Below are 121,836 nucleotides of genomic sequence, written 5' to 3'. Positions count from 1 at the left end.
ACATGGTGGGGCACACCTGACATCCCAGCACAGTAGAGGCAGGCAGATCAAGACTTCCAGGGTAAGGCTGAAGAGATGTCTCAGCACTAAAGAGCACTGTTTGCTCTTCCAGAGGACCTGGTTTAACTCCCAGCACCCACATGGCAGCTCACAACTATCCATAACTCCAGTTCTAAGGAATCTAATACCTTCACACAGGGTAGCCTTGGCTACACATGGAGTATAAGGCCAGCCTGGGCAACATAAGTTAGGAATCCCCTGCCTAAGTTCCGGGGTCTCATCTTTCCCTTGTTGCAGTCTGCAGTTCTGGACAAGGGGCTAGGCCATGTCAGCAGAATTCTGTGGTAACTTTGGGGTCACACAGGTAATAACCATCATTGTCACCGCTGCCACCGTTGTGCCTGGTGTGGTGTGCACACCTTTAATGCCAGCACTCGGGAAGCAGAGGTAGGGAGTCTCTGTGAGTTGCAGGCCAGTCTGGGCTTTCTACAGAGAGACCTCCTCTGGTAGGAAAATCAAGTCACCCTGTTCTCAGTCAAACCATAAGGACAGCTGTGACTCCTGGTGGGCAGTGAGTACACAGACATCCCCAGCCAATTATGTCATCTTCATTCCCACTGGAAGGTTAGGACCTCTCTGTGAATGAAGTGGTCTTAACCTGTCCAGGCCAAGTCTGCAGGTTCTTACAGGTTCTCATGGCAACCCGCAAGATCTGGGCAGAAGAGGAGGCTTTAAATGGTGAGTGGTTCTCACAGTCAACCTCCAGCCTCAGCCCCACTCTGGGGTCAGTGGCCAATACTGTAATAGTTGACCAAGAGAGTTGTCTCATACCCAACCACAACCATGACCTATTTTCTTGGGAGTGGGGGAGGGGGGTGCCTGGATGAAGGGCAGTGTTTAAAGACCCTGGGGTTGATGAAGCCGCAGGCTGGTGGTCCTCAACCTTCCTAATGCTGGAACCCTTTAATATAGTCCCTCATGTTGTGGTGACTCCCCAATCATAAATTTTTTTTTTTTTTTTTTTTTTTGGTTTTTCGAGACAGGGTTTCTCTTTATAGCTCTGGCTGTCCTGGAGCTCACTTTGTAGACCAGGCTGGCCTCGAACTCAGAAATCCGCCTGCCTCTGCCTCCCGAGTGCTGGGATTAAAGGCGAAATTTTTTTTCATTGCTACTTCATATCCGTAATTTTGCTACTGTTATGAATAGTAACATAAATATTTTTGTTTTCCGAGGGTCTTAGGCGATCCCTGTGAAGGCGAACCCATTCCACCCCAATGTGGTTGTGAACCACAGGTTGAGAAACTCTGCCTCAGCCTTTACCGGGCTAATAGCAGATGAACTATTTAGGTAAATATGTCTAGCCCTAAAGAGCAAGGGCTGGTAGAAAGGTTTCTAGGGGGAGATATAATCTGAGGCTTTGGAGGATGTATAGGAGGATGTATAGGTCACTGTGCGACCATAATGGCTCCGTTCTGGTTGGTTGTACAAGTGGCAAGCATGTGGGCCACGGAAGGACAGCTCTCAGGGTAGGAAAGGGTGGCACCTGGGTGCCAATTTGAATAGCAAACAGGATCAATCTGAGGTAAGGGATAATCCTGTGTTCACAAGACAGGATAAGAGGCCAAACTCAGATATCCCTCATCCCTCCCAGTATTACACCGGGATAACCCAAGCTCCGGAGGAAGACAACTACATTTCCCAAGCAGCGCCGGTCGCTCGCGCATGCGTAGTACATGTAGTGATGGAGCGCTGAGCAGGGGGCGCGGCGGCGGAGGCGGCGAGGGCACGGAAGGCTAGTTGGCTGCTGTCTGCGTCCAAGGAACTTTAAGGGTTTGGAGAACCAGCTGAAGGGGACCCGCGGCCGGGCCAGGGCGACAGGGGGCTGCAACTATGGAAGACCAGAGGGTAGGACCCGGAGAAATGCAGGGATCGGGAACAGGGAGGGGACCAGGTGATGCTGCAGCGCCCCTCCCCCCGCACGGGCCGCCCGCACAGCGGCTCCTGTTAACACGCAGACCCCCTACCTCTCCTCCCCGCTCCTGACCTCCCTCAGCATCTCGTCATCCTAGCCTGGGATCCTAACCCACCCCACAGGTCACCAACCCAAGCTACGCAGGGCCCAGCCCCACCACCCTGGGTGGGAACCGGCTTCTGGTGTCCTCCTCCACCTGCTTTCCCAGAGGATCCTTCTCTCCTTGCCCAGTCCTTCACAAGCAAGACCTTCCAGCTGCCCAAGTGAACCCTGTCCGCTTCCCAGGCAGACCCCTGCCTATCTCGCCTCTCCCAGGAGAAGTTTGTTTCTCCATATACTCAGTTGGACTCTGAGACTCGCCTTGCCCAGCCTTGCCCAGACTACTCTCTCAGTGCAGCTCACCTTCAGCTTTAAAGATGCACATACTGGCCTGGGTTGCTGGTGGTACACTCCTGTGTCCTAGCCTCTGGAGGTAGAGGCAAGAGGTAGATGTAAGTTCAAGACTACTCTAGGCTACACAGTGAGACTCTTGTCTCCAAAACTGAACAAGGAGCTGGGGAGATGTCTCAGTGGGTAAAGTGTTTGCTATGCAAGTGTGAGGACCTGAGTTCAAGTTCCCAACGCCCACGTAGGAAGCTAGTTTAGTGTGTAGCTGCATTCACTATAGCCCCAGCCCTAGGGACATGGACACAGGAGGATCCCTGGGGCTCGATGGCAGCTGGCCTAGACCAGGCTCAGTGAGAAACCATACTCAAGTAATAGGTGGACATTGAGAGAGGAAAACAGCCAACATTAACCCCTGGTCTCCACATGCACGTGCATGCATACATATGTGCGCACACACACACACCCAAAGTCAAAACCAAATAAGTCAGTGCTCAGAGTCTGTCCCTGAGAGGCTCTGTGGGCTCCAGTTTCCTTCTCTACTATGGGAATCTCACAGCCTCACATCAGACCTGCATTCCTGGAGGACAGTGCTCACCCAACCTGCTGCCCCCATGATCCTTCTGTCCCCCCAGGAGGCGCTAAGAAAAATCATCACTACCTTGGCCATGAAGAATGAGGAGACGCAGACCTTCATCTACTCCCTGAAGCAGATGTTGCTGAATGTAGAGGTGAACAGTCTGCTCCTGTCTGCAGATGTGGGTGCAGGGGAGAGGCCAGGAGGCACCCCTCTGTCTGCTGGGGACTCTCCACGCCTTGGTTTCCCCGTCTGCATAGCCCTTGCCTTTTCTTTTGTGAGACAGGGTTTCTCTCTGCAGCCCTTGCTGGCTCAAGACTTGCTCTATAGAGCAGGCTAGCTTGGAACTCAAAGAGATTCACCTGCCTCTGCATCCCCAGGGCTGGGGCTAAAACATGCATTACTGCTCTAGCCTCATGGTAGCCTCTTTCCATTGCAGGCCAACTCAGCCAAAGTCCAGGAGGATCTGGAAGCCGAGTTCCAGTCCCTCACGTCGGTTCTGGAGGAGCTGAAAGAGTCCATGCTGATGAAGATCAAACAGGACAGGGCCAGCCGCACCTACGAGCTGCAGGTGCGACCACATACACATACCCTGTCTCCAGAGCCTTTGGTGCCCTCCTAACCCTTGCCAGCCACGACCCAGCCCTTCCCCAAAACACCTTCTGCATCATCACTACCTCCCTGAATTTCCCAGTCCTTCCCATTGGTCCCCCCCAGAGCCAGGGTAACACTTCCCCTCAAACACCTTCCATGGCTCTCATGAGCTCTCCAGATCCCAGCTGTCCGTCTCTCAGATTGAACCCAAACCTCATTCCCATCTGTGGTATCAGGACAGCCTGGGGGACTTGGATGTGACCCAGGCTATGAGTCAGGCTCAGAACTCAAGACTCCAGTAAGCTCTTCCTACCTGAAGCCCTGTTGGGCTGTGGGTCCCAGAGGGAGTCAGAGCTCTGGGTGGGTTTGTGGTGGTTGAGGGACTTGTCTGTGTCGTTGTACTGCCCACAGAACCAGCTAGCTGCCTGCACACGAGCCCTGGAGAGCTCCGAGGAGCTCCTGGAAACAGCCAACCAGACCCTGCAGGCTTCAGACAGCGAGGACTTCAGTCAGGTGGGTGTCAGTGAGTGGGATCCCCAGGGTCCCTGGGTCAAATGTGTCATGTCTGCTTTTGTTCATTTTTATCACATGTATTGGTTCGTCTCGGGGGAGGGATGTATGCAGTCCACAGCCATCCTGCCTTGCCTTCATGTGAGTCTGTGGATCAACCTCAGGTCTATCAAGCTTAGCAGCAAATACCTTTACTCTCTGAGCCGTCTCACCAGACCCCACGTCATTTTATTTACTTTTTTTTTTTTTTTTTTTTTTTGGTTTTTCAAGACAGGGTTTCTCTGTATACCCCTGGCTGTCCTGGAACTCACTTTGTAGACCAGGCTGGCCTCGAACTCAGAAATCCGCCTGCCTCTGCCTCCCGAGTGCTGGGATTAAAGGCGTGCGCCACCACGCCCGGCTTTTTTTTTTTTTTTTTAAGATTTATTTATTTATTGTATGAGCACACTGCAGCTGTCTTCAGACACACACTAGAAGAGGGCACCAGATCTCATTACAGATGGTTGTGAGCCACCAGGTAGTTGCTGGAAATTGAACTCAGGACCTCTAGCAGAGCAGTCAGTGCTCTTAACCACTGAGCCATCTCTCCAGCCCTCAGAATGGGTTTTTACTGTGACATGTTTGTTGTTGTTTTTTCTGAGATTCCTATTAAGCTTGGCCATCTATATTTTGGTTTGTTAAATGTGTGACTTGGAGCTGGTGAGGTGACTCAAAGGAGAAAGAGGCTTGCAGGCAAGCCTGGTGACCTGAGTTTAATCCCCAGACCCCAGGTGGTGAAAAGGGAGAAGTAACTTGCAGAGGTTGTCCTCTGACCTCCGTAATGTATACACACAGAGAACCAAATGCAATTTTAAAAACTGAAAATAAAGCCAGGCGGTGGTGGCACACTCCTTTAGTCCCAGCACTCAGGAGGCAGAGATAGGTGGATCTTTTGAGTTCGAGGCTAGCCTGGGCTACAGAGTGAGTTCTAGGTCAGCCAGGGCTACATAGAGATTCTGCCTGGAAAAAAAATGAAAACAAAACAAAAAAATAAGTAAGTGTGCCAGTTGCATGCACTGGGGACAGAGTGGGAGGTAGGGTGGGGTGGGGCTGCCTTAGTCTGGCTCTCTGACACACAGCCTGGAAGGGGTCAGTTCAGCTTCTGCCTCCTGGCATACATCTTTTCCAAATACCACCTGTTGTGCCTCAGTCTCCCTGCCTGTGTAGTGGCACAGACCTGGGTGACATGCACCTTTGATTTCTGCTCTGTCCTTTTCTAGGCCGCCAAGGAAATCAAAGATGGGTAAGATGTGGAGGTCAGGTTCCCCCATTCCAGAGTGGGACACCCATTAGGGGAGGCCAGGTCCCTGAGCACTGCACAGATACACATGGCAGGGCCCCAGATGCCCCAACCTGACCACTCTGCCACCAAGCCACCATTGGTTTGCTCCTGCCTCCCTCCCTGCAGCATAACTATGGCCCCTGCCTTCCGACTATCACTCAAAGCCAAGGTGAGCGACAATATGAGTCACCTCATGGTGGACTTCGCCCAGGAAAGGCAGATGCTACAGGCCCTCAAGTTCCTACCTGGTGAGATGGGGACCATTTCAGGGCCCGGGACTCTGGGAGGGATAGAGGAGACTGGGATGAAGCCAGAAGGTCCCGCCCATACATACAGGAAGCCCAGGCTGAGCCCAAACTGCACAGGGTTAGATCTAGTATAGCCCCATCCACACAGAGGTGGGCCTTTTGCTGTGTGGGTAGGACCTAACCAAGGCAGGTTCACAGACCAGCCAGAGCTCTCTCGGCAGTGTATCCTAATTAAGCCATGCTCAGGGTAGGGTCTATGGGTGCCTTGTTTGTGGATGGGTGGGGCCTCCAATTTGGCCATTCCCACCTGGCTCTGAGAAATCCCTGTTCTGGGGATCCAAGGGGACTGCACCTTCTAGGGAGCTGGCTCTTTCAGGAGGACCGCTGTGGGGTCCAAAAGAAACCCACACCCCTAGGTGGTAGAGAAATCTGGAAGAATACCAAATGGTAGTAACCTGAGGTGTAGAGAGCTCTGCCCCAGCCTAGGTGCACTCAAGAGGTCCCAGCCTCAGCCCCAGTCCCACAAGGGCTCTACCCTAGGGCTCAGGGTACTAGAGTAGAGTGACTCTACTCTAGTCTAGGGCGCAGATGTTGACCCTTCTCCCTGGGCTTTGGCAGTGCCCAGCGCCCCCACCATCGACTTGGCAGAGTCCCTCGTGTCAGATAACTGTGTGACACTTGTATGGCACATGCCAGATGAGGACAGCAAGATTGACCACTATGTGCTAGAGTACCGCAAGACCAATTTCGAGGGCCCACCCCGCCTCAAGGAGGACCACCCCTGGATGGTTGTCGAGGGCATCCGGCACACCGAGCACACCTTGACAGGTGAGGAGCACCCTTCAGTGAGTGAGAGAGCATGGCCAGGCATGTAGAGAACACACATCAGCCTGTTAGGAAACACGACCAAGCACTCACAAGCAGATGATGAAGCATGGCCAGGCATGTGGGGACAGGGGTACTCTCAGGTGTAGGGAGGGACAGACAGGCATATGGGGCAGTACAGCCTGACAGAAGAAGGAGCTCTTCCCAATAGAAGCATCCTTAGGTAGGAGGGGCAGCACTCAGATACGTGAAGGAGCACTCCCAGGCAGAAAAGGGAGCACTCCTTGACAGATGAAGGAGTGCTCCCAGACATGGGAGGGAGCAACTATAGGTAGAGGGAGCATGCCTAAGCAAGAAAGGGAGTATTCATTGACAGGTAGGGGAGCACAGGTTTATAAAACAGTCCCCACTCAGCTTAGCTATACTTCTCCCAATTGCCCATCTCCCTCCTGGCACCATTGCCCTGTCAACCCACAGCGTTTGGTGTTACTGGCTCCCTGGAGCCCCTGGGGTCTGAGAGCCCCTGGGGTCTGAGAGCCGGTAGGGTTAGCCAGCCCGTAGAACCATCAGCAGAACAGATGGCAGGATGGATGACTTTGTTCTTGTGTAAAGAACTGGTTTCTCCAAGCCATTTGAAAGCAGAGGAAACTGAGGCATGGGAGGGACTTAGCCCTCATCTTTCCAGCTCTGCATCCAGCTGCTGGTCTTGTGTGTACCACTGTGGATGTCAGAGGTCAATATTGGCCATCACCCTCAGTGGCTCTCTGGGTTATTTTTTGAGACAGGGTCTCAATGGTCTGGTGTTTGTGGTTAGTCTGTCTGCTTCCTCCTTGGGTTTACAGTCTGGATGTGCCACACCGAGCACCCCTTACATCCCCGCAGCTTTCCCATCTCTTCAGCCCCCTTCACGCACTAGTGAGCAGTAGGGAGTTTCTGAGAAATTGAGGATATCAGCTAGTCTAGGCATTGCACAGCAGACAGGAGGAGTTTAGGAGGCAGGAACCATTGAGGTGCTAATTAGTTTACAAAACCTTTCAGGCTGGGAACCCCTGATTTTCCTCCCTAACTCTCAAATCTCAGCTATAATCACCAGCCTGCTAGTTATCTGTAATTAGCATTCATGGTTAGTAATGAGCATGCTAATTGCAGGGGAACCTGGCCATGCCAGCCAGTGCCAGAGCCCCAGAAGCTACTGCCATCCCCTCTGTACAGAAATCAAAACAAACTGACCCTCTTTTTTTCCCATAGGACCTCAGAATCCGTACTGCAGGCCCCTCTACCTTTCAGTAGTTGTGTTGTGACTTTTTATCTGGGATAATCACAGACACAGCACAGCGAGGGTCCCTGTCTTCCCACTGGTGGCAGCTGTGGAATAGCTACAGTTCAGTGCCAGACCAAAGAAATGAAGGGGGGAGAGAGGCATGGCTCAGGTGCCAGAGTGCTCACCTACCAGGAAGGAGACCTGAGCTGCATCCCCAGCATAGTACACACCCATCATGCCAGGAAAGGTAGAGGCAGGAGGGTCAGGAGTTCAAGGTCAGCCTTGGCTATAAAGAGAGTTTGGGGTCTGGCTGGAGTACATGAGACCTGCCATATAAGAAGAAAGCAGAAATGGGGAGCAGCGTGCATGCCTTTAATCCCAGCGACACAGGTGATGGAGGCATGTGATCTCTGTGAGTTTGAGGCCAGCACAGTGCTGTCTCAAAAACAAAAAGGAGTAAGATGGGGCCTGTCTTCTGGACCTGAGCTCTCTGGCGATATGAGCTATGGAAGGTGCTAGAGCATAGGATGTTTGACTAAGGTTTGCCGTGGCAGCCCAGAATGATAGGAGACTGACAGACACAGAAGGTGAGACTTGGTGTCCTGAGTGTGAGCGGACGGTGTGCAGAGATATGAGCAGGGAGCCTGGGTCAAGGATAGAAGAAGCAGGCCCACCCCCTGCTGTGATAATCAAAGGGCCTGAGAGACGAGGGTCCAGTGGTTAGAGCACCTGCTGCTCTTACAGAGGTCCTGGGTTCAGGTCCCAGCACCAACATGGTGGCTCAGACTGCCCATAACTCCAGCTTCATTGGATATGATGCCCTCTTCTGGCTTGCACAGGGACAGGTGGTACACAAACATACATGTGGGCAAACCACCCATATACATAAAAACAAATATCTTAAATGAGACACAGACAGACAGACAGATAGACAGGGATGGGTGGGATCCCAGCACTCTCACTTTTTTCTTTCTAGGTCTCAAATTTGACATGAAATACATGAACATTCGTGTGAAAGCCTGTAACAAGGCGGTGGCTGGTGAATTCTCCGAGCCGGTGACCTTAGAGACACCAGGTGACTGCCTCCCACCCCTCCCTGGACTCCGTATCTCGCACCTGTCTTGGTGTCCTGTCTTGGTGTCCTGCGAACCCACTCTTCTTAAAGATTGTAACAGGGTGACCTGGTCACTCTAGCCGCTAGGAAACTCACCCTCAGGCAACAGTGGCTATCTTTACTTGGATATCTTGCACTTTTATGGTTTTTTTTTTTTTTTTTACTTCTTTTCATGAGGTGATCCATGGATTTTATTTTACAAGAGGGTGTGTGTGTGCACGCGTGCACATGTAGGGGGTTCATGCATGTGGACAGCATCATCAGGATGTGCGCTGAGAATACAGATGTCAACCACCATGTATACCTCGTCTTTAACTTGAACTCTAGGAATTAGCATCCAGGGGTTAGTTGAGTGTAGTGGCGCACACCTTTAATCCCAGCACTTGGGAGGCAGAGGCAGGTGGATCTCTGAGTTGGAGGCCAGCCTGGTCTACAGAGTGAGTTCCAGGACAAGCAGGGCTACACAGAGAAACCCTGTCTCAAAAACCAAACAAACAAACAAATCCAGGGGGGTTATAGCAATCAGGACACCTTAGCACTTAGCCCCTCTGCAGTTAAGATTTTTTTTTAAATCATTACCTTATGTTTTTTTCCTGCATATGTGTCAGAGCAGTAGGGGATATGAGTGCCCATGGGGGCCAGTTCAGAAGCTGGAGTTACAGTCACACAGTTGTGAGCCACCATGCAGGTGCTGGGAATCGAACCCAGCTCCACTGGGAAACTAGTGGACAACCTCTATCCCCATCCCTTTCTTAACAACAAAAAAAAATTATTTATTTAATTTTTCGAGACGTTTCACTAGGTAGCCCAGGCTAGAAGTGACAGTCCTCCAGCCTCAGCCCCATGGGAGCTGAGATTGCATGTGTAAATGGAGTTTCTCCCTATCTGTCTGTCTCCCTCTCTCCTGTTTCCTCCATAGAGTTGGGGGCAGAATACAAGTTGTAAAAACATTCTCCCACAGTGATTCTTTTATATATATCCTCTTCGGAAGTTCCTGTGCTTTCTAGTCTAACTCCCTCCTGCTGCTCTTTCTTTGGAGTTAGTGGAAGGAGAGGGCAGAGAAGGCTTGAAAATGCCTCTAAACTCCAGAGTTGTTTGGGCCACAGCCCTTTGACCTTGTCCCTCTGGCTCACAGTCAGTCAGTTCCCACAGCCTTCCTGTCCTGTGTCTCCCCATCTCCCCTCCTGCCTGTTCCCCTCGGTCCTCTGTTCTGGCCAGCCCGGATCACTGGCTGTCCATCTTGTCTCTCTGTGTCTATCTGGGTTTCCCGTCTCTGTGACCCCCCCTTCGTCTGCCTGGCCTCAGCATTCATGTTCCGCCTGGACGGGTCCACATCTCACCAGAACCTGCGAGTGGAAGATCTCTCTGCCGAGTGGGACGCCATGGGTGGGAAGGTCCAAGATATCAAGGCTCGAGAGAAAGAGGGCAAGGGACGGACCGCATCCCCTGTAAACTCTCCAGCCAGGTAGCCCAACTCCCTGTTCCCTAAGTCTGCAGTGGGCATACTCGCCATGGCCACTTTGATCAGAACTGGGGTGGAGGGAGGGACCTGGGGTGTAAGGAGCAAGGAGATTTTGAGCAGGGTTTAGATGTTTGATGGTTGACCAGGGGGTTTTGCTTTGGTTTGTTTGTTTCTGCCACATCTGACGCGAGTTAGCTCAGTGGGTTAGGAGGTTTCCAGCTGAGGAAAATGTCAGGCGTGCCCATAGTGGCTGGTGTGGAGTAGGGAGGTTGAACCCAGGGAAAAGTATAACCTGAGCTGTGCATTCCTGCTGTTCACAGAGGGACTCCATCTCCCAAGAGGATGTCCTCAGGTCGTGGGGGCCGGGACCGGTTTACAGCTGAGTCTTACACGGTGCTGGGTAAGGATGGAAAATGTAGGGAACTAGGAAAACAGATTCTGAGGGTAGCAGGGCTGGAGCAGGAACTGGCGTGCCTGGGGGAGTAGGGAGGTGCACGCACTGCATCCTGCCCCCTCCCTGTCTCCGGGCTGCAGGGGACACGCTGATTGATGGTGGCGAACACTACTGGGAGGTGCGCTTCGAACCAGACAGCAAGGCCTTTGGCCTGGGTGTGGCCTACCGCAGCCTGGGCCGATTCGAGCAGCTGGGCAAGACGGCTGCATCATGGTGCCTGCATGCCAACAATTGGCTGCAGGCCAGCTTCACCGCCAAGCACGCCAACAAGGTCAAAGTGCTGGACAGCCCTGTGCCTGACTGCCTGGGTGTGCACTGCGACTTCCACCAAGGTACCATCATTTTTCCCTCCCAGGTCCCGATACACCGGCCCCTTCCCTGTCCCTCGCCTACCTCCTGACACCTGTCCCCCTGCTCCCCTCACCCCAGGCCTCCTGTCTTTCTACAATGCCCGCACCAAACAGCTCCTGCATACCTTTAAGGCCAAGTTCACACAGCCTCTGCTTCCAGCCTTCACCGTGAGCCTGCTGCAGCAGGAGGGGGGCCCTCTGGTGGAGAGGGGCGGGCTCTGGTGGAGAGGGGTGTGCTGGGCCTGTCTTTGGGTGCTTGTGACTCCTGGCTGAGTTTCCCTGTCCTCTACTCCCCAGGTGTGGTGTGGAAGCTTCCAGGTGACAACAGGCCTGCAGGTGCCCAGTGCCGTGCGCTGCCTGCAGAAGCGGGGCAGTGCCACTAGCAGTTCCAATACCAGCCTCACCTAGGCCAGGCCACCTACCAGCTGGGGTGCTTCAGCCCAGCTTCTTCTTTCTGCTGCTTGGAGCCTTAACTCTGGAAGGGAGGGTCAGGGTTCCCTCCCCACCTCACTCCATAATAAAGATAAAACACTGGTCTCCCTACTGCAGTGGTTCTTGGGAACAGGGCACATAGGTCACCCAGACCTTGCATTTCTTAGCTGAGAAATAGGCTTTCCTTGTGGACAGGTGTCAAAATGGCCAGCTTGGGGCAACACCTGACAAGCCCCTTACCCCCAGTCTCAGATGCCAAGATAGACACAATCCTATGGCCACATGGCATTTTGGGTTTGGCTTTAGCTTTATTAAACAAGATCTTACTTTGTAGCCCAGGCTACCGTGGAACTCACTATACAGTTCAGGGTAGCCCCAAAATTACCAGGACTCTCCCTGCTTTACTTGAGGGAGGTCATTTTGCACCAAGCTGGCTGTGTCCTATCCCCTGAGTGAGGATAGCGCTGGAAGAAGACTATTGTACTCAGAGATAGCCCACTGAACCCTGGGAGCCTGGATCAGTGTTCCAGTGCCCTCCTCTTCTGTAGTTTCTCTTCCAGCTCAGCGGTGATATCCCCAAGTCCTGGTGGGTAGGAGTCCAGGGTTAGCTAGGGCACCTTGGGCTGTGCCCCAAGCCCTGGGCCTGTCCACCACGCATCTAAGCCCCCAAAGTCTCCTTACTTGTCACAAGGGAGGGAGCCTGGGGCGAGCTTCCACCTAGCTTCCTGGTCCAAACACTGGTAATGGCTTTGAGATCTGCAGAAAGAGGTGGATGAGGTCCAAGGCCAATGTCACTGAGGAGGAAATGGGGAAAATAGAGCCCTACCTGGCTTAGGCACAACCGATGGCTTTGGGGGTTTTGCTGGGAGCCTTGCCAGCTTCTTGGGCTTCAGGGGGACTGCCTGACTGGAGAGAGACACTGCATGGACAAGAGAGAGAAGTCACAGGGTGCTACCTGTTTCTCCCAACTCCGGTGTTAGCGGCCCAACCTGGGCTTACCATCCTGATTCATGTATTCAGCTGCTGGGGAGTCTTCAATGGGAGTCACGTAGTTCTCATCCTGGTCTGGTAACTGAGGCAGGGGAGGTAGTTGAGGCAACTTGTCTTCCTGGCTGGACACAGACACAGGTACACGTGGGAGTGGCTTCGGGACATTAGCAGGGAGGGCAGGGCCTGATGAGAATCAGAGTCACTGTCAGAGCCTATGTGATACAAATCCCTTAGGGAGTACCTACTGAGATAAACAAGTGTGCCCACCTGCCGATCACAATGTGTCTGCATTCTGGGATGCACATGGAATCTCAGCTTTAGACAGGTACAAGTGTATACATATATGTGTATGATGGGGGTCTGCCCCCACCCCCAGACTCATGTTTGAATGCTTGGCCCATAGGGAGGGAGTGGTAGTTATTAGGCCTTGTTGGAATCGGTGCGGCCTTGTTAGGGGGAAGTGTGTCACTGAGGGGAAACAAGCTTTGAGGTCTCCTATGCTATGCCTAGTGTGGCACACACTCTCCTGCTGCCTGTGGATCAAGATGTAGAACTCTCCTCTCCTCCAGCACCATGTCTGCCTGCAAACCGCCATGCTTCCTGCCAGGATGACCACAATGAAAATGAACTAAACCTCTGAAACTGTAAGCCACCCACAATTACTTTTTGTTTTATTTTTAAGATTTATTTGCAAGGCGATGATGGCGCACGCCTTTAATCCCAGCACTTGGGAGGCAGAGGCAGGCGGATTTCTGAGTTCGAGGCCAGCCTGGTCTACAGAGAGTTCCAGGAAAGCCAGGGCTACACAGAGAAACCCTGTCTTGAAAAACCAAAAAAAAAAAAAAACAAACAAACAAAAAAAAAACAAACAAAAAAAAAGATTTATTTACTCATTTTATGTATATACGAGTACACTGTAACTGTCTTCAGTCACACCAGAAGAGGGCATCAGATAGTTGTGAGCCACCATGTGGTTGCTGGGAATTGAACTCAGGACCTCTGGAAGAGCAGTCAGTGCTCTTAACCACTGAGCCATCTCTCCAGCCCCTGCTTTTTCTTTTTCTTTTTTTTTTTTTTTTTTTTTTTTTTTGAGACAGGGTTTCTCTGTATAGCCCTAGCTGTCCTGGAACTCACTTTGTAGACCAGACCAGGCTGGCCTCGAACTCAGAAATCCACCTGCCTCTGCCTCCCAAGTGCTGGGATTAAAGGCGTGCACCACCACGCCCGGCTGCTTTTTCTTTTTTTTTTCTTTTTTTTTTTTTTTTTTCTTTTGGTTTTTCGAGACAGGGTTTCTCTGTATAGCCCTGGCTGTCCTGGAACTCACTTTGTAGACCAGGCTGGCCTCGAACTCAGAAATCATGGTGTCTCTTCACAGCAATGAAACTCTAAGACCTGTATAATGGGCTGGAGAGCCAGATCAGCAGTTGAGGGCACTGATTGCTCTTCCAGAAGATCAAGGGTTCAAATCCCAGCACCCACATGGCAGCTCACAACTGTCTGTAGCTCTAAGATCTGACATCTTCACACAGACACGCATGCAGGCAAAACACCAATGCACATAAAACAAAAATAAATAAATTATATTTTTAAAAAGACATGAATATCCAGAGGTGTATAGAACCTTTGACATGGACACACACCTCAGATGCACAACATCCCGGCCAGAGCTGGGCTCGGGAGGACCATGCTTGCTGCGTGCCTCTCAGACCCTAGCAAGGCATGCTGCCTCTTCCTCTCAGTTGGTAAATGAAACTTCGAATCCCCTTTCTGCCTAACTCCCACTCCAAGTCTCTCTTCTTTAGCCATCTCTATTAATAAAATACTTTGGAGCCAGACCATTAGTTCCAGCACTCAGGAAGCAGAGGCAGGTGAGCCTCTGTGAGTTCCAGATAGCCAGAGTCTCAAAAACCTAATGATGATAATAATAATGATAATAAAATTTAAAAAATAAAATCCTTAGGATCTCAGTGTAGGAGCTGATGCCTGTCATCATGAGAGCCTATCAAAAACAAAAACAAAACAAAACAAAAAAACAGGTGGGGTGGCACACTTTGATCCTTATACCTAGGAGGCAAAGGCAGATGGATCTGTGAGTTCAAGGTCAACCTGGTCTATAGAGTGAGTTCCAGGGCAACCAGGGCTACACAGAGAAACCCTGTCTCAAAACAAACCAAAACCAAAACAAACAAACAAACAAACAAAACAAAACAAGCAAATAAACAGAGCCTTTGGGGTGTGGATCCCTGGTCCTGCAATGGTCAAGGGGAGTCACCTGAGCCTCGGGAGGAGGGCACAGCCCATGCACTCTCGCCATTCTCCCGATCCGAGTCCACGAAGCCTGAAACAGAGAGGGCGGGCAGCCTGGAGGCAGCGTGGAGGCCCGGAGCTAGCCCCCGAGAGAGTATCCCTGTCCAAGCCTGGCAGCCCCACATCGCACACACCTAGAACCTTCTCATAGTCCTCATCCAACAAGAAGGGGACCAGTGCCCTCTTGGTGTGCGTCACAAAATAGTTGACCACAGCTTCCAGCGAGGGGCAGGAAAACTGGGCGAGAGAAGATGGTCGGTCAAGGAGGGGAGGAAGGAAGACAAAGCCAAGGACGTCCCAAAACTCACCGGATCTTCCACGTCGATCACATACTTAGAACCTGCCCGCTTCACTTTGTAGTGTTTGACCACGGGAGACCTGAACAGAAGTGGGCAACTGGGTAGCTGGGATGACACAGTGCACACCCCAGGAAACCAGCCCCCTATGAGGCTAACCTCAAGACCCCGCCGGTAGCCATGGTCCTGCCTCTAGGCCCGCCCAGTTATGGCCACGCCCCACGAAACCCATATGAGAGCCACCTTGCAGAAACCCTACCCCTAGGCATGACCCCGCCCCTGGAGGTGCGCCCCTAGTCCTAACCTCATCCCAAAGCATGGCCCGGGCCTGGACTAACCATTTTCCCGGCAGCCTCTGGTTACTAAGCCCCCAGCTAGGGCTCCCATACTAGGTCCAGCATACGCACCCATTGAGAATCTGCCGGGTAGTGACAGACACACTGTCCTTGCCATCCCCGCCAGGCCGTAGAAGCAGGTTCCCGCACTCTGGGTAGCGCTCCAGGAGCAGCTGCGCCTCGAGCCTGCTCACCTGAAGAAAGCACCTGGACGACCACGCACGGGAGATGCAGAGAGCCACGCAGGCCCACACTGTACTAGGCCTCAGAGGCCACACACCGGCCACCGCCCCGGGCCCCGCCCCCAGAGAGACCCCGCTCCTCGGAATAGGTCCCGCCTACTCAGAAACTCTGGACCCAGGTCTCCCTTCTAAACTGAGGCACTGCCCAAGACAAAAACCTCGCCCTTCTTTTTAATACAGCCCTCTCCCCCAGGGACCCAGGCCCTCAGAAAGACCCCGCTCTAGTGTGGGTTCCTTGCCCACCCCACGGGCCGCCAGCACTCACCAGGGCACCTCGGCTGCCCTCCGTACCTCCTCTTTGGTCAGGACTTCGGCCATCATGTACAGGTGTCCGGGCAGCAGGGTTAGGTTAGATGGGACACGGAGCTGAAGGGTGATCCAGGTAGAGAATGCATGCGTGGGGACCCAAAAGGTAAACTGAGGCCGGCATGTGTAGCCAGAGAGAAGTCCCTCTGTGCCCAACACTACTGGACACCTCACAGCACACAGAGACGTAGGCACTCAGAGACAGACCCTGAAGCAGATTCAAAAGGTGCTAGAACCTTGCTCCTAGTGTTAGGCAACTCTCAGGTTCAACGAGGAGCCAAAGAGAAAAATTTGAAGTTTTAAACTGTGTGTGGTGATGCACACCTGTTACCCCAGCACTCAGAAGGTGGGGGCGGAGGAGGGAAGTCACTCTCAGCTATATAAAAAGTTCAGGCCAACCTAGGCTACAGAAGACCCTATCTCAAAAACAGAACAAGGAACAGGAGCTCAGGCATAGCCACACAGAGGACTGGAGTTCTGTTTCTAACACCTACCACTCAGCAGCTCTCAAACTCCTGTAATAACTACTGCTCCAGGGGATCCAACACCCTCTTCTGGCCCCTGAGAGCACTGCACTCATGTACACACACACACACACACACACACACACACACACACACACACACAATCTAAAAATAAAAAATTTTAAAATTAAATGAAAAGTTTTAGTTTCCTTGTCTGGCTTCAGGCTGTGAGCTTCCAGACTGAGAGCAACTTGTACACTCTGAATTGATGGGGATATGGGACAGAGATTCTAACGATTTATCTCAATTGTTTCTAATGGTTTCACTCGATGAAATTGAAGGTCACCACGGAAACAGACCTCTGGGCACACTTTGAGAACCATCCCGTGGGTAGGGACCCCAAACTGAACAGCCAGGTGACCTGAGTGACAACTCATCACACTCGCTCTGCTGCCTGTGGAGCCATCCTCCTGCCTTCAAACCAAGAATAAACCCTCCCTTCCTTAAGATGCTTGTGCCAATTATCTTGTGGTGACAAAAATAAGAAATAGAGAAGTAAAAGCTGACGCTACCTCTACCACAGTCAAGATAAATCCTTTCCACATCTCACAAGACTCCAGGCTCTCCACCTAGAGAGAGAGAGGAAAAGAGTTTATGTTAAGAAAGATAGATGTAGTCGGGCAGTGGTGGCGCATGCCTTTAATCCCAGCACTTGGGAGGCAGAGGCAGGCGGATTTCTGAGTTCGAGGCCAGCCTGGTCTACAGAGTGAGTTCCAGGACAGCCAGGGCTACACAGAGAAACTCTGTCTAGAAGAAAAAGGAGGAGGAGGAGGAGGAGGAAGATGGAGGAGGTAGAGGAGGAGGAGAAGGTTGGATGTGGTCCTTGTAAAAGTGGAGTAAGGGCCTCATTTTTTTTAAAAAGATTTATTTATTATTATATGTAAGTACACCATAGCTGTCTTCAGACACACCAGAAGAGGGCATTAGATCTCATTACAGATGGTTGTGAGCCACCATGTGGTTGCTGGGATTTGAACTCAGGACCATCTCCCCAGCCCCCATCTGTGTCTTTATGCAGACCGGCCCCTTCAAAGTCATCTAGAGTCACAGAAAGGCCCAGTGACTTGCAGAGTAAGAGGATCCCAGAGGGGTACTTTGTGTGACTCCATGTTTTTGTTGTGAATGTTGGAATCGAGAGAGGATTACCCCCTTCTCACTTACCTTGAATTTCACCTCCTGGTCCCGGAGAACCAGGCTGAAGTGATAGGCAGTGTCCCGTGAGCTTTTCAGCAGAGCCTCATCTTTGAGCTTTGAAAACAGCCTCAGGTCCAGCTTTTCCAGGGGCTGGCCCAGAAGAACAGGAGTGTGTGAGTACCTGGCTTGTGGTTCTCTCAGGTCTCTAGGATGATGGCACCACCCCCTTTGCTGACGTAATCCCAGACCTCCACCCACCTAGGTAAGGGTCCATCAGACCCTGAGCCCACATCCCCTTCCTCACCTGCAAGTCCCGATTGCTATTGTAGAAACAGATGGCTAAACCCTGGAGGCCTGCCCAGAACTTCCTGTAATCCTGGGGGCCAGAGAAGAAGGGAGAAAGCTGAGGTGGTGTAGGCTCAATATACTCTTTCCTGCTGAAGCACCTTTGCCCAGGATGTTCCTGTGTCAGCATGCAGCATGCTCTTTCCCACACTGTGCGAAGCTACTTCAGTAGAGGCTGTATTTCCTGTCTTTTAGGTTTTCCTTGACACCTTCCCATGTAGCACTGAATGCCCTTGCACTCCTGATCCTCTTGAGTGCTGGGATGATGGGCATAAACCGCCATGGCCCATTTCTGTCATCCTGGGCATGGAACCCTGGGTTCCATCATGCAAGGTGAGCAGGGAATTACTGAGTCCCAACCCCTAAAAGTGCATGTTCACTGAGGACCTCCCTGCCATCGCCCAGCCTGGGCATCTCCTGTTGTCTAAGAGACTATGCTCTGGGATACAGCTAGTGACATTTGTCTAGCATGGAAGTGAGCCTGGACATTTTAATAAAGGAGAAAACAAAGAGACTCATAATGAGATAGGGTCAGAAAGCACTCTACAATCTGGAGAGATGGGTGTTGGGGAAATAAGCTGACCTAACTGGATTAATGGTATATTCCATATACAAACCCATCTCCCCACTCACATATCCACCTGCCCACCCATCAACCCACCCCCATCTGCTCATCCATCTACCCATCCATCCATCCGTTCATCCATCCATCCATCTATCTGCTCATCCATTCATCCATCTATCTGCTCATCCATCCATCTAGCTATCTAGAGCTAAAATATGTTAATTCACTCTAAACTCCCTGGTGGGTGTGCATGTCCTCCTTGATACCTGCCCAAATGTTTTGGATTCACAAATGAAACACACACACACACACACACACACACACACACACACACAGAGCCATCTATTTTAATATAACCTTGCCTTAAACAAAGCAATGGCTGGATACTTCCAAATCTCCCCATTGCTAACATACTCTCCCCTCCAATATTCCTGAATTATTACTTACTAAAAACTATTTCCATTCTGGACTCAGGCTTCGTGGGTCATGATCCCCAATTCTTACATGGTAACAGTGTCTGTCTCTCTGCTTTACACGTCTCATAGGCCAAGACCTTCTCCTTCCAACAACAGCGATTGATTCTCCTCTTTTCTCGCATTCCTTGCCCAGAAACCTCAAAATCCCACCTCTGTCTTCCTGCCCAGCTATTGGCTGCCAGCAATTTTACATACCAATTAGAGCCAGCTGGAGGCAGGGACCATTAGCATCTCACTTGCAGACATGCAAATTCCCGTGTAAATTGGGAACCCAATTAACATAATACAAGCAATAAACTAAATCCATAACACCCATCCAACTGTATTCATCCATTCCCCTACCCATCCATCCATCCACTCATTTACCCATCTACCAACCCATCCATCCATCCACACATCCACTCACTTATCCGTCCATCCATTCATGCATCCATCCTCTCACCCATTACACCTACATCCATTCACACATACACTCACCAATTCACCCAGCTACCCATCCACCCACATGTCTGCCACCCACCCATCTATCCATCTATGCACATCCATCTGTCCATCCTTTGAATGAATCATGAAAAGGACTTGATGGTTAGGCTACATCTGGACACATGTGGGATGTGTGTGAGGGACCCAAGGGACAAAGTTAGGAGAAATGGAGTGGTGCATTCAGCAGAAAATGCATATGGGCTGAGCATGGTGGCAGAGCACACCTGTCATCCCAACACTTGAAAAACTGAAGCAGGAGGATTGCTTCAACTTTTAAAGCCCTTCTGGGTTATAGTCCAAAAACCTGCCTCAAAACAACCCTCTCCTATGTGGCTGCAGTCAGGTGTCACCTTTCCACATGCCACCTGCCCAGCCCTTGGCCCACCTGCCCTGACCCTCCTCCTTGGGAAGGAGGAGGTAACCTTTGGGGTTAATTCTGGGCCAGGAGGAGGAGGCGGCTCAGGAATTGGAGGACACCTTATTTCCTGGAGGATGTCTCTAGTCGTGTTTATTTAGAGAGACCAAGTTAGAGAGATTGAAACAGCTGGGTAGATAGATCAAGAGACCTATAGTCAGGCAGTCAAGCAGCCAGGCAGGAAGGTGGACAGACAGGAAGGCAGACAGGCAGACAGATAGACAGACAAGGGTGAAATTAGAGGACAGACAGATGGCCAAACCTTCCACAGCCAGTGGCGTATGCTCGCTCCACTAGGTGCTGTCCCACTGTCACGCACACCCACCCCCTGCCAGACCCATGGTCTGTGAGGTGACCTCGGTTCAGAGAGGCTCTTGCAGTTTCCCAGGACAGCGACACTGCTAGCTCCCCGCTCGCTCTTCATACCTGGTCACAGGGTCCCTTTTTCTCTAGGAAGCTCTCGTAGTAGTGTGAAGGTGGAGCACCTTTGAGCTTGGGACCCCGGGGTGGACTCAGGGCCGTGGCCATGGCCAGCCTGGGTCCCTGTCCTTTCAGTAGGAGCCTTATCCTGGCCAGGAAGTGGATAAACAGGTTCCTGGGGAGTTTCCTCAACTCAGTCAGCTGTCACCTCCCTCTCTAGCAGTTCTGGGCGGGGGCTGGATCCTGCGGAAATCCCGGTAGCTCTGGGCTCCTGTCCCAAGCAAAGACAGAGACCTGTTAGGGAACACGGCCAAGAGACCAACCCAGGGAAATCACAGAAACATGCAGTAGAAGCATAATTGCAAGATTTGGAATGCTTGGCAGGTGGAATGACTGCAGCAGTAAGTTTCTCTGGATCATGGATACACTTCGCTGACACCTATGACAATAGTAGCCTACAGTCAGTCAGGGAGGGAGGGAGGGAGGGAGGGGCTTTCTCAGCGCTCTTCCGTTTGAACACACTCAATATATAGATCAATCAATTAATTTTTTTGGTTACATTTACTGTGTGTATGGGTGTGGAGGTCAGAGGACAGTTTGTAGGTTCCAGGGATTAAATTCAGGTTATCAGGTTTGGTGCCAAGAGCCCTTTCCCAGTAGGACACATCACCAACCCCTACACTGACATCATTCCCAGCCTATGTATCCAGAGTGCCCTTATCACACTCACATCTAAGTACTTCCGTTATTTAATTTTAGTTTTCTTTCTTTTGCTTCATTGAGACATGGTCTCCTGTAGCCCTGCTGGCCTCCAGTTAAGTAGCTTAGAATGAACAGCTGAACTTCCTGTCTCCTGAGTGTTGCTATGTCTGGTGTGCACCACCATGTCTAGGTTTTTGTTTTGGTAGTGGTTTTTTTTAATAATAATATATATATATATATATATATATATATATATATATATATACTCACTGTCTCAGACACACCAGAAGAGGGCATTGAATCCCATTACAGATGTTTGTGAGTCAGCATGTGGTTGCTGGGAATTGAACTTGGGACCTTTGGAAGAGCAGCCAGTGCTCTTAACCATTGAGCCATCTCTCCAGCCCTGTGGTGGTGGTGGTTTTGATTTTTGTTTTTTGACTCTCGATACATAGCCCAAGCTGATTTTTTAAAAAAGATTTTATTTATCTATTATATGTAAGTACACTGTAGTTGTCTTCAGATCTCATTACGGGTGGTTGTGAGCCACCATGTGCTTGTCCGGATTTGAACTCGGGACCTCTGGAAGAACAGTCAGTGCTCTTAACCGCTGAGCCATCTCACCAGCCCCCTAAGCTGATTTTTAACTGCCTCAGCCTCTCAAGGGCTGAAATGACAGTCAGGTGCGGGACAGCAGGCCTGACGTTCACTGCTTTTGATACTTTGAAATTTTATAACAAACCGCAAACCGAGTCAGTTTATTTCTTTAGCTTTCTACTTTTTCTTTTTTTAATCCCCTTGTCGCTGTAGAAGCAACTCAAGCCCTTTGCACAACCTGAGTAAGTGCTCTATCGGTTACACACAGCCCTTCCCAGTGTGATTGATTCTGCGCTGAGGTTCTGCCCTGACCACGCCCCCAGGCCCCCACTAAGAACAGTCTTGAGAGGGCATGGGCGCCTGGCTTGTGGTGGTAGTGTACCTGGCTCCTGGCTAGGACAAGGCTCTAAGGTCAATTCCAGTACAATTGATCAGTGTGTAATTGTAAATTTGGCCAGGCGTGGTAGTACATTTGGGTTTTCCCAGAACTTGGGAGGAAGAGACCGGAGCAGCCGTAGTTACATAGTAACTTGAGTCTAGTGCGGTCTTCCTGAGATGCTATTTTGGGGATGGGGAGGTGGGGTGAGGGTGGGGCGGAGGTTTGAGACAGGATTTCTCTGTATTGCCCTGGCTGTCCTGGAACTCACTCTGTAGACCAGGCTGGCCTTGAATTTAGAAATCCACCTGCCTCTGCCTCCCAAGTGCTAGGATCACAGGCGCACGCCACCACTGCCCTGCGAGATGCTATTTTCAAAAGGCAAAGGCAGAACAGATTGTGAACTCATTTTCTTCAGTTCCCAGCTAAGGCACCTGGACTTTACACAGGTAAAAGGGTGGAGATGGGGACCCAGATAGTGGCTTTGAGTGGCACAACCTTCCTTTATCTTCAACCAATGCTATCTTTAGGTTTCTGTACATTGTCAAGCCACAGTAGTTGCTTCAAAGTGTCAAAGACCACAGGGGAGCTAGGTGTGGGGATGCAAGCCTATGACTAAGCAGGAGGGGGCTGAGCAGGAGGATCACTGCAGGTGGAAGGGAAAGAAAAATTAGCCAGGAGCCAAGGACTGTTGTAGCGCAAGGGTAGGTTGTGGCAGTAGTTACAGCATAGAAAGGTCCCTTTTGGACCAAGGTGAAAGATAAACAGGATGAAAACGTCCAGTGAGCAGAACTTGGAGCCTCTCTCAAGGCTTTGCCTGTTACGAGGTGGTTAGACCTGCATATTGAGCCGGGACTTGGAAGCGGTAAACTATGGAACCCAGAGTCTGGTGGCCTGAGCTAAGGGAAGAATGATTCTCGGGCTGGTGAGATGGCTCAGTGGGTAAGAGCACCCGACTGCTCTTCCGAAGGTCAGGAGTTCAAATCCCAGCAACCACATGGTGGCTCACAACCATCCGTAACGAGATCTGACTCGTTACGGATGTGTCTGAGGACAGCTACAGTGTACTTACATATAATAAATAAATAAATAAATCTTAAAAAAAAAAAAAAAAAAGAATGATTCTCATTACTCAGACCTATCCGCATCCTGCCTCTTTCCCCAGTGGGATAAACCCTCCTGCCGTTTGAGGCCACCCGGATTTTCAGACCTCCCTGGGTTGGGGTAATCTGTGATGAAGGCCAAATCAGGATGGGAACAAAGGCCCAGGGTCTTGGGCGCGTACAGTAGTTAACACCGCCCCTTCCCGCTCGCTGCTTCCACGTGAACGCCGATTGGCTGAGTGGGAACCATCCCTTGTCGCTGATTGGATGTTGGAGGCACCTGGTGATTGGCTGGTGAGAACTGCCATTGGGCTGAGTTAACCCTAGAATGGCTAAAGCTGGCCAGGCTCAGACCTTTCCATCCAGCTACAACGCGCAGCTGCTTTCCTACCAAAACTGTGTACATTTCTTACAACTCCCCTGCTCCCAACCATCAAGGGCTCTGCCTTTAGCTAGCGCACTAGCCTCACTAGCAGCTTCCTTCATCGCTGCTGTAGGCTGAGGAACTCATGAGCTCCAGGATGCAGCCCCACTAAGGGAATATAGTCCCCCTGATCGCGGGGAATGGGGGGCGGCGTCCTGAGTCTGTTTTTTCCCTCCAGTTCACCATCAGTTTCCCTAGTGTCCCAAGGTCTTCCCTCATTTCCTTAACTGCGCGTGGGCAGGCCCAAGACCTAAGGTTCCCATCTCTTTCCTGAAAGCTGAGCCACTCCTGCCCAGGGATCAAGGTTGCAACCTAGTAGCTGGTGGCCTCGAGTATGGGATTTCTAGTTCCTGAATGAGAAGGTCCTGGGCCTGTTTCCTTCTCCAGGTCTCCCCCAACCTCCAGCTTTAGTTTCGCCAAATTGCACCGGATCGCTCCAACTCCAGTGCAAGCACAACCCAACGGCTCCGTATCCCCTCCGCCCCCGGCGGGCCAAAACCTCCCCACCCATTTTCAGTAACCAATAGAGTGCTGTATCCCCGCGCGGGGAGGAGCCCGGTCACTCGGAGGAGGCTGTGCCGGGACACAGCGTCCATGGCAGGTAGGATGGTCCGCGCAGGCGGGGACGGGGCAGCGGGACGCGACCTCTGCAGCCAGTTGCTATCTCGCTGCAGCTCCCGAGTCTCTGTCTCCCGGGGCCACGGCCGAGGAGGCGCCGGAGGAAGATGAGGAGGACGCGGAGGCCGAGGACCCCGAGCGCGGGGCGGGTAGCGGAGGGCGCAGCGGCAGCCTCGGTGGCAGTGGAGGCGGCACGGCAGGGCCTGGGATGGCCCTAGGGGGCGCGCTCACGAGGCGCGCGGTCACGCTTCGGGTGCTGCTCAAAGACGAGCTGCTGGAGCCCGGTGAGGGGGTGCTATCCATCTACTACCTGGTGAGCGACCCCCGGAGACCGTTCATGTCCTCCACTGCTAGCGTATAAAGAGAAACGGAAGCCCAGAGGAACCGTGTTAATCACAATGTCACATAGCTATAACCACTGCCATCTGGGTGTGTCCGCGGGCAACCAATCTGTGCGATAGCGGCTTCCCCATCTGTAAAATGAGGCCTTCCTTCCCAGGCTCTCTATGAAGATGATGGCTTCAAAACGGTGTACTGTTATTTAAAATGATCGCCCCCAAAACTGTTTGTGATACCAAGAATGGAAGGGAGCTTCACCCCTGACTATGCCCCCAGCCCCCTCACTGCGGGATTCTAAGCAGGGGGTCAATTCCTGACCTTGCACCCAACCAACCCCTCACTTGGGAATTTTAGGAAGGAGTTCTACCTCTGAGCACAGTCTTATTAAGTATTCCAAGCAGGCTCTGACGTTGTGTGCTTCCTGCCTCAGCTTCCCTAGAAGTTGGGCTGACAGGCCTGGGCCTTTATGCCTGCTCTGGCTGCCATTGCTTAATTTTAAAGTTGTGCATCTGGGTGTGGAGTGCCAGGAGTACTGGTGGGAAAGATGGCGTTCCTGCGACAGTACCTCTTGGGGGCCTTGGAAGAACTAGGACGCCAAGCCTCAGGGAGCACGGACTTAGGAATCACTAGGATGAAGCGTTTCAGCTCCCTCTGTCTCTGCAGGGCAGGAAGTTTACTGGGGACCTACAGCTGGATGGCAGGATAGTATGGCAGGAAACTGGACAAGTCTTCAACTCACCCAGCGCCTGGGCCACACACTGCAAGAAGCTCGTCAACCCAGCCAAGAAGTCTGGCTGTGGCTGGGCCTCTGTCAAGTACAAGGGCCAGAAACTGGACAAATACAAGGCCGCCTGGCTTCGCCGGCACCAGCTACATATGTCTGTAGCTGCGGCCGATGAGGTAGGAAGTACATGCCTTCCACCTTGCGCTGTGGGGATGAGGTTGCAAAGGACGTGGGGCAAGATAGAGTCTGGTGTGATTCAGCAAGATGGCCTGAATTCTGAAGCACAGGGAGGACGGAGGCGGGGAGGGGCAAGCAAGGCCAGCCGGGCCTCCTGGGCTGCCCTGAGGACTTGGGCTTTGATCCTGAATTGAAGTGGAGGTCATGAATACTATTGGCAGAGGGAACTGCTGCAGGGAGACTGACAGGGGAGAGACAGGGCTCAGAGAAGTAGTATAGCCAGGAGAAGACAGGCTGAATCCCAAGCTTGGGGAGAATCTGCACCTCGGACACCTCTGCTCACCGTCGCCCTCTGGCGGTCCGTCCAGGCAATGGCACCTTGGGCTCAAGCCTGGGCTCCCGTGAGTATTTGTACGGAGTGAAGCTCCCAGCCGATGTTGTTGTTGCTACACTCCATTCCACCAGAGTCCCACCAGTGAAGGGGAGGAGGAAGAATTGCTGTTGGAGGAGGAGGAAGATGATGTGCTGGCTGGGGTCTCATCAGAGGACAAAGGCCACAGACCCCCTGGGAAGGGTTCCTTGGAGCCAGGTGAGGGGCCAGGGCAGAGGAAGGGACTATGATGTGGGAAGCTGGCTTTGATGTTTCTTAGGCCTGAGGAATCCTGAATCCTGATTTACAGTCTAGTTTCACCCTCTGCCTACCTTTCTTTTCTTTTCTTTTCTACCTCTCTCTCTCTCTCTCTCTCTCTCTCTCTCTCTCGACAGGTTCTCATTGTAGCCCTGACTGGCTCAGAACTCACAGAGATGCATCCTCTGAGTGCTAGGGTTAAGGGATGTATTATCTATTTATTGTGATGGGGCATGTAGATCAGAAAACATCTTTCAAAAGTTGGGTCCCTTCTTCCACCATGTGGGGGTCTAGGAATCAAACTCAGATCATCACACTTGGTTGCAAGACCTGCTGAGCCATCTTGCTGGCCCTGCTTCCTCTTGCTCCCTTGGGCATCCTTGCTTCTATGCAAAGAGAAGAGAGCAGAGGGCTTACAGTGACTTCTCTCTCTCTCTCTCTCTCCCTCTCCCCCCATCCCTTTCTCCAGAGGCCACACCCCCAGGGAAGCGTATGGACAAGGTGCCAGTGCCCATCCGTTACTGCATGCTGGGCAGCAGAGACTCTGCCAGGTCAGTTACATCATCTGCCCTGGTCCTGGCTTCCCTGGAATCCTTGGTTGGTTTGATCCAGCAAAGGCAGGGTCTGGATTCCTTGGATGGGTGGAGGTGGGAAAGAGCCTGATTTCCTAAAGCCCTGGGACCCTCCTGACTACTCCAGGAACCCCCACACTCTGGTAGAAGTAACATCCTTTGCTGCCATCAACAAGTTCCAGCCATTCAACGTGGCCGTTTCCAGTAATGTGCTGTTCCTCTTGGTAAGTGGCTAAAGTCAATTTGCCTGGTCACCTTCCATGTCACTGACCTACCTGGGTGAGGGACACTGAAGAGATATACAGAAAGCACTCAGTAAGGGCTTACTATTAGTAAATAATACGTGCTCATTTAGGAATAGACCCCAGTGCCTTTGCACATGCTAGGTGCCTACATGCTCACCAGTGAATTACATCCTTAGGTTAAATGGTAGGTGCTTGATAAATGCACATAGGTTAACTCCTGCATTGAGATAGGAAGTGCAACCTCAGCCAGCCTTCCCTATTTTGTCCCCAGGACTTCCACTGTCACCTGACTCGGAGTGAGGTCGTGGGTTACCTTGGTGGTCGCTGGGACATCAACAATCAGAGTGGGTACTGGGCCTGGGTGGATAAGGGCGTAACTGGGGCAGGACTGATGGCTTCTTGTTGGGTACCCCACAGTGCTGACCGTGCTGAGAGCCTTCCCATGCAGGAGTCGGCTGGGGGACACTGATACTGCAGCCACGGTTGAGGAGGAGGTGAGGGCTTGTTGGGGGTTGAGGGGCAGGACAGTGGCCATGTTCTGCAAATGTTGAAATGAGTGTCAGTGCCCATGTCTGGGATAGAAATGCTGGCTCTGAGCTTTATAGCCTAGATTATGGCCTCCTCCTGCTACTTTTTTGAGTACTGGGAGGATAGGCCTACTCCTGTGCCTAGATGTAATTTTGTTTTGTTAGTTTAATTTTTGGATGTCATAGGGTTTCTCTGTGTAGCGCTAGCTGTCCTGAAACTCATTCTGTAGACTGTGGGTCTGGCCCGGCTGGCTATAAACTCATAGATCCATGTGCCTCCTGTCTCCTGAGTGCTGAGATTAAAGGCATGCACCATCACTTGTACAATCCTATATGTAAGTTTTTTTAATCTAATGACCTTTTTTTTTTTTGTTTTGTTTTGTTTTTTTTTGGTTTTTTTGAGACAGGATTTCTCTGTGTAGCTCTGGCTGTCTGGGAACTCACTCTGTAGACCAGGCTGGCCTTGAACTCAGAAATCCACCTGCCTCTGCCTCCCAAGTGCTGGGATTAAAGGCATGCACCACCACTGCCTGGCTAATCTAATGGATTTTTTTTTAAAGATTTATTTATTTATTATATGTAAGTACACTGTAGCTGTCTTCAGACACCCCAGAAGAGGGAGTCAGATCTCATTACGGATGGTTGTGAGCCACCATGTGGTTGCTGGGATTTGAACTCCTGACCTTTGGAAGAGCAGTCCGGTGCTCTTACCCACTGAGCCATCTCACCAGTCCCTCTAATGGATTTTTTTTTTAAAAAGATTTTATATATATGAAAACACTGTCCTTGTCTTCATACACACCAGAAGAGACCATCAGATCCCATGTGGTTGCTGGGAATTGAACTCAGGACCTCTGAAGAGCAGTCAGTGCTCTTAACTGTTGAGCCATCTCTCTAGCCCCCTATATGTAATTTTAAAAGGATCTTCATATCTTCTGTATGGTGTTTTGCCTGAATGTCTGTGCATCATGTGTGTGCCTGGGGCCCGTGGAGGTATTAGAGGGCACTGGATCCCCTGGAACAGGCGTTATGGATGGTTGTGAACCACCATGTGGGTGCTGAGAACTGAACCCAACAAGTGCTTTTTGGGGGTTTTCAAGGCAGGGTCTCTGTGTATAGCCCAGGCCATTCTGAAACTCACTCTGTAGACCAGGGTAGGCTCAAACTCAGATCTACCTGCCTCCATCTCTTGAGTGCTATGGTTAAAGGCATGCACCACCAATATTTGCTTGTTTTATGTTGTGCAAGAGTGTTATGCTTGTATGGTTGCACTGTCCATGCCTGTGGTTCAGGGATGCCAGATGAGGGTGTCAGATCCCCTAGACATGGAGTTACTGATGATAGTTGAAACTTCATGTGGGTGCTGAGAACTGAACTCAGGTCCTCTTAACCACTGAACCATCTTTGCAGCTGCCAGTTGCTTTTTTCCCCCTTTTTTTCTTTTTTTAAAGATTTACTTATTTATTTTAGGTATGTGAAAACACTGTCACTGTCAGAAGAGGGCATCAGATCTCATTACAGATGGTTGTGAGCCACCCTGTAGTTGCTGGGAATTGAACTCAGGACCTCTGGAAGAGCAGTCAGTGCTCTTAACCATTGAGCCATCTCTCCAGCTCCTTGCTTTTGTGTTTTGAGACAGGATTTCTCTGTGTAGCCCTGGCTACTCATTCTGTAGACCAGGCTGGGTCGAACTCAGAAATCCACCTGCCTCTGCCTCCCGAGTGCTGGGATTAAAGGCGTGGCCCAGCCAGATGTATTTCTTTTCTTTTCTTTTCTTTTTTTATTTTTATTTTTTTTTATTTATTATATGTAAGTACACTGTAGCTGTCTTCAGACACTCCAGAAGAGGGCGCCAGATCTTGTTACGGATGGTTGTGAGCCACCATGTGGTTGCTGGGATTTGAACTCTGGACCTTCGGAAGAGCAGTCGGGTGCTCTTACCCACTGAGCCATCTCACCAGCCCTTTTTTTTTTTTTTTTCCTTTTTTTTTAAATCTCCCATAATTATAATATAGAAATGTCTATGAACAAGAAATAGATATTTTTGTAGGTGGACAGGGATTTTCTAAAATACTGCTGTGAGCGAAGTGCACTCCAGGTTTTAAGCGTGAGCAGTCAGCTGTCAGCACTTGGGGACAGAGGTGAATATCCGAAGGCCGTGCATGCCCTTGATCTCTTCTTTCAGTGCCTGATTGACCATCTGGTGCTGCTGGACAGTCCTCTTCTCTTTAAATTCTTCTGATTCGATTTCTATTTCATACATCGCCCCGCAGCCTCCTGAGATGTCTGTGACTTGAAGAGCTGTAGCTCGAGGAAACTTTTCTTTGAGAACCTGGGTCACTTTGAGTTCCCCTTCCGTCTGGGAGGCAAACATTCGCTGCGCACAGTGCCGCAGAGGGAGCCCATGCCTCCGTTCCCGGCGCCGCAGCCCGCGGTTCCAGATGTATTTCTTAATCATACTCCCACCATGTTTGCGTGGGTACCGGGCGGGGAGAGGCACTGCTTAACTACTTTTGTGAGAAACTCAAGTGCAGCTCGAGGCTCTGGTTCTGCCCACCCTAACCTAACTTGTCTGTCTACAGATCTACCAGGTCCTGTTCCTGCGAGGCCTGTCCCTGGTGGGCTGGTACCACAGCCACCCGCACAGCCCTGCAGTACCCTCCTTGCAGGACATCGACGCACAGATGGAGTACCAGTTGAGACTGCAAGGCTCCAGCAATGGCTTCCAGCCCTGCCTGGCCCTGCTGTGCTGTGAGCCCCATCCCCATCCCCCCCCCCCCCCCCCAGGCTCTGGGTTGGAGGATTTACCAGGCCAGGCCCTCTGAGCCCCCTTCTTCAACCTTTCACTGTTCCCACAGCCCCCTACTACTCTGGCAACCCAGGCCCTGAGTCCAAGATCTGCCCTTTCTGGGTGATGCCTCCCCCTGAGGTGAGCGAGCTGGAGGGATATGGATGAGAGTAGGCAAGGTGGGGTTGCGTGGATATGAGGGCATCAGGTGGGGTTGCACCTGGGCAGAGGTTTAAGGACTCTAGAGGATGTGCTGAGTCTGAGACAGGTGATTTCAGTTCTGGGTTGGATTGGGCACTTGTGCCTGTTTCTCCATCAAGCCCCAGGCAAGACCTCTCTGACTGGTCTCCACCCCTCCTAACAGCAAAGGCCCAGTGACTATGGAATCCCCATGGATGTAGAGATGGCGTATGTCCAAGATAGCTTCTTGACCAACGATGTTCTTCAGGAGATGGTGAGCAACCTGCAGGTAGCTGCCACTCCGGGGTTTTCCACTTGTTTGGTTTTTGAGATACCATCTCCCTATGTAGCCAAGCTTTCGATTATCCTGTCTCAGCTTTCTCAGTGCAGAGATGACAGGTTTGCCCCCACACCTGATTGGATGACCATTCTGTAACAGCTGTGTCTACTCAGATGTTTGTCATTCCTGAGGGCTCATGGGTGTGGCATCTTGGGATGAGGCTAGCCCACTGTCAGAGCAGGCCTGCCCTGTAGTCAATATGGATCTATCCCTGGCGGTTTTAGGAACTGCAGGGCCAAGAAAGCTCGAGCCAGGTGGGTTGTTCCTTGCCCTGCAGGTGATGCTGGTTGAGTTCTACAAGGGTGCCCCTGACCTGGTGAAGTTCCAAGAGGCCTGGAGCCCAGAGCATACCTACCTGGACAAGCTCAAGGTGAGGTGTGCACCTGTGGGGAGCACAAGGCCACATCCTAGTCTCAGGAGAGGTGGCAGGACCTAGGTGGCTGGGTGAGAGCACTTGCCAGACATGCAGGGGCCCAGGTTCCACCTGCAGCTGTGAGTGAATGTAAGCATGAGCCCTCCTGCTGACTAGTGGGTCTGTGTGTGGTGGGTGGTTTGAGCTGGACTGGTCCTTCTGGTGTGTGGAGTTGAATGCTCTGCCCAGGACAGTGCTCTACACTGTGCACTTCTCAGTCTCAACACAAACAGTGATGCTGGGTGTGGCACACATGTCAACCGGCACCCAAAGGCTTGTGCATGCGAGGTCTGTGTGTGAGTCTTCTTTTAGGCTAGGTTAGCTTGAGCTTCACAGCCAAGACCTTGATCCCCAAATCCAAGCCAAAAATATCTCGTAAGAGGAGGACCAAATCTTCAAAGTGGTCCCTGCCTAAGGCTGCACCAAAAGCGTGTCCTTGGGCTGTAGCCCCGGGAGGCCAGGGCTACGTGTCAGGAGCAGAGCCTGACCTCAGCCCTACTGTTGCAGATGTCCTTGGCCAGCAGGACCCCGAAGGACCAGGGCATGTGCCACGTGCTGGAGCAGGTCTGCAGTGTGCTCAAGCAGGGAAGCTGAGGCTGCATAGGCTTTGCTGTCCTGGGACAGGCTGGGTAATAAAGTCTCTGAGTGCCCACAGCACAAGCCTGTGGCTGGGGTGGGATGGCAGTTGTTGGGGCTTTTGCGGGGGAACAGGGCTTCCCTGAATGAAGATGGGACAGTGGCTATATAGAAAGAGATATTTAATACTTTTTTAAAAAAAAAAAAATTAGGAGTACAGTTCATTTCAGCACAGGCTGGAGCAGGACAGTATTGCCCATCCAGGGGACATGGGGTGTAGCCCCACGTGCCAGGGACAAGCCACAGGTTGTGGGGCAGCTGTAGAGAAGAATGTAATTGAGCCCAGGCTGAAGGCCTCCATTACTGGAACATGGCAGGGTGAGGCAGAGCTAGGTCTATGGCCAGCCTAGCCTGCTGGTTGAAAAAGGGACCTGCCAGCTGCCTGTGGTCAGCTGCAGTCACATGAATAAGTAGCAATGGAGCTGGCTCAAGGGAAGGTGCCAGGGACCTGGGAATGTCCATTCTTCAAGGCCTTTGTGCTTGGTCTTCAACAGAGCTGAGCTGGGTCTGTGGTCCCATGGGAAGTGTACACGTTTGTGCCTGTGCCCTTCTTCATGAGCAGCAGGTGCCAGGTGTCTCTGTGTGCTGAGCTGGGGAGCTGGCCAGCCTCTGCTTGCAGGCTGGGGATTCCAAGGACCTGCTTGCCTCTAGAGAGCCTGGAGAGGGGGCATGGGCCCATCGCCAGCAACGGGCTGGGAAGGGTTAAAACAGCTGGAAGCTGATACCACCAGGAAGGCAATAGAACCTCAGGGTGGGCCTTTCCGAGTCTTAGGATAGGGGGCCCCAGGGCTGAGGGAGTGGGGAGGAGTCCCCCCTGGAGGAACATTAGTGTTTCTAGAGCACCTTGGCATTAGACTGCTGCTGCACTGTGACTGGCAGCGGTGTGAAGGCCCAGTCACTGAGGCAGAGGCACCAGCACCTGCACGTAGCTGAGTGGGAAGAAGCCTGACTGGCCGTGCAGCATCCCCTCATACCAGTTCTCGTCGATCTGGTTGGTAAGCGTGATAAGGTCACCCTCACGGAAGCCCAACTCGCCATCATTCTCTGGCTCAAAGTCATAAAGCGCCTTGCAGCTTGGCTGGTCCAGGGGTGCTGGGGACAGGGGAGCGGTGTCAGTGCACTGCAGACAGGCTAGTGGCCAGGGTGGGAGTGGGGGTTATAGTAGTCCCTCCCACCCAACTTGGCAGTGACAACTTCCACCCCACCCCAGACACTCACGCATACTCTTGCTGGGCACCCTGATGGGCTTGTCTGCCGATCTAAATGATGAGGAGGCTGTTAATAGAGAGGAGGGCAGGTGTGAGTGGGGTGAACAGGCCTCGCTCCATCCCTGGCACCTTCTATGGGGGGGTTGCTACCTGTGATCTTAGGTGCTGGGGCACAGGGGAATCCCCCATTGGGCTGCTCCAGCTCTCCAAGCTCAAAGGGCTCCCGGGGCCGGGGCTTGAACTCCCGCTTGGGGCGTGAGGAGGCTTCCCGAACCCTGCAGGAACAGAAAACCCTGAGTACCCATATCCCCTCTTCTACTCTGCTGCTCCAGTACCTGGGCTGGCCCTAACCAAAGTCCCCCACCTCAAGTACCCAAACACTGCCAATCACCTCTGCCCTCAAAGCCACCCCCTGGGCAGTGATGCCCCTGGCCACTCAAGAAACTGCAGCCTGACACAGAAAGGCAGAGGATGTGGACCTGAGCTGCTGGCCCAGCTAACTCCCTTGTCTCCTCGCCTTCTAGCTCAGGCTACCACTGCCATTTCCCATAGTGCCCTGCTCCCTCCTGGGCCCTGACTGCTACAAACACACACAGCTCCAGGGATCCTTTAGACACAACCTAGCACCAGCTTGCCACAGCCTGTACATGGCCAGGCAAGTTGGGTGCGCTGTTCATGTTCATCAGCAGAGGGCGCGTAGCAGCCATGGGAGCTGCAGGAAGTGGGAGGGAAGACATACTCACCTGCGCTTCAGCTTGTCAGCCAGCTCCTCCAGGATCTGCACTGCCTGCCGGTGGTAATCCAGCTGGGCGTCCACCAGGGCCGAGAGCTGGCTCACCTGCTCTATCTGCAACAGGGGAAAAGCCAGATGACACGGCCACACCCTCATCCTGGAGGTTCAACAGCCCCTTCTCAGTAGGCAGCCCCATCTTCCTTATGGGATAGTGTCCTGGGTCCTAGGCCCCGAGTGACACGCACATCAGTCTCCAGGAGGTTGTGCATACTGGTCTCCGCCACCTCCTTGGACTCCTCGAACTTCTCTAGGGCCTGGCGCAGCTCCTCATCGGGGATCTTGCCCTGGCGCTTCTTCTTGTAGTCAAAGTCAAGACGGCGGCCCTCCAATTTCTTCAGGTGGTGCTGTGGGTACAGACACGTGATGGAGCAGTACAGCTGCGTAAGGGCACCCTCCCCACCTACCCAGGGACAGGACAGTACCTGGATCTCCTTCAGATCCTTGTCACACAGGTTCTGTAGTGGGTCAATGAAGTTCTGCTTGACCTCGATGTCCAGTGAGTCCTTCACCTCAGCCAGGCGCTTCATGGACTCACCTGCATCTAGCAGGGCATCACCTGCAGGGAGGGGTGGCTGTCATGGGCAGGACTTCCCTGAGTGACCCCCATACTAAGTCAAGCAAGCCAGAATATGGCCAACAAAGGACCCTCCTGCTAGGTTTCATTGGACATAGCTGCTGCCCCACTCACCCAACCCCTCAGCTGCCCCTCACCGAAGTTGGACTCTCCACCTAGTTCCTTGCCATGGCGAACCATGCACTCTCCCAACAGACCCTCTGACTGTGGGTAGCCAGGATTCTTCACTTGGCCCCGGATCTTGGATACGGTGTTCAGCATAGTCAGCTTGGCTCTCGAGGCTGTAAGAGGACAGATGGCCTAGGTGGGCTCCCAGGCGCCTCTCCATACTATACTGAGGCATACCCCAGATCAGGGTCCACATTTCCCTAACTGGCCAGTGGGCCAGGAGCCAAGAGGCTATCTCTAGATGCACTCCCAAGGACCTGGCATTTCACACAAGAGGGGACTAACTCCCATACATCCCTTGGGAAGAAGTCCTATCTACAGAGGCCAAAATGATCACAGCACTGTGGTCTGGGTTCCCGGAAATGGTCTCTACCTTCTCCATCTTCAGTGACTGTGCCCTGTCTCACTCTTGCCTGTGAAGACCTGGCCCTACTGCACACTGGCCCAGCAAGTCAGCAGAAGGGATCCTTGTGTGTGGAGGCCAGCAAAGAGTGGAACGGCCATTATCACTTCAGTTTAGGGGAAGTCTGAGGAATCAGACATGGTATTCTTCTTCCCACTGATCTAACCAGAGGCCCAGATCCTACCTGGGTTAGGCTGCAGATATTCTATGGTTCTGACCAGCACCTCTGCCACGGCCTTGCTGGTGACATCCACCTTCTGTGGAGAGAGCCACCGTGTTAGAGCCATTAAATGCAGAGGTGGAGCTGGGTGCAGGCTCTTCTGCCCTTTAGCACGAGTGGGGCCCACCAGCCCCACACCCCAGTCCAGTGTGGAATCCTACCTTTTCCATCTCTTTAAAGTCATCATCCAGTTTGGTCCCTTCGGCCCCACCAACCTTCTCGCTGACCAGCTGTTGGGTACAAGGAGAAAGGCACGTGAGGGCACAGGAGAAATCCCTGCTGGCTTGTGGGGGACAACTACTGTGCCTGTCAAGGGTGCAAACTCTGGGAAAGGCAGGCAGATGGGGTATCTGGGGAGGCCTGGAGAAGCCAACAGTGCTGAGGTGTGCTGTGACCCTGCACAGCACTGAGCACTGCCTCTGAGGGCCCAGGCTCATTACCCTGTGGGGACTGTTCTACCTGACCCTGTCACTTTGGCAGAGTCAAGAGCACAGGCCCCATGGCAGCTCAAGCTTTGTGGATGCTGCAGGCTTCAGGAGGCTACTGTGTACCTGAGTCCTTGGGCCTGCCACTGTGATGACATTGACACCTGATAAGGATGGCTCCTCAAGGAACCCAAAACTCAACTCACTTTGCAATCAGGAGCCTGGAGCAGAGTAGACAACAGCTGAGGCCTAAGCCCTGCTGGGCCTGGCAGAGAGCCCTGAGTGCCAAACAATGTGTGTCACCCCTCTGGGGCACAAGGCTCCAGTCTGCCCACCACAATCATCCTCACTCATCACACCCAAGCCCCTAGGACACACCAGCAGGGCAGCCACTGTCCAAGTCACCTCATGTGAGATGTGACAGGTCCACTACTAGCTATGGAGACAGAAGGCTCAGTAAGCACTCTGTGTGGTAGTTCTAGGGGGTCCTTGCTCAAAGGCTAAAGGCATGGAAACCCTACATGCAGAATGGCAAGCTGGCCTCCTGAGAGAAGGTACCAGTGTGGCTTTCAGATGCCATGGCCTTGGTGGTCCCGACTCTGAGCTGTTGCCTGATATGAGCAAGGATTTTGCAAGGTCTGTGTGGTGCCCCATGCTACAGGCAGGTAAGGACTTTATAGAGTAGCCTGAGAGAAAGTGACCAAAGACATCAGGAAGTGGGGTGACTGCAGGAGCGGGGAAGTGACCTCCCAATCCTGTGCTTTGAGTAGCCACCCATAGTGCTCTGAAGAAGGCTGCTAGTCTCTGGCTTGCCCTGTCCACTAGATAGGGCTGCCCATGAGGGTCCCCAGAGCCTATCTTAGATCTTCATATCTATGAAAGGCCCAGGACAGGCCCCACCAGGTGCATGGGTATTCCCAGGGAGCCCCACCAGCTTTCACAGTTTCAATTCTCCAGTCTGAGCAGAGGCAAGATATCACCAACCACAAGACCTGGCTCTTGTGGTAAATGCAGAAAAATGAGGCAGGGCCACAGCTTCTGGGGGGATAGCACCTGGGCCTGGGGACATGGCATCTTAAGAAAGGCAGCAAGGCAGGAAGAGGGGAGCCCAGAGCACACCTAGCTGCTCTCTTAATGGTCCCATCTCCTGTGTCCTGTGATCTGAGGACCCAGCCTCCCCAAAGCCCAAGAGCTCCACTGGGGCCCCACATCACTGGCCATGAGCAAGCTGCAACCCTCATACTCTGAGCCCTTTGCAAAGTCATATCCCTCCACAGCTCGTGGGGATATGACTGGCACAGGGGAAAACTGGGAAACTCAAACCACCCACACTGCAGAGCCAGAAGGCAGGGTGCAGCCTGTTTACAAGTCTGTGAGGGAACATCACAGCCTCCCACAGCACAGCAGGGTTGCATGGTAGCATGCAAACATCTAGGTTCTTGGCAGAAACCTGCCTGCCCTGCAGAGGTCACCATCCCTGCCAAGAGCTACCTTGCTGCAGTCCCCTTTGAGGTGCAAACTGGGTATTGCTCAGCTAAGTCCAGGGACCCTGGCAGGGCTGATGGGTATGTGGGCATCACTGCCCTAGCAGGATTGTGCTGGGGAACACTGGGGGACATGCCCAAAGCAATGCGTACTAAGACTGCTCCCACTTCTCTATGCGTACTAAGACTGCTCCCACTTCTCTGGCCAGCCTGTTTCCACAGATTTGTACCCTCTTAGAGTACAGGAAGCCAGTGGCCTGATCACTCATGTTGGGTCTGCCTAATATGGTCTCTGTTGACAATGTTGCTGTAAACCAGGCACCTGGGGTTGGGATGGAGTACACAATGGGGAGACTGGCTTCCCAATGGGATCACAGAGACTAGGGTGCTACTGGGTAGAGCCACTGCCCCATATTGTCAAACTAAGCAGAGACAGTATCTTTCAGAGCATGATACAGACCATCATGGCTGCATGGGACAGAGGAGTCATGAGGCATGTGACAGGATGTGTGACAGAGAAGCTAGGCAGAGGGGGGTTTCTGACAGGTCTATGGGGGCTGCTGCTGGGCAGTCACCCTTAAACAATCACATCCTTTTACTGTAACTTGGTAGCCATGGTGGGGTGGTGTTCAATCTGAGCAACGAAGATCATGTCACAAAAGGGAAGGAAGAGTGCCCAGTGGCTTCCTGCTGCATCCAGTTACAGTCATCCAGAGGGTCAAAGTGAGGCCCCACTGTGTGTGACTGAGCATGACAACTGTCTATGGATGGCCATGCTGTCCACTGAACACAAGCACCTATGCCTCACGCACTGCAGCTTCCACCTCCTTCTGCTGCTCTTCAGCATAGCCTTCAAAGACCAGGGGCTCAGCCTAGTTTGGGGCAGGCTGACAGAGGTGGGGGTCATCAAAAGCCCAGCTGCTCCAATTTACCAGTGTCCACACCATGACAGACCCATTATACATAGGACCCTGGGACCACCCACAGGGAGCCCATGTCAGCCTAGAGAACACAGGACATGGAGGCTGGCTAGAAACGATATATGGAGGCTAGTGAGGTGTTGGGAGCCGTGCCAGGCCCCTGTGATCACAGTTCACAGATGGAGAAAGTGAGAGCACACAGCCCAGCCTTCTGTCCTTGCTACAGCAGGCCCTGGCTATCTACCATTTGAGGACCTCAAGGTTGGAGTTGCTGTCACCCTTCCTTCTTAGTTTACATCCCAGTCCTTCCTGCTTAGCAGAGCTGATGGAGCTCCACATGCCCAAGCCTAGCTTGTTCCGTTCCTGATACCTGGCTCCTGCTGGGAAGTCATCGTGGGCAGAGCAGGCATACTGAACAGCACACTGGACTCTCCAGAAAAGAAAGGGGTCCTGACCCTATTGTCCTCCTAAGTCAGGAGTCTCCAGTTCCCCAGTGTCACATGATGAAGGCCAGATTCTGACCCCTTGGGTAAGGCTCATCTGCAAGCTGTTGAGTCTCCTGCTTACATGCTAATATAGGAGGGACCATGCAAAAAGGTGGCCAGCCACTGCCCCATGAAGTGACATGGCATGTCCTGGAGCCAGACAAAGGCCTCCACTGCTCCAAACAGCAATACCAGGATGTGGGGTGAACAGGGTGTCAACAGGAGCCACCACTGTGTGCAGGGAGGCACCATGGGCTCTTATCACACATCACAGGCTCTCGTAAAGAATTGGAATTTGCTGGTTGTGCAAGCCACTGCCTCCTTTTGTGACAGCAGTCATGAACTTCCTCTGGCCTACCAGGAAGCTCAACAGGACCCTGTGTGCCACCAGGGCGTGGTGCTTCCCCAGAAGAGCCTTGATGAGAAGCAGTGGTACCAGTGATCACTCAGATTTCCCCGTGGAAACCACTAAGGAGGTGTCCCCATGACCAGATTGGGCCCCCAGAGGCACATGAAAAGGACTGTCCTGTGTGGTAGGCTGAGGCTCATGTGAGAACTGAGCTCTGGGAGCCACAGGCTATGGGCTCTCAGCTGAAGGTGTCATTAAGTCATGGGCTATATCAGAATGTTCCAAACCTCTCATGTTGTCCCTAGACTCAGGGACATGCCAGCTGAAAGAGGCTGGCAGCTAGCTGGTGCCAGATCAGCCAAACCTTGCTAAAGTCTTCTTCCCTGACCCTGTCACAAGTCAGACACACCTTGCCTTGCTAAGACAGTCTAGGGTCTCAATTCTGGCTGAGACAGCAGAAATCGGCACACAGCCTGGTCACTGCCATCACTTCCTATTTGTCTCCCAAGACTTTCCATAGTGCATCCTAACTCTGTTTCCTTTATGTCTATGCTGATGGGAAAGCGCCCAGGATACAGGCCAGGCTCTTGGCCAATTTAGCTTCTCATGTCAGGTGAGGCAGGAAGGCTGTGCCTTACATGCTGTGAAATCAACTTCAGATGAAAACTTATATTAAAGAAAGAAAAGGAAGGAAGGAAAGAAGGAAGAAAATCTAAGCCACAAACAAATGAGGCCCCAGTCCCCACAGAGCCTCTGAAGGACAGTCCCAGGGATGCTACTCACCCAAAGGGCTACGCAGCCTGCTCCACACAGGCCTAGGAACAAGGAAGAGTTTCATGAATACAGGACTGACAAGAAGGCCTGCCTACCACCCAGGAGGCAGTGCCCAGTGACCCCTGCATGGCCCTGGGAGCATGGGCTAGTACCCCGTGGGTGATAAAAGTTGAGCCCCCTCATGTAGACAAATCAGGGGGACAGATCTAAGGGCCCCAAGACCCCACCCCTCCCATCCCCTAGTCCGGGCTGTCTTGTCTGTTGGAATCCACCCTGCATTCATGCAACTCTCTCCAGCTGCACACTGCTGCCTTGGAAGCAGCAGGAGTTGAGGCTGTCATCCAGTTCCCAGCATTCTGCCTCAGCCTGACCACAGCCACCTCCCCCACCATGGCAGAAGGTCCTGGAAAGTCTGAGCAAGCTAGGCAGAATCTTGCTCTGCACCCTAGGGACCTAGCTCTGGTGGTTGGGTGGGGCTGTGCCACAGAATACAAAAGTGGGAATGACAGGTTTCTTTGAAGGACAAGTAGGATGGCCCAAACCTGCTAGGCCACCAGGATGACAGCTCAGCCTCCCAAAGCTGTAATTTGCACCTGTCACACCAGACCTGGGTGTCAACTGACACATGGACAGGTCAGGGAGACCAGGTTCTACAATCCAGTGTACTGCTCAGTATGCCTGCTCTGCCCACGATGACTCCTCAGCAGGAGCCAGGTATCAGGAATGGAACAAGCTAGGCTTGGGCATGTGGGGCTCCACAGCTCTGCAAAGCAGGAAGGGCTAGGGTGAGCAAGGGTGACGGTGACATTCCCATGCTGGGGGTCTGCTGACCCCTCTGTGCATGTTGTGTTAGATGACATCGTCCCCTGCAGAAGAGACCATGAGCACTGGGCATTTGTTGAGATAGTATGTATTAAGATAACAGACAAATGAATGGCCTCACCCTCAGTGTGTCAATGCCAAGTCACCTAGGTCTGGTGACGGGTGACAGGGAGCCTGTCAGGGTAGAAGCCTGGGGAAGGGGAAGGACAGCACATTCCTGGCATCACACAGCCCTGAGTGAGCAGCACCTCAGCAGCCACAGTTGCCTGGCCACTCAGGCCCATAGGGGCCACTCCTGAGGCTGAGAGGCTGCAGGGAGACCTCTCTAAGAAGGACTGTGGTGGGCGTGGTAGTACACAAATGTCATTCCAGCACTCAGGAGGGAAGCAGGAGGAGCAGCAGGAATTCAAGACCATCTTTCCCCACGCAGTGAGTTTTGAGGTCAGCCTGATTTGAAAGCACAAAGCAGAGGCTGGACAGATGGCTCAGTGGTTGAGAGCACTGACTGCTATTCTAGAGGTCCTGAGTTCAATTCCCAGCAACCACACGGTGGCTGACAACCATCTTTAATGAGACCTGATGCCCTCTTCTGGTGTGTCTAAAGACAGCTACAGTGGACTCACATACATAAAATAAGTAAGTAAATCTTTAAGAAAGAAAGAAAGAAAGAAAGAAAGAGAGAGAGAGAGAGAGAGAGAGAGAGAGAGAAAGAAAGAAAGAAAGAAAGAAAGAAAGAAAGAAAGAAAGAAAAGAAAGAAGAGAAAGAAAGGAAGAAAGAAAGAAAGGAAGGAAGGAAGGGGGAGAGAGAGAGAGAGAAAGAGAGAGAGAGAGAGAGAAAGCAAGCACAAAGCAGGCCCTGGAACACAGTGGTGGCGCACTTGCCTCACCAGGCCGATCAAGGCTCACGTGTGCTCACTCACCAACAGCACCCCAGAACTTAGGCACAGTTTCAGGCCAATCTGAGCCACAGACACTGCCTCCAAAATGAATGAATGAATGAATGAATGAATGAATGAAAAATTAAAAAAAAGAAAAGGAAGGGAAAGCCTCTCCTACACCATGCTAAGCTTCAGATGCTAGTGACACCCACCCTCACATCTCAGGGTAGAGAGTGGACTGTGTGTATCCTATCAACTGTAGCAGTGATAGCTGGGCTACCATGCCATGGTAGTAGGGATGGAGGAGGCTGGGAAACCCGCTGTCCCCACAGTGGCCACCTCATCCTTTCATGGCTCACCTCAGAAGTGAGGCTGGGACATGGCTACCCCAAGGACACTGAGCACTGATGGATGCAGTGCCAACTCCTTTTAGTGTTCACAGGACCTTTGGTCTTGAGTTTATGGAGTAAAATGCACACAACCCAAGCCTGGCCCCTCCCCTGTGTCAGCAAGTATAACACTAAGGATGTAATACTGCCCAGCTTCAGTCCAGAGTGACTGCCCTCAGTCTCAACTGCACACCATCATTATGTTTGGGTGACATCTATGCTTATTGCCCTCTTCTTCCCACATCTGAATTCCAGTGGCCATGTGCTCTGTGAGTCACTCATACCTCCCTACAGAGGCTGCCCATTACTGGCCTTGTCAGTCAGACAGCACTGTACATATTTGGGATGCTTGGGTGCTTGTCAAGACACTGGCTAGTTAGAGCCACCCTGTCTAGGTGTTGCTGGTCTTACAGTAACTATTATTTTTGTCTGTAAGGTTCAAGAGGGAAAAGAGATGGTTGACCTAAGCACAAACAAACCAGCAGGTCATAGGAGGGGCTTAGGCCCGACTGGGAGGGAGGAGTGGGCACCTGTGTGGAAATAGCCAGACAAGAGGGATGCCAGTGGCCTGTCAGATAAGCAAGAGGAAGCCGGCATGGGACATAGTCCCATTAAAACTGCCAACACGTTCCTCAGGAGAGCATATGAAACTAGTCTCAGGGGTGCCCTACCTTCCTGCAACCCATGCCCTTAAGACACTGTGAGCTCCAGAGGCACTGCAGGAAGGAGTTAATAAGGATTATGGAGTGCAGGACACCCACAGGGTTAACCTGGTCAATGTGTTTTGTGCATAAACCTGGACATATTGCCAGCTTCCCGAATGAACATTCAGCAGTGCCTGTGACCAGTGATTTATTCTCAGTGCCCAGGGGACAAGTGTACAGAGCTGAAGGTTGGGTCTGCAGAGCATAGAAGAGCCTTCAGTCAGTAACAAGGGCTAGGGCTCAGAATACTGGCTTCCATTCTCTAAAGGCCCAGATACTGGTCCTGGTCCTTAGAGCTACGAGTGTGCCCTTGTTAGGAACTGTGGGATCCCTAAAGCAAAAAGGCCTATGACAGAGACTAAAACCTCCTAACTGAGCCAGAACAAACCTCTCTCGGCAAAACTGCCTCTCCCAGGCATATGGTTACAGTGACTGAAGGCAGAGTGAAGATGACTTTCAGAGGCCAGGTCTCACTCAACACATCTCTCAAGTCACCAGTGCAGGGCCCTTAATTTGGAACGACACTGGACTACTTCAGTTACAACCAACAGCAGCACACCAGCATCCTGAGAGAGCTCAGCTTCTGTGGCCTGTGAGGCTTATATTTCCTCATCCTGGGACACAAGAGCACATGAGCACCATACTCAGGGATCAGCCTGAAAAGCACATGCACTGACTAAAGCCCGCGAGTGTGGAGGCGTGGAGGCTTCGAGGCTGCGGGGTCACTTGGTGAGAGGCTTGGGGAGCTGGGACCAGAAGTAGCATGGCATCCTTTGATCCCACTAGGAACACAGGCCCAGGAGCCAGCTCTGTTGAGAGTGCTGATCCTGGGAAGGCAGATGAGCTAGGAAGTGTAGAGGCTGAGTGGCAAGAGTTCAAGTGATGGCCATAGCCAAGCACAGGAGCCAGATGGGTCTCTGGCTTCAGATTCATGGTGATCCTCCTGCCTCTGTCTCCTGAGTGCCAGGACCCATGCTTAGGCCAGCAGCCCTGGTTCTCAGAGCACAGGACTGACCATAGGCCTGGGAGCCTCCCAAGCTTTTTGTGGTTCGCCAGCTTGGGCAACACAACAGGGTGGCTGAAATATCACCCTCCACAAGGGTTCAAACATACTGCACCGGTGGCTCTGGGCCTGGACAGGGTCACACCGATGGAATAACCTGGTTATTTTCCAGGCTAGGATCACAGATACCGATATGGTCACAGCAAGCAGGCAGGGCTCTCAGCCAGGGCACCTGCCCAAGGGTCGGCCACACGATGACCATGTACTGCCCCACTGCATAAACAGCGAGACTTAGAGGTATCGTACCCCTCTGCTAGGACAAATGACAGATGAAATGGTAAAAGCATCTGAGTTCACAGACAGCTCATTCACAAAGCAGATTTCCAACCACCACATATGGATAACTGGGTCATCATCTGCCACCTCCTGCTGACAGTGCCCCATGCCATCTCAAGGTCCCTAACTAACAGGACTTATTCTAGATGTCATCAGAAACAGCTTGTGCCTTACACTGAGGAAGGGAGGTGACCCCTGTATCCTACAATCCTGGAGTACACAGGCCACGTACAGCTTGCCACTCTGCTGGCTCTGAAGAACAGAGGCAGCACTAGCGGTTAGTGTGCATGAACACAGGCATAGCCTGTTCCTCTGGTGAGGGTGGAATGGAGCCTCTCTGCAAGGGTCTCAGAGAGCGTCTCTACTCACAGCTGGCTGAGCCCTAACAGCAGCGACATCACATACTGTCCTGCTGACAGCCAGCAGGACTGGACTGCAGTTGATTCCTGCTGGCCATGGTGATGTCTGGACACTCCTTAAGACAGTTGCCAGCAGAAGCCACTGGCTGCCAACCCTTCCTCCAGGCCCCTACAACCTCACTCCAAATCCTCAGGTCTTCAATTGTCTTCAGACTCAGTCTCAAACCTGCAGAACCCTAATTTCCCTGAGACCATGGGGAAGCTGTGGTGTTAGATACCAGGGAGTTAAGATGAAACTGCCAAGGGCCAGGTGACTCCCAGAGGTGGTGTGGGGACAACACTGTTCCTATGATGATCCTTTGACTGTTACAGAAGACCAGGGGAAACTCCTGGGTGGGTATGAGTGAGCTTTGCACACTTCTCCAACCTGCCACACTGGGGCACCCACTGTGAACCAGAGAATTTACTCTTTACTCTCTCCCTAGGGTATCTGAAACTCCACTTACCTAATCATGGCACGCAAAAACACCAAGACTCCCCTCCCACCTTTTGTTCCACGGTTATGGTGATGGAGCCAGAGCCCCTGCCCATACAGGGAAGGGGCTTTACCCCTAGGCCACGCCCCCAGCCACTCACTGGGGACTTTGGAGGTAGGGGCTCTGCCACTATGTCACACCCTGGAAGAATCCATTAAAGGCAGATTTAAAATGGAGCTTTAGGCTAGACATGGTGGTGAACAGCTGTGACCTCAGGACTTGGGAAGCTGGAACAGGACTGTGAATTCAAGTTAGGCTGGATTAGAGTAAGACTGTCTGAAAAGGAAATAACTAAAGCACTTCCTGTGAAGAGTAGTCAGGTTACGGAGTGAGCAGGCGGCTGGTGAGGCTCCTGAGCTCCTCCTGCACAGGTTCATGAGTGCTGGTGGGCAAGCTGGGGAACGGCAACTGGAGTCACACTCAGTGCTGGGATAGGGGATGAGGGTGTGGGAGTGGTGGGTGCTGAGGAATGGCTCAGACAGAATGGGAGGTCAGGAGGGACCTAAAGGACAAGGTGGTTACAGATACTCCATAGGGAGTGGCAGGCAGTGTAACTACATGCAAGTGCATGAGACGCAGCCAAGCCACCTGGACAAAGTGAAGTAGGTCTCTGGGCTAGAGGTGATCCAACTCATGGAGACCTAAGCCAAGGTGTGTGGAGACTGCTGTTTCCCAGCAGGGTGGCCTAGCTCTTCCGGGGAGAAAGGCAGCCTGGCTGTTCCTAGTCTGCTCTGTCAGCTCTGGGTCACAGTTGCTCCTGTGACACTCTGTAGTCTCCTATGGCCTAGCCTAGCAAGCCTCTCTCCTGAGTCCTAGAGATACATCCTAAGACCAGAGGGCTATATAATTTCTCTGTAAGACCAGTCAGACTTAGCTGGGCATGGTGGCGCACACCTTTAATCCCAGCTCTTAAGAGGCAGAGGCAGGTGGATTTCTGAGTTCAAGGCCAGTCTGGTCTACAGAGTGAATTCCAGGACAGCCAGGGCTACACAGAGAAACCCTGTCTCAAAAAAACAAAAACAAAACAAAACAAACAAACAAAAAAACCAGTCAGACTTGCTCCTGGCCAAGTTTCAAAGGACCCAAGAGCTACCCAGTTCTCTCAAGTACTTCGTGATCCTAAGAAGTCAGGCCAGGGACACTGTGGGAGGCCACAGAGCAGACGCCCCATTCTTAGCTTTGAGCAGAAGGCCACTTTGGTGATGTCTGTCAGCTGGTGCCAAAAGCTTGTATTGGCATAGCCAGCCTCTAGGAGCATGCTGAGCAATACCAGAGAACACTGGATGCCATGAGGGTGAGACTGAAGTGCTGGGTGTTCATGGGCAGAGGGCTGCCCTCCAACAAGCGCTGAGACGCCAGAGAGACAAGGTAGATGGAAGGAGGGTGAGGACCAGGCAGGGCAAGGTGCGAGATGCATAGAGTCACCACAGAGAGGTAGGGTAGAGCATAACACGGCTTGGGTAGGGTGTGGGCAGAGCTGTGAAGACTGGTCTGATGGTATGTAGAATACCTACCCCTACCCCCAGTGTGACCCTTCAGAGCTCTTGGCAGAGATCTGAGAGGTTCCTGATACTAGGGGGACAACTTAGCCTGGACCACAGAAGCCTTGGGACCCATCTGCTTTCTCACTGACATGTCCTTCAACCTTGAGCGGCTACACAGGTGGGCACATTTTCCATGTAAGCCAGAACCCAGTTCAGCCCGGGAACAATTTCCACTCATGACCCAGGACAAGGCAACAGGGAACCTGTTACTGTGCCACCCTGAAATGCTGAGAAGTATGTTGGTCCTCAAGGGTCAGCCACTCTCACCACACACGGAGGGGTAGGGGGAGAAACAGCAGGGAAGGAACCCCGGCTATGGGAGTACTCCAGAGAGGTCTGCTGGCAGGTGCTGAGTCAGGGCCTGGGAGGAAGCCACAGCTGTGGTCTAAAAGTGCTTGGGAAGTGTCTCATGACCCCCTTGGCATAAATCAGCAGGTTTTCTAGGAGTTGAACGGAAAAGGAAGATGAGGCATCCTGCAAGCTGCATGCAAGGCCTGCAGAGGGCAGGAAGAGGGAACAGAGGCCCCTACCTAGGCAGCAGGGCTAACCCCCAGCAGAGAGAAACTCAACAGGGCAGCTACAGTTCTTCTCTCTCTGGTTTTCCAGGGAGAGCTCAAAAAAGGGCCAGACAGTGGCAGCTCAGCCTATTATACATCCATACAGCTCTGATGCCAGCATTTGAAAAAGTCAAGGCAGGAGGATGGCCTTGGTTTGGGTTTGTTGTTAGTCTAGGTGATAGACTGAGACCCCATCTCATAAACAAACTTCTTAGAGAAATAGAAATAAGTAAGCAGGGAATGGGGTGGCTCAGTTGGTACGGCCCCTGCTGCACTGACTCTTGGCTCCCATGTGAAGAGCTGGATGTAAGAAGGAGACAAGCAATCCCAGTACTACTGGATACAGGGGAACCCCTGGGCTGCCAGGCTAGTCTAAGTGATGAGTCCCAGGCCCCAGTGTCGAATGCTACCTGAGGGACAACACCTGAGGTTGACCCCCACAATAAACATATAAAATGGCTTGGAAAGCCAGGCGTGGAGGCGCATGCCTTTAATCCCAGCACTTGGGAGGCAGAAGCAGGTGGATTTCTGAGTTCAAGGCCAGCCTGGTCTACAAAGTGAGTTCCAGGACAACCAGGGCTATACAGAGAAACCCTGTCTCGAAAAACAAATAAATAAATAAATAAATAAATAAATAAATAAATAAATAAATGGCTTGGAGCTGGAGTTGGGGGTGTCAAGCCTAGGCCTGGTTCCATGCCCCACCCCCCCACAAAGCACTCCTATGGCCTCTCAAATCCCACTGGGGAAGTGGGTTGTGGAGTGGCAGAGAGGGTGTAGCTGTGTCCTGGGTCTCTGTGTGAAAGGCTATTTTTGGTGGAAGGGAATGGACACACACGCAGACATATGCAGGTGTACTGCATGCATGCATATGTAACAGGAGCCTCTCTGGAAGAGCCCTCACTGAAGCACAGGAGGATGGACGGGTACTAACAAGAGAGGTGGGCCAACAGGACTTCGGTGGTAGGGTTTACAAACAAGATGTGACAATCCTCATAGACTGCTGTGAAGCCCAGGCTGGAGCTGCTCAGACTGTCTAGGAATGGGGGTGGTAGGAGGGTGCCTAGCATACCTACATAAATGACTAGTTGGGTGCTGGAGTCCAGACTTCTGACTCAGATAGACTTTCAGCTTACAGATTAAACGTGGCCTCATGTGGAGGAAATCAAAGCAGAGGCTGAGGTGTAGCTCAGGACTCAGCTGTACCCATCTCCAGAGGAGAAGCACCAAACACATCCCCAAGCTACAGAGTCCCCAGTCTGCAGCCCCTCCTAGCCCTCAGGCCTCATGGGAAGTTAGGGCTTCTGCAGCAGGCTGGGACACAAGCAGCTCCAACACAGCTGGAAGTCTTAGGCACTGCGCTGGGGGCAGGGCACTCACCAAGCACTTGCCTGTTACTTGGTAGGCACTGGGCAGTCTCTAGAAACACACACACACACACACACATAGACAGACAGACACACACACACACACACACACACACACACACACTGGGCAGTCTCTAAAAACACACTCACACATACACAGAGTCAATGGAAAATGCACTTGGTAATTTTCTTTTTCCTAGCTCTGACCAAACAATCTTTCTTTTCAAATTCTCCCTTTCTGTCAGGCAAAAAAGGAGTTAAAGGGGGGTGGGGTGGGGGGTAGGGGCTGCATTCCAGGCAGCCATGAGCACCATTCTTAGTTATACTCCATCTCCATGCCGCTACAGAATGATCAGAAAACCAGCCAGCTCAAGCTAGCAGTCAAGACACTCAAACAAACTTCTGAACCTCAGGCCACTTCCATCTGCACCCAGACTTCCTCAGAACCCACACAGGAGGGTGTGCAAGGAGTCAGAGGGGACCACAGCTAGAAGACCTGTGCTGCCTGAGCCACCATCCTTCCACTTCCCCACCTGTAACAAGCGAAACTTCCAACTTCCCTCACAACCCAAGCTCAGTTTATACATGACTTGCAAGGCTCGGCTGGGTAATGAGCTGGGGACCTGTGGGGTCTGGATGGGGCGCTGGGGTGGTGGTGGGGAGCACAAGTTGTTGAAGCTTACTTGGAGCCCAGGTGCCTGCCCAGCTCCATCCATACCATGCCTTGGCACCCCTGAACCTCTTTTGCCTTTCTGAGTCAGGGGCTCATGCTGACCTCAAACACACCATGTAGCTGAACTCCTGACCTGGTGTGTATGGAGCTGAGAACGGAGCCCAGGGCTCCTTTACAGGCTCAGTGACTGTTCTACCTACTGAGCCCCAGCCTCTCCTGCCTGTTTCTCTCTCTCTCTCTCTCTCTCTCTCTCTCTCTCTCTCTCTCTCTTTTTTTTCTTTTTTTTTCTTTACAGGTAAGCTTTCACTATGTAGCCCAGGCTGGCCTAGAACCCACAACCCTTCTGACTTTCTAGTACACTGGGATTACAGGTATGCCCTGACATACTGGCTTGTGGTTTCTCTTTCTTATGAGAAAGATAATCTGGGGACCTAGGAATCAACCAGAGAGGTGTTACTTGGAGAAAAGAGACCCAGGAGGGAGGGACCCAAGTGAAAGAGTAGAATGTTGAGAACCTGGAAAACTTCTGCAAGAGGCTGGGCCATAGGCCATCTGTGTGCAACTCTTGAGAGCTCGCTCAGAGATCTTTGGGACAGGGCCTTGGAATGTCTAAACAGTAAATTGATTCTCACCTGAGCTGAGCTTTGCAGGTTTGTAGGCAAGTGGGATGGGTGGCCCTCCAAGTGGGAAAGAGTCTAGTGGCTGCCTATGAGTCCCTGACAGGACCTGCTGGGACTCAGCAGGGGAGGGACCTCCGGGAACTCCATCTGAGGGATGTGGGGCCACTGGCATTCAAACAGAAGGACAGCCACAGAACCCAGGCTGGCATCACAGCCTAAGGAGTTCAGGCACTGGAGGTCTCTTGCCTACTGCATAAGGTCCTACCACATCAACTCCATCTAGCCTCCCTATGAGGTCCACAGATAGAGCTCAGATGTCTTTATCCTTAGGCAACTGCTAGGCCCTTCCTTCTTTTCAGCCCTTGGGTGACAGCACCAGCTGGCTGCTTCCTCTGGCTGGGCCTCTCCAGACTGTGGGGAAAACCTTTCTCACAGGCATGGCCCAAGCAATTCCTTACACTGTTGCTCATCTCTCTGTGGAATCTACTAGAGCCAGCTCCACACCCAGGATTCTCGGACTGTACTGCACAGCCACAGGATTAGCACATCTGGGGCTTCTTGGAACAGAAACCGGGCAACAAACTACGTGTTCACAGACAGAGTGGCAGGCTCTGAAGTACTTGTTTGAATGGGGTTTCACTACATACCCTTGGAACTAACACTATATACCAGGCTGGCCCTCAACTTGTAACAAAAGCAGGGCTTCCTGTGTGGTAGGCAAGTACTCTACCAACTGTGCTACACACCCAGATCTGTTGTTGTTTTGAGATATGAGAGTTCTTACTTTGAAGCCCAGAGCCCGGGTCCTATCCTGTCCTCTGCATTCCGAGAGCTATTCAGGAGTTCGAGAAGGGGAGCCAGCTGCTCCAACACTGGTGGGGTCTGGCCTCTGAGCTGAGTGAGACTAGCACTGGAAGGGATGCATAGACAGAAGACAGCCTCCTCCAGCCACACTAGCACCAACCCTGGTGACCTCTAGGGTATCAGACATAGCAGCCAGGCTGGCTCCACAGGCTTCACTTGGAACTCACTTGGCTTTTGATCCTCCTGCCTCAGCGGCCAGAGGGCCTGGAGTTACAGGCTTGCCAGGCTTTCCAGCAGTGTCCCATGTAAAATGCATGTCAAGCTGAGGTCATGGCTCAGGGTAGAGCTGTTGCCAGTGTGGTTGAGGTCCCGGGTTCCAACCCTAGCAAACATTCGTCAAACGAGAGAGAAAGAGAGAGAGAGAGAGAGAGAGAGAGAGCGCACACAATCCATCTAACAACCTGAAGGAGGAACAGGCAGAAGAAAAGAAACCCAAAACAGACAGCAGAAAACTCAGTCACGAATTTCTGGCCACTGAGGCTTGGTGACAAATGTCTGTAACTCAGCACCGGGAGGCAGAGGCGGGAGAATAATGACTATGAGGCCACTCTGGCCTGACTGAGACAGAGATGAGACATCAAGAGTTTTCTCAAGCAGAAACCTGGAAGACATAATCTAGTCCCAGCACGGACAGAGCTGAGGGAACAGGCTCACTTGAGCCTGTTCAAGGCAAATATAAAACCTTCAACACACAAAGGTATCCTGTCATCCCAGCGCCTGAGAGGCAGGAAGATGGAAAATTCTGGGCCAGCCTGGACTACGAGCAAAACTTTGCCTCAAAACCCCCCCCAAAAGTTCCAGAGGGACATTACATTATAGGATGTCTGAATGGAGCGCCTGCCTGCCTGCCTGGGGTAGGGTTCTTAATGTTTATACAACGGAGGCCAGGATGCCCACCCTACACAACTCCTGAATGTCAACACAACCAGAAAGGAGAATTTCAGTTCAGAGTCATGATCGGATCGATTAAACACTGAACCCAAACCACCAAGTACCCAGGAATCTATAGTATGGTATAGCCAACAAAAATGTATCTTTCAAAGAAGCATACATATGTTTTAGAAATAGGCACATACACCTGACACATTTTGTAAACTGCAGAAGCCTGGAAAATTACTTTTCACTGTCTCTTTTCAACTTGGCACAGTGTCTACCAAGAGATTTTTCTTTCATTTTTGAGACAGGGTCTCCTTATGTTATGTAATCCTGGCTGGCCTCAAACTCAGAGATCTGCTTACCTGACTGCCTCAAGTGTGCAGGGATTAATGATGCATAACACCTAGTGAGTGATAATGTTTGTTTTTGTTTTTTTAGGTTTTTTTTTTTTTTTCAATCCGTCTTACAGACATCGGAAAGGGAAAAGAAGAATGGGACGCTGATTATTTTTTAAGCCCTGTGTGGACTTGGTAAAAGTGTCCATCAAGGTTTTTTTGGATATCAACCTAGACAAACATTTTCTGTGGCCTGAGGCTATGTGGTGAGAGTCTCGAAAGCATAGCCTGGAGACTTGGAGGGGGTCTTGCCTTCCATGCTGCGGTCCCAGGAATCGAGCTTACGTTGTAAAGCCTGGCGGTAAGCCCCTCTCGATGAAGCTCTCTCGCCAGCCCTCCAGAGCTTTCTGAAAGCCGCCTAGACGCACACACCCGCTGTCCCTCTTCAAAGCACGGGACCCGGTCTCCCCTTCCCCGCTAGCCCAGGGGAAGCCAGCTCGGCTCCTCTGCGGTCCCCAAAGGCAGGCCCGAGCCCAGATCGCCTGGCCTCGCCTCACCTGGCTCGCCTTGTAGAACTGCTTCTTTAGCCCTGCCACCGACATGCCGCCTGCCGCCGTCAGGCCTCCCGCTCGAACTCTGGTTTCCGCCGGCGCCGCCGAACCGACTTCTTTCCTCCGCGCGCAGGCCGGCGCCGCCACCGCCAAATCAGCTTGCCAGCTCTGCGCCCCCGCCCCGAAGCCACCTCGGCCGGCTAGCGCGCACGCGCGGCCGGGATATTACATGGCAACCGCACACTTCCTGTGACGCCCCCATATCGCCTCACCCCACCCTACAACGGCATCTGCGCGCGCTCCGCCTCTCTGCGCGTGCGCGCCCTCTGGAGGACAGAGAGAGCATTGTCGCGGGAGGGACGGCGGAAACCCTCCCACACCAACGAGATGAGAGGGCGCCTAGAGAGGCCAGAAATCTGTGTACGTGTGCGCGTGCTGCAGCTCCCTCTAGAGTCCAGTAGTAGATATAAAGTCAAAAGTCAGTTTTAATTAATTATTTTATTTGTGCGTGGAGAAAGCGGAGCGGAATTTGCCAGCGAGAGTGTTATAAAGACAAAGCGAGGTAAAATGGAATGTCTTAGGGGCTAGAGGAACGGATGGTTCTCCAGGTAAAAGTGCTTGCTTCCCTGGCTGACATCGGGAGTTCAGTTCCACGCACCTACATCAGGCGGCTTGCTCATAGCTAGCTGTAACTCCAGCTCTGGGTCAGCCCTCTCCTGGCCTCCTTCAACTGCTCTCAAGTACACCGGGTCACATATATACCCATAACTTAAAAATGAATATGAGGGCTGGTGAGATGGCTCAGTGGGTAAGAGCACCCGACTGCTCTTCCGAAGGTCCAAAGTTCAAATCCCAGCAACCACATGGTGGCTCATAACCACCCGTAATGAGATCTGACTCCCTCTTCTGGAGTGTCTGAAGACAGCTACAGTGTACTTACATGTAATAAATAAATAAATAAATAAATAAATAAATCTTTAAAAAAAAATGAATATGAGGTATGCCAGTGGTGGTGCATGTACGCCTTTAATCCCAGCAGAGGCCCAAATACTAACATGCCACCAGCCTTCTCTCTGGGGTCCTTCCTTCAGTGTCTCCCTTCTAATGAATCGCTGAGGATACAACTAGAAAAGAGAGTCCTTTATTTCCTTCTTCATTACTTTATTTCAGAGCAGATATTGCATAACCCAGGCTAAGCCTCAAACTTACTGTATAACCAAGGAGGACCTTGAAGGTGGAGGTCCAAGCTCCTCCACATCCCAAGTGCTAAATCACAGATGTGCACCAATGAACCCCACTAGAAACAAATTTTCAAAATAGTTTGCTCAGACTGCAGCTATCTCCTATTTCGAGTTCCATTGGTTCATTCCTACCATGTACCAGCTATAGGACATCATTGCTTTTTTGCACATTAGCCCTACCGTGAGCTTCCTCTCATCATTAAGACAGAAAGAGGACTCTAATTGTAATGTTATCTGTGATGGCTTGTATATGCTCAGACCAGGGAGTGGCACTATTAGAAGATGTGCCCCTGTTGGAGTAGGTGTGTCACTGTGGATGTGAGCTTTAAGACCCTCATCCTAGCTGCCTGGAAGCCAGTATTCTGCTAGCAGCCCTCAGATGAAGATGTAGAACTCTCAGCTCCTCCTGCACCATGTCTGCCTGGATATTGCTATGTTCCCACCTGGATGATAATGAACTGAATCTCTGGGGCTGGTGAGATGGCTCAGTGGTTAAGAGCACCCGACTGCTCTTCCGAAGGTCCAGAGTTCTAATCCCAGCAACCACATGGTGGCTCACAACCATCCGTAACGAGATCTGGCGCCCTCTTCTGGAGTGTCTGAAGACAGCTACAGTGTACTTACATGTAATAAATAAATAAATCTTTAAAAAAAAAAAATGAACTGAATCTCTGAACCTGTAAGCCAGTCCCAATTAAACGTTGTTCTTATAAGAGTTGCCTTGGTCATGATGTCTGTTCACATCAGTAAAACCCTAAGACAATATCTCTTCAATGAAGCCTCCCCAGGTTGACATATGTACCTTAACCCTTCTATCAACTGTTACAAATTTCAAAAACTATATAGACTATGCCAGGTGTGGCAATGCACACACCTTTAACCCAAGCCCTTGAGAAGCAGAGCAGATGGGTCTCCGAGTTTGCAGCCAGTCTGGACTACATAACCAGTTACAGACCAGGCAAGCATGACCTGGAGATTAATAATGAATGGAGGTAATGAGTAAATAAATCCTAAAGCAGACACAGGAAAATGGCTCGGGTTGAAATTGGTGAAAAGTTGGGGTGGCTTCATGAACCCCAAGATTACTGGAAGGTTCCAAATGACTCAAAGGGCTGTACTGCAGTAGATCAAAAAATATGTATGTGCCATCTTTACTGTTCCTGAATCCAGGAGTCTTTACAAATAGTTTGGAGTATGAGTAGTTTCTGTTTCTTTTGTTTTTTGAGACAGGGTCTCATGTAACATAAACTGGCCTCTCCTCTCTTAGTGCTGCAATAACAGGCCTGGGACACCATGTCTCCTTTCCAAAACAGAACTGGATGCTAGCCAGGGTTTCCTGGCACGCCCGTGAGCAACTCACAAGACTCCCTCAAGGGTGCTCTTTATTTCATATGTTTTGAGATGGTGGAGGCTGGCTTCAAACTTGGTACTTAGCTCACTGTGGCCTTTAACTCCTAACCTTTCTGCCTTCACCTCCCAAATACAGGGCTGACAGGTCCTCGACAGCAGGATTGGCTCCACAAGACCCACACAATTCAATCAAATTATATTCTTCAGCAGGTCAGAGATTTGATGAGGTCCGTGACACTAGAGCACTCCTTACCTTCCCTGAGCCCATGGCCCAAAAGCAATCCAGACAACGAATTCATTAGCTAAATAACCCACTTACTAGCCACAGCTTCAAGAAAACTGTTGCAGGCATTTGAGCTGTTTGCAGATGAAGAAAGGAAAGGTTTCTTCCTCCACCTAACAACAGCAGCAGCAACAACAACAACAAAAGATTTAGAAACTAGTGATTGGGTTCCAGATCAGCAAAGCTACATAGTGAGACTCTGTCTCAAAATTCAAAACAAAAACAAAAGACAGAGGCAATTATTCTTTTTTTTTTTTTTTTTTTTTTTTTTTTTTTTTTTTTTTTTTTGGTTTTTCAAGACAGGGTTTCTCTGTGTAGCCCTGGCTGTCCTGGAACTTACTCTGTAGACCAGGCTGGCCTCAAACTCAGAAATCCACCTGCCTCTGCCTCCAGAGTGCTGGGATTAAAGGCCGGCTGAAAAACATTTTTTTTTATACATCGTATCACTGGATGTCTTGGAGCTTGCTATGTAGACCAGGCTGTCCTCCAACTCAGAGATCCACCTGCTTGTAAATCCCAAGTACTAGGATTAAAAGCATGAAGCACCAGACTCAATAATTTTTTTAATTTAATATTCTTCAAAGTAATTTACACGAAAAGAAGGAATTCATGGTTGAAAAGATTTATAATTTTACAATAGAAAAATATTCCTAATTTTAAAATAAAGCAAATTGTTAATTTATTAAAAAGTGATTCATCATTTCAAAAATGAAATTCCCAGCTGTAACAGTTTTAAAAAGAGTTTATAGCCGGGCAATGGTGGTGCACGTCTTTAATCCCAGCACTTGGGAGGCAGAGGGAGGCGGATTTCTGAGTTCAAGGCCAGCCTGGTTTACAGAGTGAGTTCCAGGACAGCCAGAGCTACACAGAGAAACCCTGTCTCGAAAAAAAAAAAAAAAATTACAGTTAAAAGAGAAATTAATGCAAGAATTAAAATTAAAGGAAGTAATTCTCAATTTTAATTACAATGGCTACTTTCAACCAGTCACTATTATACCTTAATTCCCATTACTCTTCCAATGGATAATTTCAAGTTGTCACTACTAATCTAAACGTACCCTTCCCACCTCCTGGAACGCATACAGCCAATAAAAGGGGTGTGTGGGGGGGTGCAAACGCGGATATTTTAGATTGACATTTCTTAGGATCAATAGAAATGCGGATCTTCCCAGCCGCTCCTGAACCGCCGGAAAGGAGCCTTCATCCGCCTCCCGCGGGATTTTCTAGCACATAAACCGAAGTTCTCGCGAGGACGTGCTGAGTGCTCCTCTTTTCCGGAGGCTTAGCTGTCACGTGACGCGAGCTCCTCCAATCGGCGCGCGGGCCGCGGTGGTTGCCGCGGTTCCCGCCAAATACGAGCGCGGCGGCAGCGGCGGCAGCAGAAGTGACACCGGTGGGAGGCGGAGTGTGCAGCCTGGCCGCCCGACTGAAGCCTGAGCCGCCGCCGCCGCCGCCGCCGCCGCCGCGGAGATGTTGGAGGAGCCGGAGGCCGCGACGCGGACAGCCGCGGGTGGGTGAAACTGCCTAAAGGAGCGGGTCCACGCCTAAGTGGCCTGGGGGCCGAGACCAGGAGAAGGGAGGGCGCTTAGGAAGCTGAGGCCTCGGGGAGGGGGAAGAGTCAGCTTCGCAAGCTCCCTAAGGCATCTTGTGTCGCCTAAATAGCTGGAGCAAAGGAGGAAACCGAGGCCCAGAGTTGGATTTGATGGATCCTGAGTGCTTGTGTCCTCTTGAAATCAATTGGACCTTGTAGCAGCAAGTGGAGAAACTGAGGGCAAGGAGAAGAAAAGTCAGTCGTACAGGTTATTAAGTGCGTTTGTGAATTCCAGAGCAGTTCGGACCTTTGCAATGGGCGGGGAAATTGAGGCCTGTGCTTACTTGAGCTCTGGACACCAGGGTAGCAGCAACTCTGCGGGGCAGGGCTAGTCCAGAAAGGTCGGTTTGGGTGGTTAAAGCATAGCCAGGAACCCTTTCTGGATCCCCAAAGGGGTCCTTTGTGAGTGTGGTATGGACCAGTCGGGTACGTGTTAGGAGTCTTTGTAGCATGCGGCAGGCTTCCCGAAATGTGGGGTGCCTATTCCCCGCTAAATTGTATCCCCAGTGTGGGTTGAACGGTTGAGGGACTGGAAAAGACGAGGTCGGGCCTGATAGACTAAGATTTCTCCAATTGAGCACCACTGACTAGACAGCCCTTCTGGGTACATTACACTAGTCTGCAAGCTCGGAGATGAGGGGAATTGGGGATGGCCAGTCTCAGGATGGAGAGCTGCATCCTCAGTCTCCATCCACTTCTAGGATAACGCTGGCCCCTTTTACAGTTCTGATCATCAAAGATATACACACACACAGCCTGGAGCTGTTGTTCTGACTGGCTTGAGAATTTTATGTGGACATTAATATTCGTACAATTCCTGGACTCTCACGGAGCATTGTTTTTATTTAACCAAGGTGGAACGTTTAAAACCGAAACTATTGCTCTGGCAATAAAGACCAGTTTGGTGTAGCAGTTCACACCTGCAGTTCAGCATCCTAGAAGCTGAGGCAGGAGGATGATGAATTTCAGGTTGATCTGGCCTCTGACCACCTGAATTGTATCCTGGGAAGAAGAGAATCAATTCCACAAGCCTGTATCCAATAAATTATTAAAATGGAATAAAATTTTTAAAGAAAGAAGTGTCCTTCGGGGGGGGGAACTTTTTTTTTTTTTAAATAGAAAATTGAGGTGATGTTACCTTCCATTCAAATGAGAAGGGAGAGTGTTCTGGGGGTCCGAGTCTCTTAAGTTGGTGTGCCTGGGCTGTTTCTACTCCGGATAGCTGAGGTTGTAGAAAGCTTAAGTCTGAATTGCATGCAACATTAGGAAAATGTATGGGAATTCACCCCAAATTACTGATGGAGTTTCTGCGCACCCAAGTCAACTGTTTTAAAGGCATTTACATATGGCAGGTTCTCATCTGGGTGTTGTGGCACATACCTTTAATCCCAGCAGCACTCAGAGGCAGAAGCAAGTGGATCTCTGAGTTTGAGGCCAGCTTGATCTACATAGCAAGTTCAGGACAATCAAGACTATGTAGAGTCTCAAAACAAACAAAAAGACAGGCTCTATTTATGGTCTAATATACATGGGTTTTAATGTGCTTACTTATTCCTGCAGCTTTAAATTCATTTTAGTGGGAAATAATCTCTCTCATGAGGTCTTTAGGTCTTTAATTTATTTTTTGTAGTTATTAGTTTTAGACCAGGTCCCCATATAGCCCAGGCAAGCCTCTACCTCCAAGTGTTAACATGCCCTAGTTTATGCAAGACTAGGATGGAACTTAGACATTCCTACATGTTAGGTCAGTATGCCACCCATTGAGCCCAACCCCAGGTTCTTTATTGTGTCTTGACATGAGTACAGATTCTGCAACGAAATTTATTCATTTCATCTATTTAAGAATAGGATGCCTTCACTTAAAAAATTTGGTTTTGTTTACTTAAAGATTTATTTCTTGTCATGTGTCTGTGTATGTCTATGCACATGAGCTAGGTGCCCATGGAAGCCAGAGAGGGCACTGGATCCCTTGGTGCTAGACTTTCGTGGTTGGTTATGAGCTGTTGGATCTGGGATCAGAACAGCAAGTGCTTTTAATTTCTGATCCATTTGTCCAGTCACACTCACTGTGTCTGTGTGAATCAGTTCTTCCCTTCCCCTATGTGGGTCCTGAGGATTGAGCTCTGGTCAGGAAGCTTGGAAAGTCCCCCTCCCTACTCACTGAACCATCTTGTCAGCCCTCACTTGACTTTTGGGACATTCTTGGGCAGTTGAACCTTAACTGACCTAGAAGAAGGGCCATAATGCAAGTTTCTGAGTGAGGGACTCAGGAGGGACTGAGTCTAGGGTAGTGTTGCTCAGTGTTGACATTTTGAGCCAAATAATTTTTTGTTGTGGGACTGACTTGTTCATTGTAGACTGTTTATAGGGAGTGCCTGTATAGTAACTGAAAGTGAGTAGCATCCCCCAAACCTTCCCCAGCCATGAAAGCTGCCTCTGGGGGCTCAGGATGGGGCATAAGGGTCAGGGTACTTGCTGTTAAGTCTGACCACTTGGGCTCTGTCATTAGAACCTACAAGTAGACCAACAGGACAGACTCTTGCAAGTTGTTCTGTTCTGTGACACTCCATGTGGCAATGTGGACTGGCAGGTGCACACACAGCAAATATAAAAACATAAAACTGCTGAGGCTGGAGAGATGGCTCAGCAGTTAACTCTGACTGCTATTCCAGAGGTCCTGAGTTCACTTCCCAGCAACCACATGGCGCCTCACAATCATCTGTAATGGGATCCGATGCTCTCTTCTGGTGTGTCTAAAGACAGCTACAGTGTGCTCGTGTATGTTAAATAAGTTAATTTAAAAAAAAAAAATAGGCAGAGGCAGGCAGATTTCTGAGTTCGAGGCCAGCCAGGTCTACAGAGTGAGTTCCAGGACAGCCAGGGCTACACAGAGAAACCCTGTCTCGAAAAACCAAAAAAAAAAAAAAGTAAAACTGCAGAGAAGGAGAGAGGCTCAGCGGTTAAGAACACTCATTACTCTTACAGAGGACCAGAGTTCCCATCCAAGCACCTACATCCAGTGCCTCAGAACTGCCTAGAGCTCCAGATCCAGGGGAACTGATGGAATTGTAGATACCATGCACACAAACACATGCATACACGTAAATAAGAAAAATACATTGTGGCTGGGCATGGTGGTAGGTATGTGTCTTCGTTCCCAGCATTTGAGAGGCAGGGGCAAGTAGACCTTTGTAAGTTCCAGGTCATCCCAATTACATACCAAGACCCAGTATACAAACAAACTACTAAGTAATTCTTTTTTTAAGTCTGTAAAAGCAGGCTGTGATACTTTTTGTGCCTGGGATGCTAGCGTTTGGGAGGCCGAGTCAGGACTGCCGTGAGTTTTTCTAGGTCAGCCTGTGCTGCATAGTTGAACCCTGTCTCAAGCAAAGAGACGGTTCAAGTGGACCAGACAGCGCCGCAGGAGCCTGCTTGCCTTTGGCTGCTGTAGACTTTAGCTGGCCAATGGCCCTTACCCTTAGTAACTTCTGCTCTTCTGTCTTTACCTACAGCCGTGGATTGCAAAGACAGACCCGGGTTCCCAGTGAAGAGGTTAATACAAGGTAACGTCAGTTCTAAACCTGGTTCCTAAGTTGTTTCCATTGGCTTCTGTGGGATCCTTACTGGCCTGTGAGGGGCTGAGTGGAGGGCAGTGGTTTCTCCCTTCAGGCTGGATAGTCTCTCTCTCTCTCTCTCTCTCTCAAGTATCGGCCACTAAACATTGCAGGTCTCTGGTGTTTGTTATATCTTGTCTCTTCTTCGGTTTTGGTGCTGTGAATCCAGCCCAGGGCCTTACAGGACAGCCGAGCCCTACACCACTGAGCTGTGACTCTCCCGGACTTTACTTACACGCGTGAGTCTGGTGAGCCTGCATAAACATGGGGCTCACTATGAGTGTGAAGTTGAATTATGTTCCATGGATGCTGTATGTACGTGAGCTGAGGGGCAGTTGTGTTTCCATTTGCTGATTTTTATTTTTTAGTGATAACTAGTGTGTGCATATTTTAAGAGAAAATTCATTACGTGTTTATTTACTATGTATCCTTAACTGGTCTAGAACTCAGAGATCCACCTGCCTCTGTATCCTGTTCGCTGGGATTAGAGGTGTTTGCCACCATGCTTCCAGTTTTAATTTGGGGGAGGGGTTGTTTTTGGTTGGTTGGTTGGGTTGTGGTGGTGGTGGTAGTGGTGGTTTTGGTTTTTTGAGACAGGATTTCTCTGTAGCCTTGACATTCCTAAAACTTAATCTGTGAACCAGACTGACCTTCAACTCACAGATCTTACCTACTTCCATCTCACCACTCACTGCCCAGCCAGTTTTAATTTTTTTTAATGATTTGTTTATATTGTTTTAACTTCGTGTATCTTAATGGGCCACATGCATGCAGTGGCATTGTACCCATTGCAGGTGGAAGATACTTGTTACACCACCAAGTGGGTACTGGGGACTGAACTCTTGGGTCTTCTATAAGAGCAACAAGTGTTCTAACCACTGAACTGTTTCTATCTCCTACTTTATATACTTTTTAAAATATCCATTAAACTTGTAAAAATGGTGTGTGTGTGTTTCTGGGTGCTTATGTGCATTACTTGTTTGCAGGGCCCTGGAGGCCATGGGGTGTCAGATTCCCTGAAACAGGATTTATAGGCAGCTGTGAGCAACCAGATGTGATGGGAACGCACCTTGGGTCCTTTGCAAGAGCAAGAAGTGCTCTTAATCCTTGAGTCACCTCTCTAGTTGCTTTATTTTTCATCTTTGAGACAGGGCCTTACTTTTTAGCCCACCTTATATATTAGTTTCAATATCCATACTGGACCTTCACATCTTCCTACTTCAGTTGTAATCACAAAAGCATAGCTTCTCTAGAAGCCCCTTTCAACCCTGGGATTGAAATTGTGTGTCCTGCAGAGGAACTAGGAGGCAGAGCTGCAGGATCTCCAACTCACCATTTGATTTGTGTACAAATAAGTTAGATGGTGATTCATTTTTTTTGTGTCTACATGTATCTTTATATGTATTCTGTGATTTACATGTGGCAATCAGAAGATAGCTGTCTTCGGGTTTTTACTGCTGTCAAAAGACACCATGACAGCATTTAATTGGGGTTGGCTTACAGGTTCAGAGGTTCAGTCCATTATCATCAAGGTGGAAGCATGGCAGCATCCAGGCAGACATGGTGCAGGTGGAGCTGAGAATTCTACATCTTCATCTAAAGGCTACTAGTGGAAGACTGACTTCCAAACAGCTATCCCATACCCACAGTGATACACCTACTGCAACAAGGGCACTCCTCCTAATAGTGCCACTCCCTGGCCAAGATAGACAAACTACCACAATAGCCTTCTTCCCCCATCGGGGTCCTTTCTATCAGGCTTGGCAGCAAGTGCCTTTATTCACTGAACCATCTCGCCAACCCTTTGGTGTCTCTGTTGTGGGGAGATATGCCCTGTAACCCTGTATGCTGTCTCTGTGACACCCTGGCTTCTTCCCAGTAGGTGCTGGTAACTGCCTCCAAGTTGAGGCATTTAGACAGGCACTGCCTATGTGGGGCAGGACCTAAGTGGAGAGTGCTGCTGGGCAGTGCATGTATATCTCTTATTCCCCAACATTCACAAGCCATGTTCATACCCTTGTCTCCAGGCAGTGGGATTGTGCCAAGGATCAAGGCTCCTATCTCAGAGCCTAGCCGGCCATCTGGCTGACCTCAAGCAGCCCTCCCCATTCAGGGCACCATGGCCAGGCTGGCTTTGGTGGAAAGTATCTCTGGGCAAGGTTTGGGGAAAGGGTTGGTTTGGCTTTTGGATTATGAAGAATTAACCAATGGCACTTTGACATTTAAATGCATGGAATAGGCCCGTGAGCTCTGGTGAAAGTGCTGTGAATCCTCAGTGCCTGAGTTTGATTCCCCTGCCCCTCCCCCTTTAGTTTTCTGAGTGTGGGTGTTTTATTTGTGTGTATGTCAGTACATCATGTGCATGTCTGGTGTCCTTAGAGGTCAGAAGAGGATATCAGGTCCCCTGAAACTGGAGTAACAGCTGTTTGAGAGCTATCATGTGGGTGCTGGGAATTGAACTCAAGAGTTCTCTGCAAGAGTAACCAGTGCTCTTCACTGCTGAACCATCTCTCCAGCCTCCAGCAGCTCCATTATTACTTGAAATTTTCATCCCAATCCCCAATAGGGCCAGTAATGCCCAGATACTTAGAATTTGTGGATGGGTGACAGTCTCCCTTTGCTGTCACTAAAGATGCTGCTTCTCTTCATTTCAGCCCGCTTGCCCTTCAAACGCCTGAACCTTGTTCCCAAGGAGAAAGTTGAGGAAGACACATCACCAAAAGCAGCTGTGGAAAGCAAAGTCCCGGATCTACAATTGTCTTTGGGCACTTTTGAAAGCCAGTGTCACACAGGCTCTCATGTAGGCTTGAGTACGAAGTTGGTCGGTGGCCAGGGCCCCATTGATAGCTTCTTGAGGGCAACAATCAAGCCAGTACCGAGTGTGGTCATTATCGACCTGACGGAGAACTGCAGTGGCATTCCAGACAGCCCTGAGGGCAACAGTGAACTAAGTCCTGACACTGCTGGTGTGGTCACCACAGCGGAAGGAGCTGCCAAGCAGCAGGAGCACTCTGCAGCAGAGCTGTGTCTCCTAGAGACCCCTTCAGACATCACTTGTCACACGGAAGAGGAGCCTGGGAGTCCAGGAGACCCAAAGAGGACGGGTGACTGTCAGGCTGGTTCACTACAGAGCTGTCCGGAGCTGACCCCAGGTTCTAGGACATGCCCCACCAAGGAGTTATCAAGCTGGAGCAAGGCAGGGGATCTCCTATTTATAGAGAAAGTGCCTGTGGTGGTGCTGGAGGACATCCTGGCCACTAAGCCCTCCATTGCCTCTCTTCCCATGATGTCCCTGGATAGGAGTGTCACTTCAGAGAGTGAAATACTGGAGTCCTGCCCCGAGGATGACTCCATACTGAGCCACTCCTCCACCAACTCCTCTTCTCCAACCAGCTCTCCTGAGGGACTATCCATACCCCCAGAACATCGAGGTGGGAGAAGCTCCCCCTCCACCCCCATCTGCAGAGTGAGTACCCACCCTCCTGAATCCCAGGGCACTGATGGCCTGGAAACTTGCCCTTCCCGCCGGATTACCATGTGGTTAGTGACCCAGGAAGCAGGGCCTCTCCCCGGGTAGAGCCCTAGTTTGGAACACTAGGCTCCATCCCAGGTACCTCAGAAACCTATTAACTGGGAAGGTAGAGACAGGAGGATCCACAGGTCAGGGTGATTTCAGTTACATAGTGAATTTGAGGCCAGCCTAGCCTGCATGAGACCTTGTCTCAACCCAATCAAAAAACTATTATATATAATCACAGTGTTTGGGAGGCTGAGGCAGGAGGATCTTGCATTCATTCAAGGCCAGCCTGGGCCATATAGGAAGACTTAGAAAATTGAGGAAAGGTATCTGGGGCTATGCCTCAACAGTAAAGTGCCTAGCATGTGTGAGGCCCTGGGTTCAATCATGAGATGGAGGACCTGCCTGTGAGTTACTCCACACATCTTTGACACCTGATTAGTAGTGACCTTAGGCTGGCCATGTTGATTGGAGAGGGATGTGACTTCTGCTGGGTTCTGGTTGTCAGTCTAGGCTGCATCCAGAAAGGTACCCCAGGGCAGTCTGTGCAACCAGCTGGCTTGTGGCAGCAACATACCACTCATCTTTAAATATCATATTGAGGACTGGGGTATATCCAAGTGGGGAGCACCTACCTATCAAATCAAGTCTCACCTCCACACCAGAAATAAGCAAACAAACATCAAATTAATTAATAGATAAATAAATAAAGAGAAGTGGGGAAACGGCAAGTGTTGGAAAGCTCAGCTTTGAAGACAAGGGGAAAATGAGCCTGGTCACAGCATGAAGGGCCCCATTGTGAGACCTGGGAAGCCAGGGCCTTAATCACACCTCAGCACCTCTTGTCCCAAATGCTCAGGAGCATTGGTTGTGGCTTTTTAGAATATTTGCCTGTAGTTCCTTTTCTAGGATGGAGTCGCATGAAAATAACCCCTTTCCATGATAGCACGTTCATTGTTCACATCTTGTTTATGCAGCTGTTCTTTTGGGAGGGGGGACTAGAATTATTTATTTTATGTATATATGAGTATGCTGTGACTGTTTTCAGACACACCAGAAGAGAGCATCCAACCCCATTATTGATGGTTTTGAGCCACTATGAGATTGCTGGGGCTTGAACTCAGGACTTCTGGAAGAACACTTAGTGATTTTAATTGCTGAGCCATCTCTCCAGGCCTATGCAGCTGTTTTTAGGAGACAGTCTCAGCAGATTTCTGATCTTGTGGCTCTTATAGTCTTCTACCCACTCACTCTTCTGCCATGTTCCCTGAGGCATAGATGTAGGAACTGGACTGTAGGTATATCCGTGCTGCTGGACTCCCCAAGATCTGATAGCGTCTTCGTTGTGACCAGTTTTATTTGCTCTAAGAATTGGCATCTTTAAGAGAAGGTGTCTGTATATACCCAGGAAAGGTGGCTTGTCCACAGAGACTTGGCATTTGGGCATCTGGAGCTAGGCTTGTGGGTTTTCAGGTGGAGCAGGGTTATCTACTCTTGTTTCTACATCTGCTGAGTCTACTTCATGCTCCTACATGTGCAGGACAGGGACCATCTACTGGCCATGATCCCTGTAGGAGGATGACTCTCCCATTCCTAGCAGCCATCCTTCCTCAGTAGCTCCTCAAGTACGGTGGACATTCATGAGTGTACTCCATTTGTGCTGGAATTTTGTGTGGCTTGATCTGTGTAGGTCTTAAATATGCAATCACAGCTACCATGAGTGCATATGGGTGACAATTTTGTCATATCAGGAAAGCATAGTTTTACTGCAGATGTCTGCAGATTTGGCTGTCATGGAGGTAACATATATCTCATGCAGGGTCAAGTATACCACTATCTTACTTGAATGTAGATTTTGTGGAGTTTTCTCTTTCTATATCTCAAGAAAGAAACCTGGGTTGAGAGCTGGTTCATCTGTGGATGTAAAGATAAGAACACAGGGCACTGGAGAGATGCCTCAGACCTGGAGAGTACCTGCTTGCTCTTTCAGAGGACCCAGGTGCAGTGCCCAATACACAAACATACATGATGACAGACATGCATGCATACAAAACATACACATAAGTAAACGTGTCTTTAAAAGAGGAACCTGAAGGGACAGCTATTACCACCAATTAGGACAGCTCCGTTTAAATCTCATGCATGTTTTTGTGTTTGAGGATGCTTCTGTGGTGTTTTTTTTTTTTTTTTTTTTTTTTTTTTGGTTTTTCAAGACAGGGTTTCTCTGTATAGCCATGGCTGTCCTGGAACTCACTTTGTAGACCAGGCTGGCCTCGAACTCAGAAATCCGCCTGCCTCTGCCTTCCATGTTCTGGGATTAAAGGCTTGTGCCACCCCTGCCCGGTGGTGTCAGGCCTTTTTAGTGTTATTTATCCTGCCACATTCTCCTGCCCCTCCATTCTAGCCCTACCCCATTTGACCCTTCTCATCTTAATCTTTTATCCCTTCCCTTGAGATGATCCTTACTCTAAGGCTCCCTACTGCTTTCCTGCCTTGTGTGGATGGAGACTCATACATGCACAGATGGGAGAACATGGCGGCATTCATCTTTCTGGACCTGGGTTTCCTCACCCAGGAGAAGTTTCCAAGCTCCCATTTTCCTGCAGATTTTTTTCTTGGTTTTTCCCCTGGTTGTTCTAGAACTCAGAGATCCATTCACCTGTCTCAGCATCATAATTTCATTTTTCTTAGCAGCTGAGTAATACTCCCCTGTGTTGGTGAACAGCTAAGCTGATTCCATTTCCTTCTAGTATCCTAACCCAGAGTGCAGCTGGATGGCAGCAGAGCTGAAGAGCAGGTGTTTGAGGCCTCAGGTGGGTGGGAACACCTCAGCCACTTGCTGTGACCTCAACCATCCTTCTCAAGAGGCCTATTAGCCTTTTTCCATATAACACTTAGTTTGGTTTTTTTGTTTTGGGGGTTTGGGTTTTTTTTTGTTTGTTTGTGGGTTTTTGTTTTTTGAGGGAGGTGGTTTTTTGTTTGTTTGGTTTTGGTTTTTCGAGACAGGGTTTCTCTGCATAGTCCTGGCTGTCCTGGAACTCACTCTGTAGACCAGGCTGGCTTTGAACTCAGAAATCCACCTGCCTCTGCCTCCCAAGTGCTGAAATTAAAGCCGTGCGCCACCATCGCCTGGCTAAGTTTTTTTAAAAGATTTATTTATTATGTATAGTGTTCTGCCTGCATGTATGCCTGCACACCAGAAGAGAGTGCCAGATCTCATTACAGATGGTTGTGAGACACCAAATGATTGCTGGGAATTGAACTCGGGACCTCTGGCAGAGCAGTCAGTGCTCTCACCCTTTGAGCCAGCCTCTATATGTAAATTTTTAAAAAATGTATGTACCTGTACATGCACATGTACAATGTGTGCAGAAATTAGAGGACAGAGTCCAAGAAATAAATCTCTTGATTAAACTCTGATGTTAGGCTTGGTTACAAGCACTTTGGCCTGCTGAACTAACTCCTTGGCCCCGTTTTATTATTTATTTTTGTTATATAAACCTATCTTCCCTTGATCTCTGTGGCTTAGGTGCTGGGATTTCTGCTCATCGTGACAGGGCACAATTACATCATCTGGCATCTTCTGGATCAGGGAAGGGTTCTTAGTATAAATTTTCTCACCACTGACAGAGGTCAAGTTTGTGTGCTGTGAGACCTGTCACTCGGTCTCGTGTATGGCAACACAGGGTGTCATTGCATTTGGGATAGTACTTACTGGTGCAGCCACATTCCTTTCATCTTTCCCTTTGTGCCATGTAAGCCCTGGCTCCCGGGATGTGTTCAGTCCTGCACCGCGCAAGTTCCCCATATTTACACTGCATTCAGCAAAGCCTGGGTCAAAACTACTCTGAAGCTAAGAATGTGCCTTTTATCCTGGTCTTTTAGAGGTTGAGACAGAAGGGTTGAAAGTTCAAGGCCAAGACTGGGCAACAGAAAGACCTTGGCTCCAAGCACCAAAGCCCGGGAAATTTCCAGAAGAAAACTTGTATCTGTTGTGAACATAGTCAGACAGCTTTCCTCATCATTCTGCCCAGGGCAAGCTAGTGGTGCACATAGTGTTGTCCACAGGAAGCACGTTGGGATCTTTTGAATCCAAGACTCAAGCCCAGCATGGGAAGCACAGGTGATCCCACCTCACACAAATACTTGAGGGCTGGGCTTACCCAGTTCAAGAAGCCCTGGTGGGTTTCATTCCAGCACCACAGAAACCAGGCTTGATGGTGCTCGCCTGTCAGCAGGAGCATTAGAAGTTAAGTAAGGGCCAGTCTAAGCCACATGAGACCCTGTCTAAAAACAACAGTCCAGAGTAGCAGTATCTCTCTATATATATAATCCCAGTGTCCCCTCAGAATACTTGAAGTCCTCCTCTGTGCATGTGTCTTTCTATCTTTCTATTTAGATTGAATCTTTTTTATTTTTTTGGTTTTCCAAGACAGGGTTTCTCTGTGTAGCCCTGGCTGTCCTGGAACTCACTCTGTAGACCAGGCTGGCCTTGAACTCAGAAATCCACCTGTCTCTGCCTCCCAAATGCTGGGATTAAAGGCGTGTGCCACCACTGCCCAGCTTGAAAATATTTTTGACTGTGTAGCCCAGACTACAGTGGCAGTTTTGGGCCCTCTTGTCTCAGCATTTGAGAGGTCCCACAGTTTTCACAAAAGAACTTAGTGTGCCTCAGTTGCTTGGTGTCCTGGGCTCCCACTAGAGAAGCCTTTGTAGAGGATACAGCTCCTATGTGTATTTTTGTTTGTCGTTTTGTTTTTTTGTTTGTTTGTTTGTTTTTCGAGACAGGGTTTCTCTGTGTAGCCCTGGCTGTCCTGGAACTCACTCTGTAGACCAGGCTGGCCTCGAACTCAGAAATCCGCCTGCCTCTGCCTCCCAAGTGCTGGGATTAAAGGCGTGCGCCACCATGCCCGGCACCTTGCCTGTCTCTTGACAACATCTCTCTGTAGCCCTGGTTAGCCTCAAACTCAACAGAGATCTGAAAAGCTTGTTGATACTGCCTGGCACTATGGTGATGCAGTCATCTCACACTCATTGAGGACAGAGAACAGCATATGGCCATCTGTGGGTGTGCAGGCAGGGCCTGGCTTTCCCGTGTCCCTATAGCCAATGCTATGTCACACTGCCGCTACCTTGGTCTTTTCAACTAAGACTTAGCTGCCTGAGTTGTCCACCATTGAGCTTCTCTCCAAATCTAAAAGAAACTTGCAGAGCTATTTCTACCCTGCTTGTTGTGTATATAAACTAGAACCTTGCATGTGCAAGGCTAGCACTGTACTATGAGCCAATAACCTAGCCCCTAGTTGGTACTTTAGGGAGTCTCCACTAAGTTGAAATCCTACAGAGGGGCCGGGACTACAGGCCCGGTTCATGGGCCCAGCCAGGGTGACCTGCTATGTCCTAAAAAGCAGAGGGCAGATAAGGGACTCAGTCCTGATGGCATGCTTGGCACATACAGGCCTGGGGTTCAGCTCTAGTACCACAAAGAACTCAGGCTCATTTGAACCAGGAAGGACTTCATTTGGACTTGTATAACAGATTGGGTAAAGGACCCAGCCTGTGAACACAGTTGGGTGAGATTGGGAGGAGCTAGCTCCTTGTTGAGTCAGGGTCCACTGCTCTTCACCCTCTAGGCCCAGCACTTGCCATCTGCTAGCCTCTCTCTGCTTACAGGCATTCTTAGCTGTGCCCTACTTACCCAAGTAAGGCCTTTGCCATCTTTATGTGTAACCTTTGGGGCTGTTGGCTGGAAAAAACTGAGGTTTTTGGTTTTGCATCAATGTTTCTGCTTTATCTCAACACAGAAGGAGAGATTCTAGGTGGGCTCTACCTCACCTGGGGATTCCAGGGGGGCTTTCATCCCTAAACATGCCCCCCCCAGTCCCTTACTGGGGGAGGGGAAGTCTAGACAGAGGCTCTACCTCTAAATTATATAATTGTTGACAATCAATCTTTGTGGGTTAGTTCCTCTGTTAAGAGTGGAAGCCAGAAGACATTCTTGATTATTGGTCAGTAGGCATTGTGCACCCTTTTTGGGGGCCAGAGCACAGGGTCTCACTTGTGTCTTCCTGGCTGGCCTGGATCCTGCTATATAGGCCAGGCTTCCTGCCTCTGCCTTCCCAGTGCTGAAACTAAAGGCATGGTCACCACATTGGGCTTCTTGTTCTCCTTTTTATGGTTGTGTCTGCTAGTGTCCAGCTTGACATTAAAGGGTTCCAAGGAAGGCAACGAAGGGTATAGAGTCAGTAATCAGGGCCAAAGCTTTTTTATCTTTGGCAATTTTTCTATTTATAACTATTTGCTATTCTAAGGCTAAAAGCCATTGGCTTCTGGTAATTAATTCCTGCTGTCAGCAACCTGGATTAAGAAGAAAAAGGCTTAATTGCTAGGGATCTTTTTTCTCTGGCTCAAGGACCTCTCTGCTGGCCAAGCCTGGAACTTGTTAACTCTTTGTGAACCACAAAGAAAAGAAAAGAAAGAAAATCTTATACATAAACAACATGCATAAACACATAGTCTGGTGAGGCCCAACCACCCAACCACATTCATGTGGATGTGTATTCATGTGTATTCATGCATGTTCATGTGTATTCATGCACATTTATATGCATATACCTATAGACATGCACATTTACATACATATACCTATAGACACATGCATATATGCATTTGGTGGATGGAGCAGAGCCCCGCCCCACCCCCAAGCCACACTTTATTTCTTCTCTCTGGTCTTTTTATGCCTTAGACAAAAGTTCTTTGGAAAATTACCTCATAGATAAAATGTTACTTTACAAAAGGGCAGTTACAGAAGGATGTTGATCATAAGTTCAAAGCATTGTTTCAATGTATGAGCTCATTTTAAGTTCAAAGCCACAGTTTCACATGCCTTGCCTTGTTACAGTGCACACCTGTGGCTTCATCTGTGGACCTGACTTAGAATGAAATGTTTTTTCTTAATCACAAATTTGTCCCAAGCCTATTTATCTTTTTAGTGTAATTTTGAAAACTGATTGTATTCCTTATTATGTAGCCTTTACTAATTATCCTATGATGAGGGGGCACATTCTATTCTATTCTATTCTTTTTTTTTTTTTTTTTGGTTTTTCAAGACAGGGTTTCTCTGTATAGCCCTGGCTGTCCTGGAACTCATTTTGTAGACCAGGCTGGCCTTGAACTCAGAAATCCGCCTGCCCCTGCCTCTGGAGTGCTGGGATTAAAGGCGTGCGCCACCACGCCTGGCTTTTTTTTTTTTTTTTAAGTTTATTTATTTATTTATTTTTATTTTTATGTATGTGAGTACACTATAGCTGCCATTAGTCACACCAGAAGAGGGAATCAGGTCCATTACAGATGGTTGTGAGCCACCATGTGGTTTCTGGGGATTGAACTCAGGACCTCTGAGAGAGCAGTCATTGCTCTTAACTGCTGAGCCATCTCTCCAACCCCCACATTCCATTCTTTTTTTTTAAGATTTATTTATTATTATAAATAAGTACACTATAGCTGTCTTCAGATGCACCAGAAGAGGGCATCAGATCTTATTACGGGTGGTTGTGAGCCACCATGTGGTTGCTGGGATTTGAGACCTTCAGAAGAGCAGTCAGTGCTCTTACCCGCTGAGCCATCTCACCAACCTCCCACATTCCATTCTTGATTCTAACTTTAGTACATCTTTTTAGCAAAACGACTAAAACCATCTCCTAAAACTTTCTTCCTAAAATTATTTGAATCAGGTCAGGAGTTCTATAAAGTCATTAATTCATCTAAACAACATTAATTTATGGAAGTTCATCTTCATGTTGACCTGCAGGAAATTTGTTCAATAGGGTGGACTGATGCCCAGGAATCATTAGGCTATGTAATAGTGACAGGAAAGGCATATTAGTGACAATGAAGTCTCTGGTGGCCTTGCATTTCATAGTTCACCCATTGCAGGCCATGCAAAACAGTGGGCTATCTCCAGAAAATCTATTTGCATGCCTTTAGCCTTTCCTAGGTGGGTTCTGACATACATATATATATATATATATATATATATATATATATATATATATACACACACACACACACACACACACACCACTTGGGCCTGGGCCAGCTAGTTGAAGTAGCCTGCTAAGCAGGGAGCTCTCAGGGATCCTATCTCCTGGTTCTTAGTACTGGGATTAAAACTGTCTTATCATTACACATGGCTTTTTTCTGTGTTGGGGCTTAATCGTGTCTTTGCGCTTCAAGATAAATAATCAACTGCTAAATTGCTAGGCTTCTGCAGGGCTTACAGACTGCTCTCACAATGTCCCCTTCAGGCTCCAGATGCTGCTGCCCTTTGTGCAGAGTAGGATGGAGTCCCTGGGAAATGTGATTTAAGGTCTTTTCTCTTTCTTTTCAGGTTGCCAAGAACCTTGTCAAAGGCTCCACAGAGAAGGGCAGGAGCAAACTGCACAGAGTAAGGCTCCTCCCTCCCAGCTCTGAACCTCTGCTCCTCTGGGCTGCACTTGTACTGCCATTGCACTAACAGTAGTGGTATACTGGGGTGCCTGAACCCTGCGTCGGTCTCTCCTAGCACAAATGGAGGTAGTGGGAGAGCTTCCTTCACAGGGGCATTGAGTTCAAGTTCAGCCAGGGTTACATAGTAAAACCCTATCTCTTTTTTCTTTTTTTTTTTCATTTTGTTTTGTTTTTGAGACAGGGTTCCTCTAGAACTGGCTATGCTGCAACTCACTCTATAAACCAGGCTGGCCTTGAACTCAGGTTCTCTTGCCTCTGTATCTCAAGTGCTGGGATACAGAGCTGGCGAAACCCTGTCTCAAAATAAAATAAGATAAAATCCCAAAACCAAGCAAAATAGCTTTGCCAGGAAGGGTGTGAATTAGGATCACATGGGAATAGTCCCAGATAGTGCAGAGATGACAGCTGTGTATGGTTGGCTGTTTGCATGCTGAACATACTGGTCTTCTACAGTGCACCCCAGTCCTGTCTGTTGCATCTGTTTGTTTAGACAGAGGCTTACTGTGTGGCCCAGTCTGACCTAGGTCTCTCGGGTGATAGGATGGCATGCCTGCACCTCCAAGTGCAGCTCAGGCTGGGTGAGCAGCACATGTGCAAAGTGTAGTGGCCAGGCTGTCTCCAGGGCACCTGTCTCCTTAGTAACAACCTGGAACACACAGGTCCCTGCAGTGCAGTCAGTCCTGTGCCTCCTGCTTAGTTCAGAGTACCTCTTTTTGCCAGAAAGTAGCACTTGAGAGCTATGGTCCAGTACACTGTTGAAAAATATGCTAGGGTCCCCAGTACCAAGACCTGACACAGGCTTGCTACAGCAGCTGCCCACATCCCCAGGCTCCAAGTGTGGATAGCTCCATGTGCTGGAGCTCAGTCTCAGAAGGACCTCTGGTGGACATTGATTGAATCTAACCCAAGACTCTGCATAACACTTTCCTGCCAAGCTCCTGTACCTCAGCCCAGTCAACTACCTCAAAGGAAATAAAGTCACGCATGTCTGTATGCAAGGAATCTTGAGTCAGCCTTGGCTACATGGAGAACCGTTGTCCTACCATTTGTGTCTTAAGTGCTGGGCTGAACTCTCGGCTCTGTACTTGGCCGTTCTTGTCACCTGTGAGGTGCCTTTGCCAACTGTTTTCACAGGATAGAGAACAGCAGAGGGAAGAGAAGGAAAAGCTGAGGGAAGAGATACGACGAGCCAAGGAGGAGGCACGGAAGAAGAAGGAGGAGGAGAAGGAGCTGAAGGAAAAGGAGCGGAGGGAAAAGCGGGAGAAAGATGAGAAGGAGAAGGCGGAGAAGCAGCGGCTCAAGGAGGAAAAACGCAAGGAGCGGCAGGAAGCTCTGGAGTGAGTGGCCAGCCCCTAGAGGCAGTCCGCAGCATGTTCCCTGCTGAGTCTCTTCTGTTCCTCACTCCTGGAGCCTGGCTGGAGAGGTTTAGTTGGCTTCTGGCCTGTGTTATGTAGGGCTGTGGGCTTTGGCTGCCTGGTGGCTACCAGGCTGATGGGGATTTGGTTTTAGATGCTCTGGTCACATCAGGATTTCTTCCTCAGGTTCCTAACTGAGCCCTTGCCTCAGTGGACAGCTACTGTGTCCCTCGAGGTTATGACTCTGAAAGGTCACAGAAGCTCTGTATCTCATGAGACATTCTTATTTCTATCCGGATAGTACTGCTCAGTTGTTTTTCTATCTTTGGCTTCATTTCATTTGGTTTTCTAAGACAGGGTTTCTCTGTAGCCATAGCCGTCCTGGAACTCATTCTGTTGACTAGGCTGACCTCACACTCAGAGATCAGCCTGCCTCTGCTGGGACTAAAAGCATATGCCACTACGTACAGCCAAAAACAAAACAAAACAAAAAAATTCTTCTTCCCTGCAAGTAGATGGTTGAGATTATTAATGGCAAATGATTTCTGAGCAAGCTTGTCATATTGCCGAAGATAGACTTGGGCTTTTGATTCCCCTGTCTCCACCTTAGTCCTGGATATTAGCACGCACCACACATCCAGCTTTTGACATGTTGGGAATGGACAGCAGCGCCTGGTGCATGACTAGCCATCAGTCTGCCCACAAAACCCCAACCCATCAAGGGTTTTTTATTAATGGGCAGATGCGGTGCATACCTTTAATCCTCACTCAGGCTAGTGGATTCTGTGAGTTACAGATCAGCTTAGTCTACATAGTGAGACCCTCTCTCATTATAAGTTTATTATGAGTGCCAGTAACATCAGCACTCAGGCAAAGGCAGGAGGCTTCAGGTTGCCTAGCAAGACTGTGTCTAGGAAGCAAAGAAAAATACTTTGAGGCTGTGCATTTTTCTTAGTCCCAGTGCCAGAGCCTTGTCAGAGGTGGGATGTGGGAGGGGCTGGCTCCCTGGGCTCACACAACTCACTACTTCTGTCTCCCAGGGCTAAACTGGAGGAGAAGAGGAAGAAGGAGGAGGAGAAGCGGTTACGGGAAGAAGAGAAGGTTAGCCTGGCCCCACATCCTGTAATGTTGGGCAGTGGGAGCCTCCCAGAGACTGCATACTCCCTCAGATCTCATCTCAGCTGCAGTGTCGGCACTGCTTCCTTGCTGGATGAGTCCCTCATAGTTCAGGGGCAATATTGCCTTCCCAGAATGCCCTGGGTAAGTGCCCATCTTGTCTCCTCCCCACCATAGCGCATTAAGGCAGAAAAGGCAGAGATCACTCGATTCTTCCAGAAACCGAAGACTCCGCAGGCTCCCAAGGTGAGTGCCGCCTCAGTTTGCTCTAGGCACAACTGACTCTGCTGGGTTTTAAATACTGTAAGTTTGCCCCCATTCACCCTGTTTTTTGAGAGCATCTCTTAGAGCCTCATACCTATAAATTGTCTGGCCAGGAAGCAGGAAGAGGACTCTGTCTGCTCCCATTGCAGTGCCAGAGTTACCCACTGTGCTGGGCTCAGGGGTTTATGTGGTTGCTACCTTGGATGGCAGCATTGTACTGACAACGCATCTCCCTAGCCTTGCTTTAGGACCACTGAATACATTCCTGTAAGATTTTTTTGCCTCTAGAAGGCTGTGGAGCCTAGCAAGGCCACTCTGGGAGCTGACCTGTGGCTGCCATGGCAGCCTTAGGCACAGAGAGGCTTGAGAGGCAATAGAAAGTGGGTGACCTTTCGCCCAGCCAGCCCCCTCACTGCCCACTCTCAGGTCTCCTCTCCTGACATACCGTGTGACATCTGTTGCTCAAGCACTGGTCCCACAGTGGCTTTGGTATCTTGGTGTATCTTAGATCCTGTCCCTGGCATGTTAGAACCTAGCTAGCATTGGCAGTGTAGGCTGAGCTAGTCTTGAGCTCACCATCCTTCTCCTTCAACCCCTGAATGCTGCAGTTTCAGGACTGAGCACATGCTAGGGGCTGAGCATGGTCTTAATGTTTTCCCACGCTGTGTCATCCTCATCACCTGGCCAGTATGAGACACAGCATAGTGCTGTGGATTCCAATGGCAATTCCCTGAGACTACCTGGAAATGGCCTTGTTTGTGGGGAAGGAAAGCTGTGGTGACCCTGGCCAGCTTCACCATGTGGAACTGAGGTGGGAGGTGGCAGCCCCTCCCACCATGTCATGAGTGACAGCTACTCTTTTACCTCAGCCTGTAGGTGAGTGAAGAAATGATGCTCTTATCAGCTCAGTTGAAGCATCCTGTTTCCATTTGTGAGTCTGCTCTGTACCTTCATCAGGTCCCCAGCTAATCAACCTATGAAGCTAGAGGCTCAACATGGCTCCAGCCACTTGGCCTGTGACCAATACCATAGCCAGAGCCAGTGACAAAACCCATTCATCTTCTGGAAAGAAACACCGGGGAAGGGCTTGGAGTACCCTGAGGATAGCCCTGCTGTTGCCTACACTGTGTTATATGGCGTCTTGCCATCTCCTGGGCTTTGTCCCTTCCTGTTCTGCTGGCTGTTCAGGTTTTTGCTTAGAAAGCTCTGTGACTTTGACTCTGCAGAATTAGGAAGGGTTGAGGTTTGAGCTGTGAGATGTGGCATCCAAGCTCAGGTCCTCTGCAAGAGCAACATACTTTTAATCCATGAGGTAAATGGTTACAGAGTGAGGGTGTGAGCTAAGAATGAAATTGAAAGGAGTCAGTTTTTACAATGTGTGGGTTATGGGGATTGAACTCAGGTCATCAGGTTTGGCAGCAAGCACCTTTACCCTGAGATACTTTGTCGTTTTCTTTATTATTTATTACTGTATCTGTGTATGCTTGGGCAGAGATCTCACGGACAGAGTTGAACTCAGGTCACCAGCATTTGACCTACTGAGCCACATTGTCAGCCCTTGTATTTTAGATCTGCATTCTGCCTGGCAGTCTGGCCTATACCTTGGTTAGGAGCACTGGGATTTCAGGTGGTCAGCTGGACTATGACAGTCCTGAATATTCCTAATGCTACAGGAGTTTCCTGGCCCCACAGGACCAGCTGCTACTTCTCTGACTCTGAGCTTTGGAAAGCCCAGGGGAAGCTCTGGGATGTACTAGTAAGGTCTGGTTGTCCTCCAAAAGGCCGTGAGGCCAGGCTTGGGTAGCATGATATTTAGGGGGTCCCAGCCTCTGTGATATACCCATTAGGGAGACCACCAGCCAAACAGCCAAGCTATGTACAAAGTGTAGCCCTAGTGTACACCAGCATAGCTGTCAGAGAGAAAAACTTTAGAATGCCAACAGGCCATATGGCTGGACACATGCCCTTTTGGGGACGCTTATGTTTTCACTCTTACAAAAAGGAACTAAGAACTGGCTCTGAGCTCGGCCACATGCTGTCCCTGGGGCCTGAGCTGCTCCTTGTCTTTCTTCTCACTCATCCACCCCAATCATCTAGTCACTCAGCTCACACAGAAACTGGCTTTCCAGAGCTCAGTGAGTTTAACAAACATTTTAGACGATGTGTAGACCAAAAAGTACGTACATATACATAACAAAATTAATGGAGAGTTTCCTCTTTTATAGATTGTTGTCTTTATTTGTATGGGTGTTTTGTCTGTATGGCTATATACCATATGCATACAGTGCCCACAGAGAACACAAGAGGACTTTGAGTCCTCTGGAAGAACAGCCAGTGCTTTTAAACTGAGCCATCTCTCCAGGCCCTAAGTAAATAAAATGTTTTTTTGTTTTTTTTTTTTTTAAAAAGGCAGAAAACCAAAATCTGGAAGGTACCAATGTCAGCTCATGCCTGTCATCTCAGCAGGCTTAGATGTGAGGATTGTCAGTTTGAGGCCATCCCAGGCTATACAAAAGGCTGGATCTCCACAAGTGAGGTTAAAGCTACTGAGGTGAAGGTAGCTCTCAAGTGGCTTTGTTTGAAATCCATCCCTAGCACTCCAAAGAAGGAAGTCTCTGGAGTCTTCCAGCTCCCATGTAGCTACCTTTGGCTACTATGCAGCAGCGCACCAGGGCTAGCACGGCCTCTCAGCTGCCGGTAGTGCATTGAGTTCTTCCTATTGCAGACCCTGGCTGGCTCCTGTGGTAAGTTTGCCCCCTTTGAAATCAAAGAACACATGGTGCTGGCTCCACGGTGCCGAGCTGCCTTGGATCAAGACCTGTGCGATCAGCTGGACCAGCTCCTGCAGCAGCAGAGTGTGGCAAGTTCCTTCCTCAGTGACCTAAAAAGCCGGCTGCCCTTGAGATCGGGGCCCACCCAGGTCTGTGGCCATGACACAGACATCATGAACAGGTGAGAACTGGCATACCAGACTATTAGAGGCTGGTATGGAGCCCATATTACTCTATGCTGCTGAGTCCAACAGTCACCATCTCCTAGAGTGTCATTTTCTAGTTACATGTCATAGGGCTGTGGGACATACCTCCTGCACCCTGGGTGCAACAGGAAGAACAGTCCTGAGCAGTTCTTGAACAGGCAGGTCACAGGGCAGCCAGCCCTGAGTACAGTATTAACCACAGTCTTATTATCAGGGATGTGGTCATTGTGGAGAGCAGCAAGGTGGACGGTGTGTCTGAAAGGAAGAAGTTTGGCCGCATGAAGCTCCTGCAGTTCTCAGAGAACCACCGGCCAGCATACTGGGGGACGTGGAACAAGAAGACAGCCATCATCCGTCCCCGGAACCCCTGGGCCCAGGACAAAGTAAACAAACCATGGGATTGGGGTTCCTCATGGGGGTGGGCTGCTCTGTGCTATGTTCCACCATGATGCTCATGCCTTGTTCTTTCTTCAGAACCTTCTTGACTATGAGGTAGACAGTGACGATGAGTGGGAAGAGGAGGAACCTGGAGAGTCTTTGTCCCACAGTGAGGGGGTAAGTAACTCCAGTGTGGATGAATGGCATCAGATACACCAACTGCAGGAGGCAGCCATTGTACAGTTGGCTTATGTGGGGTGTGCCTGTTGATCTGGTTGGTCTGGGCCTGCTTAGATTAGTGTTTGCCACCCCAGCTCCCCCAAGCACATGGACAGACTGGAGCCACACTGAGTCCTACCAGTCCCTTCTTCTGCCTACATGTGTTGTTTCTGCCTGGTTTCCCAGCTCACTGTAACTTAATGTGGTCCTGTTGACACCAATGTAGATGTATCCAGATGTGCTAGGGAACATCCAGAGCCAGTGTTGGCACTAGGCAGGCTCTGCAAGCCCCTCAGTGCCTACATGGATATATGTGTTTATATGAGAGGCCAGACTGGCCTTCAGCTCTGACATCTGTGTTCTGTGTGCATGGGAGCTCTTTTATTTCTCTTTAAGGATGAGGATGACGATGTGGGGGAAGATGAGGATGAGGACGATGGCTTCTTTGTGCCCCATGGGTACCTATCTGAAGATGAAGGCGTGACTGAGGTGAGGGCTCCTGCCTGAGCTGATTATAGGGTGTTGAAGTGATCGGCTGCTTTGGCTTAGGCTCTGGGTGAGCAGGGCTGGGCTTTCTCTACTGCCGAGTGATTGACATGCAGCCTGGCTTGTAGATTTCACCTAGAGTTCTAACAAACCCCCAAAGAAAGCATGGGCTGCCCCACAGTTCCAGAAGGTCCTGTGGAGAGCTTAGGTCCCAAGCTCCTGGTTACAGGTGTAGGGAGCCTGAACAGGATGGCTAAGGTCAAACTGGCTGTGCTTTCTCACCTCTTTCTGGCCATGTTGTCACTGGGCAGCTCAGGCCCTACTGGAAGCTACATTGAGCAGGGTGTTTCTGGGGTTGGGTATTTGGTCACCTGTTATAACCAGGTCATAGAAGCTGTGAAGCTGGACAGGCAAAACTGCTGAAATATCCTGACTCATATGGTTCAGGATGTGAACTAACTTTAACTTTAGAGTTGTCTTTCGCTGTCACATCCTCTTATGCTCTGGGGCTGGCTCTCCGGAGCTCAGCACCAGTGCTGAGGTGCCAGGGAGCATGGGCATTAAACAAGGGTCTGCTCCATATCCTGCCAGGAGTGTGCAGACCCTGAGAACCACAAAGTACACCAGAAGCTGAAGGCCAAGGAGTGGGATGAGCTCCTAGCCAAGGGCAAGCGCTTTCGTGTGCTGCAGCCTGTGCACGTGGGATGTGTATGGGCATCAGAGGCAGCCAACTGCACGAGTTCCGACTTGAAGCTGCTGCAGCAGTTCACTGCATGCCTGCTGGATGTGACATCCCCTGATGAGCCAGAACCCAGGGCCTCCAGGAGGGAAAAGAGGGACCAACATAGTAAGTAGGGTGCGGGAGTATCCAGGAACAGCCCCCATCAGGGTGTCCTTGGTGAGGTCAGAAGTCTGCAGAGCCTATGTGTGCAAATCTGTCCACTGATAACTTATCTGCATGTACAACTGACAGGGCCTTTTGCTCATTTCTGTAGCAGCTTGTCCTTTTAATTTTGGGTGCTGGGTACAAACCCAAGATGTGCAGGAACCTGCCAAGTGCTTACCACTGAGCTACACCCAGTCTTGCTACACTATCCTTGCCTTTTCTGTTTTTTTGTTTTGTTTTTGAGTTAGTGTCTTATATTGTGACTCAAGACAGGTCTTGAGGTTGCCAGATGGCTCGCAGTGTTCTTGAACTCATGGTGATTCTCTTGCTTCCAACTCCTGAGAACGTGAATAGCAGGTGTGAGCCCCGAGGCCTGGCTCCCTTGGAGATTTTAGTAGCACCCACAGCAAAATGCTGAGTCAGTTTTGAGACCTGGACCAGAGTGCAATGCCACTCCCTCTGTCCTAAACCTGGGACATTGATGGCTCAGAGCAGTGCCTGCTCAGACCACATGGCATTGCTCAGGGCCACTGGGAAGTAAACATGTGGCTTAGCCAGTCTTGAGCCAGTGCTGAGTAGCTTTCTTTGAAGTGTACCTTGCCAACCCTCCTTGCCAAGAGTGAGGATGGATGGGACCCTCTCGTGGCTTCATCTAGCCCATCTCATCCCACAGTCCTGGCCCAGTTGCTTCCGCTGTTACATGGCAATGTGAACGGGAGCAAGGTGATCATCCATGAATTCCAGGAGCAATGCCGCAGGGGCCTGCTGAGCCTTCCAAGTCCTACCCCACACCTGCAGATGCCCAACTTGGAGGATGCTGTTGCTGTGCCATCCAAGGCCAGGCTGAAGCGCCTTATCTCTGAGAACTCTGCCTATGAGAAGCGGCCCAACTTCCGTATGTGCTGGTATGTGCACCCACAGGTGCTCAGGAGCTTTGGCCAGGAGTGCCTACCAGTGCCCTGCCAGTGGACCTACATCACCGCCATGCCCTCAGCACCCAGGGAAGACAGTGGCAGTGCTTCCACTGAGGGGCCTGGCCAGAGCACACCTATGCTACTCAAGCGGAAGCCAGCGGCCACCATGTGCATCACACAGTTTATGAAGAAGCGGCGCTATGATGGACAGGTGAGCTGCAGAAGGTGTGAGCTTTTGCTCACCCCTGCCTACAGCAGGATGTGTACTTGCTCAGTTTATGCCAGGTCAGGACAGCTTTATGGCATTGGTTTCCTCCAACTTTGACATGGGTTTCTGGTGTGTGACTTGGATTGCCAGGCTTGTGCAGCAGTCACCTTTACCCATCGGGCTACAGCAGTTTGAGTCACAGCACTAAACAGATAGATGTACCTGCATGCATAGCTTCCTCCACAGTTGACACAGTTCTTAGCTGTTGTGACTACCATCATGGTCAACTGGAGTTTCTTACCTCCCCAAGAACCTATGCCCTACCTGTCCTCCCATGCCAGCAGCCATGAATCAATCCATGTCTCTGAATGTCATAGTCAGGGTCCTATAACAACCCCTCAGCCTCCTTGCTCCACAGCTCCTTCCTAACTCTTTTTTTTTTTTTTTTTTTTTTAAAGATTTATTTATTTATTATATGTAAGTACACTGTAGCTGTCTTCAGACACTCCAGAAGAGGGCGCCAGATCTCGTTACGGATGGTTGTGAGCCACCATGTGGTTGCTGGGATTTGAACTCCGGACCTTCGGAAGAGCAGTCGGGTGCTCTTACCCACTGAGCCATCTCACCAGCCCCCTTCCTAACTCTTGAGTGGCACTTTGTGTACTGGGTTGCATTGACACAAGTTTGTGACACAACATCAGAGCCCTGTGCAACCCTGCCCACTGAGGCAGTGTCAGCATGTATTTTTTCCAATGAGATGTCCTTTCTGTTACTGGAAGCCCCACTGGCTCCAAGTGGTGCTGGCTACCACTGTAGACTTGGTATCCATACCCTTGGAGAGGGCCAGCTGTAGTCTTGAGCACACTGGATTCATTTAGAGCACAGAGTAGTTTAACCTATAGTTGGAAGTTGTGATCACCTATGGACTGTGCAAGCTTTTGAGCCTTGGATTGCCATATTTTAAGGATTTATCATGTTTTTTATACGTGTGTATCCATTTATGGATGTGTGCGCATGTGCACAACTGAATCTATCAAAGGGCATCAGATCCTCTGCAGCTGGAGTAAAAAGCAGTTGTGTGCTGCTTTGGGGGAGCTGGGAACCAATTCAGGACCTCTCTTTGAACAGCCAAGGTTCTTAACCACTAAGCAGCAGCCCAGGCTGGCCTCAACTCTTGCCTCAGCTTCCATGTGCAAGAGGCATTTGTCACAGCTACTTTTCCTAGTCAAAGACTGCCAGGCAATTTCCTCATCATGTGGTGTCACCCTGGCTGCATCTGTCTCCTCCCCAGAAGCCCATGAACTAGCCAGGAATTCTAGCAGCAGTCCCAGTTTCAGGAGCTGCTGAGACTTAGCCATCAAAAGAAACACCAAATCTTTTTGGGGGGGGAAGGGGGGCGCTGGAGAGATGGCTCAGTGGTTGAGAGCACTGTCTGCTCTTCCAGAGGTCCTGAGTTCAATTCCCAGCAAACACATGGTGGCTCACAACCATCTGTAATGAGATCTGATGCCCTCTTCTGGTGTGTCTGAAGACAGCTAAAGTATATTCATATGAATAACATAAATAAGTCTTAAAAAAAGAAAGAGCTGGGTGTGGTGGCGCACACCTTTAATCCCAGCACTTGGGAGGCAGAGGCAGGCAGACTTCTGAGTTCCAGGACAGCCAGGACTATACAGAGAAACCCTGTCTCGAAAAAACAAACAAACAAAAAAAGAAAGACAGACAGACCAAGAAAGTGCATATTCAGTTGGTTCTCTGAATCTAAAGTCCAGAAGCCATTCAGGTTTCTGTGGGGTACTGCCACTGGCAGTTTTGAGATTGGAACATAGCTCATCTTAGCACTGGGTTTGCAGCAATAGGTCCCAGTGTAGACAGTTTCACCAAAATTACTGTCCAGTATGTTGGGGGGGGGGGTACATGGTCAACATGCTGACAGGCTGTATTTTGCACAGGTTGGGTCTGGGGACATGGATGGCTTCCAGGCAGACACAGAAGAGGATGAAGAGGATGACACAGACTGTATGATCATAGATGTGCCAGATGTTGGGAGTGACGTGTCAGAGGCTCCCATACCTGCTCCCACACTTTGCAAGTGACAGGTGTCAAGTTGAAAGACCTGGGGGAAATTGACCTAGGTGACAGGGAGTAGTGGAGTGTAGGCACCTGAAGTGCAAGGTTGGTAGTAGACATGTTCTGGGCAGTGGAGGCTCTGCTTCCCCTCAGCCTTGTAGAGCTGCTGAGGGAGATGGGAATGGAGACCTGCAACAGCCTGCTCCCTGCAGCATCTGACTAGCAACCACCAGAGTGAGCCTCCTGCTGACTCTCATGATAAAGAGCACTTTGTCCTACATTCCTAGGTCTGGAGTCTGGGGGAGGCCTGGACAGCTACTTCCAAATTGTAAGACTCTGGGTCCATGTGCTAATCTGCCCTTCTTGATTGACAGATGCCTGTTTTGGCCTTAATCACAGCACTTGCTGTGGGCAAACATCTGCTATGAATTGTGCTAGGGATGATGTGGCTGCTGTGCAGGCCCTGGGCAAATGTGGACATGTATAAACATACTATACTTGAGCCCTCTGTCTTCTTTCTCAACTATCATATTACACTGGTGCATGTCCTTCCACTTGTCCTGGGTCCAGTCCAAGCTTGCTAGGGTGCTGGTAGAAAAGAAACACCCAGGGACCTCAGAATGATACTAAAGCTAGAGTTGGTTGGTTGACTTATTCATACTGCCAGGACAGATTCATACTGCCAGCCCTTCAATGGCCATGGTGCTATGGCTCTGATGAAACACTGGGAGGCTGAGTTTAAATAGCCTGTTTATTTGGGGTTTATAATTTAGGAATTACAGCTCCATGCTGCCAGCTGCCTCCATCCACAGCCTTTGTGTCCATTCCACCTGTGCTACACTCCAAGATGGCACCAGAAGGTTAAGGCTCCACACACCTCAGGCAGGTACAAACCTGTCCCTTGCAGCCCACAGAGGAGGTGGGACCTTGTTTCCAACTCTACTGCTACTAGTGTCCTTCCTATTGCTGGGGACTCAGAGGGAAAGGAATGGGTTTGGGAACAGCATGAGACTGGAGCCACAGTGGGCCAAGCCTGCATTTATTCAGGAGAGTTGCTCGATGGCTGCAAGCAGCTCAGGCCTCAAGACAGATTTTGCTGGCTCAGCTCCTGCTGCCCTTATATCTTCCAACACTGAAGCATCCCAGGAGAAGGTCAACAGGGCAGAGGGTACCTGCAAGGCAGGTAGAATGTTACCTAGGATGCAATACCCTTATGATGACCCTGTCTCCATGCCACCTTCACCACCATACAGATCCCTTTAGTTGGCTCTTTAAAAGTACCCTCCCCATCTAACAGGATGAAAAAGGCACTAAGACAATGTAAGCCCACCAAAGGTGACAGCACCTCCACACACACCCTGGCAGTGGGAAATTTGGTCCAAAATGCTGGACCCTCCCATTCAGTGCCGGGGCGTAATCTCATGAGCACAGCCCCAGCTCACCAGCCCACACTCATTCAGGGCCAGGGTCTCGTTCTCCTCCAGCTTCTGTCCACCGGAGGCCCTTAGCTCAAAGGGCAGCCAGTCGTTCTGTAGCGCCCCGCGCACAAATTGGAAGAGCACAGATAGCTTCTCCCGGGCATAGAAGGTCCCTGCAGGGTACAGAGCATGAGCTAGAGGAGGTACAGTCAGATTACCAACCACCGTGGGCTGGTCACACACCTTGCAGTAGACAGCCATCCGGCAGACGCACGCGCAGAAGGGCATAGGTATATTTGCGAAGCTCTCGCTGCTCCTCTTTCTCCCGCATGGCTTTGGTCCTGAGTGAGCTCAGTCGCTCCACCGCCTCTGTTCTGTGTGGCGAAGAGTATTGGTCAGGCCTCCCAAGCTAATGCCCCATGAACCACCCTCTCTAACTTATATGAGCCTACCTGAGCCTTTGCTCCCGCTTCACCTCCTCAGCTGTAAGGCTGAAGAAATCTGAGGGGAGTTCAAAATGTGAGGCCAGAGCCGAGGGGCGGAAAACTCGGAGCTGCCGATCCAGAGTGGCCCGCACAGGCTCGGCATCCAACAGCTGCTGCTTGTGCCGTGCCAGGTTCTGCGGCTGTGCCCGTGCATCCTCACCCAGAACGTAGAACTCCTCCTGACCCTCTGCAGAGGCATCACAGCTGTTTTCTTGGCCCACGTGCCACCTCTGCCCCCTCCCACCTGCCTGGCCGCCCTCTCACCCTGATCCGGCACAGGTAGGGTGACCTTCTTGAAGCCAATGGCTTCAAAGAACTCGTGGCTTCCCTCGAGACAGTTGATGCGCTCCTGAGGATGAGGCACACACAGGTCACCCAGGTTGCTGGGCCAGGACCCAGCACTGCTGAGATTGAAGCCAAGCAGCTCCCACTGGCTGAAGACCCAACAGCTGATGAGTGGTTTTGGGAATGACGTCCCCCATAATGGCTTTGTGGTTAGAGAGGCTGCACCAAGCAAGCCTCATGTCTGCATTTGTAGGATAAATTTGGAGGGTGCCTTCCCAAGTATTCAAATTAAAGAGAGGCCGCTCCAGAAAGCCAGATCTCCAACCCCAGTGAGTTTCAGTCATGGACCCAACATTACTGCGATCTTGAAGGTCAAGATCCTACACTCAAACTCAAAGAACCAAGCTGGTGAAATGGCTGGGTAAGTTTAGGTGCGACACCACGTGTGATGGCTGTGTTCCCGGACCCGTGTGGTGGAAGGAGAACCACTACTCCCCCGGATTCCTTTCCTCCACACATGAAGCGGCTCATGCACCTACCTGAAAATTCAATGCATGAACGAAAAGAAAGATGAGTGATGAGCTCCATGCCTGTATCCTAGCACTGTGCAAGCTGGGTCAGTACTCAGCTGACCCCCAGTACTGGGTCAGATTGGACTATACAGTGAGACCTGGTCTCAACAACAACGAAAGACAGACAAAAATCCAGGCGTGGTGGCGCACACCTTTAATCCCAGCACTCAGGAGGCAGAGGCAGGCGGATTTCTGAGTTTGAGGCCAGCCTGGTCTACAGAGTGAGTTCCAGGACAGCCAGGGCTATACAGAGAAACCCTGTCTCGAAAAACAAAACAAAAAAAAAATCCAGGGAACACAGCATGACACCCATGCCCAGTGACCCAAGGACAGCCATAGCAGCTACCTGGAACACCTTGTTCTGCAGTTTGATTTTCTGGTATTTTTCTTCCTCCGGGTGTAAATGGATGTTGTCCAGGTATCTGGGGATGGGGGGAAAAAGGAGAGCCACCCAGGGGACTATCTGACTTCACTGTTCTTACACTCAGGTCCTCACACAGCCAGGGTGAGCCTGGTGCCCAAAGCACAGGGAGTCTACAACACAGCCCCAGATGCTTAGATCCCTTCGGTAAACAGCTCACTCACTTGGCGATAGTATCCACACCCAGCTTCACTCGGTCCCGGTCTCTATTGAATGTATGTATCTTCATGATGGAGGCAGCCACGGGGTCTGTGGAAAAGTGCTGGGGGAGAGGAGGGCATGCTGAGGACCCTATAAGGCTGCTGGGGAATGGGAAGAGGGACTGCAACTGCAGCCATCAGCTCTCAGGCCAAGCCAGCCATAAATGTTTGATAGAGGACAAAGCATGCACATCTTCAGTAGAGGCCACTCCTGCCTCTTCCAGGATGAGGAAAAGGCCAAACAAGAAGAGGAGACAAGTACATCTCTTTGGGATTTCTGGGGCCCTTGTGGCCATATAGCTGTGCCTTATGTACTAGCTTTAGAACCACAGCACCTGGGCTGAGGTCCCCATGGCCATCAGTCATAAAACTCCCACGGTAACCACAATGGGTGTCAGGTAGCACAAAAGGACAACAAGCCTATCATCAGCAAATCAGAATGGCTGGTATGATGCTGGAACCCAGGAAAACGTCATGGTGGGTCTGGGATAAGGCAGCATTGGGGCTGCTAGTCATAGGCTATTGTCAGAAGATCTACAATTGGGGAAAGCCAGACAGTTCCCAAGAGGATGAAACCACAAGCCAAAGGATGTAAGGCCTCTACCAGCTGAGGAAGACAAATCTGGAGGCTCCATTGGGGACTACCCTTCTAACCTGAATTTAGATCAGCAAGTCTCATGTTGAACTCCTTACATCAGAGCTCAAGATAGGAATGTGCACACCTGAAGCCACCAAGCACTGTCAAAGCTGGGCACAGGTATGTACATGTCCTCATACTCCCAGTTTTTCTTTTGTGTAGCAATACGCTTGCCCAAGGTTCACAATCCTCCTGCCTCAGCAGGAAAACAGGAATGTACCAATATGACTCATTTATGAGTCTCCTATACCCTATGCCTCGTGAGGATGGGGTAGAAACCTTGCTAGGTACCGTGATCTGAATAAGATGGTTCTGACAGGCTCATATATTGGGATGTTTAGTCATTGAAGAGTGGAACTATTTAAAAGAATTAGAAGTCCAGGCGATGGTGGCGCACACCTTTAATCCCAGCACTTGGGAGGCAGAGGCAGGTGGATTTCTGAGTTTGAGGCCAGCCTGGTCTACAGAGTGAGTTCCAGGACAGCCAGGACTAAAAAGAGAAACCCTGTCTCGGAAAAAACCAAAGGGGGAAAAAAAAAATAGAAGGATTAGGTGTGGCTTTGCTGGAAGTTTGTCACTGGGGGGTGGGTGTCTCTGTCACATCAGGATGTGTGGCATTTAGCTACTCCAGTTCAGCACCATACCTGCCTGCCTGCTGCCAAGCTCTCTGCCATAACAGACTAAACCTCTGAAACTAAGCTATCCCCAATTAAATACTTTCTTTTGTAAGAACTGCCTTGACCATGGTGTCTCTTCACTGTAATAGAATAGTAGAATAGTGACTAAGACACTAGGGTTGATGGGCATGTGTCCAGTAGCTGGAACATGGGTCACTCACCGACAGGATGGCCTGCTTGATGTGGGCATCCCGCTGGTCCCTCCTCAGGGTGACACCTGTGAGCGGACAGATGAAGAACACACCAGGCACTGCCAAATGCGGAGAGATTTCCTCCTTGGGCTCAGGTACCTGAAGACAGAAGACAGGAGGCTCTTATAGCTGGACATACAGGCCCACGCTGTCACTCCTCCTTTCCAAGGGTCTGTCTCCTCCCCACTGCCACAGGTACGGCTCTTATGCATGAAGCTCTCCCTCCCTAGGCTTCAGCTGCCTCCATACTGCCCCAGAACATTGGGCAGTCCCCAGCAGATACCTTACCGAGTTGGTCCCAGGAGTTCCTGGATTGTTGCTGGAGGTGGCTTCGGCCTGAAGTTCCTTCCTCACTGAGAGTAGGAAGGCGTGATATGGACAGAGTAAGGACCCCATCCTGAACCCAGAGGCTGAGCCTCTGGGTGCAAAGGTGGGAGTTGGGGGTGGGGAGGGAGCTGGTCTGAGAGCTGGCAACTCTCCCTCCCAGTGTCCCAGGAGGTAGAATTTAGTCCCTGCTTCTCCAAGTCTCCATCCAAGCAAGAACTAATGGTGTCTCTGCCACATGGGACTCAGAGCTACCCTCTGGGGACCCTTTCCCATTGGATTCAGTCTGCCCCAGGTGCCACCTACAGCAGAACTCACCCTGGTTCCGGATGGAGTCCTGAGATGTAGGGCCCCGGGCTCGGGGCTGTTTCTGTTCCAGCCGGGCCAGGGCAGCAGCGGCAGCCATCTGTGCCTCATCAGTGGGGCCCTGACGGGGCTGCCGGAGGGCCAGCTGTGGTGACTTTCCTTTGGTGGTCTTCTCCCTGAACAGACATGGGGACCCAATTTTGCAAAAACGGTATATAGAGGAATTTTAATCAAGCAACATGTGGGAGGAATGCCGACATGCAACAAATCTTTAATCTCTCTTGCTGGAATGCAGACAGGTCCATAGTATATATCTTTGATCCCTAACAATGTAGGTAAGGTTAGTTTGTAGAAGGAAGAAGTCATGTTTGAAAGTGGCATCTAATTGAGCGGCTGACAAAGTGATGAATCAGAGAAAGATTTGACAGAATGAGTCAGGGATAGATTACACCCAACTCTGAGAACAGTCAGGAGAGGACTCAAAAGGCAGCACAGAGAGAGAGTTGAAGCAGTTCAGTCTGTCAGTGCAGTTCAGAGGCAGGTTGCAGCTAGAGAATGAGAAGGAACCAGAAGATTAGAAGAGACTGCCAGACTTAGTTTGAGCCCAAGCAGAGCACTTCAGTGAGAAATTGAGAGAAGCCAAATTGAATTAGTCAGCTTTGGTTAATTATATTGTACAGATGCTAGAAGCTTCCTGGGATAATTGTTAGAACATGGGAAATGCTCTGAGCTCAGCCCAAGCAGTGTGTTCACAGAGCATGGTTGCAGCTCTCATCATCTGAGGAAATAAAAGTGACATTTACTTTTATAGATCACACACAGATCACGGACACTGGACCATCCTCTCCAACTTCTGGCCTGAGGATCCTTTGAACCTCCATGTTCCTCTCATCATGGAAGCTACCCCACTATTTGTAGCTGTACCCTGGTGTGTTTACCGGAGGTCTAGCCCTGGCCTGCAGGCCCCTCCTTCTCCTCACACTCAGCCCCAGTCACTGGTTGTCATTTTCCTCCACATATACTTCCTGCAGACTACTCCCTGGTAGCCTGTAGCTGTCTCCATTCTCTACTTCACCCCTTCTGAGCAGCTCCAACATGCCTTACCTCCCTCTCCAGAACACAAAGTTCTCTGGGTCTTCCAGTACTCCTGGGAGTACCCCAGTTTGCCAAGGTCCCCACAGAGATCCCATCTTCACCCGTCACCCCAACCACTCAACAACAATCTGGGGCTCTCTGGTTTCCACACTCCTCCAAGACCCTTCTATAATCCGCTCTCACTCCCCAACCCCTCCCAGATTACCACACAACCTACAAAGAAGTCTTACTATCTCTCACAGACCTTCTGCCCACACCTTCTCTTAGGTCCTACCCACGCTCTAGGCGGCTCTTCCCTTAGCTAAATTCTGGGCATTGCCCCGCCCCTTCTCACCACCCAGAACCAAGAGTCTCCAAGCAGTGACCAACGCGCCCTGGCCACGACCGCCCACCGCCTACCCCTAGCGCCCCGCCCACCCGTGCTATACCACACAACTGCCCTCCCTTCTGCCCCGCCCACCACTGCTACAACGCCCCGCCCTCATCTTAGGCTCCGCCCCTGCCTTACAATCCACACCCCGCCCACCCATCTACTCCTGCTCTGCATAGCCTAGAAAGACCCCTGACACCCAACCGCCGGCCCTTTTTGCCCCCTGGCCCTCGCCCTCTCCGTCGCCCAACCAGCGTCACATACCCTGCGGAATCCGTAAGCTTCTGGCCGGGCCCCGCGCTCTTGAACTTGATGTCAGCCTTGATCTCCTGGAAGAACTTCTTCATGGCGGCAGCGGCCCGGCGGCGTGGGCCGCAGGGCGGAGGGCGCAGGGCCCGGGTGGATGAGGAGCAGGCGGCCAACCACCGGAAAGAAAATATCGCGGCGACGGAAGTCCCGCCTAGCTCACGTGACAATCGCCTTGCAGCACCTCGCGGGCGGGGCGCCATCTTCCTGTCTGCGGACGCCGTTGCCGGGGCGACAGGCTCGCCTCCCTTAAGACCGCGGCAGCCACCAGGGGAGCTTAAGAGAGCATCCAGACACCAAGCAGCCTAGAAGTGTCCCCAGAGCTACTGGAACCAGGGTGGATGTCAGGAGTTCAAGGCCAGTCTATACTACAGAGAAAATGAGTATGAATGTACTGTACATGAGCCTGATCTGCTCTGGGAGGGACAAGACAGAAGGAGCCTACAGAGAGATTGGTGCAGACAAGGTCAAAGCAGAGACCGCAGTTGGTACAGGGCTTGCTCAACATGTGCAAAGCTGAGTTTAATCTCCAACACTTCCATCTCGTGTGTTGTGTACACACAACAAAAAGTTGTATGCTCTGGACTCAGGCTTTTTAGAACACTACTGTTCATGTGAAAAACAGCCATCATCTACATCAGAATCACTGTAACTGTGCAAGAGACCCCAAAATCATATACTTCACTGTTAATAGTCACTCATTAGAAAGAAGGGGGGAAATGGGCCATTGGACACAAACTTGAGATTCCAGGAGCTCTTCTGCACCTCCTGTCTGTGTGCATGTAATTCTGCTCTAATTGCGCATGGCATTGTGGTCTCTGGATCATGTAACTGAAGTGGCTATGGGCAAGCTAAGTGGCTATGGTCTGTGTTGGTGTGAAATTTGTCAGGGATAAAGCAGCTTTGGGGGCTACCCAGGCTGTTAATAATTTTATTAGTTTTGCCAACCATTAGATCCCAAGATGCACAAAGCTGAAGGATGGGACACCCTGGTGATTTCAAGGAAACAAGCCCCATGGCTGGAGGAGAGCAATGAAGGCATTTGATGAGAACTGTGGAAGACAGGTTTCCAAGACCGACAGTGAACAGAGGAGTGGAGCACCTTAAAGAAGGCAGCCAGGATGGGGCTGGAGAGATGGCTCAGCGGATAAGATCACTGCAAGTTCTTCTAGAGGTCCTGAGTTCAATTCCCAGCAACCACATGATGACTCCCAATCATCTGTAATGGGATGCAGTGCCCTCTTCTGGTGTGTCTGAACACACAACAGTGTACTCACATACAAATATTTTTTTACATATTTGTTTATTTGTTTATTATATGTACACTGTAGCTGTCTTCAGACACTCCAGAAGAGGGCATCAGATTTTTATTACAGATGGTTGGGATTTGAACTCAGGATCTTTGGAAGAGCAGTCGGTGCTCTTAATCGCTGAGCCATCTCACCAGCCCCAACAAATAAATCTTTTTTTTGTTTGTTTGTTTTGAGAGACAGGGTTTCTCTGTCTAGCCCTGGCTGTCCTGGAACTCATTTTTGTAGACCAGGCTGGCCTCGAACTCAGAAATCTACCTGCCTCTGCCTCCCGAGTGCTGGGATCAAAGGCGTGCACCACCACCGCCCGGCAACAAATCTTTAAAAAAAAAAAAAAAAAAAAAAAAAAAGGCAGCCAGGAAGTGTTCAATAAATGTTCCAGGGCTGGCGAGATGGCTCAGTGGGTAAGAGCACTCTCTTCCAAAGGTCCCGAGTTCAAATCCCAGCAACCACATGGTGGCTCACAACCATCCGTAATGAGATCTGATGCCCTCTTCTGGAATGTCTGAAAACAGCTACAGTGTACTTACATATAATAAATAAGTAAATCTTTTAAATAAATAAATAAATAAATGTTCCAAAACATGGTATTTTAGTCCTTTGGCGGGGGAGGGGGGGGGATTGAGCCAGTCACTGGTGGCACATTCCTTTAAATCCCAGCACTCAGGAGGCAGAGGCAGGCAGAACCTGGTCTATAGATTGAGTTTCAGGACAGCCAAGGCTATAAAAAGAAACCTGCCTGGAGAAAGAAAAGAAAGAAAAGAAAGAAAGAAAGAAAGATTGTAGGGTTTTTTGTTTGTGTGTTTGTTTTAATTTGGAGACTTGAGTTTTACTATGGAGACCAAAATGGCCTTGAACTCACAGAGATCTACCTGTTTCTACTTCCTGAGTACTGAGATCATAGTTTACACCACCAAGTTCCCCAATATATATGTCCTCGGGACGGCAGCCAGAGAACCAAGAAGGAGTTTTATTCCTGTGAGATAGGGTCTCTCCCTGAACCTAGAGCTAGGCAGACCACAAACCCTAGCCAGCCATCCTTCACCTCTACCTCCCAGAATTCTGGGCAATTCTCATGCTTCCCTCCTGAATACTGGAAGGACAGGCTTAAGTGAGCCAGTTCTCTGTCCATTTTTTAGGTCCTGAGATGTCCCTACAGCCTAGACATGCCACCTTTATTAGTTTTCCTTTGAGATCATACATAGATTTTTAAAAGAAAAAAAAAACCCACAAGAATACAAACAGTTTTTTTCTGTGTGAGTCAGGATACTAGTGTGGAAGCTCCAGGAACCCCAAGGACCAGACACAGTCCAAGATACGGAAGTCACGGGCTGGTGAGATGGCTCAGCGGGTAGGAGCATTTGACTGCTCTCCCGAAGGTCCTGAATTCAAATCCAGGCAACCACATGGTAGCTCACAACCACTCATAATGAGATCTGATGCCCTCTTCTGTCATGTCTGAACACAGCTACAGTGTACTTATGTATAATAATAAATCTTTTTTAAAAAAACTTTAAAAAGTAGGGAAGTCACCTACCCTCCCTGGCCCCATTGGACATGGTTTATTATGGACCTTATTTTACAGCTAAGGAAATTGAGACACTTGGTATCCAATGTATTTTTTACTCAGCATGGAATAGTTTGTGACATTAAGTATAGTAGGTACTCAACACTTTGCAAACAAGAGAAATAAGCATCATGGGATGGGGCTTAGAGAAAAGCTCATCTTCTCTAACATGCAAAACACCCAGATTCCATCCCCACCACCGCATAAGCCCTGGGGAAAGAGTCAGGAGATCAAAATTCAACCTTGGATACATAGCTATTCAGAAAGTAGTCTGGGCTAAGACCCGGTCATAAAAATAAACAACTATTAAGATCAGTATACATTTAAGTAAAGTAAATATGGCTAGTGAAATGGCTCATCGAGTGAATTACTTTCCCCGTAACCCTCAGATGACTGGTGGGCTCCACAATGCTGTCCTCTGACTTCTACACACACGCTGTAGCATGTACGTGCATGCCCACACATAGCACGCAGATTTTTTTTGTTTTGTTTTTGTTTCGAGACAGGGTTTCTCTGTATAGCCCTGGCTGTCCTGGAACGCACTCTGTAGACCAGGCTGGCCTCCAACTCAGAAATCTGCCTGCCTCTGCCTCCCAAGTGCTGGGATTAAATGCGCCACCACTGCCCGGCAGCACACAGATTTTAAGGCAGGGCACGGTGGCACACATGTTTGATCCAGAGCTGGGGAGGCAGAGGCAAGAGTACATCTGTGAGTTCAAAGCCAGCCTGGTCTATATAAGTTGTCCCCACCCCCACCCACCAGTGAGGACAGCAGAGTGAGACCCTGTCTCCAAATAAAATTAAGAATAATTAAAATGGCCGGGCGTGGTGGCGCACGCCTTTAATCCCAGCACTCGGGAGGCAGAGGCAGGCGGATTTCTGAGTTCGAGGCCAGCCTGGTCTACAGAGTGAGTTCCAGGACAGCCAGGGCTATACAGAGAAACCCTGTCTCGAAAAAACCAAAAAAAAAAAAAAAAGAATAATTAAAATGGCTGGGCAGTGATGGCGCACGCCTTTAATGCCAGCATTTGGGAGGTAGAGGCAGGCGGATTTCTGAGGTCCAGGCCAGCCTGATCTACAGAGTGAATTCCAGGACAGCCAGGGCTACACAGAGAAACCCTGTCACTCAAAAAAAAAAAAAAAAAAAGAATAATTAAAATGCAAAATGTCAAAGTATAAAGATGCTGTAAGTATAAAGTGAAAATATGTAATGTATTATAGACAACAAAAAAAGAAATAATTTTTAAATAATGAAAGTAAACAAGTGAGCTCTGTCCCGCCCCCTTCTCAGCCCTGACCTTTCCTGAGACCCGCCCCTTCCTCCGCCAACTCCCGGCGGGAGTTTGCTGAGTTCTGTTGAACTTGTCTTCATGTCCAGCCATTGGTCGAGCTGTAGCCAATGGGCTTCATAGTTGCACTGAAGCCCTTCTGGAAGGATGTCGTTAATCCGTCTTCTACGCTGATTGGTTGGTTATATTTAGTCTGGCCGACTCCAATGGCCTGTTCAGTACTGTTCCAGCCTCGCTAGGCCCCGCCCCATCACTGCTTGTCTTTAGTTTCAGTCTTCCTTTCACCCACAGGCCACTGCCTCATGCAGCTCTTAAGCCACGCCCCTGTTAAGCCCCTGTCCGTCTTGCGTCTAATTCGTCTAATGCCCTTCACCCCGCCCCACATCCTGACTGCGAGCCACGCCCCTGAGCGATCCCCAACCTAAGCTCCGCCCCATCATTCCTCTCTAGGCTCCACCCAGTAGCCGCTTAAACCTTTCGTCTTCTACCTCCGACACCCTCCGCCCCACCCACTGGCTCCTAGTCCACGCCCTTGGCTTCTGCTCCGTTATCCAATCCCGTTAACTAGCTCTGATCCAACCCCTCCCTTTATTGGCCCGCGCGCGTCTCTGTGGTCATGAGCGACGGCGCCGGCGGCCCCTAGCCAAGGGAGGGCGGGACTTCCGGTCGTGCTGAACCCAATAAGTAGACGCCGGCCGGCGGCCCGTGCGGACGCCTCCGCCCCTCAGGCGTCCGACTCCCGCCTCTGGCTTCGCCTCCTACCGCCGTTGCTGCTTCCCGCGGCCTGGGCCTCCGCCGACAGCATGCCGCACGCCTTCAAGCCCGGGGACTTGGTGTTTGCCAAGATGAAGGGCTACCCGCACTGGCCGGCCCGGGTGAGGCCGCGCGTGGAGTGGACGGGCCCGGCGGAGTTGGCGGCCCCGAGCAGAGGGGCCGCGGGCGGGCGGGCGGGCGCGCGCGGGGAGGCTGGAATGGAGGCCGAGGGGAGGCTGAGGAAAGATTGGGGCTGCGGGCTCAGGTGACTGCACTGTGGTTTTCTGGAGTTGAGGAATCTCCTTTCTCCCGGACCACAGTGCCTGGGGTCTGGAGCGTCTTCGGGGAGGTCCCTGGTCTGAGGAACTTGTGTTCCGCTGTTCCGGATCCTGGTTCTGACCCGTGGTCCTTTGGAACTGAGGTGTGGCAATGTTTTGGTCTGAGTAACCTGCATGGTGAGGTCCTGAGTTTCAGAGACCCACAGTCCTGCAGAGAACGGCTGCGGTGCTAGCCTTGACCTCCTCCGGAACCTGTGTCACTTGGTTTGGTGTCCAGGGCCTGAGAGACCAATGTACTAGAGGTCAGAAATGCGTTTAGGGGATCCCAGGGTCGTGGAGCCTGAGGGATGTAGTGGGGCTCAAAGGGTGCATGGGCACGTTGGGATTGGAGTGGAAGGGTCAAATGATGGGAAGAGTCTCTCCCAGAGAGGCTGCGCGTGATAGATGGGGGAGCGGGATGCATCCGCAAGGAAAGGGACCTTATCTCTATGACCTAAATGTGGGCAAGTGTTGGAAGAAAGCTTTTCTGGGGACCTGGAGTCCGGCCCTTAAAGGGACTCAGTGGGCTGTATGTAGCTTACCTGAGAACAGGCAGCTTCAAGCTGGAGGTAGGAGGCTTTGAGGTTTCCTGTTTGAGAAAGCTGGGGTCAAGCAGTGTAGATGTTTGGAGCCTGGGTGCTCAGGTGGTAGAATTCTGGCCCTGGCAAAAATTGGCACATACACGGGGACCCAAAGGCTTCTGCTGCCCCCAGGACTTGGGACAGAGGTCACTCCAGGGCTGAAGTTAGTTGCATCCATGTGTCAGGACTGAAGGAATTTTTGTTTGTGCAGATGGTGGCTAGCGTTGCAAGTCCTGGTGCACATGTTCATTTGCATAGAAACAGAGTTTTGTTGCCTCTAGGTCTTAGTACAGAGGCTAGATTGGCTGTGTCTGCATGGGGGTGGGAATGGAAGACCATACGGCAGGGAGTTGCCATGGGAATGCCAAAGAGCAAGCTCAACAGGAACCAGCCCAGGAGGTAACTCCTAGAGGTCAGGACCAGAGGGGCCCATAAGTTCCTGAGGTGTGGGACCGTTGGGAGAAGCGGCCTGGCAGGGCTCAGCCGGGCAGGTTTGAGGATGCTTCTGCATCTGGTATTCTGCATCCAGCCACCAGGGACCAGAGTTTGAAGAGCAGGCTAGGGAGGATCCAGCAATCCCCCGGTGTTGATGAGGTGGGTGGTTAAGCCCTGGGAAATCCCACTGTGAGTGGGGAGACTAGGGAGCAAAACTTTACATTGGCCACTGCCCTCACTAGTCTACCTCTGCTCTCTATGAAGCTCTTGTCCCTTCCCCCTTCCCAGTCTTCTCCAGTACTGAGAGAACAGTTCCAAGCACCTGATTGGAGGGGAAGTGGCTACTAGCATCCTGTGGGAAGGTGACTGACAGCTGCTGGAACCCATGGGCTTTCACAAAGAGGGTGGGACTTCCGGGTTGCTCTGGGCCTGGCTCCTTCAGCACCCCACCTCATCCCTCCAAATCTCCATCCTTGTTGCTGCCAGATTTACCTCTGGGACAAGAACAGACTGGGCCTTTTTTCCAGGAGGGGCAGTCATTGGCTAGTCCCGGGAGTGGGGAGAAGCTGAACCTAGGCCCACCCCAGGGGGCTTCAGGGGACTATACTGGACCTGGCTCGGCTTAAGTACCTGTATGGGGGCCCAGCTTTCTTCTTGGTGGAAAGATAATCACTGTGGGTGGCAGACAGATTAGTAGAATGCACATAAGTGTGCAGGTTTCATAGCCAGGCATGGTTGTACTTACCTTCAATCCCAATCCCCATTGCTTAGGAGACAGAGACAAGTACCAGGCCACCTTTGTCTACATAGTTTGAGGACAGCCAGGCTACATAGTGAGACTGTCTAAAAGGAAAAAAAATTAATTCCAAATTAAGGGGTTAAGGAGATAGTGTATAGCTTAGTGGACCTGAGTTCAGATCTCTAGACTTGTGTTTGGAAGGTGCTGTGTCTTCCCATGGTGTGACTCCCCCCACCCCAAACCCCCCTAAGTAACTGGATGGTAACTGGGTCTGGATAAAGCTGCCTTTTGGCCTACACCTGAAACCCTCTGACCAGCCTGCCTCACACTACAGATTGATGACATTGCTGATGGTGCTGTGAAGCCCCCACCCAACAAATACCCCATCTTCTTCTTTGGAACGCATGAAACGTAAGTGTCCCCTCCGGGTTTTCAGTGTTCACCCGCAGACTGGCTTTTTTCCCAGGGTGACCTGGCTCACCTGGAACTGGCCTATGGTTCTTACATTCAGGGCCTTCCTGGGACCCAAGGACCTGTTCCCCTATGATAAGTGCAAGGACAAGTACGGAAAACCCAACAAGAGGAAAGGCTTCAACGAGGGGCTCTGGGAGATCCAAAACAACCCCCATGCCAGCTACAGTGCACCTCCGGTGAGTGCCTGGGAACAAGTGGGCAGTGGAGCATCTATAGGCTCCCAGTGGCAGGGGCTTCCTTAGGAACTTCCAGGATGGTTTCTCAGTACTGTAGATACTGTGGATCGGATCTTTCTTTGGGGTGTATTGCTGGGCTCTACAGAATGCTTAGCAGAATCGTAGGTCTGCTTACTCCACTCCAGGGATGCCCCAGGTCATTTTACCACATATGTGTATAGATGCCACCCAGTGCCCACTAGGTGGGGACCACCATCTAAGGATGAGCCTGGATTCTGAACAGGGTGTTACAAGTCTGGAAGAGGCCTCCCAAAAGTGAAAGGCTTGCTGTACTAGCACCCTCCTCTGTCCGGAACTCTCAGCTGAGGATTGGGTAGAGTAAGCAGTTGTTTGTGAATGTGAGAACTCCTGGTCAGAGAGAAGAAATAATGCCACGAGCCTGTCTGGAAATTTCTGGGGAGAGAAGAAATTTAGAAAAGTTGAAGAGAGGGGCTGGTGAGACTCAGCAGATGCTTGCCTTCCATTCCTGATGACGTGAGCACCTTCCCCAGTACTCACATGGTGGGAAGGGAGCTGTCTCCTGTATGTTACTCTCTGGCCTCCCTCCACACACGCCCACACTAAACAAATATAATTTCTAAAGTTTAAAATTAGAAGGTGTAATCAATAGAAAACCACTGTGGAAGGCTGGAGAGGGCTGCCTATGTGGATGTTCTAGAGTGAGATGAGAGTGGAGGGTATCAGGCTGGGTAGGGTCCTTCGCTCTGTTTTTACTCCTGCTTTGATGAGCTAGTGGTGTTTTGTATGGTGTATGCATATCCATATATATGCATTTCTTTGCAGGCTGGAGGTTAAAATCAGTGTCTTCCTTGATCCCTCCCCACCTTATATATTGAGCCATAGTCTCTCATGAACCCCTAGCTCACTCAGTTGTCTGAATTAGCTCAAAGGATACCCTGTTTGTGTCCTGTACACCTGGGCTCACAAGTGGGCTGCCTGGCATCTCTGGGAATGCCAGGAACCTTAACCCTGGTGCTTTTGTGAGTGCAATAGGTGCTTTACTGGGTAAGCTATTGCCTCAGTCCCTGCTCTGGAGGCTTTAATGAGAAATGGCAGAGTAGTGCCAGCTTGGGAGGGATGGTCATCCAGTTGGGAAGTAGCTGAAGGGAGCAATCACAACAAGCCAAAACCTGCTATTGTTAAAGAAGGTCACCTGGGTTTGTTGATGGTGAGCAAAGCAGGAGTTCATGAACATCAGTCCCAACCGTGGTTTTACTGGTAGAAATTGGAGTCTTCTCAGATATTCTAGTCATGTTTGAATCTTGAAATCTTGAAGTAGTAAGGTGCTTCTCTTTCCCTAACTGGCTCGTGCTGGAAGGAGTCTCCTGGGGGAGCAGCAAGTTGTATTGACACCTGCCAAACAAAAATCAGGCACTGGCCTTGAGTATGCAGTCAGAAATGTTCACACAGCAGGTGTCTCCCAAGCATTTCTGGTTTGGCTGCCTTTGTTGAGAGGCTGGGGGCATGTACTATATGCCAGTGACAGCTTACTTCTGTCATCTGTACCATGTGTGGAGAGTGGAGTAGCTCTTTGTCTCTGTTGGGCTCTGCTTGGGCAGGGGATCTTGAAGAAGATCCTGTCATGATCTCTGCTGGCACTAGTTTGAACGCTCTCTGGTTACACATCCTAAGCCTGTTGCCTGCTAGTGAATCATCACTATATTTAATATTTATTGGACAACTATAGCTTGTGGTCACTGTGAAGACAAATACAGCCCTCAAGGAAACAAAACTCAAACATCAAGTGCTGAAGTCAACTAGCTAGCCACATGCCTCTAAGACAGAGTGGCTGGAAGCTCTGAGAGCCTCTAGCTGCCCTGTGTTTCCATGACCTAGTGTGCTCTCAGGGGGACATGAGTGTGGAATGTAGATGTGTCTGTCATGCCAGCATTCAGAGATGCTGAGACAGGAGGCTCTCTTGGGTTAGAGTACAGGGTTTTGTTGGTTGGTTTGTTTGTTTGTTTACATGCATGTTTTTAGTTACATACATATGTGCCTTGGTACACTTCTGAAGGTCAGAGAACAACTGTGGAAGTTTATGTTCTTCCACATGTGGGTTCTAGGAATCAAACTCAGCTCAGGCTTGACAGCAAGCACTTTTACCCACTGAGCCCTTTCACTGGCCTCAGTAGTGTTTTTGCAGGTGGGACAGACTAGTTCTCTAGTAGGGTGGCCTTTTTTTTTTTTTTTTAACCAGAAGAGCCCAAGCAGTACCTTGGCTTGTGTCAAGCTTGTGCTTGTCCTGTCTCAGCCTCCCAAGCATAAGTTTACAAGTGTGAGACTCAGTCATTCATGGCTGTGAGCTGGTGCCATAAGGGGGTGCAAAGGGGTCCCACTGATCTAGAGAGATGTCTCAGTTGGTAAAATGGTTGTCATGAAGTCAGGAGGACCCAAGGCCAGCACCAACATAAAGCCAGATGTAGTGTTTGCTTGGTCTCTGCACTGGGGAGGCAGAGATAGGGGTCACCTCAATGAGCTCTTAGCACTGCAGCCTTGCCTCAGAAAGGTGACCCACTCCTAAGTGGCAACTGAGCTTGGCCCATTCTAGGCACACCTATTTTTCATCATTGATGTTCACTTACTTTTTGGTTATGAGTTAAGTAAACACACAAAGTTGATATCAGAGGACAATTTGCAGTGGTTGGTTCTTTCTACCATGTGGGTCCTGAGGATCAAACTTCAGGTGATCAGACTTGGTGTCAAGCACCTTTACCCAATGAACCATATCGACAGTCCTGTAATATTTTTGTTTTTTAACCATGCATCCCAGGCTGAACTCAATTGGGAACCTCAGTTCAAACCTCAGTGCAACCTCTCTGATGCTGGGATGAGGAACAAGAATCCTTGGCTTCTGTCTAGAGCTTCTCCCCCCCCCCCCCCGCCCCCCCGAGACAGGGTTTCTTTGTGTAGCCCTGGCTGTCCTGGAACTCACTCTGTAGGCCAGGCTGGCCTCGAACTCAGAAATCTGCCTGCCTCTGCCTCCCAAGTGCTGGGATTAAAGGCATGTGCCACCATGCCCAGCTCTGTCTAGAGCTCTCAAGCTAGTTAGCAACACAAGGAGCTGGGTGCAGAAGGCAGACTTAGGCTGGGCATTCTTCCCTTCTGACTAGCACCTAAGCCCACAGGCTGCTGGAAAAGAGAAGCCTGATGTAGAGGCACCACCACTGATGGGGAGTACCATCAAGCCCTGGGTCTCTACCACACCTACATGCTGCTTGCCTCCATGTCCTGCCAGACCCCCAGGGTTAGGGGCAGTGTGTAGTCAGTACTCAGTTATGAGACACCATAACCAAAAGCAACTTGGAGAGGAAAGGTTTTATTCAGCTTACACTTCTGCATCACTGTTTATCATGGAAGGAAGTTGTGTCAGGAACTTAAAACAGGCCAGGATCCTGGAGGCAGAAGCTGATGCAGAGGCTGTGTAGTGTGCTGCTTACTGGCTTGCTCAGCCTGCTTTCTTACAGAACCCAGCTACCAGCCCAGGGATGACACCACCCACAGTGGGCTGGGCCCTCCCACATCAATCACTAACTAAGAAAATACCCTACAGTTAGATCTTAAGGAGGCATTTTCTCATTTGAGGCTCACAAAAACAAAAAACTAGCTATCATACTACCCTCCAGGATACACAGCTGAGCTGGACTGTGCAGCTGTGGTCCCTTGGCCAGACTGACACTGAATCTTCAGTTTTGAGTTTTTGAAACAAGATCTCATTACCTAGCCCAGGCTGGCCTGAAACTCTCAATTCTGCCCCAGCCTCCTTTGAACTAAGATGACAGTTACATGCCATGATGCTCAGCTTTGAGGAACAATGCTGTTTGGTGTCCAGTTGTATTGGAGACCGGGTCTTGTGGCACATGCATACTATTGTGCAAGTGTAGATGTGAGAGGACAGCCCCTGTGTCAGTCCTCTCCTTCTACCTTACTTGAGGCGTGGTCTCTTGTTCTGTATGGCCAAGCTGTCTGCCAGCTCTCAGAGAGATTCTCCTGTCTCAGGAGGCATGCTTTGATTACAGCTGCTCACAATATGTTTTGCTTTCATGTGGGTTCTGAGGGTTTGAACTCCAGTCCTCATACTTGCACAGCAAACGCTTCTGTCCAACCTCCAACTTAAAGGCCACAGTGGGCCTGTGCCTACGCTGAAGGTCTCTTGCTGACCTACTGAGTTATATAGCTGATGTAAAACCTCTCTGACTGTGTCCAGATGCCATACACTGTGTCATCCATGAACAACAGTGGTTCTCCATGGTGTGATGTTGCCCTGTTCTTCCATGAAAGCCACTTGGCATTGTCTTCTTGGAAAACAAGAACCATGCTGTCATTTTGGGGGGATGAGAGAAAGGGAGAAAGAACAGAGTCACAGTCCCCACACAGGCCATCACTTTTCCCTTTTAGTATGTTTGGTTTAGGGTTCACCCTACATAAGTATCACACAGTTCAAAATGGTTCAGGCAGGACTGTGTCACAGCTCTTTGGCCACACCAGCACTGTGAAGACAAATGTTCTCTGATTTTCATTTGGTGGGGTCATTAGCCTGGGCTAGGGTCTGTGCTGAGGACTCAGCCTCTGCTGTCAGTTGGGAAAGATACTGGACTTTATGAAGGAGGTTGTAGAGCCCCTGCCAGCCCTGCTGCCTCCCCTCTTTGCCTCCCTCCTTTCTTTTCCTTCCATTACTTTTGAGACAGGATGTCACATATCCCAAGCTAGCCTCAAATTCCCTGTGTAGCTGAAGGTGACTTCAGACTGTTGAGATCCTACTGTCTCTGCCTCCCACATGCTAGGTAACGAATAGGTCTGGCCTGTGTTTCCATGCTTCTGTGTGAGTTTATGTGCCTGGGCTCAGGCATAAGCACCTGGGAGACCTGGACTTCTTATCTCTCTGTTCTGGTCTCCTGATTCCAGCTGCAGCTCATTTCTGTTCTCATCCATGCTCTAGTGATCTGCTCCATAGCTTTTTTTTTTTTTCTCAGCCTCTGCAAGCCCCCATCCCCTGTCCTTCACCAGGTTCTTAAGATTTACATGTATATCTATGTGCTGTCTGGTTTTATGTCAGCTTGACACAGTAGAGTCATTTGGGAAGAGCCTCACATGAAAAGATGTTCCCAACAGATTGGCTTGTGGTCATTCTCTTGATTGATGGTATGGGAAGGCCCAGCTCACTGTGGGTGATGTCACCCTTTGGCTGGTGGTACTGGGTGCAATAAGAAAGCAAGCTGAGCAAGCCAATAAACAGCACCCTTCCATCACCCCTGCATCAGCTCCTGCCTTAAATTCCTGTCCTGATTTCCTAGATGATGAGCTGTTAGCTGAAATAAACCCTTTCCTCTCCAAGTTCATGGTTTTGGTTATGGTTTTTTAACCATAGCAATAGAAGTACTAAGTAAGACACATTGGTATCAGGAGTGAGGTATTGATGACATTCATGACCATATGTTTTAGGGAGGATTGTGATATCATTTGAACTTTGGGCTAAGAAATCCATTGAGTATGCAGAGCTCAATTGGCTGTTCTGTGGGTGTCTAGAAGATAAAAATATTGAAAGCAATGCAGATGATGGAGGCTTGCCTTCTGAAGGTTCAGAGTATATTAAGAATTCTTCTATTGGGCTGTTCACTGAAGTGAAACCTTTGCTTTGTGAGAATAATCAATGTTGGGCCTGAAGAATCAAGTGACAGAGACCAGCAAGGCTGAAGCAAAATCTGAGAAGAGATTCTTCAGGGTTAGCACACAGAGGCTGTAGTTCAAAGTATCAGCATCGAACTTGCAACTCATGCTGGCAGCCAAACTTAGTTATATGTAAGTCACTGAGGTGGTGCTGGTTTGAAGGCTGAAGAAGTCTTGAAGAGCAGCTGAGGCTTGGCACCAGGAAAGGCCAATGGTGAATGTGCGGCCTTAGTTGTAGTAGAAGCCCCAAGATTGAAGCCTTAGTACCATGTAGCAGGGTGAAAGTCCCTGAAAAGAACCTACAAAAGGCCACTGGTGAAGATGCAGCCCAGTTGCAGAGACCCCAGTATTTTGGAGATGTCAGTGGCATAGGGTGACCAAGAACAATAGCAAGTGTGGTGGAGTGGGTCTGAGACGACTAGAAGACAAGCTGTGTGTGCTTCAGATGACACAGCTACAGATGCTACTGCCAAGACCTTTGGAGACCAGAGCTTGAAGTCTCTTAGTCTTCCCTGAGCTGTGCATGGCTGGCTGGACTTAGATTTTGCTTTGACCTGACTAACTGCCCTGCTCCCTTCCTCCTAGAGTAAGAAAGAATGTAACTTTTATTTTATTTTAATTTATTTAACCCCACATTTGAGAGACTTTGGATATTTAGAGAAACTTTGAACTTAGAGATTGAACTTTTTTGTTTGTTTGTTTTTTTTGAGACAGGGTTTCTCTGTATAGCTCTGGCTGTCCAGGAAATCACTTTGTAGACCAGGCTGGCCTTGAACTCAGAAATCCGCCTGCCTCTGCCTCCCAAGTGCTGGGATTAAAGATGTGCACCACCACTCCTGGCTTGAGATTGAACATTTTTGTTATTCGTTTTTGTTGTTGGATTTGTTTTGTTTGGGGGGGGTTGGTGGGGTTTGTTGGTTTTTTGGGAGGTTTTGGGGGGTTTTGGTTGGTTGGTTTTTTTGTGGGGAGGATGTTTCGAGACAGGATATCTCTGTATAGCACTGGCTGTCCTGGAGATATTTTAGTTTTTTGTTTTAGTTGGTTGGTTTTGGGTTTGGTTTCTTTCTTTTTTTCTTTTTGTCTGTTTTTTGAAAGTGGAATCTGGCCATCCCAGCCTTTTCCTTTTGCCGAGAGAACCCTCATTCCCTTGTAACACTTGTAAGCTGCATCTTGCCTACCCTGCTCTTCCTCTGACCTGCCTTTCTGAGGTCCCAGTACAAATCCTTCACTTCACAGGTCTCACAGCAGCTCCTCATTTCTCAGTCCTCACTTTCTGCTTCCTGTGTTTAGGAGCCTTGTGTGATCCTCTTGTTTCTAGGTTGTCAGCTCCTGGATTGGACAGGAGACCAAGTTGTGGTCAATTCATACATAGCTTGTGATGTGGCTGGACTGTGGCTGCTGCCTGAGCAGGCATTGTGAGAGTGGCAAGTTCAGCAGTGCCCCTGGGGCTGGCTTCTTCTCACAATTGTAGAACAGCTTGAAATAGAGCCAAGCCAGACCTGTTCAGGCAGGCCTGTCTTCCCAGCACAACTTCAAGGCCAGCACAGGCTGTACAGAGTGAATCCCAGGCCAGTCAGGCTTCTTAGTACCCTTTGTAATATAGAAAGTAAAGAGGGCTCCAGGGTTGTAGCTCAGTGGGAGAGTGCTTGCCCAGTATGTCTGAAACCCTGTATTCAGTTCCCAGTAGCACACACACAAAGCAAAGAAACAAAACCCACAGTTCTTACTACCACTTGTTCACATGACAGCTTTGCCTACCTGCAGCATCCTCATGAGGCTAAAAGCTGTGACCTCCCCCTGGCACAGATGGAAACTGAGGCACAGAGCCAAAGCATTTGCCCCTACATCTTCCTACCTACATCATCCTACTGTCTCAGCTTCCCAACTCAAGAGTGAGGTAGCCAGACCCTGAGCCAGGATTCCAAGCATTACTGTCTGCTTTGTTAACTTGGGGCTAGGAAGTCTATCCTGGCCCCTTGGTGACACATCTGTCACCCCAACCCCAGCCGGTGAGCTCCTCTGACAGTGAGGCCCCTGAAGCCGACCTGGGTTGTGGCAGCGACGTGGACAAGGACAAAGAATCCCGGAGGGTCATGACTGTGACAGCTGTGACCACCACAGCCACCAGTGACAGGATGGAGAGCGATTCTGACTCTGACAAGAGCAGTGATCACAGTGGCCTGAAGCGGAAGACACCAGTCTTGAAGGTAGTGTGAAGAGGGTAGCTACTCCAGGCCTGTCCCTTTGGTGGCCCCTTGCCATTTCCAGCCCCTTTCCATAGGAGTTGTTTTTGTTGTTTGTTTTGAGACAGGGCTTCACTGTGTAATAGCCCAGTCAGGCCTAAAACTTGTAATCTTTCTGCCTTGGCCTCTGGGAGTGCTGAGGTCATGAGTATGCACCACCGTGCCTGCCTCAGTACTCATTTTTAATGAGATTTGAGGGGCTGGTGAGATGGCTCAGCAGTTAAGAGCACTGACTCTCTTCTGAAGGTCCTGAGTTCAAATCCCAGCAACCACATGGTGGCTCACAACCATCCGTAATGAGATCTGATGCCTTCTTCTGGAGTGTCTGAAGACAGCTACAGTGTACTTATATATAATAAATAAATAAATAAATAAATCTTTTTAAAAAAAAAGAATTGAGGTAAAATTCAGATACTTTGAGGTTGATTTCTTCAGGGGGTATGACTCTCAGTGACATTTTTAATCTTTATGTGAGTATGAGATTATGTCCACATGTTTGTGTCTATGTGTAAAGAGGCCAGAGGTTGACATCAGGCATCTTCCTCAATTGCTTTACATCTTGTATTTTGAGACAAGAGTCTCTAACTGCCTGCATTTGAGAGCTTACCAGTTTTACTAAGCAGCCAACAAGCCTGGGGACCCTTTGTCTCTGCTTCCCTGGCTCTGATTACAGATGTAGGTTTGCTTTTTTGTTTGTTTGGTTTTAGTTTTTTGGGTGGCAGTTCTTATTTTCTACATCTGTGTGTTTTACCTGCACACCAGTTATGTCTGCACACCACATTTATTTCATGTCTGATACCCAAAGCCAGAGATGGTATCTGGTCTCCTGGGACAGAGTTGGTGTTTGTTTTGTTTGTTTGAGACAGGCCTCACTGTGTAGCCCTGGTTATCCTGGAACTCACCATGTAGATCAGGCTGGCCTCAAACTTTTACCCCAGCCTCCTCTTCCTCCTTAGTGCTGTGGTTAAAGGTGTGTGTAACCACTCCTGGCTTTGCAGTTACTGATGGTTGTGAGCAGCCTTGTGCTAGCTGGGAACCAAGCCTGGATCCTCTTGACAGGAGCCAGTGATCTTAAGTGCTGAGTAGTTGCTCAAGCCCCAGCCCCTTTTTAAAATATGTTTTTCATCATGTATATATATTTGTGACTTGGAGGGTGCACATGAGTGCAGGTGCCTGTCAAAACAAGAGGCATCAAGTTCTGTAGAGCTGAAGTTACAAACAGCTGTGAGCTACCTGTGGGAGCCTGTGTAAGCAACCAGCGCTCTACCATGGAGCTGCTGCTTTCACCCTGATGTACGTTTCCATAAGGGTCCTGATGATGGGATACGGGTCCTCGGGCTTGCATGGTCGATGCTTTTGCTGCCGACCCCTTACAGACTGTTTGACCATGTCAGTGTGTACTTTTCAACCATAGTAAGCTGCACTGCCTCTTCCATAGTTCCTTCTGTGAGCCTGTCAGTCCTACTGGAGTCTGCTCTCTCTGTGCCAGTCCTGCTGGCGTCTTCTGTCTGTCTGTCTGCTATCTATATCTCTGATTTCTTTTTGATATAAAGCATGTGACATAAAATGGAGCATTCTGAGGTATGGTCCTCACAGTAAAAGTTCCAGCCCCATCAAACACTGTCCTCCCCAACTTCCCTTCTCTAGTTCTGATCACTCAAAGAATAGGGAGCTCCTCGGAGTGGGACCTACAGCTGTGTGTGCCTTTGTGTATGGCTCACATCGTGACCCCAGAGTTAAGTAGCATCAAGGCTACACAGGACGGTCCCATCTGGAGTGGGGGTTTGTTTAGCTGCTGACCCAGCCTGACCATGACTTCCAGGTGTCAGTCTCTAAACGAGCTAGAAGAGCTTCCAGTGACCTGGATCAGGCCAGTGTGTCCCCATCAGAAGAGGATTCTGAGAGCCCATCTGAGTCGGAGAAGACCAGTGACCAGGTGAGCAAACACCAGCCCCCAGGACAGCCTGGCATGGCAGCCAGCACCCCTGACACTCCTGTCTCTCCACCCAGGATTTTACCCCAGAGAAGAAGACAGCGGCCCGGCCGCCACGGCGAGGTCCTCTGGGAGGACGCAAGAAGAAGGTAAGGGTTCTGTGCCCCAGGTCCTAAGCAGCATGAGGGGCCTTTTATGGCAGTGATGCCTGGGTACCCAGGTATGTGGTGATGCCCCTGTGGCCTGTGGGTCACTGCTGCTCCTACCCCACTACCACAATTGGAAAATCAGGTCCTATCTGCTGAAATGTTGTAGATCGTGTGTACTGTGTGTACACGTTGGGAGTGTGAGGACTTGTGTTTTCAAGGCTGCGTGTGCAGGTGCAGGTGATTTTGTGCATCTGTGGCCATGTGTGTGATATGGACTGTGAGTGTTGTACTGTGGCTTGTTGTGGGAGAACTGGACATATGAAGAAGAAAGCAGGCCAGGCCTTCTGTGCAGATTTTCAGTGCATGCCTACCGTGGAAAGCCCCTGGTGGGCTTGGCCCTGCCCCTGTCACCAGGAACTACCAGGTGCCCAAGACCCATGTCTCTGCTGTGGATGAGGAGCAGAACTGTATCTCTTGGGGACTGCAGCCACCTCTGCCATCACCCTACCACCCTGTGTGGCTCCTCTTCCATTTTGGGCTCTAGCTCCCCACTGGCTATGCCTGTCCCCAGAAGGTGCCATCAGCCTCAGATTCAGACTCCAAAGTTGACTCAGATGGGGCCAAGGAGGAGCCTGTGGTTGCAGCACAGCCGTCTCCATCCTCCTCGTCCTCCTCCTCATCATCATCATCCTCAGACTCAGATGTGTCTGTCAAGAAACCCCCTCGAGGTAGAAAGCCAGGTAAGACCTGAGCCAACTTTCATATACCCCTGGGAGGCCATGAAGAGAAGGTCACCACTCCTTTTCCACAGCTGAGAAGCCACCCCCAAAACCCCGAGGGCGGAGACCAAAGCCAGAGCGACCACCTTCCACCTCCAGCAGTGACAGGTGGGTGTCACCCAGTGATATGGGGGCCGCAGAGTGTGCTGGGATCCCCACTGATAGACTCTCCATCCCAGTGACAGTGACAGTGGTGAAGTGGACCGCATCAGTGAATGGAAGAGACGTGATGAAGAGAGAAGGCGTGAGCTGGAGGCTCGGAGGCGGCGGGAGCAGGAGGAAGAGCTCCGGAGACTTCGAGAACAGGAGAGGGAGGAGAAGGAGCGGCGCAAGGAGCGGGCAGAGCGTGGGGGCAGCAGTGGGGAGGAGCTGGAGGACGAGGAGCCTGTGAAGAAGCGTAGCCGAAAGGCTCGAGGCCGAGGCACACCATCCTCCTCTGACTCAGAACCTGAGGGGGAGCTTGGGAAAGAGGTGTGTGGTGCCCCCTCTTCACCTGAGTCACAAGACACTGACCCTGGGCCCCACTCTTTTGAGCACCTACTGGGTACTGGGCCTCATCCTGGGTGTTGGTGATACAATGGAAACACAGCCTAGGACCCCAGGCCTAGAAAATAGGGATAGCTAGTCAGTCAAGGGTCCTTCCAGCATATATATGGCTTGTCTCTCACATGGAGATCTGGACTTCACAGTTCCTCCTAAAGGCCAGGGAAGCCATTGCCCAGATATGCTGGGTGGGGGGCGGGGGCAGAGCCCACAGCTCTGTAGACTAAATGAGGGGAATAGGGAACAAACTTTATCTGAGGCAGCAACCTGTCCTTTGGCTGCTCCCTGTAGGGGAAGAAGTTGGCCAAGAAGTCCCAACTGCCAGGCTCAGAGTCTGCAAGGAAACCTGGGCAGAAGGAGAAGAGAGGGCGGCCAGATGAGAAGCCACGAGCCAGGTCAGCATCTGTCCTGAGCCTTGGATCTATGAGTTTAGCCTCAGAGCTACACCCATCCAAGGGTTCCTCCGACCCTTGAGCCTGCAGCCGCAGGACTTGCCCTGCCCCTACCTTACTATGGGAGTCCCTCCTGGGCCACATGTGGCTGTCAGACTAGGAGCTGCTGGCTTATAGTGGGTGGAGACCAACAGCAATGTCCAGAACCCCAAAAAACCATCCAGCCGGTGTCCACAGCATCCAGAAGCTTTAACTCAGCTGCAGGTGGTGCAGTGCAGCTCCTGTTTGTTCCCTAAGTATATTCCCAGCTAGTGCTAATTAGAGCTGCCCATGGGTGTCAGCAGTGTGTCGTGGTCGCCACACATCAGGGGATGTGATAGGTCAACCATGTGATCCTCATCTGCACAAAAGCAGAGAGGGCCCCAGGCCCCTGGCCTGACTGTCCTCACCTTGGGCCTCCCAAGATAGCCTGTCTGATGGGAGCCTCTCCATAGGCCTGTGAAGGTGGAGCGGACACGGAAGCGGTCAGAGGGTCTCTCACTGGAAAGGAAGGGGGAGAAGAAGAAAGGTGAGCACTAGCAGTGGTGTTGGGTTGCACGGCTCCAGTGTGGACCTGTGATGGTAAGAGGGGCTGGGCCACCTTGTACCTGGGGCCAGAGCCACCCTGCTCAAGCCAGTATCTCTCCTGCCCAGAACCCTCCGTAGAGGAGAGACTGCAAAAGCTGCACAGCGAGATCAAATTTGCACTGAAGGTTGACAACCCAGTAAGACACCTGCTGCAACCCCACACTGTCCTGAAATGGGGCTTTCCTCAACCACCTCCTTACTGATTCCTTGGAAGTCTTGGGAAACAGAGGCAGGGTCCCCTGGGTGGAGGAGTGGGTTTCATAGTATTTCAGGGATTGCCTTGTAATCTCCCCTGGGAACAGCAGGCAACCTTCTAGGAGACAGCCAGGGCTGCCTCTCCACTCTTGCCTTGCAGGATGTGAGGAAGTGTCTGAGTGCACTGGAAGAACTGGGGACTCTGCAGGTAACCTCTCAGATTCTTCAGAAGAACACAGACGTGGTAGCAACGCTGAAGAAGGTATAGCATGGGTGAAGCATCTAGGAGATGGTGGTGCTATCTAAGGGGAGGTCTCAGGGGGCACAGCCATTTGCCCTTCTAAGCCTGGCCTCCTGGTGGCCAGATTCGCCGGTACAAGGCCAACAAGGATGTGATGGCGAAGGCAGCAGAGGTCTACACCCGGCTCAAGTCACGAGTCCTGGGGCCGAAAGTTGAGGCTCTCCAGAAGGTGAACAAGGCTGGAGCCGAGAAGGAACGGGCCGATAACGAGAAGCTAGAGGAGCAGCCGGGGGAGCAGGCTCCCAGAGAGCTGGCAGAGGATGAGCCCAGCACCGGTGAGGGCTGCCTGCACCAGGCCAGAGGGCAGGGGAACAGTGCCATGTTTGTCCCCAGCAAGCTTGCCAGACCCAACCTCCTTCTGGGGCAGCTGGCATAGTGTGTTCAAGCTCTACTAGGTGCTAGAAATGGGGTGCTGGAAGTGTTCTTTGGGCCATAGCACCTATATGCACTTAAACTGCTTGTAAGTTTGACCCCAGCTGAGTGAGGAGGGTTCTAATGAAAGGCAAGCTGTGTGTTCATAATGACCCTCTGTCTCCCTAGATCGGTCAGCACCTGTGAATGGTGAGGCCACATCCCAGAAGGGGGAGAACATGAAAGACAGAGCACAGGAAGACGGGCAGGACTCGGAGGATGGCCCCAGGGGTGGCTCCTCAGAAGAGCTGCATGAGTGAGTCCCTGGGACATCAGGTGCATTCCCTGCACAGTGGAGCCCTCACCCCGCCCCTACCACATGCTGGGGCCAGCCAACACTCTGATCTTGGCCCACATTAGGCCACCCCAGGCTTTCAGCTACTGGTACTCTGGGAAAGAACTTCCTGCTGACTGTCTAGGTCTAGCCCTCCGGTAACCACCATGAGCACTGGCCACCAGGCTGAGCTACAGTTGGACTGGGGAGGGTCAGGAAGGCCATACAAGGCACAGGTGCCTTTGACAGGAGTGTCACCCTTCCTTGGCTGCCCACCGACCCATTGGCTCCATTGAGACACCAGGCAACCGCATGCTTACAAACCTTCTTTATGCCCCCAGCAGCCCACGGGACAACTTGGACCCAGCCAGGCCTGGAAATGAGCGTCAGGACCATGAGAGGACGCGGCTGGCCTCTGAGTCTGCCAATGATGACAATGAGGACAGCTGAGCTCCAGCCACTGTGGCCATGGTGCCATGTCCGTCCCCAGCCTCCCAGGGAAGTGCTGCGCTGTTTGTATTTGTGGTCTGGGCTTTTCTGCCTAGTTCTGTGATTTCAATTGACATGAAATGGCTATAAAGAATTTTGTAATGAAAAAGAAACAGCTTTTATTGGCTTAGGTGCTGGCTACCATGAGCAGTATAGAGAGCCAGACCTGATTCAGGGCAGGTCTCATACCCATAGGCCGGCAGAACTCTTAGTGCAGCGAGTAGCCTGTTCTACCAGCTTGAGTGAAGCAGATACTAAAGACAGCCCAACAGAAATCCATCACCAGCTGTGCAGGGACCCCCAGGTGGGACCAGCAAAGTGCCTCTGGGGCAGCTCGGCCTCTAGGCTGGAGTGTTGCAGTCCACACCATCCCAGCCCCCTCTCACTGTAGCTTTGAGCAGGGGCTTCCCCACTCTTCTGTGTTCCCAGTGGGCTCACGAGTTGGGTACATGCCTCCTGGGTGTATCCACCTGCCTCAATAGCCACCAATAACTTGGCATGATGTAATGAGGCTCATGCCATCTGTTGGAAAGCTTAGCTGTAGGCTCTGAGCCCAGTGTTTGCCAGTGGCTGGGTCTAGTGTCACCCTGATGCTGACATGGCAGAAGGAATAGGAAAGGCTCCTTGGGGTCTCTATCATGGCATTCCTTGGCCACAGCTGGCCCAGCCCTAAAGCTTGTGGACATTGTTATTTTCCAAGAGTGCAGATAAAGGAGCTGGAAGATTGGGGTCACTAGTACTGCTGGGGTTCAGGAAGGGCTGGGCTATGGCCTTGGCCTGGCGGTGAGCCAGTGCCTTGTGCCCCAGCATCTTGTTTGCTTGTATCTTGGGTGCATGGGGCAAGGGAGATGAGCCATCACCTGCCCATATCCCCATTCAGTACAGTCTTCAACCCTAGGCTGCAGGCCATGTTCCTATACAGGCCGCAGCTACTCAGCAGTGCTGGGCCTGTAAGATCAACCCTGTCTCCATGCAGTGATATATATATGACTCTCGTTTTCTCAGCAGAGCAGGCCTGAGTCAGGCCCATAGCAGCCTGGAATGTAATTGTGTAGTTTTGTGCAGCATTTCTCCCTACTAAGTATCAGAAGCGGCTGTAGGAGCCTGCATCAGCATGGCTGTGCATTCTAGTCCCGGGGAACAAGGATATGAACTGTCTAGTCATTAGCTAAGATCTGTGGTTGTGCTGCCCAGAGTGGGGCCTGGGTTGGAGTGGCATCACTCATAGAGGAGAGCTATGGGCCCTGGAAAGACGGTCAGAGCCCCAAGGATAGAAAGCTGGCCAGTGGGGATGCGTGGTGCTTCTTTACTCTGTGTGGGGGTCTGTGTGGCCTGTATCTGAACAGACTTGGTGGCTAGTTTGGAGGGAAGGGATCATTGGTTCTTAGAAAAAGCAGGAGCTGTGGCTGGTTTCAAATTCACTTTCCGAGGATCTTCTGCTCCTGTTCAATCCAGAGCTTTGGGGAAGTACAGCCAGCTGTGGTCACAGCATGGTCCCTGGGCACCCCACCTGCCCAGCCCTCGGGTGCCTACAGCTGGCCACAAGGCATCGAGGTGAAGGGTCCAACCAGCCAGCTGAGTGGAGGGTTCTGCTGCAGCTTCTCGAGCAGCACCTCCAGGCCCTGCCAGGCCTCAACAACACCAGCACTGCTCTGGGCCAGCTGCTCTGTCTGCAGCTCACTACCTGTCTCCGAAGACACAAGGCCATACAGCTTGCAGAGGCTGTGTCGTGCCTGCCCTGCCTGCTGCTGCACCTCTGGCAGGCCCTGCAGGCTGGTTGCCAGGCTGCTGTAAGCTGCATGGAGCTGATGGGCAAGGGTGCACAGCCTGTCCTGAGCCACGGAAGCCCGCATCTGCAGAGGTGGAGAAAGGTAAGGAGGGACAGGGCTTTGACTAGGGGCAGTGGGAAGGAAGGCCCATGCCACACCCACCTCATGGCTACCAACAGCCTCCACCATGGTGCTCAAGCTCTGGTCACTGCACAGCTTCCCACATGCAGCCTCCATGGTCATGTCTGTCTGGAAAAAGAACCACAGGACAAGTAGTGGGCCCAGAAGGGGTGGGAACACTCAGTCCTGTACTTGGATCTTGAGTCCATATGTGCTGCAGCCCAAACACAAAGTCCCCATGAGGGCATCTGGAAGGCCAGGTGGTAGTTCCTCTGTCCACTCATCTCCCACCCTACTACTCTTCTCTGCATGTCCACACGGATTCCTTTCTGTCCCCTGACCACTCTTACCATGCTCTTTCCCCAGGAATCTCACCTTGCATCACACCATACCTCTGTCTTTTCCATAGTCCCTGGGTATCTGTTTAGGGGACAGGGGGGCTTTGTGGCCAGGGAGGAGGTGGACAGATGTCAGAGACCCAGAATATTAGGCTTCTGTGTCCATGATACCCAGCATAACTCGAGGTGGGTGGAATATTGGGGGAAAAAACCCTGCTAGAGCCCGGTCACCCACACTACCCTTTCCCTTAGGTTCACAGATTGCAGCCACACACTCAGCTCACTAGATGTCGCCGGTACACCCATGCATCAGCTCCCTCTGCGTGCAGGTCGCTTAGCCCACTGGGCACTTGGCTAGTGACCAGTTGGAGGTATCCAGAGTGGAGATGAGAGATGTTCTTACCATCTGGAAGGCCTCCTGGAGCTGGGCTAGTGCGGCCCTGGCTTGGAACTGGCTGTGCTGTATGTGGCTCAGGGCATGTTCAAAGGCCCGCTGGCGGAAGCTAGGGGCCAGGTCACCCAGACGGATGTAGTAGCTTCCCCGGTCAGCAGAGAGTACTCGGGGCCCTGACTCTGAGACCGCCAGCTGAGCTGGAGGAAGGCAATGAGATTCAGTCTGAAAGGTGCCTTGAGACACCCAAAATGGGTATAGGGTCTCACCAAAGCCCAGGCTCTAGGGACCCTTGATAGGGAAGGGCAGAGGCACTCACCTTGTTCCTCGGTTGTCATGGGCTGAAAGATATCACCCAGCCCTTTTAACTCATCACGAAGTGCAGCAAAGCCTGTGGCAGCCAGCTGACCACACTCCTCCACTGACCTGGTAGCTGCGCGGGCAGATGAAGCCATACCAGTCACAGGGGTTTTGGTGTCAGCTCTGGGCTCTGTGACATGCCCCAAGCCATATGTGTCTGAGAAGCTGCTTGTCTCACAGCACAGGGACTCTGTAGAAGTCAGGATGGCTTGTCCTACCCCATGGTTAGTGACACTGTAACTGCTAGGCTCATGACATATGATGGAATGAGAGCCAGAAAGTGAACTTGGAACTGTGTGAACACCTGTGTGGATGGCATTGGTGGCTACATTACCTGATTGAGCCAGCACAGAAGACTGGGTGTCTCTGGTGGTGTCTGTGTTCTTATGAATACCTTTAGCCATGTTCATGGCACTGGTAACCCCAGCACAGACAGTGTCCTTCATGCCTGTAAGCATATGCTTGCTGATGTCCAGGCTTGTTTGCACTGTTCCTCTGGCTGTGTCCATTGTGCCTATGAGTGCTGCATTCGAAGTATTCAGGCCTCCTTGAGCAGCCCCTTTGACTACATTAATGGCTCCTGTGGCCCCAGCACGTACAGAGTCCTTTGTGTCCATCAGCATGCTCTTGCTTGTATCCAGACCCATTTGCACTGTCCCTTTGGCCACATTTGCTGCCCCTGTGAGCCCCGTGGTCAAGGTGTCCTTGGTACTTAAGAGCACAGACTTGGTGGTATCCAGACCTCCTTGGGCAGCCCCTTTGGCAACATTAATGGCACCTGTGAGTCCTGTGGTCACCGTGTCCTTCGTGCCCATGACCACAGACTTGGTAGTGTCCAGGCCTCCTTGGGCAGCCCCTTTAGCTACATTAATGGCTCCTGTGAGCCCAGCACATACAGTGTCCTTTGTGCCAGTCAACACAGTCTTGCTGGTGTCTACACCCATCTGTGCTGTACCTTTAGCCACATTCATGGCCCCTGTGAGTCCTGTGGTCACCGTGTCCTTTGTACCCATGACCACAGACTTGGTGGTGTCCAGGCCTCCCTGGACGGCACCTTTAGCCACATTCACAGCCCCTGTGAGTCCTGTGGTCACCGTGTCCTTTGTACCCATAAGCACAGACTTGGTGGTGTCCAGGCCTCCTTGGGCAGCCCCTTTAGCCATGTTAATGGCTCCTGTGGCCCCAGAACATACGGTGTTCTTCGTGCCAGTCAGCACAGTCTTGCTGGTGTCTACACCCATCTGCACTGTGCCTTTAGCCACATTCATGGCCCCTGTGAGTCCTGTGGTCACCGTGTCCTTGGTGCCCATGACCATAGACTTGGTGGTGTCCAGGCCTCCCTGGACGGCACCTTTAGCCATGTTCACAGCCCCTGTGAGTCCTGTGGTCACCGTGTCTTTAGTGCCCATGACCACAGATTTGGTGGTGTCTAAGCCACCCTGGATGGTTCCTTTGGCCACATTTACTGCACCAGTGACCCCAGCATATACATTGTCCTTTGTGCCTGTCAGCACTCTCTGGCTGGTATCCAGACCTGTCTGTACTGTTCCTTTAGCCACATTCATGGCTCCTGTGAGTCCTGTGGTCACTGTGTCCTTCGTGCCCATGAGCACCGACTTGGTGGTGTCCAGGCCTCCTTGGGCAGCCCCTTTAGCCACATTGATGGTTCCTGTGAGCCCAGCACATACAGTGTCCTTTGTGCCAGTCAGCACAGTCTTGCTGGTGTCTACACCCATCTGCACTGTGCCTTTAGCCACATTCATGGCCCCTGTGAGTCCTGTGGTCACCGTGTCCTTGGTGCCCATGACCACAGACTTGGTGGTGTCCAGGCCTCCCTGGACAGCACCTTTAGCCACGTTCACAGCCCCTGTGAGCCCTGTGGTCACCGTATCCTTAGTGCCCATGAGCACAGACTTGGTAGTGTCCAGGCCTCCTTGGGCAGCCCCTTTAGCTACATTAATGGCTCCTGTGAGCCCAGCACATACAGTGTCTTTTGTGCCAGTCAGCACAGTCTTGCTGGTGTCTACACCCATCTGCACTGTGCCTTTAGCCACATTCATGGCCCCTGTGAGTCCTGTGGTCACCGTGTCCTTGGTGCCCATGACCACAGACTTGGTGGTGTCCAGGCCTCCCTGGACGGCACCTTTAGCCACGTTCACAGCCCCTGTGAGTCCTGTGGTCACCGTGTCTTTAGTGCCCATGACCACAGATTTGGTGGTGTCCAGGCCTCCCTGGACGGCACCTTTAGCCACGTTCACAGCCCCTGTGAGTCCTGTGGTCACCGTGTCTTTAGTGCCCATGACCACAGATTTGGTGGTGTCCAGGCCACCCTGGATGGTTCCTTTGGCCACATTTACTGCACCAGTGACCCCAGCATATACATTGTCCTTTGTGCCTGTCAGCACTCTCTGGCTGGTATCCAGACCTGTCTGTACTGTTCCTTTAGCCACATTCATGGCTCCTGTGAGTCCTGTGGTCACTGTGTCCTTCGTGCCCATGAGCACCGACTTGGTGGTGTCCAGGCCTCCTTGGGCAGCCCCTTTAGCCACATTGATGGTTCCTGTGAGCCCAGCACATACAGTGTCCTTTGTGCCAGTCAGCACAGTCTTGCTGGTGTCTACACCCATCTGCACTGTGCCTTTAGCCACATTCATGGCCCCTGTGAGTCCTGTGGTCACCGTGTCCTTGGTGCCCATGACCACAGACTTGGTGGTGTCCAGGCCTCCCTGGACAGCACCTTTAGCCACGTTCACAGCCCCTGTGAGCCCTGTGGTCACCGTATCCTTAGTGCCCATGAGCACAGACTTGGTAGTGTCCAGGCCTCCTTGGGCAGCCCCTTTAGCTACATTAATGGCTCCTGTGAGCCCAGCACATACAGTGTCCTTTGTGCCAGTCAGCACAGTCTTGCTGGTGTCTACACCCATCTGCACTGTGCCTTTAGCCACATTCATGGCCCCTGTGAGTCCTGTGGTCACCGTGTCCTTGGTGCCCATGACCACAGACTTGGTGGTGTCCAGGCCTCCCTGGACAGCACCTTTAGCCACATTCACAGCCCCTGTGAGTCCTGTGGTCACCGTGTCCTTGGTGCCCATGACCACAGACTTGGTGGTGTCCAGGCCACCCTGGATGGTTCCTTTGGCCACATTTACTGCACCAGTGACCCCAGCACATACATTGTCCTTTGTGCCTGTCAGCACTCTCTGGCTGGTATCCAGACCTGTCTGTACTGTTCCTTTAGCCACATTCATGGCTCCTGTGAGTCCTGTGGTCACTGTGTCCTTCGTGCCCATGAGCACCGACTTGGTGGTGTCCAGGCCTCCTTGGGCAGCCCCTTTAGCCACATTGATGGTTCCTGTGAGCCCAGCACATACAGTGTCCTTTGTGCCAGTTAGCACAGTCTTGCTGGTGTCTACACCCATCTGCACTGTGCCTTTAGCCACATTCATGGCCCCTGTGAGTCCTGTGGTCACCGTGTCCTTGGTGCCCATGACCACAGACTTGGTGGTGTCCAGGCCACCCTGGATGGTACCTTTAGCCACATTTACAGCCCCTGTGAGTCCTGTGGTCATCGTGTCCTTAGTGCCTATGACCACAGATTTGGTAGTGTCCAGGCCTCCCTGAACAGCACCTTTAGCCACATTCACAGCCCCTGTGAGTCCTGTGGTCACCGTGTCCTTAGTGCCCATGACCACAGACTTGGTGGTGTCCATGCCTCCCTGGATGGTGCCTTTGGCCACATTCACAGCCCCTGTGAGTCCTGTGGTCACTGTGTCCTTAGTGCCCATGACCACAGACTTGGTGGTGTCCAGGCCTCCCTGGACAGCACCTTTAGCCACATTCACAGCCCCTGTGAGTCCTGTGGTCACCGTGTCCTTAGTGCCCATGACCACTGACTTGGTGGTATCCAGGCCTGTCTGTACTGTCCCTTTGGCCATGTTTGCAGCTCCCATGAGTCCTGTGGTAACTGTGTCCTTCGTATTGGTGAGGACATTCTTTGAAGTGTCAAGACTTCCCTTGACAAGACCTTTGGCCACACCCACTGCTCCCATGACACCTCCAGACACTGCCTCCTTAGTGCCGACAAGGGCCGACTGGGTAGCACCCAATCCACCCTGGACCATTCCTTTTGCAGCATCCATGATGCCAAACACCCCAGAGGAGAAGGCATCTTCACTGCTGGTCACACTGAAACTTCCCATGTCCTTGTCTCCAGCTTTCTAATGAGGAAAGGCAGAGGTCAACACCCACAAAAGTCCCTCTATGCTGTCCATATCTTCTGTGCACCCAGTCCTCTGAGTTCCTTGGATCTTTCTCTGCACCTACCCTGACCAAACACCCTAGCCTTATCCAGCTGTAGGGTAATGTCTGGGAACCCAGGACAGAGCATACAATCTCACTAAAATGATTCCCTTCTAGCTGGACATGTGATCATCCCAGCACTTAGGAAGCTGAGGCAGGATTGTTGCACGTCTGCCTGGGCTATATAGTTAGTATGAGACCCCATCAGTGACTGCTGGGCTTTGACAGCTCAAACTATTGCCAAGGGACCACAAGATCAGAGGCCGCCCTCTATTGTCACTTGACTGCTTGATACAGGGTCTCATGTAGCCAAGAAGGACTTGCTGGGGTGACACAGATATGTTGCCACTGAGCAGCTCTGGCTAGATGCTACTTCCCCAGGGGACTTTGAACAGACCTGCAGAGTCTAAAGTTGTCCCAACAGAGGAGCTGTGGGCACTGAGTCAGTGAAAGCTGGGCCAGCATTGCATCCCACAGTGCCTGAGTGCTCCCTACCTTTGAGTGATGTAAGGTGTCACCCCTCCCCCAAAGCCTGCCTAGAAAATATACCCACGCCTGCTGGGGCTGGCGCTGTAGTGCAGAGGTATGCACACACCTGTCAATCCAGCATTTGGGAGGTTGAGGCAGGAAGATCAGATGCTCAAGGTCAGCCTCAGCTATATAATGAAGTACAGGCCAACCTGGGCACATGAGACCCTGTATCAGATACAAGCAAACCCCATTTCCTTCAGGGTCAGGAGGGTAAATGAAAGGGATTCGATGGATGCTTAATTGTTGCCAAAATAGAGGTGATCCTGGCTGCCAGGGTTGTGATTTGATTTGAGTCTACAGGGTGTGGTCCTATCATTGCTGGCCCTCTGAGAACTGATTTGTGTGGTGTTTTGGGACACAGTCCCTGTGTCCCAGGGGCAGGGGAAAACAAGTGCTGAGCACAGAGCCCATAGGATTGCTGAAAGGTTGTGCCCATTTCCCAGATGTGAAAACTGAGGCCCAAGGTAGAGAATGTACTGGTAACCCTACCTCGTGAAAGGAAGTAGAACCTCCCAGAGAAGCCCAGGTTTCCTGTCCAAGGTCTTCCAACCCAGCTCACCTGTTCAGAAGGTTGGAGCAGCCCTGCTGCATCCCCTGCCATCTGTGAGTTGGTGGACACTGCAGAGACAGAGACAGACAGGGAATGAGGGGCAGGCCTCTGGCTAGAGCCTGGTGCTGTTGTGCAATTACCAAGCCTGTCCCTAAAGGACAGGAATGTCCCAGCTGCTGGCAAGGGAAAGCAGGAGCCAGGCCCAGCCTCCCTTCCCACTCACTGCCAAGGGTGGCCCTTGCCCATGTGACGCAGGCCCCTGCAGCTGCGGGAGGACATTCTGTGCTGGACTCTGAGTGCTGGACACCCACCCTGCACACTTAGGGCCCACAGAGCTTGCAGTGGGCAAGTGGTGCCACCCTGCCGTGGCAGCCCTGCCATGGTCACCAGCTGCCTGTTACACATATGTGACCTTCAAGGAAATAGCCTGCTGCAGGCACCCCAGTTGAGCCTCAGAATGCTGTGTTACCCCAGGGCAGCTGCTGGCCCTCTCTGAGTACCCTTGACAAGCTCAGACAAGCACACCGTCCAGCCTAGTATCCAGTGCAAAGAGCAGAGGCACCTTGACAGGGTTTAAACGCCCCGTTCCCCCCCCCCCCCCCCGGCTATATTGCTCAGTATCTCCGCCTCAGTTTCCTTATCTAAGGAGATTACATAGATACAAGGTCACCAGAGTTGCTGAAGCTCCTTCCCAGGCAGTTGCTCTGCCAGGCTACTCAGTCCCCACTTATCTTGTGCCACTCACCTTTAGATGAAGGGGCAGGAGCCTCCGAGGGGTCTGTTGCTGTTTGTAAGTCCTTTGTGGAGGTGGAGCTGTGAGTGTGGGACACCAGGTTCCGGGCAGAGCTGAAGCCAGGCAGGGACCCAAAGAAACTGCTCAGGGTCTGCGTGGGGTGAGTAGGGGTGAGGTAAGTGGACACTGGGGTTGCCTTCCTAGGGTCCCTGGCAGGGTAGCCCTCTGTTCTCTTACCTTGCCTTTGGATTTGGGGGGACCCCTGGTCCCATCTCCTGAAGCTGACATGATGGCAGCCTGCGGGGCTAAGAAAGGAGAAGAAAGTGGAAAGTGCTGGAGGGCCCTCCTGTTTCATCCCCACCCTGACTCCCACCAGCACCCCCTTCACCCACCTGGAGGTGGCAGACTCTGGGTGACACAGCAGTTCGACTCACCTGGACCAGTCAGGGTAAAGGGTCCCTCAGAGCAGGACCGCTGCTGGCAGCGTCTGGGCGCCCAATTCCCAAGCCTTATAGGGTCTGGGGAGGGTGTGGGCCTGGCTGGCCCAGGCAGGCGGCCAGAGAGCGGGGGAGGCGGGGTGTCACATGCCTGCCCGCACAGGCGGTGTGGACCCAACCCAGCACCTTTCCCCTGCTCTCCACTGTGGGCCAAGCAGCCTCTGTTTATGGTGCCTGCTGAAGGCCCAGTGACTAACAGGCCAGCCATGCATCCCAAGGAACCTCCCACTCTCTGCCTCTACTTTTCTGAGATGGGATGCCTTTCTTACCAGGCACCACCTGTGGGTCTCAGTTTTACCTTCTAGACTTATCAGCTGGCTTCCTTGCCTCCCTCCT

The 121,836-nt window shown here is 50.9% G+C and overlaps 8 protein-coding genes and 1 pseudogene across 14 annotated transcripts; 4 read left to right on the top strand and 5 right to left on the bottom strand.

The window, feature by feature from the left end:
• Positions 1 to 1,753: 1,753 nt before the first annotated feature.
• Positions 1,754 to 11,603, top strand: Fsd1 (fibronectin type III and SPRY domain containing 1). Of its 2 annotated transcripts, XM_021149308.2 has the most exons (13): positions 1,754 to 1,905; positions 2,992 to 3,087; positions 3,373 to 3,504; positions 3,939 to 4,040; positions 5,297 to 5,319; positions 5,485 to 5,606; positions 6,225 to 6,434; positions 8,669 to 8,767; positions 10,112 to 10,271; positions 10,589 to 10,668; positions 10,803 to 11,054; positions 11,152 to 11,240; positions 11,370 to 11,603. In XM_021149308.2, the coding sequence occupies exons 1-13, from the start codon at positions 1,891 to 1,893 to the stop codon at positions 11,478 to 11,480; spliced, it is 1,491 nt and encodes a 496-aa protein (XP_021004967.1). In that variant the 5' UTR covers positions 1,754 to 1,890; the 3' UTR covers positions 11,481 to 11,603. The 2 variants fall into 2 exon arrangements, with proteins under 2 accessions (XP_021004967.1, XP_085689011.1); XM_085832885.1 differs by lacking the exon at positions 11,152 to 11,240.
• Positions 11,604 to 11,792: 189 nt separating this feature from the next.
• On the bottom strand, positions 11,793 to 20,543 carry Stap2 (signal transducing adaptor family member 2). Its single transcript, XM_021149259.3, has 13 exons — positions 20,349 to 20,543; positions 17,943 to 18,014; positions 17,666 to 17,788; positions 17,017 to 17,073; positions 15,940 to 16,040; positions 15,505 to 15,639; positions 15,110 to 15,179; positions 14,936 to 15,038; positions 14,767 to 14,832; positions 12,504 to 12,677; positions 12,331 to 12,423; positions 12,186 to 12,260; positions 11,793 to 12,087 (listed from the first exon to the last, which is right to left on the bottom strand). Exons 1-13 carry the CDS (start codon positions 20,448 to 20,450, stop codon positions 12,023 to 12,025), a joined length of 1,236 nt encoding a protein of 411 aa, XP_021004918.1. The 5' UTR covers positions 20,451 to 20,543; the 3' UTR covers positions 11,793 to 12,022.
• A 3,578-nt stretch (positions 20,544 to 24,121) lies between these two features.
• On the top strand, positions 24,122 to 31,748 carry Mpnd (MPN domain containing). The gene is made up of 13 exons (XM_021186372.2): positions 24,122 to 24,145; positions 24,219 to 24,475; positions 25,165 to 25,401; positions 25,868 to 25,991; positions 26,500 to 26,581; positions 26,730 to 26,826; positions 27,119 to 27,191; positions 27,265 to 27,341; positions 29,957 to 30,125; positions 30,233 to 30,303; positions 30,527 to 30,616; positions 30,960 to 31,052; positions 31,602 to 31,748. The coding sequence occupies exons 1-13, from the start codon at positions 24,139 to 24,141 to the stop codon at positions 31,686 to 31,688; spliced, it is 1,464 nt and encodes a 487-aa protein (XP_021042031.1). The 5' UTR covers positions 24,122 to 24,138; the 3' UTR covers positions 31,689 to 31,748.
• On the bottom strand, positions 28,822 to 29,992 carry LOC110283885 (bolA-like protein 3 pseudogene; annotated as a pseudogene).
• An 87-nt stretch (positions 31,749 to 31,835) lies between the features above and the next one.
• Positions 31,836 to 52,171, bottom strand: Sh3gl1 (SH3 domain containing GRB2 like 1, endophilin A2). The gene is made up of 10 exons (XM_021186373.2): positions 51,954 to 52,171; positions 35,258 to 35,326; positions 35,061 to 35,133; positions 34,443 to 34,586; positions 34,154 to 34,287; positions 33,917 to 34,075; positions 33,682 to 33,785; positions 33,089 to 33,213; positions 32,949 to 33,005; positions 31,836 to 32,822 (listed from the first exon to the last, which is right to left on the bottom strand). Exons 1-10 carry the CDS (start codon positions 51,996 to 51,998, stop codon positions 32,626 to 32,628), a joined length of 1,107 nt encoding a protein of 368 aa, XP_021042032.1. The 5' UTR covers positions 51,999 to 52,171; the 3' UTR covers positions 31,836 to 32,625.
• A 3,979-nt stretch (positions 52,172 to 56,150) lies between these two features.
• On the top strand, positions 56,151 to 83,426 carry Chaf1a (chromatin assembly factor 1 subunit A). The gene is made up of 14 exons (XM_021186233.3): positions 56,151 to 56,331; positions 59,925 to 59,975; positions 62,681 to 63,492; positions 71,933 to 71,989; positions 73,186 to 73,388; positions 74,447 to 74,507; positions 74,700 to 74,768; positions 77,512 to 77,738; positions 77,978 to 78,146; positions 78,238 to 78,318; positions 78,757 to 78,849; positions 79,438 to 79,693; positions 80,406 to 80,857; positions 82,807 to 83,426. The coding sequence occupies exons 1-14, from the start codon at positions 56,292 to 56,294 to the stop codon at positions 82,948 to 82,950; spliced, it is 2,715 nt and encodes a 904-aa protein (XP_021041892.1). The 5' UTR covers positions 56,151 to 56,291; the 3' UTR covers positions 82,951 to 83,426.
• Positions 83,427 to 83,942: 516 nt separating this feature from the next.
• Ubxn6 (UBX domain protein 6) lies at positions 83,943 to 90,367 on the bottom strand. The gene is made up of 11 exons (XM_021186234.3): positions 90,170 to 90,367; positions 88,453 to 88,616; positions 88,099 to 88,163; positions 87,781 to 87,909; positions 86,270 to 86,367; positions 86,031 to 86,106; positions 85,092 to 85,176; positions 84,795 to 85,014; positions 84,586 to 84,716; positions 84,367 to 84,515; positions 83,943 to 84,096 (listed from the first exon to the last, which is right to left on the bottom strand). The coding sequence occupies exons 1-11, from the start codon at positions 90,250 to 90,252 to the stop codon at positions 83,968 to 83,970; spliced, it is 1,329 nt and encodes a 442-aa protein (XP_021041893.3). The 5' UTR covers positions 90,253 to 90,367; the 3' UTR covers positions 83,943 to 83,967.
• A 4,701-nt stretch (positions 90,368 to 95,068) lies between these two features.
• Hdgfl2 (HDGF like 2) lies at positions 95,069 to 112,025 on the top strand. 5 transcript variants are annotated; one of them, XM_021149335.3, is made up of 16 exons: positions 95,069 to 95,252; positions 97,537 to 97,613; positions 97,714 to 97,852; positions 105,583 to 105,783; positions 107,642 to 107,755; positions 107,830 to 107,901; positions 108,473 to 108,641; positions 108,713 to 108,788; positions 108,860 to 109,151; positions 109,515 to 109,618; positions 110,110 to 110,183; positions 110,309 to 110,379; positions 110,598 to 110,699; positions 110,803 to 111,013; positions 111,279 to 111,405; positions 111,768 to 112,025. In XM_021149335.3, exons 1-16 carry the CDS (start codon positions 95,181 to 95,183, stop codon positions 111,871 to 111,873), a joined length of 2,007 nt encoding a protein of 668 aa, XP_021004994.1. In that variant the 5' UTR covers positions 95,069 to 95,180; the 3' UTR covers positions 111,874 to 112,025. The 5 variants fall into 5 exon arrangements, with proteins under 5 accessions (XP_021004994.1, XP_021004992.1, XP_021004991.1 ...); XM_021149333.3 differs by having other exon boundaries at positions 111,765 to 112,025; XM_021149332.3 differs by having other exon boundaries at positions 108,446 to 108,641.
• Positions 112,005 to 121,580, bottom strand: Plin4 (perilipin 4). Of its 2 annotated transcripts, XM_085832951.1 has the most exons (8): positions 121,396 to 121,579; positions 121,241 to 121,308; positions 121,016 to 121,154; positions 120,280 to 120,338; positions 114,850 to 119,107; positions 114,543 to 114,730; positions 113,844 to 113,930; positions 112,005 to 113,765 (listed from the first exon to the last, which is right to left on the bottom strand). In XM_085832951.1, the coding sequence occupies exons 2-8, from the start codon at positions 121,289 to 121,291 to the stop codon at positions 113,442 to 113,444; spliced, it is 5,106 nt and encodes a 1,701-aa protein (XP_085689077.1). In that variant the 5' UTR covers positions 121,292 to 121,308; positions 121,396 to 121,579; the 3' UTR covers positions 112,005 to 113,441. The 2 variants fall into 2 exon arrangements, with proteins under 2 accessions (XP_085689077.1, XP_085689076.1); XM_085832950.1 differs by having other exon boundaries at positions 112,005 to 113,930; positions 121,396 to 121,580.
• Positions 121,581 to 121,836: the final 256 nt, after the last annotated feature.

Source organism: Mus caroli, unplaced genomic scaffold (genome assembly GCF_978045245.1).
Source record: "Mus caroli unplaced genomic scaffold, Mus_caroli_1 scaffold_18, whole genome shotgun sequence".
Taxonomy (NCBI): Eukaryota; Metazoa; Chordata; class Mammalia; order Rodentia; family Muridae; genus Mus; species Mus caroli.
This window is presented reverse-complemented; position numbering and strand designations above follow the sequence as displayed.

What these genes read in the sequence shown, in the direction of transcription:
- Plin4 (XM_085832950.1), bottom strand. Translation starts at nt 121,291, where the DNA reads ATGTCAGCTTCAGGAGATGGGACCAGGGGTCCCCCCAAATCCAAAGGC. An exon ending in CCCCCAAATCCAAAGGCAAG is followed by an intron (nt 121,155 to 121,240) that starts GTAAGAGAACAG and finishes CACCCCACGCAG; the next exon opens with ACCCTGAGCAGTTTCTTTGG. An exon ending in TGCTCCAACCTTCTGAACAG is followed by an intron (nt 119,108 to 120,279) that starts GTGAGCTGGGTT and finishes TTTCCTCATTAG; the next exon opens with AAAGCTGGAGACAAGGACAT.
- Chaf1a (XM_021186233.3), top strand. Translation starts at nt 56,292, where the DNA reads ATGTTGGAGGAGCCGGAGGCCGCGACGCGGACAGCCGCGG. An exon ending in AGACTCCGCAGGCTCCCAAG is followed by an intron (nt 74,769 to 77,511) that starts GTGAGTGCCGCC and finishes TTCCTATTGCAG; the next exon opens with ACCCTGGCTGGCTCCTGTGG. An exon ending in ACCCCTGGGCCCAGGACAAA is followed by an intron (nt 78,147 to 78,237) that starts GTAAACAAACCA and finishes TTCTTTCTTCAG; the next exon opens with AACCTTCTTGACTATGAGGT.
- Sh3gl1 (XM_021186373.2), bottom strand. Translation starts at nt 51,998, where the DNA reads ATGTCGGTGGCAGGGCTAAAGAAGCAGTTCTACAAGGCGAGCCAG. An exon ending in AGTTCTACAAGGCGAGCCAG is followed by an intron (nt 35,327 to 51,953) that starts GTGAGGCGAGGC and finishes TGTACCCAACAG; the next exon opens with CTGGTCAGCGAGAAGGTTGG. An exon ending in ACAACCTCCTGGAGACTGAT is followed by an intron (nt 33,786 to 33,916) that starts GTGCGTGTCACT and finishes CCCCTGTTGCAG; the next exon opens with ATAGAGCAGGTGAGCCAGCT.
- Ubxn6 (XM_021186234.3), bottom strand. Translation starts at nt 90,252, where the DNA reads ATGAAGAAGTTCTTCCAGGAGATCAAGGCTGACATCAAGTTCAAGAGC. An exon ending in CCTACCTGTGCCGGATCAGG is followed by an intron (nt 85,015 to 85,091) that starts GTGAGAGGGCGG and finishes ATGCCTCTGCAG; the next exon opens with AGGGTCAGGAGGAGTTCTAC. An exon ending in GGATGGCTGTCTACTGCAAG is followed by an intron (nt 84,516 to 84,585) that starts GTGTGTGACCAG and finishes TGTACCCTGCAG; the next exon opens with GGACCTTCTATGCCCGGGAG.
- Stap2 (XM_021149259.3), bottom strand. Translation starts at nt 20,450, where the DNA reads ATGGCCACGGCCCTGAGTCCACCCCGGGGTCCCAAGCTCAAAGGTGCT. An exon ending in ATAGCAATCGGGACTTGCAG is followed by an intron (nt 17,789 to 17,942) that starts GTGAGGAAGGGG and finishes CTTCTGGGCCAG; the next exon opens with CCCCTGGAAAAGCTGGACCT. An exon ending in GCCCTCCTCCCGAGGCTCAG is followed by an intron (nt 12,678 to 14,766) that starts GTGACTCCCCTT and finishes GATTCTCATCAG; the next exon opens with GCCCTGCCCTCCCTGCTAAT.
- Hdgfl2 (XM_021149331.2), top strand. Translation starts at nt 95,181, where the DNA reads ATGCCGCACGCCTTCAAGCCCGGGGACTTGGTGTTTGCCAAGATGAAG. An exon ending in GATGAGAAGCCACGAGCCAG is followed by an intron (nt 109,619 to 110,109) that starts GTCAGCATCTGT and finishes GCCTCTCCATAG; the next exon opens with GCCTGTGAAGGTGGAGCGGA. An exon ending in GAAGGGGGAGAAGAAGAAAG is followed by an intron (nt 110,184 to 110,308) that starts GTGAGCACTAGC and finishes TCTCCTGCCCAG; the next exon opens with AACCCTCCGTAGAGGAGAGA.
- Mpnd (XM_021186372.2), top strand. An exon ending in TGCTATCCATCTACTACCTG is followed by an intron (nt 24,476 to 25,164) that starts GTGAGCGACCCC and finishes CTGTCTCTGCAG; the next exon opens with GGCAGGAAGTTTACTGGGGA. An exon ending in GGGTGATGCCTCCCCCTGAG is followed by an intron (nt 30,304 to 30,526) that starts GTGAGCGAGCTG and finishes CCCTCCTAACAG; the next exon opens with CAAAGGCCCAGTGACTATGG.
- Fsd1 (XM_021149308.2), top strand. An exon ending in GCCAAGGAAATCAAAGATGG is followed by an intron (nt 5,320 to 5,484) that starts GTAAGATGTGGA and finishes CCCTCCCTGCAG; the next exon opens with CATAACTATGGCCCCTGCCT. An exon ending in GCACTGCGACTTCCACCAAG is followed by an intron (nt 11,055 to 11,151) that starts GTACCATCATTT and finishes CCCTCACCCCAG; the next exon opens with GCCTCCTGTCTTTCTACAAT.